Source organism: Helicoverpa zea, chromosome 14 (assembly GCF_022581195.2).
Source record: "Helicoverpa zea isolate HzStark_Cry1AcR chromosome 14, ilHelZeax1.1, whole genome shotgun sequence".
Lineage (NCBI taxonomy): Eukaryota > Metazoa > Arthropoda > Insecta > Lepidoptera > Noctuidae > Helicoverpa > Helicoverpa zea.
In genome coordinates, this window is record NC_061465.1 from 7,067,208 (window position 1) to 7,211,386 (window position 144,179).

At 35.3% G+C, this 144,179-nt stretch overlaps 2 protein-coding genes and 5 non-coding genes across 7 annotated transcripts; 3 read left to right on the top strand and 4 right to left on the bottom strand.

Moving 5' to 3' along the window:
• The first annotated feature begins 21,052 nt into the window (after window positions 1-21,052).
• LOC124636654 lies at window positions 21,053-22,081 on the top strand. The gene has a single exon (XM_047172816.1). The coding sequence runs from the start codon at window positions 21,053-21,055 to the stop codon at window positions 22,079-22,081; it is 1,029 nt and encodes a 342-aa protein (XP_047028772.1).
• Window positions 22,082-36,297: 14,216 nt separating this feature from the next.
• On the bottom strand, window positions 36,298-70,503 carry LOC124636490. The gene is made up of 4 exons (XM_047172598.1): window positions 69,986-70,503; window positions 40,345-40,404; window positions 38,722-38,796; window positions 36,298-38,646 (listed from the first exon to the last, which is right to left on the bottom strand). Exons 1-4 carry the CDS (start codon window positions 70,115-70,117, stop codon window positions 37,648-37,650), a joined length of 1,266 nt encoding a protein of 421 aa, XP_047028554.1. The 5' UTR covers window positions 70,118-70,503; the 3' UTR covers window positions 36,298-37,647.
• A 14,145-nt stretch (window positions 70,504-84,648) lies between these two features.
• Trnam-cau lies at window positions 84,649-84,720 on the bottom strand. The gene has a single exon. It is a non-coding gene; the product is annotated as a tRNA-Met (tRNA).
• Window positions 84,721-84,846: 126 nt separating this feature from the next.
• Window positions 84,847-84,918, bottom strand: Trnam-cau. Its single transcript has one exon. It is a non-coding gene; the product is annotated as a tRNA-Met (tRNA).
• A 277-nt stretch (window positions 84,919-85,195) lies between these two features.
• Trnam-cau lies at window positions 85,196-85,267 on the bottom strand. The gene has a single exon. It is a non-coding gene; the product is annotated as a tRNA-Met (tRNA).
• A 615-nt stretch (window positions 85,268-85,882) lies between these two features.
• Window positions 85,883-85,954, top strand: Trnam-cau. The gene has a single exon. It is a non-coding gene; the product is annotated as a tRNA-Met (tRNA).
• A 126-nt stretch (window positions 85,955-86,080) lies between these two features.
• On the top strand, window positions 86,081-86,152 carry Trnam-cau. Its single transcript has one exon. It is a non-coding gene; the product is annotated as a tRNA-Met (tRNA).
• Window positions 86,153-144,179: the final 58,027 nt, after the last annotated feature.

Below are 144,179 nucleotides of genomic sequence, written 5' to 3' on the forward strand. Positions count from 1 at the left end.
AATAATGTTATTAGAGTTAGCTGTTTATTGATAAACTGTAGTCCTGGTTGCAGTGTAGCTCAACGTGATTGATATAACATGACTTTTCAATTACGAAAAGAGAACTGAATTAAGCCTAAAATTGCCTTGAGGCGATTGCTGCCAGTTAATATTTAAACCATTTTTTTAATTTTAAAAATAATTAAATACAAGTACTTTTTAAAAATTTAATTGAAATAGAAAATAAACTAAACTTCAGAAATGACATTAGAGTCTCATCTAGACCGTATGCCAGTGACACTACTAACATTTTTAAACCTCAGCCACAGGTCACTGACCTCGAGTAATTTAAACATTAAATTAGGTACACAAAGTCGTGACATGATAAAGTGATTTTTTTGGTCAAATTGCAAAAGTAAGAAAAAACTTGTACATTTAAATTATTCAGCGTGTACTGATTTCTGTATCTTTTACTTGATAAATTACTTTGAGTTAGTGGACGTGCATCAGATTGACACACGGGACATTAGCTTATTAAAAGTGTAATTTTAACTTTGGGGTTAAATAGGTATATTAATTTACTTTATTTTCGACCTACAGAACAACCTTTCAAACAACATGGAATAGCAATACCAGTGTTAGAATAAGTAGTTCGCTCAGCAGTTTACCGGAAAATTTGGAATATGCCATTCCGCAAAAAATAAAAGGCACATAGCATGTTATTATTTTATTTAACTCTCTCTCCAATAATATTTCATTCGAACAAAAAAAGCCAAGCCTCAAAATCTTTATCCCTCTGACAATACAATAACCCGAACATGTACACCTATAATCGGATTTTGCCAAGTTATGGACGGTCAGACGTCAGAATTCAGAATTCCGTCTGCCCGCATCGGTTAACCGCAACTGTACTGCAAGCGACATGCCCCAGCTTTACAATTCGACCAGTAACAATGTTATTGCTTGTATATCGATACAATGTATAGACCCGTGGGTCATAGCAGACCAGATATAGTATTGCAACTCAGTAATCAATACTTCTCCCAGATATTATATCGGTGTGACTTTTGACTCTGCCAGTTGTCGGATAACTTAGTATTACAGTATTTCGCAAAATCTAACCGAGAAGACTAGGTGCATCAGGCTTGCCCTACCATGGTTTTCATTTACGAGTATTTCAATACAGTTCTTGATTTTTTCAAGTGTTCATTGGCGTGGTCTCAAAACAGATGGAAACATCTACATATTTTTTTATAATACATACCTGACTACACAACTAAATGGATCTCATTATTAATTATCTGATTTCTGCACTGCGCTACAGTACCCAGAAGCTTTTTATATCGATATGTTTACTTCACAAATTCCTAGTATTCACTGCATTAAATATTCCCCTCAATCAGTTCTCGAGTTTACTCTTCTAGGCAACAGAGACAGGAGGTTCTATCATTCATATCTGTTTATTTAGTCATTTCCACAGTAAATTATCGATATAACGACGGTCCTATCTCGAACGTCGGTGCTATATGGACTCCCAACTCTAATGCAGTGAAAACAATGATGTTGTGATGCTAGAACTACTGGAAGTGACTTAGTGTACTAACAAGTGACGATACGAGGAATATCTAGAAATGTTTGTATTTCGATTCTATGGACATTGTGGTTTCTGGAATCGTCTTTGTCTTGACAGCTGTGTAAATTGTTGCAGTTACGGAACTAATATGAATAGGTATTTCCATATAAATATGTTGTAACTGAAATGCAAATATATACATTTTAAACCTATAACATGATTTATTGTAGCTAATAGAAAACTAAATATTTTAAATAAGTTGAAACAGGTACAAACGGATACCACGACATTGCAGCGTTCTCAGTAATATTCCAACAGCGAGAAATATTATCATTTTTAATAAGTACTCCTTGACAAAAAATCTTCTAGGTACCGATATTAATAGTCAATGCAATGTCACTTACAATGAAGTCAGAATAACATTTATGTTGCTGTCAGCAAAAAATATCCGCTCTGAAAACAATTGAGCAATTAAAAACGCACATTTATTTTAATCCAATTATATAGGGAGTAGAGACAGGCAGCTATCAAGGTCATCAGCTACATGCCCGCTCGCCGATAAGGGCATGCCAACTTACCGGTTCTTAAAAGATTAATCTATACATTTTTTCATACTATGATATGTCAATCAACATCAATTTACCATTAATACATGTGTAAGAAATAAAGGTTTTTGTGGTCCTGTCAGTAGTTGTATTATGTGTAAATTTATTAAACTACACGATTATCTTTGTACACAAAAGGCAAACTTTATCGTTCATTCATCAATTCTCGTTGGAAATAATATGAACATAAAATTTTATATGGCACCGGCCGCAGCTTCTAGAGCTACGACCAAAAACTGGTATGAGGCCAGCTTTGCTTTGAAATTAATTCGTATAGGTTTTACTATGTCGTTTATTTGTTGGACGAGGCCATTTCCATGTGTTCTAATATCTATGATTCACAATAAAGCGCAACATGGTGTCCAGCCATTACCATTATCATTTGCTTTACAATGAAAAGGGCTGGTCCTGATCCGATTCAAAGGAAACCCATTTCGGCCTAATAACATTAAACATAAAGAAACAGCAGGGTGTATCAGTGTCACCCTTTTATATTCGTTTATGAGTTATTTTAGATAAATCGGTTGGCAATCGCGAGTAGAGTTTATTTGTAAAGTATTAGATGTTACTTGTTTGATCTGTTTATTTTATTGACCTAGAAATATTGGTATAATAATTATTCCCGTGTATTTTTTAATAAACTATTTAAAAACATATTTCAATTAAAATGTACTAATAGTTTTCACCAAAAACACTCTATGCGAATAACATACTGATTATTTTACGCGTTGAACCACCTACACACTTCCTGCTCATTACCATTCACAGTAAAACTTTGCTAAGGTAATAGAACTAACGAAGCCTCAAGGACTACATAACTACTGAACAACCCTTAAACGCGGTTCATAAATCCATGATCGACTTCTTGGAATAATAAAACTGAGATAAACAGTTAGTCTACCGGTAATAACAAACACTGCTTCGTTGGCTTGTTCCCAATTGCTCCACGAATTTCTTCCTAACAGGTCCAAAGCGAAAAAAATAATTCTTTGAAAATAATAAAATCCTTCCCCCGAGCTCCAAAAGATTTTAAGTGCAGAGACGTAATTTTGATATTTTGCTGACGATATACAAATTTTTTTTTGAGCCATGTTGAAGGAATTTGATGGTATAGATATTTTAATTTATTTATTTTGTTCTACAAAATTTGGGACCTATGTGGAAGAAATATATGAAAACTTTGCTAACAGAAAACAACGGGTTTGGAGTAAATGGGAACAAGCTAACACTGCTTCGTTTACGGAAAGTCTTGGGGCGGCGGACAATTGCTGTTATTATTGACCACGGGAGCGGACTATTCTGACGATAACGGATATTTTCTATAAACAAATAAGTTGAATGAATCTTTTTTTCTCATTGCAGTTTTTTGCGGCAAAAAATCTGCATTAAAGGAGGTTTTACCGTTAGGCAGCAAATTCGCACAGATTCTCTGGAAACAATACACAGGGGACGAAAACAAAAAGCTATGGTCAAAATATACCTACAGTAAGAATGAGCAAGTCATAATATAATGTAAAGCGTTTAAAATAAGATAAAAAATTACTAAGGTTGCAATTTAAAAAAACACCCTTAATAATCAGATATTTCGTAGAAATGTTGTCAGTTCTTCTTATATCATTGTGATGGCCACAAGCGCATTGAGCCGAATAATAGGAGACAAAAAGCTTGAATCGAGCTTCACACTGATCAGAGATCTGAAGAATTAAAAATTGAAATCATCTGACTTCAAATCAAATGAGAGATCATAGATACCTGAAGTACCGCATGACGCAGGTCCTCACCGGACACGGTTGTTTCGGGAGGTACCTGCACCGCATCGGTCGTGAGGAGGCGCCCGGGTGTCACCATTGTGCGGACAGCCCCGAGGACACGGTGGACCACACAGTCCAGGTGTGCCCCGCATGGGAGGGGCACCGCCGGGTCCTCGTCGAGGCTTTGGGCGGCGGCGACCTCTCGCGTCCGGCCCTGGTTCAGGCCATGGTCCGGGGCGAGAGGGAATGGGATGCCGTCGCCTCCTTCTGCGAAGCGGTCATGCTCGAGAAGGAGGAGGCGGAACGCCAGAGAGTCCGCACCTCTCATCCCGGCCGCCGCGCTGGACCAGGTAGACACCATGGGCGCCGGGTGTCGCGAGATGACTCCCGGCCACCGTAGGCGTGGGTCTGTGGGCGGTGAGTTCGGGTGGCTCATCGTCCCTCTGTCTTCCTAGACGACAGACCCGTGTCGACGGCGCGCGTTGTTCCACGCGCTCCTCAAAGAGACGTCAGCAACCCCAGCGGGGCCCAGCAGGGCCAAGGCCTGCCGGGGCTGCGGGTTGTTCGAAAGAGATACCGCGGCCCTGGTACATAAAAGGCCTATGACGGAACACGACGATTTTAGTCAGTAAGAGTCTGACACTCCCTCACCGCTGCTAACCCACAGCGGGAGGGGTCATTTGATGATTTTACGTCGATAAAAAAAAAAAAAAAAAAAGATACCTGAAATATAAGGTCTAAAAAGGTCAATTTCAAATATGTCAAATACTTACCTGTTGCCAATAATCCCACTAAAAAAACTTTAATATAGAAAGGAGACCAAGATAATTGCAGGAGCCATATTATGTTCGGGTGAAACCGCGAGCAAAACTAGTAATATTTTTAATTTAATTTTGGGAATAGTGTATTGTAGTAAGTTAAGCGACAAAAGCCCACTGACCCCAATGTGACGACGGCGACGCGGCGACGCGACGCGACCCGAGAACAATGCCATACAAGTAATTACTCATGCTGTAATGTAGCTTTAAGTAATAATAAAAACGATTGTTTCAGTTCTACCGCCCTACTGTTTTTTACCTGTTTAACTTCAGTTTTAAATATGCATGTTAACTAGTCATCATCTTCGTATAACTTTAAGCATAAGACTACCCATTCCGTCACTTGCTTTGTCATAAAAATTTTGTATGTACGTCATGTGTGTTCAAAATCATGAACCTACCTACATAAAATATTAGATCTTTAGAGAACTTCAATTTGCTTAACATTATGAAAATTCAAAGGAAAACTATTAGAGAAAGCTAGAATAGCTGCCATAATTAAAATTATTTAACTTATGCGTTACGATATGATAATGAGTGCAATAAGATATGCAAATTATTATGACTGCATGTATTTTTAAAACTTTGTATGGTATAGCTTTACTGTAAGCTTGAAACACACTGAAATGAAATGAAAATGAAATGAAATGAAATGAAATTGTTTATTTTGCAAGTTGGACATTACATCACTTTTACACGTCATTTTAAGAACGCTGAGGCCGGCATTTCCTAACTGACTGATCCCTGAGAAGAAACGCCGAAACAAACTCAAGGGTCATAGTCTCTTTTAAAGTCCAAACATGTTATAAATGAAATAATTATGTGTGAGTGTCACCATGTACGCGGTCTGGAATGGCCTTTTGAGGAAAGAGCCACATCAGGCTGGAGCTGACCAGTCCCAACAGACGGCACGCATGCATCAGTCGTCGTGTAGCTCAACCATATCTTAGGGAGCTCAACGACCTGTCACACGACGATACCAGATCTGCAGAACATTTGCGTAGGCCATTGAAAAATACTCAAACCCGCCAGACAGTATTTATGTTATAAGGATATATAATGTTGCTCGCATACACGATACTCACATTCACAATAATAATAATAAATTAAAAAAAAAAAAAAAAAAAAAAAAATAACACTTTAAACTAAACAGTATCTTCCTTATATTACACAGTCCCTATAAAACCTGTCTTATGATATTTTTAAGATAATTGTAAATGGTATTAAATTTTATTCGTAATGAAATTTAATACAAGTGTGTATTTATATTTAAGTATCGTAATCCTTATATCTTTATAGTAAAACTATGTTTTAGAATGCCCAGGTGTTGTGTTTAAGTACTTTCCATAACATTATCAAATTATGCAAAAAAAGTATTGATAAAAATGAATGCCCAGAAATTGAATGTGTTTTCTTTCATTTTTGAAAAAAATATGTATACTTCATCTCTAATGTTATTATTCAGAAAAGGAAATATTAACTTTATTTTATTTAAAGCAAAGTCGTAGAAAAATTAAGTATTCTTTACACATAACACAAAGTAATACATAAATAAAATTTACCAGGAAGCCAAACCAATTTATTTCATGCCTACCTTGCTCCTTTAACCCAAATAAATAAACCATAAAAGTAAAATCTTATTAAATGTAACATTAATTACCGCGGTAATGACACAGCCACTGTTTTTAACGAGAAGCTGCGAAACCCGTTCGTACTTGCAGTTATCAATCATAATGTAACAGTATAAAAACTCAAATACACTTACGAAGCCGGTCTTGTAGCATACAGAACGTTTTTGCGATCAATACTTAATAAAATCTTAAAGAAAACTACAACATATGTTACGCTTGAACTCATCTACTAAATCGGTCTTTTTAGATCAGGCCATAATGATAGTCAGCTTTTGTTCCTGATAATATAATACCCATATTTCATGCGATCTATTTACTTTTTTGTTTATATTCGCAACGATGAGGTTTATTCAGTTTTGCGATGTAATGAGCAAAAACTCGGTCATGCACGAGCGGCAGCTTTATTTATGGTTTACGAGAGCAGAAGGAACCGTGAGATTTGTAAACGTTCTAGGCCATAGCTAATTTTATTGGTTTAGCATTCAGAAGACTTATCCATCCATCAAGTTGATGACGGACACACATCATGTAATTTGAAGCCTGAGTGTCTTGTTTTTAGAGTACAGAGAAAGGAACATTTTTTATCATTTATTACCTTTCAGTTGCAATCAGAAAATGATCTAGAAGTAATATTGTTATAGGAAAAATCAGAATAAATTGTGTCCCATTATTTAAAGTTAGGTGTGTAACAGTTACATGACAGCATATTGTTAGTTTTTATTCAAATAACATCTATAGGTATCTCATATTATGTTTGTTTTTGTTCTGACCCAAGCCTAAATAATTTTCAAGTGCATACTTATACTTATCTAAAATTATTATAAACTCCTACAATTTTAAACAGAAGGACCCTTACTTGATATTCTGAAATTCAAATGATTACGGGACCAACTTTCCAACACAATCGCGTTTTAGTAGACAGAACTTTGTATACAAAAGACCTTTTTTAATTTATTCTGATTTCTTTGAGATAAAGTTAAATAACACAATTGTTTACTGTTAATATGCCAATAAAACCTTTTAGAGCATATCTAAATAATACAATTTAAGGAACATCAAAGGAAATACTTGAGATAACATAATGACAGAGACTTGTAATATAAGTTTTAACATAACAATTTTATTCCAAGAATCGAATCGTGATATTCTTCAAAGGCTCGATAATAGGGTAAATGGTTACCATCTCTGCGTATCTGAAACGATGCTGAGACGTTTAACAACTATGCAAAGCCCGAGGCTTCTTCGAAGGTACTTGATCAAGAACCACTTATTAAGATATCGCGGTCACATCGACCATTACGCAATGGAGGAGGTTGGCGAGGCAATTTCTTTACCCCGTAATACCAGCCCACGGAATTACCATGACAGTCATCAATAAAATTTTACCGTTCTCCCAAGTTTTGCGAACAACGAGATCATCGATTTCCTTAATCTGATTTGGAAAAAGATAATGTGTTCGTTGCCCTTTTCGGTATAAAAATTGCCGGTATTGTGGTTGGCATTTTCAAATTATTTTACAATCTGTGAGCATAATAGAACTTTGTATTACTAAGTTCATAAGCAAAGGTCCGAAACATCAATCACACCAAAATTAAACATTAGTCAGGTAACAATTTCATAGTTGACATGTTGCGTGGCCGCTCCTGTCGGCCGGGGCGGTCAATTTACATCAAATTACATCGAGTGTCATTAAGGAAAACCCAACAAACTTTTATTTGCCTCCCAGAAACCGCCAAACAGCCTTTGCTTCTTGGAGATAACGATTAAAATGCAATAAAAGTTGTTAGTGGCGCACCAAATGCGATTTGGAAGCGGTGTAAAACTAAAAACTGCAACAAAAAGATGGTCCCACGAAAACGGACGTCGCAGATGACACTGAGGTGACTTTAATGACAATTTAATAGCATCGCCTTCTGTTACCGGAGAGAACGTGTAATCAGCGCCAACGATAAGACCCATTACGACAGGATGTTTTTTGTCACAGCACAAATTGACCATTTCTAAGAACGCAATCCAGTTTAGGTCTAATGATGTATATTGATATTAGGGACGCAGTGCAACATGAAACTAATTGTGGTGCTATTATTATTACCTTTCGTTGAATAGATTATAATTATAACTTCCTTTGTAGAACCCTTTTAAGAATATGCGTTGAACTCATTTTGCATGGAATTACGTGTCCTGATTGCTAAGTAGGACGTTTGTGAGCCATGAATATAGCATCTGCAACTAATGAGATTGGTGTTGTGTTAATAAACAGGAAGGTAATGCATACATTTAAGTTATTACATAGATATTCAGCGACGGTTTCAACAGTTTGTTCCTCTTTGTTCCGGGATATAGCTTCAGCTTCAATTTGCAAGCCGGCTTTTCGCGGTGTCTAAGGTTATTTAAGAATTTCGACACGTTAGGTACATTTGAACGCTTTGATATAGGTGTCACGTCCTGGGTTATCTTAAACACTCTGACAGCGGAGCCCTCTAAAATGATAGGTAGGTAGATACTGGCATTTTATATTCCCTCCGAGTTCCTATTACCATGCACGGGATGTCTCTTTAGTATGCGGGCTTTGCTACGACACTTATTAGTCTCAAAAATTCCGAGGTTCTTACAAACTTTTCGATGTAAAACGCCCCTACTTCGACCGCATTTAAAACTTAGGTACCTTATGTTTAATACATAGACGATATTGCTTTTGATAAAGCGGTTTACGAATCTAAAATTTAAAGCACGATCGAATACTAATGCGACCATGTTTTGTTTGTGTCGCGGTCATAAATATTAACTTGGAACACGGAGAGGTGAAAATTTCCAAGATGCACTTTTTTAAAAACCTCAAATTTTGTTGCGGACCAAGTTTATGAGAGCGTCGTTGAATATGAACGAAGAAAATTTATATGAATGTTAGCTTGTGAGAACAAATGGAATGCTTTTCTCTGAGGCAGTGGGAAGAATAATGATAGCCTGTTATGATAAAAAATTATTGGTGACTCTTCTATTAAAAATTCTTTAACAAAAAGGTACGTATCTAATCAAAACAACATTTTTTTATTTCTGCCAGTCATTGTTCTACAATGATCTTACAAGATTTGGACGTGTCTACATCTCCGAGTGATGGCAAACAAGAAATATTAATTCATTCTTGTCACTTTGATGTTATAGTATGGAAATGGTTAAACCTACCCATTGTTTAGATTTCGAACACAATATTTCATGTTAGTATATGTTGTTCTGAATAATATCATATTGTTTATACATGTTGCTTTTCAACATGTTCTTATTGTTTGCGCACTGGAAAATAGAATTCATAAAAACTTTCGAATAAAACAACACAGTGCGTATTTTAATGTTAGAACAGAAAAAAAGTCTTTTTCATTGTACATAATATTTTTTTGCCGATTTCAAATATAAAATAGAAGGATACGCTAACTTTATAGCATTGGAACCTAAGCCGAGCATATTAAGACTGAAACACTTGCAGTAGCAACTTTTTAACATGAAGTGGCAACTCACAAACTTGTGGCTCATTTAGCTTCGTTTTAAAATGTCGAACGTGCTATTTCCGCGGCAATTGTTTCGCTGGCAACACAGTTTCCCTAGACTACCACACCACACGTCTGTTCCCTTTATAATAATTTAGCCGATAATGCGAAAAATACGTGCCTTTAGCCCTTTCGGCAATACGTGAGTGAGACCTTATTGCCACTTATTGCTCTCGAATGAAGCGAAATTATAATCTTAATGTGGCAACATTCCGCTTTGATTGGTCCAACTTTTACCTACACGCCTCTATTGTGTGAAATTAGTTCGACAATAAACAATTGCTACCCTAATTAGATAAGTTTCACGTCATTTCTGGGTTATTAGAGGATTGCGGTTGTTTCGTTCATTTGCCGTTCAGAAGTTTTATGTTTATCACTTGTTTTATTGCTGGCTTTGTAATTGCAAAAACAGTCGAAACGATTTACAGGTTTAATTTTAGCTTCTAAAGAGTACTGGCGGGAAATAAAATGAACACGTAAAACATCGACTGGAATATATTGTTGAAGTTTAAGCTTTATGTGATAAGAAACAACTCAGTGCTTTGCTAATCGAAGTTCACCATCGATCGCTTCAATCGACTGTTACAAATTGATTTGGGGCAGAGTATATTATGCTATTTATATTTATTATCAATTACTCGTCTCATTTCACCTGCCATTACAACTGCGGAAGTCAATAAAATAATACAATTTAGATACATAATCAAAATAAAGATTATACTAAAGTAATGTGGGCGTACAAAAAAGGTACAATTTTCCGCTTCTGTGCATCGATATTAGCTGGGCGTTCGTAAATTGTATGAAGTGACGTCATATTTCGTGGAGCAGGATTGACTCGTCTATCTTAGGGCCGTCGATCTTATGATAAATGTGTGATAAATGATGAACACGACGTGCAACCGTGGAGGTTTGTTAAGAATATCTCCTGTCAATCTGCTGGTATTATTAAGGTATGAATACGAAGCAACGGTTATGAACGAGTAGCTGCATTCGCGGCCCTTAATATTGTGTTCTAGAATAAATTCAAAATTTGAATTCTCACTTTACGTTTATGATCAGTTACTAACCAACCTAATAAGCTCTTGTCACAGCTTAATTGTGATAAAAAATAATGATAAAATGTATGAACTTTTTAAAATTCATATTTTAAATCTAATGTTCATGTGTCATTTCTAAGAAGTTTATTAAGTGTGATTAAGTCCTCTGATATTACTTTAAATTATATTATCTTTACACCGAGACCGATTCATCAATCATTTTTGAGGCGTTAAGACTGATTTATGAATTTGATAGCTTAAAAATGAACGGTCCGTTTTCAAAATCTGAGATTACTCATACTTATAACCTCTAAAAGTCCATTCTTACAAAATGTAATTATTTCTAATATGTACTACCGCGTGATTCCGTTGAACTTTGTTCTAACGATGAAATGATAAGTTCGCCTGTTTGAGATTTTAAACTTGATATCGAACTGAAATTGAATTTTGTTGCTCAAGTTTTACGAGTGCCTATGTTTCAAAATTAATATTTTATGAGCAATTTTTAACAAAAACATTTATTTAGCAGATTGCCCTTACTGATGAAATGGAAACAATCATAAAGAACTCAAAATATTTCCACGAAGTTTCGTTTTAAAGTCTTTCTTTTACGTAAATTGTTTTTGTTCGCTATGTTGTTTCAAATTATTGTAAAAAATGTACCTAAGTTAATATTGTATTCTGGTACTAAAAACTCTAATAGGTATAGCATACAGAATTGTTCCTGGGATAGGATTTCCCCGCTCAGTTGCAGTTCCTTCGTGTAAAAATCGTGACCATACGCGCGTATTATGAATGATGCATCACTATACAATTCTGAGGAGTTGTAATTGAATTTACTGATCCTAACGACATGTGCATGACAATGAAAGATAGTCCTGACCATTGTTATCCACTGCACATATATTATTTATATTTAAACTACACCGTCATGGCAGTGGCGAATCACATTTATCTATCTCCTATCTAACGAACCATCTGCTTATAAAATACAATGCGATATAGAAAACAAACGTCTAAGTTTTAGAAATAATACATCACGGTAAAACAACGATTTATAAAAGTCTCGAATCAAAACAGAGATCCGGTCGCCATCTTAAGCCCGTACGTGCCTACTCATGTTTTTGTTGGGAAGCTATTCTTGGATTTCATATTTTTTTGTGTCACTGTTTATTCGGGTTAAATCAAGATATTTGACTATTGCACATTCACGTCACATTTCTATTTTAATAACTAAAATTCAGCTCTCTACAATGTGTACCAGCGCTATGAACATAAATAGATTACGTAGTTCAAAGACAGCAAATCAAACATGCAGGAATTTACATTTGCCGTTACGAAAATCGGGCACACTAGATGTCAACATTGAAACTTCAAGAATACAACCGTGGCAGCACAAACGCATAGCCAACACGCCTAATGCATAAAATATGAATCGCCTCTTTGAATTTGTCATATCAAAACGATAGCAGTCGATACGGTCCGGATAAGCCACGCCCACCATACAAACTGCAAGAGATTTTACTCGTTATGACAAGTGAAATACCTATATGCGCATAATTTGTATCGAGTGAGTGTCTGATTGGTAACAAATTGAAATTAACCATTTAAGAGTCGCGTTCCGAATGTCGTAATGTTTTGTATGCGATGGAACGTTATGATTTTTGTGGAAGTCTTTGAAGCTGAATAAGAAATTATGTCCTGAAAGCAAAGTATTGTTTTGGTTAGTGCCAGTTTCACTATTTGGAAACAGAGGCGTTACTATTTTCTTAAAACTTAAAGAAAGAATTATCAGCCCACAAACAACACAAAACCGCATAGTGTTTATTTATACTTGAAATAAAAGCATTCTCAGATATTGGTAACAGTGATATTTCGGTAAACGTATAGTTCAATGTAAATAAACGCTTAGTCACTGCGCGTCGCATCAAATAAAGCGAATTCAAACAGACTGTAAAGTGGCTTTTGCATTAAATCTTTGTTTATTTACGACCCACATCGAAGCCTCGTTGTACTGTAAATTATTACCGGCTGAGTTTTAAAACGATAAAATGTACGTGAAATACAGTGCCCCGATCAAGCGTAGGGTGTAAAAACCGGAAAGCAATTAAAATTAGTCAAACGGCAAAACTGGAGATCTTTATAGGCAGCTAGAGTCATAAAATCATTCGATTTATGTTAAGAGACGAGTTGGCCGACGGAGCTCTGCTATGTTGATGTCATTTTGCTCAAAAACCTGACGCACAATCAGGTTTGTGAGGTGCTAACAAAACGTTCCGAAGAAAATTATGAAGTCACTAACATGAGAAAAATAGCGTTTTTATTACATTTCGCTCTGAGCTATGAATAATAAGTTCTGCATAAAATGTTACAGATTAATGTTGATCCGGAGATACACCCACGCCTCTGTATGAGGCAGAAAACGAAGATTCCAATAGCTAGTAGATTTAAAGATGCGATCGAATTACGCGTGTGTTTGTATTCAATTCGACTTTTGTTTCTATTTGTTAAAAGTATCAGATTTTTCTTATCAGGGAGATCTACCTTAATTTAAGACCAGAACATTTAAGTGGTAATTTGATTTAAAAAATTGTCTATGATTCCACTATACTGTGAGTTTATGATCCAATTTGGCTATACAAAATCTCACATTACGGACAATTTATTAGCCTTAAGTGGTTGTTCATTGTGGAACATAAAAGTTTTTAGGCAAGTTTACAATACCATCCCGCATCTATGTTCAAAGCTTTATTAGAATCGCAGTGGGTCCTTAGTTATGAGTGGAAACATAAAACAAGCAGCAGGTATTAAGCTATAAAATTCGATTCAAACGCCACAATTCGATTTAAAAGTAAATTATTGCTGAGTCAGCGCAATGGTAAATTGAATATCCGATCATAATGACCTTCGTTTGTGCATAAAGGCGAGTCCGAAGGCGGATGCCGTCCAACTTCTTATTACCCTCACTCGGGACACACGGCCGGCCCGCTTATAAAACCCTAATTACTTTGAATAAATTATCATTTTAATCGAAAGTTTCCATTTCGAGGACGAAACAAAAAAGTTCGCGAAACGAATTGGTTTGCAAACACCAGGCAAATGAGAGAGATGATGATGAAATTTTTAATTAACGTCTTAATGGTAGAAACTAGTTGGAATTTTTTATGTGTAATAATTATGTGTTATAAAATGGATATTTCGAATGTGTTAAAATATATTAATGTGTATAATCTTATAAGTAAAAAACACCAGGAGTCTTCTGAGTTCATTAAAATAATTATGAATAACGCCTGCAGGCTGCCGATTGACTATTATATAAATGAACTGAAATAATAAGACACGCTTTTCTCAAACAATATTTGAAACGTTCTTTTGTTTTCGAATGTCCAACATTCCAAATACGGTAATTTCGCCAAGGCATATGCCATAAACTGTTACATCGCTTTGAGCTTAAACATTCCAATTGCGCATAAGTAGTGATCGCTAGGCCATTGTTATTTACCAGTTTCTCAGTAAACTCTTGCAATAGCCTACAATTAGCTATTGTTTGTCGGAGTCAATATAATGAGCAAATGATTGAAAATTACCCTAACTAACTTTATGTTCGTGTAAAGGAATATGTTTTCTATATCATTGTAGTCGCTAGCATTGTGGGGTCGGCTTCCAGTTTCAGTGTGTAGCTAGCCTATTTTAGCTCAGTTTCAATTAATTTATGGGAGTAATTTGAATTTCTCGTTCTTAGACGCGTTGATTTTTATTGGCTTAGGTTTCTAATGCATGATTAGCAGGAGCGATGTAAATTTCATTTTGGCGTGCTTTATGATTTGCTCTGTGGATTATTGAGCTTTCGTTAGCTGCAAAATAAGCTGTTATAGAAGGTAATTCGAAATTCTTTCTCCAGTCACATGTTTTCAACGTTATGGAGCACTATGTCTCATGACATAAGTATAGTTTCACGCATCGATTACTATCCAATTTTGAGCGCGCCGAATACCTGTCGGACGATCTTTTGTCGCCTTGTCACGTGCCTGGGGCTACCTCCCGGCCTTTATTTTCCAACGAATCCAATGAAAAACGTGCTCTTTCTTATGTCAACAAAACTACATTGTTATGTTGGGCTTATTTAGCGAATCTGTTTGTGTTTTTGTGTCTTTGTTGAGCAATCATAACAAATAGTGAAGTTGGTTAGAGTCATTCAGCTTTTTGGTTATTGGTTAATTTCTGATCACAATTCAAATGAAATATCATTTAGTTGTAAGATGCATCTTTTAATAGATATAATAGATAGCAAATTTTAATAGATATCTAACAACATCCCAAATATCTGCCATTTTTATGAAATTCCAAAGACTACTTTATTGCATATTTCGTCAATAACAAACATTCCTGTAAAAACTGTGTATAACGATTCGAACGAACAGAAAACAAGTGTTATAACCAACATATCTAACAACAGTTTGTTAGTTGTGTGTGTCGGTTTAAATTCCGGATAAAATTACTATTCGCGCCTCGCAGCTTGCCCGCAAAAAAATGTTTTTCACAATGTAGCTACCAGTTTTTTTTCGAATACAATTTTTGATATTTGCAAACGGAAATATTTATGGGCACTGCTGTAATTGATTTCACGAACTGTTCAAGTGTAATATTTTAGACGATAGGTTGACACGACTAAAGTAATGACCGGAATGCTGACATTAGGAAAATACGATTGGTAGTTTCAAAAGTGTAATTGTTAATGGTAGATTCTGTTAAACAACTCTTGTGGTGCCCATCCACAGTGCGGTTAATGCATAAATAACCTAGATTTTATGAAACGTTTTTGTCCCCGTGGAAGTTGAAAGTTTATTTACATATTGGTACATCAATATTTAAACCTAGCAATTCCTGTAATTACCGTTTATAGCACGAAATTTTCGATAATATAAACTTGATTATGACAAAATTTTCGGGAATCGTGGTAGATAGATAATGTTAATTTGTTGTTATACGAACACGTCAGACTTACTTAACTGTTAGACTTAGTTGTTGTTAGACTTAGTTTAACTGCCTCGTTGGTCTAGCTGTCGCAAGTGCGGCTGCTAAGCACGAGGTCTCGGGTTCGATTCCCGAGTCGGGCCGAAATCGCCTTGTGGGTTTTAGAAGACTTTCACAAAGCAGCCCGGAGCCTGGAAGCTGGTGATTGATACACCCGTGCATCGGAGAGCACGTAAATGTCGGTCCTGCGCCTGATCTCTCTCCGGTCGTGTCGGATTACCGTCCCATCGGGCTATGAGAGTTAAGGAATAGTGAGTGCACCTGTGTCTGCGCAAATGCTCGTGCACTATAATATGTCCTGCGTAGTTGGCTAATCTCCTTACATGAGAACAGCCGCCGTAGCCGATAATCGGCAAGGAGGACATCATCATCATCATCATCATACGAACACGTTATACAGCTGATTGGAAATTAAAATAATGAATACAAATTCCCGAAACATTATCATTTTCCAAAAATTAATAGCTAACAGCCAAATTGGAAAGTTCAGTTCAAATATTTGAAAAGTACACCCTATATTTAACTAAAGGATAGATTTTCCCAATCTTTAAACGGTATGACAAAGTCATTAGAGTTCGGACGAGGAAGTCTTCTGAAGTTTAATAATAGACGTTTTACTCCTGTTGTAAATTCAGTCGAAAATCTTAATGCGTTTTTTATATCTATGCTAATTCAGGGATAAAAAATGTTTTGCTTTTTACGGCATCATAAAATTGTTTGACAGCGATGCTCATTAGAAGTGCTTAAAGTGTGTGCTTTTAACATTCAAGACATTACAATGAATGATACAATTTTAATCATCGACTTTAATATATGCGTTACAAATCCGGACGCGAGTGCCAGAGAGGCAGGATCACTTGAATAAATTAGAGTGTCATAAATAGACATAAAAGCGTCAATTCCACTCTTATCAAGATTAGATCCTAGTACTGATTATGACGCGATTAAAATATATAAATTTAAATTTTCTTAGTGCCGCCTCACGGGTAATTCGATTAAACTTATATTGTAAGGGATTAACGCACATGTCAATCACCTTAATAAGCAATTCAAATTTGGTTAATCCAGTGAAATTGGTGCACGAGTGTAATTACTACCCACCATATAGGTTAATTAAAGTGCCACTATTTACCGTTTATGGCAGCGAAATAATTGAGGTTTTTTTGTAACGTTACGTAAACTGACTACGATTATAGCTTTATTACACGTGTTGCCGATGTTTTTGGTGATTCAAGTGAAAGTTTTTCGAGTTTACTCGTTGTGATGTAGATATAATTAGCGGGGATACATGATACGATGCGTTTATACTCGTAATTTATTTATTTACTCATAAGAAAATATGCCTACTTATGTGTTGATTATACGAAGAAGTATTTCTTTTATTTTGTTCTCATAAAAAGTTTGCCTAATTAGCAGTAGAGACAAAAATATTTGTGATAACAAACGTGTAGGATATTAATCGTAGTACGAGTATTAGCCATCACAGATTTTATAGGCCTCCATTGTCAATGTGTCACCAGTTATTTACAACATAATTATTATGTTTACAGTTTTTCTGCACCACCTGATTTATAAAATATTGTTAAACTGATTAGCATTATATAAACCAATAATTAATTCGATTATACTAAAATCTCGTTTTAAATTGAGAATAAAATTAATCATATACAGTATTCTTAATTAACATAGTCGCAGATATTTTCTTTGAAATGTTCATTATAGTATGGCATTAAGTGATGTCGGCGTCTATAAATCGTTTAATGTCAATTATGCTGGGAATTGCCATACCAATTAAGATTAGGTTGTAGTGATTCAATACATTGAATAAAACATTCTCCTCTGATATATACAGGACGCACCTTTAAACTGAAGCAGGTTTGAGCGAGCCAGCTGTATATTGATTCAGAATCCTAAATTGTGAAAAGGTCTCTTTAATTGTGCCTTGATATAATAAAAATTCTGGTTGAGTGTCACTCAAGGTTTTTTAATTTTATTTTTCATACTTTTTCCACGTTTATTTTGTTTGGGTAATCCGAGGATGTTGACTGACTTAAATAAGTAAGTAATCATAAACTTTTGGTGTCAACCAATTTTCTTATCAAACAACAAATCGCACCACTTACATTAAATGATTCCTTGTTTGTAATTCTAAAACGTAAAAGCTATAACACCGTATAAGCTGGTTGGGTTCAATTAATTCATCCTGTATCTCAGGTTATTAACTAAAGTTTTCAATGCTATTTCTGTCTTTAATTCCTAGCTCATAAGGTTTATTATTGATTAAATTTTCATTATGCTAATTTTAGATCGTAGGCGTAATTAAGCCTATTTTCATATCATATTGTTTGGGTGTGTCTTTGTTTTTGATACCTTAGCGTGCCGTCTTAATTGTTTTTATCTTAATGGATTTCAATAATAAAATTGATACATATAATTAAACAAGGAGCGAAGAAACATTTATATTTTGTGCAAATTAGATGTACGGTAGCCATTTGGTAGATAAATAAGCTGATAGTGGTAATGAGGAGAACACTCAATTTATTTGAGATAATTTTAGAGTACCGTTCGGGACCTGTTTGGTTGAAATAATGGAATCAATAATGGACCTGCTGTTGTGTTAAGTCAATTTAATTTAGCACTTTAATCTATCATGAGACATATTTATAACAGTGCCGTAAGAAACGTGCAATTACAAAATGAATTTTGCAGATAAACACAATAAACAGAAGGTTGGTAAATCGTGATTTGTCATAGGAACGCGATTTATATATTTGTATCAGTTCATAAATGCCAATTGGTTGCAACATTTGACATTAATACGGTCTACCAATGCTGTCATTCAGTCTATTGCAGCACCTGTAGATTCGAAGGAGATAATTTATATTTCATAATGGATTAAAGGTACACACCTGCATTTAGTCGAGCTGTGACATGTCTTATTCAGTTTTCAAGATTATAAATGTCACATTAATTAGTATTTATTCTCTCTTAATTGTTTATATTAAAGAACTTAATGTAAGTCCGAAAACAGAAACGTTTATAATTAAAGATCGATTACATACTCGCAACATCAACAAAACACATGCAGATGTTGCAATAAAAACAGTATCCATATCAGTACAAACAACTAATCTAGAAACGAAAGAAATCAGTGTTTCAGATGGTTGTTAACCCGCACAAGTTGTAAGAGTCAATTGCAAAAACCAGTTCTGTGATGCTTGCAAGCGATGGATTACTAACCTGTCACTGGCGCAGTATCTAGATGCTAGTACTTATTGCTACATACGGGTTGAATGATGCTGCCGCACTTGCGATAGATACTACACGCAATTTAGTTCAAACAACCAAAGAAATTCAACACAAACATGTTAATAATACTGCAGAAATTTCTACAGATAAAGGTAAGGTAAGCATATAATTCAATAGCAACAATATCAACAAGTTCCAATCTAACAGAAGCTGTTACATAACCCAAACAGAATCAGGTTAATTTACGGGCTGGACTATCATAATACATTTTCGTAACGCTAATAGAAAGGTACCGGGTACGGACGTCCATAGTTTGTAACGAAATTACCTTTATTGCGGGTTGAGACAAAGCGGAATGCTGGAACGTCGGGCGGCTCCTATAAATCAGTGGTCGACACAACTGATTCAGATTACCGGTGCAGTAAACTGTGAGGTGAGATGCAGGGACTACAGACATGTGATATGTTGCTTCTCGTCTGTTAAACCTATTAGTTGTATGTTAGAAAGGATTGAGATAAATTCAGACTGGTTAATATTTATCGCTAATCCTAGTTGTGATTAAAAGAGCGAGATTTAAATTTAATGGCAATGAATGCTAATTCTGAAAATACTTCTTATCTAGAGGCCAACAAATACCTTGAGCTTTAGTACTTTAGTTGAAATAGTGAAGAAAAAATCCATATCTACCAGGTTCATATTCCATTAAAACAATAAAAAAGAACTCATTCGTGAGCAAATCAAAACAATTTATCTCACATTATCGCATGTACTACATCTAGGCCTAAACATCCGTAGAGTGAGATTGATTATACTGTATTACTAAAAAGTATAAAACGAGAAGCAAGCTAGACCGGCGCTCGGTGCCTCAGGCGCTCTCCGATAGAAAATTATTAAGAAAATTAAATGATCTACCGTGTGCCGGTTCACAGATATGCCAATTATTGATACCATCTAAAGGCAAACCCTGAAAAATGTGTAGGCCGTTTCTCTGCATGTAGCAATTAACTTACGTTTTATCTGTTAAGCGTCTTAGTTCTAAAACTAATAGTAATTGATTTTATGTTTGTAGCAAACGTCGTGAGAAATGAGTTTGTTTCGGGTTTTAATGAAGTGAAAAATATTGGCTTGTTCTACGTCTGCTCTCACGAAGGAATAGCATGCAAGTGATAACATTTCAATTTTGATGATTCCTCTGGCACTTATATCGTAATGGACAACCATTTATGTAGTTTCTATGGAAAGCCAATTGTTATACGGGAATGGGGTGATTGATTGACTAATAAATGGTTACATTTTGTTCCCCTATGACTTCGCATAACACATTGGCAGATTCTTTTGTTAGCCCATCGATCTTAATATTTACAATTATTTGTAGTTCCTCTAACGAAATATGACTGCCGTAAAGTGGCATAACATTTATCATCAGTTTGAATTTTGAGCTAGTTGTTGGTGGACGTGCTGTCGACTTTAGCAGTTACCCGGAGTTGCTTGCTTTTAATTTGCTTTTTAAATTATCGGTACCTCTCTTACTATCTTGCGTGAAGTGCCGTATATTGTCTGCGCCATCTTGAGAACCGTAGAGCGCTGTCCCTGTCACCTGGTTGTTCGTCGAAGTGTTTCGAAGAAATATTTTTGAGTTGAAAAAGTGTTGCACATCGCGGGGCGCGAACCGGCGGCCGAGCGTACGCGGCGAGTGAGGGAGCCCACTTGACCACTGAGCCAACTGTGCGTGAGTTTTGCGGTGCGAATTTCTGCACTGGTATCTGCTATATTGCGCTTGCTGCTACATTTTTAACATTTAAAATCTTTCATTTTGTTATTATTAACACCAACATGATGCGTTCACCGGATAGCAAAATGAGCAAATCGAACCCTGACTTGTGCACGGATAATGTACCTGGTACTAATGTCACCCTGAGAAGCGGAAAACGGAAGCAGCCTGACTGTGAGGCAGATGTTACTCAGGCGATTGCCTTGTTGTCTGATAAGTTGACGAAGAATATTGGCGATCTCCGAGTTGATATGAATAACCAGTTCACGACCATTACTGCGAATATTAACAACCTTCGGGAAGAATTCAATACATTGTCGCTCATTTCGGCCCAAATTCAAAACGACATTAAGGAACTTCGTGCAGAATATCTCGTTATTAAAAAAGATATGTCGCAATTTGACACAAAACATAAAGAATTGTCACAGATTGTCACGGAGTTGAAGTCTACAGTTAATTTTAACTCGGATAACTATGCGGATTGTGAAAAACGTCTGACGGTGCTGGAACGACATGTGAATAACTCGGCAGCCTCGACTGTTGAATTATTGGAAAGAAAGATCGATTCTCTAGAGCAACAGGCAAGACAGTGTAACGTAGAGATAGGAAATATGCCAGAAAAACGCGGTGAGAATTTAATTACTGTACTTCAATCAATTGGTTCAGCACTCAACATGTCCTTGACGTCGAAGGATATAATATCCATTCACCGGGTCCCACATGCACATCCACAAAATAATCGTCCGAAGAATGTCATAGTCAAATTTACGTCTAAACTTATGCGTGACAATGTCCTCAGTGCATACCGGTTATCTAAAGGTCTGACTTCGGATCGCATAGGCCTCACTGGTGCACCTTGTCGTATTTATATGAACGAGCACCTAACGCTGCGCAACAAGGAGTTATTTCGAAAATGTCGTGAAGCCGCTAAGTCAAACAAATTCAAATTCGTGTGGGTCAGGAATGCAACGGTCTTGGTTAAGGAATCTGAAGATTCCTCTACGTACGCCATACGTTCGGAAGAGGACATATCCAAGAAGATTAAGCCAAATCCCATACCTACAACTACGGCTGCTGAACAAACCCGTTAATCGTATTCAGTCACTTGTCGCATTTTCTAATTTTGCATTGAATGGTTCACTTTTTACTTTAATATTCCATGTAGCAAATTTTAAATGGTTTACAACAATAATTAAGTGCCGGTCAACTAGTAGCATTAAGTACTTATTTTTTGGTTGCCTTCATATGTTGTACACGTTTATCGCTCTATTTTCAAACTTAGTTGCTTTATTTACTCTTAATTTTTGTAAACAAGTACGGTGCGTCTTAAACGTATGCTTAAATTTCTGTTCAAAATATTCTAATTTAACACTTATAACTAATACTCCTATTTCTATTAAATTTAAAAATGTTGGATAATCTGTCAATTTACTACCAAAACTGTCGAGGGATCAGGACCAAGCTGAACACATTATACATTAATATATTATCACATGCATACGACATTATCATCTTGACTGAGACTTGGTTGACGCCGGATATCTCCGATAGTGAATTTATTGACTCTCGATACACAGTGTTCAGACATGATCGCGATCGAGCAGTTTCAAATAAAAAAGACGGCGGAGGCGTCCTAATAGCTATCTTTAAAGAACTTATTCCATCTAGCCTCACACTCTCACCCCCTTTAATTTTACCAGAGCATCAAATAGTTAAGGTCCCCCTTTATGGTTGTAAAAATCTACTTGTCTGTGTCACCTATATACCACCAAGCACTTCGGAAGAAATTTATATAAACTTCATTAATGCGTTATCGAAATTATTTGACGACCCTAGTATAGAACACATTATTTTTTCGGGTGACTTTAATCTACCTGAACTTAACTGGGTTAATGCAACGTCATACATGGTATGTGCCAATAATAATACCTATTCTAGGACTAGCAGGCATCTACTAAACTTTTGCTCACTATTTGACCTTAATCAATTTAATAATTTCAAAAACTGTAATGGACGTGTTCTCGACCTGATTTATTGTAATATGCATGCCGTCGCTCTTAATCCTAATACTCCGCTCTTACCTATAGACACCCACCATCCTCCCTTTTTTATACAAATACCATTTAAAAAACCCTCGCGAATGACAACGAAGTCAAATATAATACCACTAAATTATCGCAAATCTAATTACAATGCAATAAATTCAGACATCGGAAACACTGATTGGAATACCTTACTCGATAAATTTCCACCTGATGAAGCCGTATCGATCTTTTACGAGAAAATTTACGAAATCATTAAATTACATACTCCCACACACAAGCCCAAAAATCTGAAATTCCCATACTGGTTCACTAAATCTCTTTTGCATTTATTTAAAATGAAATCTCGAGCATGGATTAAGTGGAAGAAATATGGAAATATTTCTGACTACGAACTGTTTTCTATTTACAGAGCGAAATTTAAGAAACAGGCGGACATATGTTATAAAAAATACATGAATTTTGTAGAGGACAGCGTCGCCAATAACGTTAAAGCATTTTGGACGTACATTTCTAATCGTAATCCCACTAATAGTATTCCAGGTACAGTTTACTATCGCCAACAGTCTTCCAATGACCCTACAACTACTTGTAACTTGTTTTCAACTTTTTTCCAATCCGTTTATGAAGCGTCTACTTTCGATCATATGTCATGGGTACCGCCTCCCGATAATCCCCATAACGACAATAATATTTGTAATTTGCATTTCTCTTTATACAAAATTAAAAAAGCACTCAAGTCATTAGATGCTTCTAAGGGTCCAGGACCAGACGGTATTCCGTCAATCTTTTTAAAAAATACTTGTGACACATTGTGCTTTCCCTTGTTTATATTATACAATAAATGTCTTGCCAGTGGTGTATTCCCTGATGTCTGGAAACGAGCAAACATTGTTCCAATCCATAAAGGCGGCTCCAAGAGTGACGTATCTACATATCGTCCCATCTCGTTGTTGTCTGGGCTTTCTAAGCTTTTTGAAAGATTAGTTCATAATGAGATTTACCCTTTCATTCATCGTGTAATTTTAAAAGAACAACACGGGTTTATCAGGGGAAGGTCCTGTATAAGTAATCTCCTTATTTTCACAACACATCTGTTTGAAGGCTTAGACAACAGGGAGCAAATAGATGCTGTCTATACAGACTTCCAAAAGGCGTTCGATAAGGTGGATCATGAGCTCTTGCTCAACAAAATCGCATTCAACGGCATTAGAGGAGATTTATTGCGTTGGTTCGTGTCGTATGTTACTAATAGGACTCAGAAAGTTGTCATCAATGGGTTTGAATCTCGCACGGTAAGGGTCACTTCGGGAGTCCCCCAAGGCTCAATTTTGGGGCCCCTTTTGTTCATATTGTTCATAAACGACATAAAATATTGTTTTAAAAATTCCAAGTTCTTATTATACGCGGACGATTTGAAAATTTACAAAAATATTGCTGTTCAAGCCGACTGCTTAGATTTTCAAAAGGATCTTGATTGCTTCTCGGAATATTGCACTGTTAATAAGCTTCATCTTAATATCTCTAAATGTTATAGCATTACGTTTACTAAGAAAAAACTTGTAAAGAATTTCGATTATTTTCTCGGAAACACTGCTCTAAATAAAGTCTCATCCCTCCGTGACCTTGGCGTAAATCTGGACTCGAAACTCCATCTTGACACCCATGTAGATAATATAGTTAATAAGGCTTATAAAATGTTTGGTTTCGTAATGAGAGCATCAAGAGAATTCCATCGACCTTCTACGTACTTACACCTATACAAATCGATAATACGACCACAACTTGAATATGCAATACCCATTTGGAACCCTCACTACAAAAAGTACGTCGAGATAATAGAGTTGGTTCAACGTAAGTACCTTCGTTCCATGCATTACAAATGCTGTAAATCGAGAATGTCTTATCAACCGTTACTTGAAAAATACAACATCATGACCCTACAATCCCGTCGCACCCTACTTGACATGTTAACTCTGTTTAGTATATGCCGCAATAAATTTGATTGTACTGATCTTGTGAACAGGTTGTGCTTCCTGATCCCTCGTACTGTAATCGGTCGACAAGTTCGTTCGAGACGCCTATTTGCTACTCCAGTGTGTAAAACGAATGCAGGCGTCCGCTCGCCATTGCACCGCTTGGTTGACACCTACAATAAACAGTTTGGCTCTACTGATATCATGTTTCTCAGCAAAGATGTGTTTAAGAGCGAAATCATAACTATATTAAGGGATCACAACTCTGGTAATTAGCTAATAAGTCTTTTTAATGTATTCCACTATAGCTAGTTATTCTGTATTGTAATCTGTGGATAACGTGTTGAGTAGTATATTTGTTACTTTATTATAAGCTCTATATTGTATGCCTACTGTGTAATATACTGCTGTTTGTTATTCCTTTCAAATAAAATAAAATAAAATAAAACATGAAATCGTTTTACGACTATTGTGCACTTTTAAAAAACGAAATTTAATATTATAATATCTCAGCTTTGTTTCCAAAAGTGTTGTTTAAATATAGCTGTGTCTCTTTATTAAATTATAATTGTTCCAAATATGCGGCGTCAATCTTCATCATTCGCATCACACCGCATTTTTATTCAAGTATTCGATTAACCTGACCCAGGACAATGTTATTTACCTATATGCCGTGTATACAGGATGCATGCAGGCTATCAGATGCCTCGTCACGTACACAATAAAACTCACAACTTCACCATGAACGTTAGTTTGTCACAAAAACCCCGCCGCCGGGACTTGCAAGTGAATTAGACTATTAAAGTTGTAGTAAGCCGACATAAGATTGGTTCCAATGTTGGTTATAAAGTTGGGTGAGTTATAAAACTGGTACAGGTGAGTGAACCAGTTTTTGTTGAATAGTATTACTTCAGCAGGTTTCTGCAGACAAAGTAAGAGACGTCGGATAATATACATACCTTATGTCAAAAATATACCTATATGCCTATGAATAACTAGACAAAAAACTCATCATCAGACTTAGCATGCATAAGATTCCTCGAATTTACAAACTAATGTTCCCCAAACCTTGGCCCCAACATTGGTCTACACTGCATCCATTGAGTCACGCGCAGTACGCACGATCAACGCACGCGCAGCGCAAGCTAAGTAGAGTTTAGTAAATTGTGCGCTGATTGCTACGTGATATGAAGTTATTATTTTGTTTTTTACTGCAAAGTAATGTGGTTTAACATGATGCTACTGATGTATATGACAAAAAGAGGTTTTCGAAGAGGTTGCAAACGTGACAGTACGAAGTTGGAGACGGTATAGTGACGCTGGCTTGATGATGTAACCATTTTAAAAATAAATTAGAATGAATACATTGTCTGAATGTTTTGAACATCAACCTAATTCCACTAACCACCGACAAACGCCAACTCCATTTTCAGATTTGTTCGCTGTTCTTGTGTACGCCGAATATGGTGATTTGTCTCACAAAATCCCAGAGCCAACAAAATCGGATATCACCATAAAAGCGACGACATAGTCACGTGTTAAATTATACATGAGTTGAGTCGCCGAAAAGCGACCACGCCTTTACGGATAGCAGTTTGCCCCTCCCACTGCCGCCCCTACTAATTATTATAACCGGTTTTGTTTATCGTAATTAACCGGTAACGCCACCTGTTGTACTCATTCAACAACGTTTCGAACTATTTGTTGCAGCTACTTTGGAAGCAACAGTTCAGGCATCGGATATCGAAGTTGAATGCTAATTTCAGTTAAAGATTCGAGCAGAGGTATCATTTGGACTTGTTAATCGGTGTTTACTTGCTCTTTAATAGAATCCGATTGGTCGTTTTTCTGTCGACTCTGCGTAGGTATTTGGTTGTTTTAAATCTTATTAATGCTTGTATCATGTTTCTTGATTCAATAAAATTATATGAGTCTAAAAACCTTTTCCTAATTAATTAGTATCATTAATTTAGTCACCATTTCTACAAAATCAAAATTAAAAACCATATTAACATTTTAGTATGTCTTTATAATTCCGTGCAAGTTACCATGTCTTGTAAAGTCAACTAAAACAAGTTGGTATCGTGATCGCGAGCGATGGGCAAGCGATTTGTCTCGACCCAGCGCGATATTTAAACCTAACATGGCTTGCCCTGCATGGTTTCCAGCCAACACTATATGGTCAACACTTGGAAATGTGTTCATTTAACTGCACGGTTGTAACATAATATTCTTGTGTATACTTATTTTCATCACTTGCGACTTACAAATCTTGAGGTCTTGAAGTTGTGCCTTAAAAGGCTTTATCTGCGTTGTCTCGAATGACCTTTAAATGAAACTTAATAGTTATGGTACAGTTTATATGTAATTTATACGAGATGCATTTATTTAAATTGCTTTATCTGTTTATATTCATATTTGTTTTCTTAAAATGTATGCTATATGTACTTGAGCGTTAAACTTGCACACAATGTAAGTATCATTTTTGATTCTCCTTATGAAATACTAGCTGGTGCCCGCGACTTCGTCTGCGCAGGTTTAGTATTTCGAACAATATGTTTACAAATTGTAGCCTATGTGTTATTCTGATGTATAAGCTATATTATTGTAAAGTTTCATTAAAATCCAATCAGTAGTTTTTGCGTGAAAGAGTAACAAACATCCATACATCCATACATACAAACTTTCGCGTTTATAATATTAGTAGGATAAATACAAAGCATAGAAATCAGTGTAGTTTGTATAGCTACTTACTTCTATTGAGCTCTTACCACACAATTGGTTTACATTTGGCGGTGAGGAACGTATCTTTTTTCTAGTAACCCTTTCTAGAAAAAAAAAAATAAAGGTTTTGTATACTGTGTCAGAATGCATTCAGTAGATAATGTAGGTAATCCTTACTATGAATCACGTAATCCTTTTGCAGCTAGTTCACTAAAATCTTCTTGGCCATCACAGCTAAATATTTACCTATTTATGCGAAATGATTACACACGAATGTAAATAGCTTATGTAGGTATATGTCATGTAATCGATATATCGTTTTTACTATGGGTTGCTCGTTTCTGAGATTTTGATGAATAAAAATTAACTAATTCATGCATATTTTTCTCTGAGACAAAGTAATTTGAATTCCAAGTTAGAAACAAGGCTAGAAGTATGGTTTGATACAACCTAGGTCTAACAAAAACAAATAAAAGCTGTATCCTTCATCCACAATAATTAACTTGGAGCTTCCTCCGTGTTTGATCTAGTAACAGTGTGTAATTTCTAAATGGTTATAAACAGTTATTTCGAGATAATTCCCTCCTTCCGCGAATTATTGATTGATTGCTGGCAAGCTGTAGCAGTATTTTACTTAGGGTTACCACATCTTAAAATGTTACCCAGAAAAATTGACTGAGCTCTTACTTACAAATATTTAATAATGAATCAGTTCGATGTGGCAAAATGAGGCCTACAAAAACGTTTCATTAAAAAGAAAAAATAAGAAAACCGACGCTCATTAACACTATCAACACACCATCGATATCTACCAAAGATACATAAGATACCAATATAATAAAGTTCTCCATCGATAGGTTACCAGTTACATTGAGTGTTGGGTAAATCGAACATGGCAGGTTGCAACCCCAATGATAGGCGTAAACGTTCTGCATTCAATATCGGTAAGTGTTTATTCATAAGTACCGCAGATATCGTACCTATCTAGAAGAGTAATAGCTATGTTGGGGACTACGGGTTCTTCAGATATAATCGCGGGTTCCCTACTCGTACTGACGGGTAATAGTAGTTCCTATGTATTTTATAGAGCTGTAGTTTTATCAGCGGATTTCGAGTGACTGTTTTGCGGATTAGAGCTGTTCAGGGTGCGATGTAAATGAGCTATTGTGTGGAGTTTCTAATGTATTGTGTTATCTTTTCTTTTGTTTCAGGTCTTCATAGATACAAAATCCAGGATGATGCCCGAATTGATGAAGAGTTTCACCAAGGATATTTATTCATAGCGAATAAAATGTTGTATTTCTTTTATTTCTTAACCTTTACAGTTTTCTTACCAAATCATTAAACCTATGAGTTTACAAAGGGAACGTCAAAAACCATGAAAAACCAAAATAAAAGATTTATTCGAAATTAAGTTCTTATTCTTTATTGCACACTAAACAGTAAATACATACGGGATACAGACAGTTATGTACAACGGCGAGCTTAACCCAGAACTGGGTTCTCTTACAGCCAACCTTAAAGCGATAGAGATATTCGATAGAGGTAGGGTCAATTAAATGTGTACAACAAATATGAATATTTAGTATTCAAATACTAAATAACAATAAACTAAACATATGTATGTAGTAGAGCTACACAATATATAAACATAATACATATAGAATATTATATATATATAAGAATAGTAATATCATCTTGATAAATAGTATTCCTTTACTCGTCTCTTAAATGCATCCAACGATTGGCTTTCGCGTATCGAGTTTATTATTATTTTTTCAGCCATCTTTAACTTACCTGTTAAAATAATACCTAACTATTACCACCTCAAATAAACTAATTTACACTCTAATTAATTTAATGAAGTTCACGTCAGCTCTTACACAATTACAGTAATTATATCGAAGACAAATATTTACCGTGTATTTACAAGTGATGTTTAGTCGATCGCCCACGAGTTGACAGCCGCCCATTACTGCGCGCGCGCACCGGAGGGCTTAAGCCCCTTCACATTAGCTAGCTTGTTGGAATCAAACTGTCAGATATTCTGGACGGCATGCTGAAATGGGCTTAATAAAAAAATGCAAGTACCTTTAATGAATTGTATAAGAACTTAAAATATTTGCACGACTAAATTACAAGTCGAATATGGTAAGACCATATTTATTTTATTGTATCGGCCATTTAATTATGTTCCTATATTCTAGCAAATCAATAAATATCAATTAATACATTTAAGATGTTTAATAATAATATGACTCTCGAAGCTAAATTGTTGACCTCCTAGAAGCGAGTTTTAAAGGTAAATATAAAAATTATCTTCGTAACAACCCTAAGCCTATAATAATGAACATTTTAGACGTAACGATGATTTGTTACGCTTTCAGCAACATATAAAAATAAATCTGACTGCTATATAAATAAAGCTAAACATAAATTGTGTTTAGCTTAGCTGCTAGCAAATAGCAAAAGTTTTCACTAAACATGACAAATGTTGTTTGTCCAATTTATCTTGGGTTAAAAACGGACTTGAAAAACGTTACTTCAATAATAGTTTGTACATACAGCTATAAAAATTGAACAATGTTATATTTAATTAAATTTTGTTCATTTATTTTGACAGAATCTTCAACGTGTACCAATCGTGCGGGTATTTCCCAAGGGTTAGGAGGTTGAGATATAATAAAACAGACCATTGTTGTAATAAAAATGTAAACAACCCTTTTTTCCATAAAAATACTCAACTGTATTGTTTATATACGCGACCTGCGAGTTTAAGATTCATGGAATCCATAAAATAAGTGTCGTTTCAAATGCTTGAATATATATGGCCTTACTACAAAAACTTTAACCCCTGTTTTACACTTGTCTAATAAAATTTTGGCTGCAAAATGAACCGTATGTCAACGTCATAATTTGACATTTTTTTAGACAAGGCATAAACTGACGTTTAAAAGTTTTTGTGGTAAGACGGATATTGTTTATCTTCACTGTTTTATTCGTATCTAAACGAAGCTCCTTCAAAAAAAAAAGCCATAAAAATAACATGTAATACCGTAAATTACTATAAACGTGCCTGTCTTCAAAATTGATTGCGTTTTTCATTCCAAAATGGACTGTTTTAGGAATGCTTTAGATCCTATGTAAGACAAGACGTTTATTAATACTTCTTTGTTTTGCAAACAAATCTTGGTTACAAAGACCTGACTCACATAATAATAGACGGTTTTCTAAATAAAATACACCTGTACAATCGACATAATATCTTACTAGAATTAAATGAAACCGTTCTACATATTAAAATGTCCATACAAACCTTTTTCGAGAACCCGTGGTGTGTGAAACGGCCCCTATTTGATAAATGCACTCCTGCGAACTGAGATAACCAGACGTCCAGCTCTTGATATGTCCGTCTGACAGTCGCTAAGACTAGTGGTAATTGCTCCCCGAGAGCTTGCCATCAATTAACATTCAATACCAAAGAATTTATTCGACCTTTCGTTAATATTGCCAATCCTTAATTGCCGTTTTTGATTGAGTGGATGGCTGACATCTGAAGTGAATAATAATTTTACTTTTAGAAAGTTGCTGTAATTAAGCGATAAATTAATTGAAATAGAAGCTAAAGTTTTGGAAATAAATTTTAAATTGGTAAGTTCGATGCAATAAGTAACTCTTTAAATATTATTTAGGTACCATCATCATCATCAGCCTATCGCAGTCCACTGCTGGACATAGGCCTCTCCAAGTGCACGCCACTGAGATCGATTTTCAGCTTCTCGCATCCAGCTCCTGCCAGCCGTCTTGCGCAAGTCATCACTCCACCGTGCCTGAGGACGTCCTACACTACGTTTGCCGAGGCGTGGTCTCCACTCTAGAACTCGTTTACCCCAACGGTTATCGGTTCTTCGGCTAATATGGCCAGCCCACTGCCACTTCAGCTTGCTGATTCGGTGGGCTATGTCGATGACCTTGGTTCTCTGACGGATTACCTCATTTCTGATGCGATCCCTCAGAGAAATGCCGAGCATAGCCCTTTCCATAGCCCGCTGAGCGACTTTAAACTTGTGAACCAGCCGTACCGACAGTGTCCACGTTTCGGCTCCGTAAGTCATGACAGGTAGGACGCACTGATTGAAGACTTTTGTCTTTAGGCACTGTGGGATCGACGATGTTAGGACTCGACGAAACTTCCTCTGTCTTTATTAGAACAGCCGTTTAATAAATTCAAAGAACAAATTAAGGCTATTCTTATTCAAAAGGCATATTATACAATTAACGATTATTTGAATGACAAAAATAGTTGGTCGCCATGTTGAACGCAAGACAGCTATATTATAATTGTCTTTTTTTTGTGAATGACATCCTAATTTTACAATTTTATATTTTTATTATTGACATTACTTGGTTTTACATTATTGACAGGATACATTTACTGTATTTATTATATTTTATTTTAATCATCTATTTATATTATTTTTTTTTCCTTTGGATTATAGTAAATAAGGACCACTACTTAGCGATAATTGATCCTGATATTGAGTTGTGTAGCAGTGAGTACGTCATGCTCCCTTAGACGGCACTGCTTGCGGTAGCGTCGGCGGTCGGGTTGCCTCCCTCCCTCAAAGATGTGCGAGGGGGGCGATGGCTGATCCTCGCGTTATGCTCGTGAACGGGTGCTGCTTGTGGTGCCAGGTCGTCTTACTGACTATACTATAAGTAGTATTATATAATTTTGTAAACTCTTTTCTTATACTTCTTTTTTTCTTGCTGAGCGGTCCAATTTACTAGATTCATTACTTACCTATGTATGTTGTACATGACATAAGGTTGCAATAGAATATCACATGAAGGTGGGCACTCCCTCATAAACTATTATAAATATTGGAGGCTATACAATTTTTTTTTTTTTTACATCATATTTATTCAATGCTTGAGTTAGACAAGTTACGTAGGGTGAGTGCTAGCTAGCATGTGGTGGATTTTATAAATCATTTTTAAATGTAATTTTATTTTATGACAATATTGCGTATTGCATACTGCAATATACTCAATGTACTTTGTTGAAAGGTTCTTTTAACCTACAGACAGACATGTGTTGCTGGGGAGTTTGTTGCGCCACTTCTTCTTCCCAGCAAAAACACATAGGAAGTGGTGAAGGGTGGGCGTTTTGGGGACTGTCTTATGTAATTTTTTTCTGACGTTCGAAAAGTGCTGTTTTGCAGCCAAGTTTGAATAAATAAGTTTTGATTTTGATTTTGACGTAGCTTCCCAAATGCAGCCCAACCCAACTGAATTCTCCTATTCACCTCGTCCTCAAAGTCGTTTCTACCTAACTGCAATGTCTGCCCGAGGTATACATATTACCGGCATAGTACCGGTGACAACATAATATACCTAAACCAGAAAAATACATGTGAGACAAATATATTGTAAAGAGCTAAACCAAATTGCCGGTAACGGAAAAATTCTCAGGACGAACCTAAGGATTTTCAGTACGATAGAAAATAACAGTTTAACAGTACTTAGTGTTACAAACAAAATTTTGTAAGCAACCAATCAGGTCACATTACTGTACTTTCAAGTAACTTACCACTTTACTACTTGAAACGACTATTTCTCTTACACATAAAACGCTGCAGATGCTAGATTCAAACTGCAAGTTTAGATAAGGGGCTACGCTTCGGACTCTTGAAATGTCCATCTGACAGTCATTAAGACTAATAGTAATCGCGTAACGTGAGTTCCCGTATTATCTGCACCCCACTTTGCTAAGTGGACGTATTAAAATTTAATGTTTCTTCCACGATCATATATTACATTGATATTTTGCAATTAAACTTTTCCAAGCTAATGCGTCCTGTCAAGTCTGCGTAGGATATCCTGAAATCGTTAATGAAAATAATATGTTTTGCTTTGCACTTAGGAAAAGGTACATCCCTTTCTTAATGGGTCTACGTAATCACACTGTCATGTTCTCTTTCCTATTCTAAGCGTTTTTAACAATAATATCTACCATCATGACTGCTAACATTAATGTTCTTTCTTACCATAGGCACTTTTTGTCAGTACTAATATAAAAACACAATATTACTTCTGTATAAATCGAATTATGAATTTACTAAAATCGATTAACTTCTGAAGGACGACTTTTTACGTTAAATCGGTTATCGAAACTATTGTTGCTCACATACTCGTTATCTATCAATAGGCTTCTTTTTGTGGCGATCCAAAAATAGGAATTCTATTCTATTATTCCACTGACCAATTGGAATGCCTGTTGTTGTAACGATTGAATTCAGTAAAGAATAATTGAATTGCTTTCACTAACTCTATTTATTCGTTAATCTAGTAGTCCGAGAGCTAGAAACACTATGCAATATTCACCAACTCTATTCTGAAGTGTTACAGATACAATTTAAAATAGTTCTAGCTTTTAAATAACAGCCTTCGCTATCAGACAACATTTCAGTTACATAAAAGATAGTTGTACTGCGGGTCGTTAACAAGAAAGTCTGTCCCACACATTCGCTTTGCATCGGCAGTTTAGATAGAATCAACTTAAAATATCCCGATTGCAATATCTTCAGCTATAAGTTAGGTTATCTATCGACGTGAAATAAGGATTTGTAATCGCGGGATAATCCAGATCATGGAGCATAACATGTTGTGTTATTGGGGATCGCGACTGAGCTGATATCTCGCAATTTTCCTTGTAACTTATGAGATTTTTGTACTTATATCTTCCAGATGAAATTATTTATGTGATCCCTTTTTGATAGCTGAATGAAGGATAAAATGTAGGATTATAGTTCTAAATGTAGCAAAAAATATGAAATAATATAGATATTTACATTTCGATACTCCATGATAGTAACGGATAGTATGTGGGTTCTTATTCAAATTGTAACTAATGGCTATTTAAATCACAAAATTAATTACAATCAGCGTGTATTAAATCGAAATGCTCCAAAAAATGTCTACATTTAAGGGACTATCGTATCTAAAGGCACATAAGGAATAAGTAATGTGCTCAAGTTCTGTAATAAATCTTAAAAGAATGCTTTGCCCGCTCCCAAAAGGATACTCGTGGAAGCGTTCACCTTCTATTTTCCGTGTTATTTATGAGCCTATGCTTTATACTAGAACCGAGGGCCAAGAATAAAATGGGTAACTAAAATATATGGCCCTTCGTTACCATAATCATAGATTTCTAAAGCAAACTCACAAACTTTGTTCCTAATGAAAACGAATAGGAAAAACTGGAAGCCGATACTAAAGGCCGACTATCTTAACTGTCGTTTTATAAAAAAAACCAGTCACCGTGATTCGAATTTAACGATGTGAAAACAAAAAGCCTATATCTAATCTTACGACGTGAATTATGGGGATCCGTGAATGCAGTCGTCTATTATAGCTCAGAATGTCGGCTCTGTCTTCCACTTACACGTAATTTACATTAAGATGCCTTCACATTTGCATGTCGGAATAACCTTTTCATAATCGTCACGTCGGTGGCTCCCAACTTAGCGATTAGCTTAATGGACTTCTCAATTTAATGAAACTCAAACTTTGTAATTGCCTTTTTAAAAGATAGGGCGGAATTTACTATTACTTATTTTATTTCAAGTTTTTTTTTTCTGCGTCGCCGTCCGACGGTCGACTTTTTTGGTACGACGCGTTTTTAAACAGAATTCATTGTTGTGTGCCGTTGCTCGAAAAAATATTGGTTAAGTATTTAAGCTGGAACAGACAGGACGACAATAGTCGGAATAGGGACTTCGGTTGTGTGGCACAAGCACAAATCTTTTTGTTTGATCAGGCGTTTGTTGACAACAAATTCGTTGACGTTAATCCCTAGACAATAGTACCGTTTTATCCGGGGAAGGCTAGACGGCCCCAACGGTATCCTTTAACTGAAGTTAAATCTCAATGTTTGTTTAAAGGATTCTTTGAAATGATTGATGTTTATTCAACCGGCAGATCCCCGCTAAGCCCACAAAGTATTAAAAATTAATATCGATATTGAATAGTTATATTGTATTTATGACATTTATTGCTGATGCTCAAGCACACACAATAAACATCACACACAAAAGAAACAGTATTTTGATTTTTTCAATGAATGTTTTACGAGCCCACTGTGTCAGTAATATTTAAGAATAGTTAATACAGTATGCTTGCAGCAAAACTTACCAATGATAGACAGACATTCATCGAAAAGTTGCGTACTAATGTTGAATTCGTTGATGCCTTTAAAGTATCATCATATAAAAACGGTAATTGCTCAACACTCATTTATAAATCGTCAAGAAAGTTCGAGAATGTAATGAAAAAGTTCGGTAATCTCGCTTAAGGTGTCAGAACCGTTCGTTAGCCGTCATTCTTTCCGTCCACTCTGAATTATATAAATTACCAAAGTATTTAGTTTTTATACAGACGTCGTTCTCGCAGCACTCTGGAGAGATTCTTTGAGCAGTGTTGTGAAACAAAAGACGATGAGAACAATAGCACATCTATTTTTTCCCCATCAATGGAAACATTATCGATAAATTAAAACACGGCTTTAATTTGGCAGACATATTTATTTATACACGTTAAGATCAGCATCGTCATTTATAGCAATTCGTTTATTTACAAAATCGAGTGAAGGTACTAATTAATCACAAAAAATAAATAAATTTAATTAAGCTCCTAACTTACGTCCTACTCGGATTTTGGTTGTCACAGAACCAAAATTTGTTTCAAATTATATATAATTTTGGTCTCTTTTACACTTTTGCACTACGAAACGAAACTTAAGTTATTAAGTACAAGTGTTTAAAGCCTAACATCAACTTTAAACAAATAATTATGACACTACACTGTGAATTACGTAACATTACGTTATGGCTAAGAGAATCTGAGAGACACGTATCAAGGGAATGGGCATATCGCATTACAACCAAAACTTATATTTTGTGGAAAAAACCTTAATCGATACATCCACCCGTAACTTCTACAAATATCTGTCATAGGCCAAGAAAAATATAATTTCTCTGTTATGTTTTTACAATAAATGTTTCCATTATTTACAAATACATACATATTATGTTTATTGCTGAAGAAGACGTCGTAAAGTTCACTAGAATGAGTAAGAACCTCATCAAAACTATTATCGTAAAATATATCTAATAACTATGTTTTAACTAAATGATAATAAGGACTAGTTGTAAAAATAGTTCTAGATATTTATACCGATTACTCTTATAAAGATTCCGTCGTAAAACAGGCGACTACAGTAATACGAAACCGTTTTTTAGTTTTACATTCCATTTTGAAAGATAACATTTTTTGGGATATTGGTCCAAAAACTGAATGGAGTCTAAAACAAAACTACTTAATTCGTACTTATGTAGGAGATCTCGATATTTTTCTTAGAAGTACAAAACGGTTTGAAATGGAACATCGAAATCCGGTACACGCATTACAGTTATTTATTTACAAGCAGTATATAAATCAAGTCATATTTTAGAAAATTATCATTTAGGTACTATTTTTTTCTTCCTAACATATGTACATAACTAATTTTTCTGGTGTTAACCTTACTGTGTTTCATAAATACATTTATAAGTAGTAACTTTTTAATTTACAATCACCTAACTCTACGTACAAACAAAATTACATGGGTAATTTTTATTACAGCAGCATTTACATAGAGTGTTCCAAAGTCCATTACAATTTACAACGTAACAAGTTACACGACATTCCTCAATAAATGCAATTTAACTTTCACTTATATCTCTCTTACAGAGTTTTAGAGTATCACAAACAGCACTTCTTTCCACTTGAACTACTTGTCTTTTAGTGAGTTCGTCCAAATGCTTAGGAACTGAAGACGCGGTCTTCCACCGACAGCATATCGAAACTGTGACGTCACACGACCACGTCACGCGGCATCGAGTCGTTGGTCGGTGTTTCTGGCACTAGCACCGGCTGAAAACAGTGCGCAGCTGGAGCAAAGTCTTCAACTAGCTTACGCTTTAAAACAGAAGAAGAACCAATGTACACGTTGGTTCCTGGGAAGGTTCCTCGTCGTCTCCGCCTCCACAGAACTGCGGCTAGGACGGCCAAGCCAAACGCTATCATAGCTGACAAACATCCTAGTACTAGCTCAGAGTCAGGTGAACGCTCTGGCACACGTTCCCCTCTCATGGAGCTTACCAGAACAGACATCAGGCGGTCGCCTTCACTGACTTGAACATCCTGAACGCTTTCGGTTGAAACACGTTGAGCTCTGCTGGTGTCAATAGTCATGGTCTCTGACCTTTCATTGTCAACGCCCGGCGTGCGAGACACAAGTTCCACTTGAATGTGGTAGACCGTGTCGGGCCATAATGATAATGTCACTCTAGTGGAGTCCGTAAATAAATTGCCTTTCAGACCTCCACCGTCCACTTCCCAAGTAACTAAATATACTCCTCGTGCTATTCTGGGTTCCCAAGCTATTTCACCAATGACCAGGACTTTTTGGTGAATTAGGGATATCTCTTTAAGTGTCCATTTATGTTCATCGTGATTGGAAGTGTTTGTATCATGAGCCACCCAAGTTTCATCAGGACTGTAGATGGTAACAAGTCCCAGTGGATCAACAACAAGAACGCGAAGAAGGGCTCCTTCATTGTTTGAAGGAACTCGCGTTGCTAGTGCTTGAGTTTGTATGATTTGTCGCCAAGGGCCTTCTGCAGCTCGGCGCATAACGACGTACACAAGTGGTACAGGGCGAGATGCAGCGCGGGGCGCCGGGGGTGGCCAGCGAGCGAGCGCTCCACTCACGCGCATAACTCCTTCGCCCTTAGTGTGGATGACAGGCTGAGTTTGAGACGCGCGCGCCGCTTCCGAATGGAATTCACAGGCGATCTTGCAGCCAGGGAACTGTAAAGAACGGTACAGTCAGTCCAACTGATCGTAAAAGATAAAATAAGAAAGTGTATAAAGTCGTCAACTTACACAAATATCTTTCTCGTCGCAGATGGCCCCCCATACCTGGTAGTTGGACTGCAGTAGTTCACAATTTTCCCAACACTGCAACAACAAACGCATGTTGTAGAAAACCATCACATCACAAATTCGTCACAATTAAACAAGTCTTTTGAACTCCTTTGATTTATTACTATGTCGGTCATTACGACAAATGAGTAGTGTGTACTGACACAGACAAATTTAAAAGTTAATGCTCATCCCAGGGACGAGCTGAGTGTTCAAACGGAATCTTTTTTGTCAAATTAGTATGTCTTATCGGGTGGTCGACGACTTGAGTGTGGATACAGTCGTTTGTCATTACTTTTGGAATTGGGTCGACCTCGTTACTGACATACTAATGTGGACCCTTGACTGTAAATAGGTCAAAGTTAAATATTATTCAATTTTTTACAGCTTAAACTTGAAATTAATCTAATAAAATAGGGATATAATTGCAAAGTAGTCATACTTATATGATATAAATGTTATACGATATAAATATTATTGTTATATAAATCTTATACAAATATTATTGATGCTAAAAGAAATTGTTTCATTATGTGAGTTAAAACATGTTACGTCGTTATGACACCTGTGAAAACAATAGTTTGTCATTACGTCCATATTTCAAAGTCATATAAATATCTACAGATTCCAAAGCACGACGTAGACATCCAAAATTTATTTTTTGTTTTGTAAGCAATTTGTCCCCGGGACAACGCCGTATCCAGCCAAATTTGAGTACTCCGTCGCTTCGAATGCAGCATTTGTCATTGGAAACGCTCATTAGTTCGAGTTGACGTTAACTTGACGCGGCTCTCGCCTCGGTAAGCTTTAATAATTATAAGAACGGGCGAACCACGATTATTAATTACTGGTATTGACAAAAGGTACCCTCGGAATCCACGTTCCAAGTGAGAATTTATCGGTTTTAGTACTAAAACTAGAAATGCTTTGTGCAAAAAGCAGTTTGCTTTATTTTCAGAGATTGCAGTTAGTTATAAGGTGTTACGAACACTTATGGAAAATTAAAGGACCTGCTACGAAAATTTGAATTGTTTTCGAAAATGACTGTCCTTAACTTCCTAGTTTTATGTGTTTCGAAGAAGCACCGTAATCAAAATGTCGTCAATGTTTATGAGATTAGAAATGTTTTATATAGACTTTGCAGCACATGTCTGGTTCCGAGGACAATATCTAGAATCATGAAATGTTCCTGAAATGTCCAGTAGGCAATGAAGTGTTAGGTAGAAATAGTACCGTAATTACTTATATCGTTAAACCAACTACGGAAACTTCATCAGTTTTCAGCAAGCCGACTCTTAATGACAACTATAGAAAACGCTAGATGCCTGTTTTATTAAAACTTTTATCTATTTTACTAACTTCTCTCAGTCAGTAAAACTTAAATAATTGAGTATTAGTCACAATTGTTCACGATTATGGTATGCAATCATTTCTCATTACCGGTGTTGTTCGAAATAACACCTGTACTAGACAATAACAGGTTTTTGCGGGAGTTTCTAAGTAAATTTCTTCTAAAGATAGTTAGATTTAATGTGTCTGCATGTAGCTACAAGCCAGCTAAGCACATTTCGCTTGAACACTCACCATAAAACAGTCAGGGCCCTGCAAACACGATGACTCTCCGCCTGGCCTCGGCGCCGCGAACTGTGAACAAACAACAAAATGTCACTCAAACCAACTTTTATTACAATATTATAAAAACTAAAATTAATAAAATTAAGGAGATTCTTATGATAACACACGTTTTATAGCTCAGTAATATATTTTTATTTTAATATATTGAGCTATTAAAATTCATCACATGGCGTTCTTAGTTTTAATATTCCGGTAATTTAATAGCTCCAATGACACTAGAGAACTACGATAAAGTATCTCCTTATAGCGATCCTACACTTTGTAGGTATTCTGATCGGGGAGCGATAATTGTCGTTCGGATCGAATCAAATTCTAGTTTACAACAGTAACTGCACACGCCCTGAACACTAAAATTATGGTTTCTATTAGGAAATTTCCTTAAGTATCCTAACTCATAACTTAGATGTAGAAAAGTGACACATTAAATTAATAAGAATTCGAAACGCTATTTAAAAGACGTATACAATTATTAGAACAGAAGTTTTCAAAAAATAAATAGACAAACATGCGTACAATGAAGTTGATTTATTTTTATAAGGCTGACCTCTACCACAATGAATTGTCAAAGTACAAAACAAAGCTAAAAGTACTTAATTAGCGCTTCAATAGCACTTTAATTTCGGCCAACCTCAATATAAAAGGGACATTTAATTATTCGACGGAGGACCAATACGTTACTCGTTATCTGAACAGTGTTCCGAGAGGTTTTATGTGCGGGCCAAAAAAAAAAAAGAAAATAAATGTTCGATTCGAGCAACCAGTTTAATGTATTTGATACAAGTGACGGGCATCTGCTTACCGTCGGCGGGACGGTCACTTTAATTGCCTGATATGCCAATGGGGACGGTTGAAACACAGTGCAGTGGCCTAAATGTCAAACGTTTTAATGTCGTGATTTGGTTCTCCCCTGTTTACGCTGACTGTGACGATCTCTGTGCTTTTAATAATTCTGTTCTACGATTTGTTGATGACATGCCGCAAATATATTTCATAGCGTCCGCAGTGCCAGAATCTCTGTAATTCACGGTCGTAACGAAATTTTATTGAGTTGAAGATTTAGTAATTTATTTGTGATCATCAAGAAAGTCTAAACAAACTCAGCTTTTGTAATTTACTTGGCACGGATATTTATGAATCTCACATAATTTAAATTTTTGAGTAAAGTGGGCTATCGTATTAATATCAGCTAATAACAACATTTTTCTTAATTGTGTGTTATTTAAACGATAGGCCAATATAACTCATTTCTATAGCGGATGTTATAACTGCCATTAAGATAACTTTACACAAGAATGATTATTCGAGAACATACAAACATTTGTTTACGACTGTAATGATTAGAACTAACGTGAAACTAACCCATAAAACAAATGGTTTAGAAAGCAAGTAGCGAACAAAGAGTAGCAAAGGAAAACAAAATTACTCTGTTAGGTCACTATCATTGCGGCTAATGATGCCAATCTGTGGCAGAGGCCATCAAACGTCTCCGTCCATCCACCCGTTATTAGATGTAATCATCGTAATTTTTCACACAATTTATTTTTTTTCTACCACGATACTACAGCTCAGGAGTGTTATTCCACGTCAACTAATGACAACAAAAAATACACTCGAGATTGAGTGCGCAATGCGCCGACAATAAAAACACCCGCTATATTTACTACATTCTTATACGAGCCGGTATTAAAAATAGACCTCATAAATCAAGCGAATTAAAAAGATACCTTGTTGAAGGCACCTCCGATCTAGACTAAGAGTTTTACTTCATTTTCAGTGCGCAAACGAGTTTTTTATTAAATAATAGATAATCAACTTTCGCCTTTCCAAATACGCAAACAACGAACTTCTAACCGATTCAATTATTACAAGTATTGTATCGCACGACTTCGCCTTTGAGAGTTTGAAATATGAAAGTTAAACAAAACAAAACGACGTGAATATACTTCGGCAACTGCAAAGGGAAGTGAGTGAATAACGAATGACGGTGATTGAAAACACAGCCCGTCGAGTGGCCTCGTATTTGTGTTAGATGCCGCCGCAGATTACCCTTTTGTTAATCAAACAACGTTTATTGAATAATATTTAATTAATCTTTCGTATTTGACTTCGAATAACATCCCCAAAAAAACGGATCACTTAGAGATCGAATGCTAGATACCTACAGAAAGAATTTAATTATCAAACAAGCCAATAAATTCAATTGATGAACAAAAAAATCGATAAACGTTCGAACACGCGCCTTAATAGTTATTTCGAGTCAACCGTTAATCTGAATAGAAAATTAGGGTTCAAGGATGTATTACATTTAAAAGGCGAGCCAGGATGTTGCATACCAACACTTAAGAGTTTACGAAATCCATCAAAGATAATCGTCAATAAGTCAGGCCCGAGGCTGCGGCCGAGCAGGAACTAATCGATCGATGGGCACACACGGTCGTTTACAATCAATCCATCAGCGTTTATGTAACGCGCAACTACCGATGATCTTCATTTATCATTTTGTTTTGTGGGTAGCGAGCGCGCGCTCTTGGGGGTCAAACCAGAGGTCTGTACAAAATAAATGCCAGTGACTTACGAAATATGATATGTAAACAACTTTTTCTCCTTTAATCAAACGACACATCTTCGAGATTAATCACTTGTGCAATCGGTAGTTTGGAGTTGATTAACTTTTGATTTATCGCTTTGTACTGTGGAATAAAAATTGAAATTATAAATAGAAATGTAGCTAGCTGGTAGCTGGTATCAATTAAAAAGTAGCACAAATTGCGATGTTATCGACAACAATAAACAATGGAGAGTGCGACATTTGCGTGTAAGTTAGCTACGAGGAAAACATTAAACACCTAACAGCCTCCGTCGGAGAAAGAGGCAAAAACAGCATGAATTATGATTTCGCATAAAGATAAAATACAATCTAAGCTAGCGCGCCAAATGGCGAAGAAAAAATGAAATTTCTCCGCAGAACAGATTGTAAGAGTTGAAGAGCGTAACAAGAAATAAGGGTAGAACCTAGTGCCTGATGCGGATTACGATTAAACTGATGGAGCAAAAGAATTTATTGAATACGCTTGGCTAGAGCCTCGCTATATTTTATTATTTAGATGATAACATGACTTGCCATGAGAGGATTCTGAACTTATCATCTACATCAAAAATTTATTTATCCATGGAAATCTTAACACAGCAGATAAAACATTTGAATGTCGTTACACCAGAAACGCTCAATTTCATCTAGATACGTACAAAGTCGGAGATAATCACACAGTTTCTAATGCAGCTTTCAATTCGATTTAACGTTTTCTAATAAAAGTCGGTCAAAACTATCAGAATTTAATCCAGTGTGTGGGTAAGTATACCGAGGCATCTGTGTACCCTGTCTTCCCTTACGCTAGTTGCTATTTTATTTGATCTACTGTAGGTAAACTCTATTACCGGACCGTTTTTACAAGTAGAAATTGAATTTCAGTCCCGGTTTCAGGTTCTTAGTGGAAAGTAGGTTAGTCGACATAGAGGGGATAAAAATAAACGAAATATTTGATGAGACATACGATTTCTATAAATTGTTATTGAGTTTCCTGCTTCAAATTGTTTTAGGAAACTGAACGATTGGAAATATGAGATGGATTTATTTTTAAATCGAATTTATGTAGTAAGTATTTATATATTTATGTAATAAGTAAGTACCTACTCTTCTTCAGGTATGTTATGAAGTCTATGGCTATTATAAAGCAGCATTACAACAAAAAATAATAACTTACAATTGAATAAAGCTGACATGACCATACGTCAAAGAACCTGTCTTCTAATTAGCGATACATCTAGTTTCTTTTATAAGGCATCAAGTACTGAACGTATCGCGGGCATGTAGTATCATAATATACGATTAATGAAAAATATGTCCCCCGCGACAATAAAAGATGGCATCGACATCATTAGGTACCAACGAAGATATGAATTTTTCATGAAATATGGACTGGCACAGCTCTCGCACACCGCTCCGAGTGGAAAGGACCGAGGTATCAACATTATTATTTCCATCAGTTCCATTCGTTGTACGACTTTTTGCGATTGTCTGACAGACCACAACAATTTTATCTTGCCTTTAGAACAAGACCATAAAATGTTTCAAAGTCGTCGGAAAACGTGAGACGGAATGCATTATTCACTTTTGGAACAAAGCACGTATAAAATCCTTGTTTAACAAAACTCTACTTAAAATAAAAATATTACATATGCCGAGCAAAGTGTTGACCCATTTACTTATTACGAACACATCCTGCCAATTTACTTTATTGATGTTATATTATAGCATCATTAAGTTTTTATACCCATTGCCTCTCTGACGGACCGCCTATAATTATGATGATACGCGGCCGCGGTCCTTAAACTATTTTTAAATTATACCAAGACGATCTAAAATCTGCCCCAGTATTATGAGGATCATGTATATTATGAGGTCGATATCTTGATTGGCGCCCGCCACAAAGTTTAAAGCTTTTAAAACAATTGGTTATAAAAATATGAAAAACGACATGCTATTATGATACCCTTGGAATAATTACGTATGGAAATAAAATTGTATGTAAAGCAAACGTCTTTCTGAATGCAGTGTCGAGCATATCTTTATTTGCATGTAGCCTGTAATTTCGCGATGATTGCAGAGAGCGAACACTTTAGCAGTTCATCCAGACGTACATTTATATAGGGACAATGTAGCTGCGACCCGCGTGTCTCCCTAGAAAGCAGAATTAAATCAAGCTGCCACTGTCGACCTAACAATGATATAAATGGTCACAAACACGTACCAAATTTGATCATGCGGCGAATAAATTAAATGGGAACACAATCAAGGATTAAATTACTGCTTCATTCTGCGTCCCACACGAGCGGGCGTTGCGACACATGTGCGACACAACGCTTGCAGCGACCGATGCGTGTTATGTATATAGGTGCCTTAACATATAATATTGTGGCACATTGTGCGGCTCCGCGACCGCATATAAATGCGCTGAGAGCAAATAAAACGGTGCTATAATTTCAAATCATATGGACAGAGAATGGGTGTGGACGGCGCTCTCATTGTGTGGAAATGATGTAACCGCTATTAAAAGTGTGGGCCGTATCCCTTGAATATTTCTTGCAACGAAGACGTTCGTAGGGTCATATCGGTATTTTATATCTCACCGGAGACAATAGCATACATTTCCAACAAGAAAACTGGCTTCGTACGTTAAGTGGTCGTGGGCCCGCATTTCAATATTCGCCCCGATCTACCGGTATTGCTCTCTTGAACGATTATGTTATTAAATATTCCAAATCAGATAGCGATCAATGATTTATGTGTCGATCGGGCGTCTAATGATAGAGGTTATTATCTAAAAACGTTTTGTTATTTGATTTGTTATCATAGAATAATGATTTTAATGAGGATGTCGCTCCGTGTGACAGACGAAACAACGGTGATAAATAAAATACTTTATTTTAAATTAAACGACTACTTTTATGGCATAGTAAAACGTTTTAAAATTAATAGCATTCGCAAACAATATTTTGTGCGTACTATAAAATCCGCAATTTATGATTTCTGTCATCCACCATTGGCTATTAATAGCCTGAATTGATGGAAATATTACTAAGCGACTCAACCCCCTTATATGCAGTCGCTGTTTTGAAACTGAACGTTAATCTGAAAAGGAAACTGTTCAAGGTTCAACGCTCCTTGTCTTATATCAACAATTACAAACTAATACCAAATCTATTCTGTATCAAATCCCGGTCACAAATCACTCCCCCAGATAAAGACGTGTAAAGGATTACTCCAAACTATAATGTTCTGTTTAGTTTCGGAGAACCCTTTGGTTAGAATGTCCGGATTCTAACTAATTTTGGAACATTTGGAAGCTCATAAAATAATACGCGCACACAATAAACAACGTGCGGCTGTAATAAAAATAACTTATTTTTATAGACTTGAACACGAAGTCAACAAATGCGTCGACAATATCGCTTATGACAGCTTATGAATTCTGATTAATGCAATTTCTGTTAAACCAAATAAGATTTTTCTTCGAAATTCATCGATTCCGAAGGACATTCTTGTATCCGTGGGGATAATACGATTCAGTGTCGTCCCTTTCTAGCCAGTGGAAGTATCATATGTAGCTATCCTTTTCGGGCCGAGGCTGTCGGTTTTTGTGAGTCTCAGAAGTTCCGTGGAGCATGCGACAGATGTGCGCATGGTTGCGGTTGCTAACGAAGCATGATTCAATCGGAATAATCTATAATATAAAATATCTTTGATTGTTTGACCGCTGTGCGGTTCTTTGACATTCGATTGACAAAATAATTTCCATGTCTTTTTTCATTTTTCATCTGATAAATTGACATTCCAGCCAACTAATTTATATGACCAGTGCTCGCGTCTTTATCTTGAACCATAAACAAATCGTAATATTTCACAGCAATCGGACGGAAACGTTGTAGATCAAAATATCTAGTCTTATTTGTTGTTTTACAGGCATAATGCATTCTTAGAACTCATTTCAGATAAAGCAAAGTATAATCAAGATTCAAGTTAGAAGGAAATCGTGTAGAATGCAGTCTCAATGCAAGGACCGTTACGAAGCGATATCGGCACCGAATCCGATTGCCGCAATGCGAAAATTATCCGCAACCGTAGAGTACAGTGGAGGCGTAAAGAGGTCTCAGAAATGGTTATGTTTTGCTATGTATCTGATTTAAGTTGTGACGTGTCGTTTATACTGCTTACATTGAGTTAGATGCGATCAGTTTATTCCTATTTTATGGTTATTTCACGTCAAATATAACTAAAATAATGCCAGGAAACTTCAGTAACTTAGCGCTTATAGCGTTATTTTATTTACATACCCCGCATTAGTCGCGACGTAATGTTAAACAGAAGTAAGTAGCATTTTAATCATGAAACGTGTTTGTTATTTCTTACTGCATTACATTACGTAGAAATTTAAGTTATGTGAGATTGTAATTAAAGACATGCCATTCCGTAAATAACATTTTGTTAACGCGTTTGTAAATTCCAATCACGAATGAGGAACATTATTTACTCTGAATCGTAACTCGGAGGATTATTTTTATAGACGGAAGCCTACTTAAGCTTAGGCACAAAAATTTACAGCTATATTATATTTATGTAGTTAGTATTTTGCTCACGAGCGTACTTATCGATCAGAAACGTGAACCATAGAGATATCATTAGTCCGAATGTACAGTTGCTCGAAACACTTAGGCCGATCTCACAATCTAAAGGGCACTTCCTTTAATCTAAGCCACCGATGAGAACAGTAACCCATATCAAATCGAATATGATCTTTAATAAAATTAGCGCTACACTCTTTTCAACTGGAGCACACATTTTTTACGAGTACATTTACGATCGTCGGCATAACTTAAAATTATCAAAGGCCATATTTCAAAAGCATAAAATAAGAAGAGCAATTAAAGGGCTCATAACCAGGCTAGTAAATGGCCGCATAGTATTACAAATATTTATGTAGGCGGCCGAACAAACAGTAGCGTTAAAAGCAAAGACATGCGTTAATCCAAAACAAACAGGCTGAAAGAATTACACGAGAGGGACACAAACACCATAAAGTCCTCTCTTTCCCGTAGGGTAAACAGGAGTGCGTGAAGTGAGGTAATCCCTCCTAGGTGTAGCTGAACCTATGTAGACCTATTAAGGCCGAGTACCTCCATTCAAAATGTAAATGGCTTACTTAGAAATTCTCTAAGGGATTAAGCCGCAATCTGCATGCATATGGTAATTTTATACACATTGTCATTGGGTTACAATAAAAACGTTTATTTATAATGTAGTGGTTAACACTTTATGTGCTTGCATCTTTCTTTAAAAGCGCATTTTCTAAGGCATTCTATTGACAATGTTACAGAAAACTTATTATTTTTTTCAGATCTGCTAGGAGACCTTAAAATAGTCTATACAAACCTGAACTAAATACAAAATAATTGAATAAAAAACAAACATCGAAAACGCCTTTCAAACTAGACACGAAAAAACTAGTGCTCTGTATAACGTCACTCCCCTTAACAAACTGGCATCCCGTGCAACGCAAAGGTGGGCGTACATCAGACACTTAGGTACTCTAGTTTTGCCGCTAATTGTGACTCCACCTGTTTTAAGCTCCAACGACTAGGAACAATCTTTCGTTACCAAGTGGCTAGGGGAGGCATCAGCATGCACGTGTGTACATATCCTTATGAATCATTTATACTATGTACTCCTACATTGGCCACTGTGCGTGTGAATGTGAAGCTCCATTGAGCTCTGGCGTGATTTGCAAAATGCTATCTGATCGATTGGATATGAATTTGGAATGTCAATTACAGTGTTCAACAATGGACGTGATTAAATGATATGGTGAACTGGCATGGGATAATCGTATAGAGTTTAATCTTTAGTGTCAGTAGCATTTTAGATTAAACTGAGTGTCGAATTCAAAAGAAAAGGAAAACAAATACATAAAAGTAAAGTAAGTTCGAGGACCAAAATTCATTTTACACTGCTCTCAACGCGGACATTAATTTTTATGTAGGCTCAAGTTGCACGAAATTACGTACCCATAACAGTCACATAAATGCCTCGAAACTTGAAACGGACTTAAATTTCATACAACCCGATGTAACCGGTGGCATACTAAACAATACGTATTTATTACTGCTATCCGTGGGGACTTACAATACATACATAAATTTTCCACATTTACCCAGTTACCAAAGGCTGATCTAACAAGACGAGAAAGCGTACCGTATACTCGGCAACTGGCTAACTTGCAGCCGCTTAATTTATAGCCAATTAAGTTAGTGTTAAGCTAAATAAACTGACATGAAGATAGCACAAGTAACCGTAATACAAAATACTCGCCCCCAGCCGCTTAGCACAACCAACAAGTTTGTGTAGGCCCACGTTTAATGCTAAATCGCTGTCGACAAACCAACATTTTAAATAGCCCGGTTTATCTACAACGAGCTTTGATATTGCGGCACTGATGACAAGAACACGACTATTTGATTTATAATATTAACCACTGAGCTAGAAAGTGCCCCTTGGTATTACAGCTATAGGTCTTGTCTTTCATTATTGCTTATTGAATCGGCTTCCAAATGAGGATTAATAAGGATTTATGGTCGCAGAAACCGAATGAAACTTTCCATTGCTAAGTCGATTAAATATAGTTCATTTACTATTCATCTGTCGCGGTCTGCATTTGTTCTTCAATCTATTGAACATTGTGATTTATTTCGCACAGCACGGCTCGCCATCAGGTACGCAAGCCGAACTTCTCGAGCACCCTTTAAAATCATTTTACTTACCAAGTTTAAAATGACAAAGTTCTTAAAATGCCAAGTAAAAACTGAACTAAAGAAGCCAGATGCTGCAGACAGTTGGAAACAACTGGCCGGAGTTGCGTTATAAAAAGTTAGCTTTTAAAACCCTCGCTATAAATCAATAGAAAGGAGTTCAGAGGAAGTGGAAGCGTAAGGCGGATATTTACGGTGATGGTATACTCGCTCTACTTGCAGTGCGATAAATCTTTAGCCAAGACGCTTTGTAGCTTGACTTTATGGAAGTGCTAATCATTATTGTAATAGAACACGGTGAACTACAAACCATTCCCGAAGATATGGCGAGTATACGAGTTACAACAGCTGAGTGTTTTTCAAACCTCTTCAATTTCACTGCATTCTTTATTGAACAAGTACTTTCCTTAAAACTGTTTTAGAAATTGGAGCGGTTGTGTTTCTTTTTCTTTTATCGCGAATCTGGAGCTACGTAACGGTCTGATGCCAGAAAGCGAATAAAAGCAGCAGACGTTCGGCGGTATCGTAACATTTATTCACAATATCATAATATTATTCTTTACGAGAAGAAAGAACCGCCGAGACCTGTCCATTGTGTGTTCAGAATTACGTAAAGATACCAAAGAAAGGGTAAGAATTTTTTTATAAGATAAAATCGTCACGCTTCGATTGGTATCCAATTTACTTAGGAGAGGCCGCGGTCCGATGCTACCTGACGCTTTGTCGCGTGGTCACGGCAGGCGAGACCCGGCCCGTTTGTAAACGTAATAGCTTCTTATTTATGTTGGTACTTTCAAATTAAAATATCCGAGAGAAGATATCGTGCTGAAAAAAAACTATGATTTGACTTTGATGAGAATAAATTGGATTGCGTCCCGAGACTGGACGGTTGAACTTAATAGAAAATCAAAATTGTGTCAAATTAATTGCGTCACGGACATGTTACCTCGTTATATAAGGCGGGTACATTAGACTTGTACTCGTGCAGGTATAAGCTTGGTAAGTCTAGTCATTAAACAGGAGATCTTAACCATAACTCACGTAATTCCCGGCTTCAGGCCATTTCACTAATTACGTTACGTAATCATTTCTTTAGCTATTTTGTTGAGGATAATTTAATACAGCAGTTATGTAATCTTGGATGAACAATTTGGTGAAGGTTTGTTTACTGAATTAAGGTAATTGGATGATATTACTGTACGCAAGAAATTAACAACATTTGCGGTGATACTCCCGACTAATTTTGCAATGTGAACTCAAAATTCTTTACGTACTTAATCCTATTTGCAAATTTTATGAATGCCTTAAAAAGTTTTTAAAAGAACAGTGGATGAAAACGGCAAGAAATTAAATGTTCAACATTTTGTTTCTAAAAAGCAATAAAAACCACTTAGGGTCCGAACAAAATCACAATAATAACTGCGCATATAATTAGCGAAACAATACAATTTCTTTCCGAAGAATTTTCATAAATATCGGACAAAGGCTTTTGAGAGAATTTCCTGGGAACATTAGGGGAAACAAAAGAGAAAAAAAGATTATCTACTTACCGAGTCTGACTAGCCACTTAGAGCATAAACGGTACTTAAATCAGCAAAAACAAAAGCCGACTAAGTAAATGCTTTTGCCTAGTGCCAGCACTTTGTACTTGTATATCCTATGCTTATCTATGTCAGGACTAACTTTATCTTAGTAATAAGAACTGGATTTAGGTGTAGGAGGACTTTCTCTAACTTTACTTGTGTAAGTAATTTATGTCATTTGTCAAAACAGATATTAGATTAGATAAATGTTAATGCAATCACGACATCAGATCCTTGATAACGGAACGTATTTTTGCTGAGTTTAGGAACCTTATTTCTGAACAGGACTAAACTTTCCTTTGAGAAATGTCTCTCAGGAAACGTTTAGTATGGTTTTGTAATAGAGCCCAATTACATGGGATAATTGGCGAAATAGAGGTGTGCTATAAGTGACTGCCTAACTCGTCGAGTAAAAGGGCGCGATGTTATGCAAATGACTATATGTAGTGAACGACCAAGCTGAACGCAGGCCTAAGTTGCGTCACAACACCCGGTTTCCACATTTAGGCTTCCCTCGCTACATCGGGTCAGCGGGTTATCTATCTGTTACTCAATTGCGCATGTATAGAATTAATTTCACATATCTTTAAGCATTTTGTAAGTTAATTTATTGACCACACAAAATAACTCCACCACTTGAAACTAATCGTTAAAATACAGAATGAACGTTTGAAAAACGATGAAGTGTTTGAAGACAATAACGTTACTGTCCTGACCACATTACAGTTACCGTTAACTGCCAGACATAAAAATAAGTGGAGTTTCTAATGTAAACATGAAAAAGCTTTATTGTTAAACATGTGCCCTAATAGTGCACTTAAGTTTAAAGTCAAAATGAACAACTGTTATTCCGTTACACGTTATGTTTTTTTTATCTAAAAACAGCGTCCTGTATCTATTGGCCCATTGTACCTAATACTGTTCAGTGTTAAAACTAACAAGGGATAATCGAAAAAGTTGTATGTCACATTTCAGTAATTTTTTTCAAAAGTAGGTATGGCCCTCTCAAAGTTATTGCCTTCCAAAGCAGTTTTTGAATATACATATATTTTTTTGGTTAAAATTGATAAGTTAAATATTTTTCTGTAACCTAGCTTATTAATACGTTCAAAATCATTTGCATTATACCTACTATATCCATATCAATTTTATATAAGACTTTATTCCTACAAATAATCAAAATACAGGTTGTAAAACCAGCAACGAGCAAGGGAGTGCTTAATGGTTGGTAACTTGGCATTCCGCCATAACCCAGTTATATAAATTTTCATCGTATTTGTCTTAATATGCTTGCTAGGATATTTTTACATTGCCATCGTTTAAACTGTAGGCAATTTGTAATATCTCTCAACATGTTTGTAGACTTTTAATTTTAGATCACCCACGACGAAAGTTATATGTACTCATATTCGTGATGAGAATTTTAAAGCTGTTGCTTTGTCTTTCTAAAACCCCTATTATTACAAGCTAGTTAAAGTTAAGTAGAAATTGAAATAACATATAATTTCAGAAGTGAACGTAAAGACAATCCATTTAAGGCAGAGATACAAAATCGTTTAATTTTATCTGCCTACTTAAAGCCGAGATAAAGATAAGTGAACACATCGGTGGCCGTAATTTATTATCCTTTACTAAAACCAACATGATCTTAAAGTACTGCAATTTTGTCTTGCATTATATTTGCAGTTAATAAACGTTCAATATTATCTACTTATAAAAGTCAAACGGCCATAAAGTAGGTCTCATAAATTATAGACTAATAAATCTGTATAGCGCCTCGATGCCGTATCGAGTCAGGATATTCAGTGTGATATGGAAGTAAAGCCAGCTTTCTTAGATAAGTCGAGCTCTGTGCAATGCCGGCTCAGCTTGACAAATGGTGCTGTGACGTCAATAGTACGTCTCGAGCCACGGGAGACAGCGATATTGAACGCTTTCATACGAATTTCGGATTTTAAAATACCAGATTTCTTTTCGAACAAGCTTGATTTCAAGCAAATGGAATACGGCCGCTTTTTTTATCAATATAATCAATTCAACAACTCCAAATGTTACTTGTTTGATTGAGTACCCATAAAAGGGTGGTCAACGAAAGGAGGCCAAGCTAATTAATGTAGGAATGCTGCTCAAATAAGAAAAACTTGTGATGGACTAATTTGACTACACAATTCAATGATAATCATCTTAAAAATGTTCATACATACTATAAACGCGAGGTTATTCGGAATGAAGCCATTAGAGGTATTTAGCAACGTTCTAAGATCGTAAACTTACATCATGTATCGTGCTTAGAATTTTAATAGAGCATTTTAATATAGTTCACAAACGGCAATAAAAATCACATAAACAGTTAACGATTGACCCACTAGGAGGTCCCGCGTCCGCCACTTCGATAGTAAAAACTGCCCAGCGTAACAAGATCTTTCGGAACCATATTGTCTGGAATACAATGTTGTTTGCTTATGGCAGATCTTGGTAAATTGGTCGCAATAAGGCACTCGATGTATCAGATGCAGATGGGACTGAAGATAACGTCTATCATACCGTATGAAATATCGGAGAATTAATTATTAACAGACGTAATGCGATTAGCTATCGCGCATTCTCGCGGTAGACATTGTAATCTGACTACTGAGAGGAGATTATAAGAAATTTCCATGAGGGGAAATGTTTTGACATTATTTTGCGCATCAGGGATAATACTTATGATGCAGAACGTTTAGTTAAAGGGGACACATAGTATATAAGTGTACGCATAAGGCAAGGTACCTTATAAATCAAGTAAAATAAATGGTTATTCTTCAAACCATTTGCGGTTTGATTTTACTGCAAAGTCTTGTAATGATGCGACCACCAATATTTCGTTGGTATCCAGCCGGATATTCGGTCTACCGCGCATAATACTGCGAACTCTTTTATCCATCAACAATGCTGTTCCCCAAAATGTAGGAAGAAAAAAAACCGCATCAATATAACCGCTATTCACGCACATTTTTCCATCAATTACGTTATTTATCTGGATATTTGTGCGTAGTGTGAAAGCCAATTAGAAAGGAAGTGCATCGGTCGGTCGTCCGCGAACAATAGCTTCGGCGGCCGCTGGACACGTTCCATTACATGCCCACAATGGACAAATTATAAACAGTCCACTTGCCTCAACACAGGACACATCACTTCCTCTACCTATTGTCGGTTTTCAATACAATAACTTTTATTGAAATGACGCTAGAACGTGTCTTTTGCCAAGTTTGAATGGCCACGATTTATTTTGTGAGCTCGATTGTGTTGCGTCCAATACGTACGATTTCCGTTCCTCTATAAAAGGTTCGGATGTACAAGGAATACGCCGAATATCTTCACAACAATGTGATTTTATTTCTGACTTATGTCAGTTAGGCATAATTGATGTCCATTGATGAATGTGGTCACTTACAATACTATCAATAGCTGCTAAGGAAGTCGTTTGTAAATTACCTGTAACAAGAAAAAATATTTGTTAGATGTTTACAGCAAATTAGGCAGATGCATTATAACAAATAGACGTATCAAATTGATATGTGTGTAATATGCTGTGGTTCCTATTTTTCGTATAATATGTAGGTATCATCCTTTTCAATATATTTCACGGTAAAAACTTTGATACCCTTCGCGGCATCTTTTATATATTTAGAACATTCAACCTCTACATTTTATACAAGTAGTCGTCTTAAATTTCCAAAACCAAGTCCCTGTACTCTGTAGGGAATTTCCAAGGTAAAGGGTAAGCATCAAAGGATGCCGAAGGGTCGAGATTCGAGATGCTTTTTAAACCCTTTGTTCCTTGAACTACACTTAGAGTAAAGTTTGTTCGGAAATCTTTCATCAAAACTATCGCTTTTTAGTTTCGGATAAATTTGCAAAAAAAATTCAGAAGTTGAGTGTTTATTTTTGAAATGCGAAAAATCTGGGTAGGTACTAAAAGAACCTATGACGTCATTTCTTCATGTAAGTCATACAAAAAGTGAAGCTGTCATACATACTGCTATCCATTTAGTAGATTGAACTCTGACAGATATATCAGATCCGATAGATAATACATTTATATTGGAACTGATTTCTTCGTGATTGATGCATTCCGGTCCATCAGAATTCGAAGAAAAAGAATCAAATGAGATAGATCTTAATGCGAAGATCTTGTCTTATACCGTTACTAATAGGACTTAGATTCTGTTACGCGATAGGGTTCAATGTATGCCGATTTATATCAATTATGTGCGACTGATTTGGTTTCTCGATTAAATTAAGTTGTATATCTTATACCGCTGCCGTATTAAAGTTTACCCCGCCTTGAGCAAAAGGCATAGTAATAAATACTCTATTCTAATATATTGTACTGAATGTTTGTGTTTCAATTACATTTAATGAAGCAGGATTGTGTTAGAACTACATAATATCGTGAGGTAACCTTTAGCTGTACTGTAGATAGGTTTGAAGAAGGATCATGTTTTACCAGTCTATTTTGATTATGAGCATTGAAATCATCTACTTCTAAGCTCACAATTATAACTTTACTTGCATTCAAAGATAATTTCGTTCAAAAACGAAGAAAGACATAGCAAAGATTTAGCTGGCATAAGAGACATTTTGGAATTTGATGGGACCGAAAATTCAACAGACCTAGATCAGGGAAATTAATATTTTTACTACAGTAACGTATGTAGTAATATGGAAGTTCACGTAACAAAGTTCAAACATCACTTGCTTGGTATTATCGAAGCCACATGTAAAGGAACACATCTTGTTCAAATAGAGCCCGCGGTAAGTGGTGAACACATCCGTTGTGGCCATTAGCTAACGCGTTTCCTTTAATTAGAACTTATTCACATGGTGCACCAGTAATTTTTATTGGAAGAACCTCCTTTTAATCTTCTAGGATGGAAAACACATCTTTGGTCTTTGATTTTTCTCCGAAAGTTTACTTTGGATTCAATTTAATCTGGTCTTGTTCAATTTAATTTGAAAATCATCAAAATTGTGGAATACACTTACTTCTTCCCATTCACTGACCTAATACCAAAACACCGGTTACTAAAAGTAAATGAACTATAAAAAAAAATCTAAAAAAAGAAAGAAAAAAAGCAAATTCAAAAAAGGAACGAAAGAAAACTAAACTCATTTCTATTCAGCCACTTATCAAACCGCATTTTATAATGATAAGCATAGCATTAAAGCAGTTTGGTAGCATGTAGGTCACATAATCAGCATGTACTCTACTTCGCTACTTACGAAGTGATCTAGTAGGTATACATTGGTCTAAGACCCTGTTCCTATAATCAAAATTTTGTACAGTAACTTTTGACGTTAACTTCTACGAGGCTTGAGCTAGGAAACTATGATTCGTAAGTAAAACGGGTCGTTTTTAAAGGAACGGAGCATAAGACATAGGAAAATATACGTAGAACAACTATTAGTGCTCATTTACAGCGTGAACTGGGCCTGTTCAGGTCAATGCACTGATTCTACCGTTATCTTAGGACCCCATTCTAACACTGGTTATGGGATTAGGCTTATTGAATTAGATTTGAAGTATTGTCAGGAAGTTTCGCCTTTGTTATAACAATTTGCTTTGTTCCCTCTTTGGAGGCCTTAAAGATTTAGGTAACTCTACAATATACAATAGTAGAGGAACGAACTTGGAACCGTATTTTGTCGTCAATTACAACATTTTATAATTATAGAAAAAGAGAAGTTATTTCATTGGCGTTGACACCATGAGAATGTGATTCTTCAAACAAATATTTTCGAAATTTGAGCACCAAAAATGTACGGTAAGAAAATATAATACCTTCTAATTACAATTATCTTAACTATAAAGCAAATCGCTTTGTTAAAATGATTGATGGTTCTATATAATAATACTTATCTAATGGCCACGATACACCGACTGAACAAATATTTAGCTGCAAGGAAATTTGACAGCAATGATGTATGGACCTGCTACTTATTACTGTAGCTTTGGCTTTTGTTTCTTTCATTTGTTTTATTCGTTAAAGACAATAAAATGTTATGAATAATGTATCTGATTCTTTTATTTAAAACCATCCATTTATACTTCTATTTTTTTTCTTTCATGCTATCCTAAAAAAAGGTTTGCTTAGCAAAGCTTTTATACTTTTTGTAGTCAATTATCCAACCAACCGCAAACGCTCTAATGAGAAGATTAATCACTAAATAAACTATCTCGGACACACAGAACGTCTGTTTTTTGTCCACAAAGTGTAACAATGGGCAGTGATCAGCTTGGATGCCATATCTTTTGTATGTGATCATTTATCATTACTTGGATTATGGCATTTGGGAGTCTATGAGGCTATTGATTAACGTTCACTTATGTTCATGCTATAAACAATAGAGCCTCGAGAAACAAGTGTTTTAGGTTCTTTTATTTTATGTAATGTACACACTATATATACAAACTTAAACTACTTATCTTTATACAAATCTAAAAATAAAATACTATATACAAAATTAGAAACAAGAAACAAGTTCATTGATTAACTATTTAATACCTTCAAGTAAACAAAGTTAGTTGTATCAGTTTCTCCATTATTGTGAGTAGTTCGAAAACACCAGCGTACCTTCGAAAGGTCCCCAAAGTTCAACTAAGTAAAGGATGTAATTTTCATGAGACATCGAACCGTGATGTGACCGCTAAGGAGATTAGACACTTGTTACTTCACCCACCCTTGGACTCGTTTAGTAATGTGTCGGGTGAAGGGTCTTTGAATGCGGAATTAGTGGTCTTTGGACCTTTCAGGTTGAGTAATATTCGAATACCTTTAGCACTCCTGAACACTCGGGTAATATTGCTACATACCTACTTTAACTTGTAGGGATGTGAAAGCACCGAAAAATGACCAACCGAGAATGTGGCACGTAATATATCTTACGTATAGTAAAATATCTTACGAGTCTCATTAAGCTTAGGTTTATGCAACCGTAGATCTGTGAAATAAAATGTCAACTTGCATAACGACACTATAACATTACATGCAAGTCGTTCGGCTATCACGGCGCGTGTCCGAGCGCGCGCCACCTGCGCATGATCATGAATATGAGCGGATTGTATGACAATTATACAAACCAGCTATTGAACCACCACCATATTAATATCGAGTCAATGACTTTAGGATTATCCAAGCTACAACGTTGCAGCCATACATGCCGTATTATGCAAATTGTATACCCAAACAAGAAATACTCAGATCGAATACCCCCTTTACCCGTTTAATTAAAATAAAACCTTTTAAATAATTTATGCAATCCGACGTTGCGTAAAGACTCCACGGCACAACAATAAGAATACTTCATTCCAAACTTGACGTCACATAAAGTCGTGGGCGAGGAAGACAGCGCGAATAAAAACAAAATCTTTTTTTAATTTAAAGCGAAGAGACAATGAGCAAACACAGCTGGCGGAATGCAAAACGAAACTGAATAAAGGGAGAAATCCACGAGTTGTGACATTAGCCAAAGCAATCCTCGGTAGCACTGAACAGTCGAGTAATTTATGTGGAAACAAAGTGTCGGGGATAAAAGAATTGTCACGTCACGTGCGATAAACGAGAGCCAGGACAGTGGGAAGAAAGACTTGGGTGTCCGCGGTGAGAGGCCGCGACGAGCGGCAGAAAAGCTTTTTATTTAGTGAGCAGATAAGTACGAACAGGACAACGGACGTCTGACGCAGCCCGATAGGCCCCCCGATACTCCTTATGACATCAGATAAGCCAACAAGCCAACTGAGAAAGGAAATGCGACTGTTCAAGATGTATTATTGTTGTGACTATTGCCTACCATAAAGCTTGGCCGCAAATCCTTAATTAACAAGCAAGCAACGGAACTGTATCGAGTGGTGGCGCGTCCGCAGCTATAAAACTGTGTACGAATGGCTCACTTAGGAGTGCGCTTCCATGCTTTCAAATAAATATGTCCGATTAACACGATTCATGGCCAAAAACAGCAATATTTAGGAGTCAATTAAGAATAAACACGTTGGAACGCCCGGCGCGTCTCGCGTAAAACGTAACTAATAGCCGTTTAGATGGCAACACTGAACAGCAGGAAGCCATGTTGAGAAAACCTGTGGCACTTGCGCCGCGGGCGCCGCCAGCCACGACCGTGTTTACGACACTTCTCCTGTTCTTATTGATTGAATTCTCCACAAATTAAAAAGTTTATTGTCCCATTCTGCAAACTTTGCTCGAAGTTTTTTTACCTCCGTAAATAAACTTCACAATACTGTCGCCTTCGGAGTTTCCAAAACACATAAATTTTAAATTAAGGGCACTCCAACACTACGTCGAGCGAAATGTTTTACAAACATTATCGTTTACTGTATTCTTTATTAGTAGACCGAGTTCATGCAAAAAAGAAACTGAGTTGACGCTACAAAGATAGTTACGAACATAGTTTAAAGTAAAGAATAAAACGTAAAAATCAGAGAAAGTTAGAGTATTATTATCGAAAACTAACCAAGCGAAACAAAGATCAAATTAATCTTGGAATGAAAATACAGTATTCCTAATAAAAAGACAATAGCATCTATTGTGTAAGGTGATACCATTTTACGACTTAAGAAGCCATACGAAGCAGACTGAAGGAGCATTGAGGTGTCATTTCTTAAAGCGCAAACGATACGTTAAATCGGTTTTGAAGACGGACGAATTCACAATAATTTCACGAAATGATGGATTAATCGCAAGTGCAGCGGTGAATAAAACACGAAACGTGAAAGTTAACAGAATGTATAGCAGTCATCTCGTAAATATTCAAAAAGACTCAAAAGACGCGTCAAGTCGTCAAGTCGGGGTCCCCTTCAGAGTACGTCCCGAACACGTCAATTTGTTTACGAATTACGCATAAATTCGTCCCCGGAGACAAGACATCTCGTGCGGCGATCGCTGTTGCGACATTTCAATAAAATTTACGATTGTGACTTAAATGGCGTGTCCGATGAACAAAAAATGTACCGACATGTTCCTCTTTTATTTTAGACGTACATTCGGTTCGTTAAAATATCTTGGTCGTGATAATAAAACTGTCTGTGTACTGTACCACTAATAAATACGCTATTGAAATCGATATTATTCGTATAATTTACCTAGCTAATTCGGTTTCAAAATGACGAGTTTATGCACCTTTTGAAATTTTATAGACTCGTTATGTTTCTTTTCCAAGAATATAGTTTTCACGCTAGTAATTCATATTCATAAGGTAATAAAAACTTTGATTCAGTCATATTTGCATTCTAATAATACTCAGGTTTAAGTGTGTGCTTCTTAAAACTGCCATGTGTTCTAAAAGAAATAATTAACGTCTCCAGGAAAGTATTAAATACAATTTTATTTATGAAAAGAACGAAGTTGATGTCCTATATTAGAATCATTTTGGAAAGCTTGTTTTCAAATAAAGCTTCATTGCGTTATAGTTCGGCCATTCAGAGAATGCGTTCCTGACACGTCGCGATTGAACTGACGACGTAACTTTGCAATGGCGTTGCAGTTACGATAAAAATATTTTTGCTGGTTGTTTACCGTTTTAACAATTGAGGAGCATTAAAACAACATTATTATATCAATAATCAATGAATGTTATTACGTCGTCAGTTCAATCGCGACGTGTCAGGAACGCATTCTCTGAATGGCCGAACTATAGTAAGATTTCACTTAACAAAGAGGTATGTCATTTGATTAAAAACAAAAGAAACGCACCTAAGTGGTATATCAGCAATGCAACCGACAAAAAAAAATAGAACGTCAAAAGTCAGTTTGGACGTTACAATTCGTCAGTGTCGCAACGCGTCAACTTCCAGATGCTAATACGTCACAATGGTTCAAGAGGCAGAAAGAGAACAATATTATTTTAAGATTCTAAAATAAGTGTGTTACGTGCTTCAGCCAAATACACGGAACATTGATGGGTGCTATTGGCCATGACAGGCAAGTCTAAGACGAATGGCTTTGAACAGTTTGAACCCCCGGTATTTTAGTCTACTCGACGTTCCAAGCTACGTATGGTACATGTTTACTCAGATGAGTCGGAAATTTAAAATTAGGAGGTGATTTAGTGTCTACTAGGAATTTGTGAATGTTCTTTTTGAATGTTGATGGTGTGTTTTGAACCTTTTGATTTGTTTGCAGGTCGGAAAAAAAACATTATAATAGTCTGGGAAATGGCTGAATTACTATCCCATCATTATACCACATTAGTAACCCACTTTTAAGAGACTTGTTTTTGAAATCAATTAAAATAAAACACAACTTCATAATCAAGAATAGATGATAGAACGATGTGTACCAAGCGGACTCAATTCTATGGTCCTTTCCTGTTCATTCACATGAATAGATTTAATTTCCACTGTGTAGTGTGTACCATCTGTCCAAATTGAAGCAGCCCGTTTTGTATGACAAACTTTAATCTCTTATAATTATTCATGTTTATTTAATTTAAAACGCTACCTCACGCGCTTTATGCATCGAAGAACATATTTAAATGTGTTATTTCTCTATCAAATATGTATGAAAATATATTAAATTAAATACAAATAAAACTCAGTTTTTAACTCTATTATTGAATGTAAATATTCTAAAACAAACATTCAATTTCAAAAAAATCTCAGTTTGGATTCGATACCAAATACAAATGCGTTCGCCGCGGGTTGTACTTTTTAAAAGCTAAGGCGTTTAAAACTCTCAACGTTTTACATAAAAAAGTCTATAAAGAGGCATATTTCATTATTTTTTTAGCTCTAAAACAACGGGGTGCCTCGTGTTTTTTGTATGAAGCATACCAACTGCGACGCGGCCCACGCGAGCCCCCAATGATCGTTTCACACTTTAAGTGGCAGTACAGTAGTGATATATACATGCTCCAACTATTTTTAAAACAACTAGAGGACACACGGACTTTGTATACGAAATTGGATGGAAACTATCCTACTATTTTGTCAACCATTTTAATTACTGTAAAAACCTTTTTTTACGACTTGCTGAACTGACAAGAACATAATTTACCTTTACGCAAATATTTTCGGTTTTTTAATACAGCAGTAAAATTAATAAGGGTCTCACGAAAATAAATGCCGTCCAGAGTAATAAAAGGCCAGCTAAAATTAATAACTGGACTTAGGACCGATTTTTTATATAAATATTGAATATGGCCCTTAAGAGTTAAGAAACAAGCCATAATAAACGACAATCTCTTACATCTGTGACATAGTCTTGGGTTGTATCGACACCTCTAGGAATTTTGATCGTCGTATTATAGATTTGAGCTCTAGATAAAAGATGGTCCCCCATCAATTTCGTACAAAATATTTGGTAAGATCCAAAGATACGTTTTATGGGTTTTAAAAGATTAATGCGGAGATAAAGAGATTTGGGGCGGTTCTGACGGCCCGGAATTTTCGGAACACGATAAATTCTGACACCTTTACTTTTGAGGGAAACAAATGGATCACAATTATCCCTACTTCCTTTTTTATGTTACCGATTTGAGTCTTTAAACGTTTTAATTAAGGAAGAAATTATGGTTCCCCCACTTACATTTTTCCCCACCCCACGAAAAACGTTTCGATTGCGCGTACGCAGACTCCGCCCATCGCAGACATCCTACTGTGCTTTGTTTAATTACGAAGTTTTTGAACCTTTAAGCTTTTATGATTGTATTAATATCCAGAAATTATATACTTATATCTAAATTAGAGCTACATTCCATGTTTAAATTTTTTATTTCAATTGAAACAATAGGAATGATAATAATAACGTATCATGTTAATTAAAACATTATAACGGCAGTAACAATATAAATTGTAATTGTATTCAATGCATTATATGTTCTTTGTGGTGTTTAAGTTATCCACTGAACGAGGACGTTACGAACTATTTTCCAAACTAACGGCAAAATATTTTGAGTGCAAATTTTAGTTTTGAAACTTGCGCAAATACCCCTACGAAAGTGATTTAGTTGATCGGATGGCGAAGGCTCGGAATGAAATTTACGAGCATTAAAACTATCTCCATTTCATCGCAGCCTGTAGGGCTTAGTCTACGCCTTGAGTGAGGGCAGCTGCTTTTAATCGAATCCCAATCAACTACGGAACGTTGTAAAATAGTTTACTAAAACATTAAATATGTAATCAAAACTGCCGCTCGCCTCACTACACCATTAAAACTGATTAACTGTTTCATAATTTTTAATCTTCACATCGCTGTTGTAATGTTTATCTTATTTCTTTGTTTATGAGCGATCGTAATTTGTAACCGAAGGGGATTAAAAAAGGTAAATGAAGCTTTAATTATGAAATATATGTTCGAAGAAAGCGCTTCGTTTGACAGCTGAAGTCCTTTTGTATTTCAAAAGCACCGCATTAAACGATAAGCAAATAGGAGCCATTAGATAGCACGCATAGGTTGATTGATTGTTTACAGAGATAAATGGGAAAGGATCATTAATTTCTTATTTACCGAGCTAAACAACGTGTGTGTCGTTTGTGGAAGAAAACGGTTAACGTCAAAAATTGGACGGGGACACAATGGTGGAGCGAGGATTAAAAGCGAAGCGGTGTAGCAGTAGCGGTCGCATCATTTATCAGAACAACTCGAGGCGACCGCGCCGAGCTTTCACAGCTATGGAAACCGACCCAACAAATATTATAGAACCAAATTACTCAACCATGTCTGGTTCAAATTAAAACTGTCCAATATGCCCAATAAATTACTCTTGTTTTTGGTAATCAAGAGGTCACAGACCATTTGTCATTGACTATCTGGAATTTCCAATTTGATATACATTTACAATATTCACACGCGTCGGCAAAATATCCTCAAAGTTAATTTAACGATTGAAAGTAACAATCGCAGTACGATTTATAGCAAATTTATTATCTCGGATCCAATAATCGTCGGACAAATTGATTTCAGCGTTTTGTTGTTTTATGAAAATTCCAGCGTTGTCACAAGGTTTATTAAGAGTCTCAATTAATTATGAAGAAGATTATTATCGAGTAAGCTATCGAGAAAGTCCACAAAGCCAGTATCAATCAGTGTTTGCGTTGGAATCCAGTCGGAGTCTACGTTCTACTAAGTTTAGCCCGAAGCGTGCTTTATCGTCGTATCGCGTGACAACAGTCTCTTCGTCAACTTTGGTCTAACGGAACGTCATGTAATTTCTAGTAACGACGTGTTTCTCTAACTGTCACGTGGCACCTGAATATTAATATATTGACTTATGTGCGACCAATAGGCAATTATGGTATCAGAGTTAAGTTATAGCCAAGATCTCTGGTTTGTTAAACTGAGATTTCAAAGTTTTCTTGGTGAGTATAAAAGAAAAATTGATTGATAGTCCACACAAGACACAAAATTGTGTTAAGGAAAGATTTGTGATTCGCGATGTTGTAGTATTAAATGAGTGTTTCTGTGGAATCGCTTGTCTTGCTCGGAGCGCGAGAGCACGCCGACCAGTCCACACGATACGTATCAAAGTCACACGAAACCTATAACTTTACACTAAAGCCGATTGTAACATCAGCTTATTGCCACCAAACGAATAAATTCCTTCACCTTCCTTATCTTGAATCTTTAAGAGAAACCCGAAACCGTAAACATGCACGTTGAGCATACAGTGTTAACTATTCATTCGGTGTCTCTAGGGAATATATTGAACAAAAGACGGGCTCAGCATCCGACTACACTATTTCTCACTACATCGGTGCGATGTAATCAGAGAAGACGACGTGTCGCGCTTATTTATGTATGAACGGGGCGCGGGCGAGGGTGGGCCAAACGCGCTGGATACAAACAGAATAATATTGATGACACTGCGCTACGAGGGGTCATGAATCATTAATCGTCTGCTCTGGTATACGGCTCTATTACGACTGCCTTGCCGGATAAGCCACCCTTCACGAGGTGAGGCCGTATGAGCGCCAGCCGCGCCGCGAGCAACGCTTGCCTTTTTCACATTGTTATGAGCTCAACGAAATTTCCATCAAGACACCAAAAAGGCCTTTCAATTTTCTTTTAGCACCTATAAACGCAAAATATTCAGAAGGGCTCTATAGGCCATCCCAAATAATTTGAAAAACTTTTACTGCTCTTCGATTCCAAATCGAGGATTTCGTGTTTATGTACACAGCTACCTAATAATCGAAAATGAGACCACAACCTGTTCAATTGTGTCAACCGCTTCCAAAATTGTAACCACAAAAGGAACTTGAAGTAATTTTCTCTTATACAAAAAAGCCAAGGCAATTTAAGTTAATTCAGTAGGCAACAGACATGGCTACTTCCAAATGAACTCAGACATTACAAAAACGAAAACAAATCGTGGACAAAAACGCAGGTCATTTCGGCGTGGACTTTCTCGTTTATTTTTTTCTAAACGCTGCGTGGCCCGAGGACGTGCATCCGAAACCTTGAGAGACCTTTTTTTATTTTTACTCGAACAAAATTTTTATTCTACCTCTTGTGCATGGCTGAACAACGATAAAATAATAATGCTCGCAGTCAGAGTGACTACTTCAAAAAGGGACCGTAAGGGAAGGCCGGAACGTTCCTAAATTTCTAATCGAGATTTTATTTCGCGATCACCCGGCCCGTTCTTTATGGTCTCTTTTTGCAATGTTTTAGGTCTCAAGGTGAAGCCGGCATTATTCTTTTTTAAGTACAGTACGATAGTGGAATTATTTGGGTAACTTAAAATCTGTGCAATAAAATTTACAAAACGGAGTCATAAAAGTTGTTGATTCAAAAACGTTGAAACTGTGCCAACAATCAGCTAATGGTTTCGACAAAATTGTTACCGAAAATGGTATAACCTCATTTTAAAATGTATGTAAGTTATTATTTGTTCTGATATGAAAACGGTCCTATAAGATAATTGGGCAAAAACATTTTTGTATTTTTTGCTTCATCTTATTGATTGTCTTAATGCAAAACTATTTCACCAGACTAATATTATAAGAATCAAAATTAGAAAATAAATTCAAATATGAATGTAAAATAAAAAAAACGACCTCATTCTGATTCTAAGCATACAAATCCCATAACAATTTTCCAAACATGAAAGTATTCAAAACGGTTTTTTATAAAAGAACGACACATACAATTTACATGACAGTACTTACATGCCATAATGTAGTCATAACCATATCTATATCTTGGCACTTAAAGTACTTTTTAAAATTCATCACGTGTCCCCAAAGTCCGACTTACCATCGAGGGAGGCAGGCTTCTAACAAAAAGGTTGCCCAAAAAGAAGAATCGAAAAAACACAAGCCAATATATTTTAAAAGGTCCATGTTTCAATGAGACACAATAGGAGAAAATAGTTTCTGGCGACAGCGTGGCCCGTCAATGTCTCCACTTTTTACACATCCCAAGTTACTGTTTTCTTACAAAGATTTAAAAATCAGCGGCCAATTGTTTTGCTCAGCCTTTTGTTTTGCAGCTATCTCAATATGGAATCGATTAGTTTTTGTCGACAGTTAATAACGCAAACCGTTTCCACATCAACCCGTATGGTAAAAAATATCTAATTTTATAAGAGCAATTTAGTACAAAGGCAGGTAGGCAGCCAATTTCTAAGCCTATAGTTAAGTAATTTGCGTATTTCTTCACGTACCCCAATAATGTTAAAAAGAAACTACCTATCCTTCCGCCTCCGGCAACATCACGCACATCCCTTTACAAACAATATGAAAAAAGTGGAGAGATCATTGTGCCCTTGTCGCAGGTAGAATTTGATTTAAAAAACTCCCACTAAAAGCAAAGCATTAAAGTCTGCAAAAAATGGAAGCGTGATCGCATTAAATACGTCGTGGATTAGTGCAACAGATGTCGATTTTTGAAATGTAGATGATGTGCATGATATGGGTATGTTTTACAATCTATTCTTACCTGAAATCAGAAATATAAAATTTCTACAAATACGGCAATATTGAACACAATACATATTCGTGTGCGTGTCATGACGAATTTGGGATAAAGGATTATGCTGGTCCGCTAAACAGAAATGTGATTCCAGACAAAACGTTTACTGAGGAATGTTTTTGACTGGGATTTGGCCTTACTGAGCATTTTTGAATTTATAATGCTTTTATTAAAAATTTATTATATGAATTTTAGGTTCCTTTAACAATGTTTATAACTGACAAACATATAGAACAGCATTCACCACATAGCTATTTAAAAATAACAATATAAGTAAGTACTACATGGCTTCTATCGTGCCACTGTATAGGATCCATTTTCTCCAACAAAAGGTTCGATTAAGAAGGCATTTTCGATCTAAGTAATTTGATTCACGTATTCGTTGGTACTTAAATAGTTAACGTTGCTGACACTACTAATTTATGATTCCATTGAAATCTGATTTAAATCGTGGTCGTCGTTTGATAAAGTTAATGGACTCTGAAGCTATTTATTGGCAGCTACTAAGTTATTCTTTAGATACATTCTTTGTAGCTCCACTATCTAAGCATTCCTTGATATGGCTTGGCATACAATTCTATCTACATTTCTTTTAAAAAAGGCTCTTTTAAAATATTTGATAGATTAAATTCATCGGCTTTTTGACAGCATATTGATGATCAGTCATGAATATTTAATCCAATATTTAGTAGCAATAAATAATATTTTGTACAAAAATGATGCAAGCACATATGCCAGAACAACTTAATTAAAGTTTACTGAACCAAGAAATTGATTAACCAACAAAATAATTTATGGCGTAATCTCTTAGTGGAGAGCTGAAACAAATAAGTTTATTCCAATTTAAAGGGGATAGCCGATACAAATTACGTTTATGGAGGCATGGTCCGCACCGATAACCAGCAGGCAACCTGTTTCGAATGATTCGAATAAATAATGCGACCAGTTTAGATAAATCCTATCTGTAAATACTGATCGATATATTATTATGGGTATGGTTTTCGAATACGGATAAGTATCAAATGGAATCAATTTATTTTTTTTAATGATCGATTACAAATTGAATCTGTTATTTCTGGGTTGTGATACTTAGGCATACTCGTACGATTATGTATCACAAAATTATATAGCATTAATGAATTTATTTTAAGTTAATGACCATAATTACCTAATTATATGATAAAAAGTAGGTATCTAGAAGAAAACACATTATGATTTGCTAGCCATCAGCCAATGAGTAGGTTTATGCTCATTCCAATCTGTTTATCCTTTCAATAATTTATACTTGTTTTGCAAAACAACCACTATCCTATGCCATGCAAAATTATGGGAGAGCATTCCATTTTTTCATTCATACTAATGTCAGTTTCTGCAAATAGGCCTACTGCGAGCGAGGATTTAACGAATAATATTCATGCTAAAGTCTACTACAGAATGAAGGGCGGTAAATAGCATAAGAGAATGCAAATATATCAATAAGTAGAGTAATTCTAGGTAAATAAGTAGGTACCTATTAAATAAAAAAAGGATAGGATTAAAACATCTACGAGAAGAAAAATAAAATATTGAACTAAAGTACTTAGGAATATCAGTTTTGTTTGGTGATAAAGCATTTCACTTGCGAAAATACTTTTAGTGTAGACGACATTCTATACGCAGTTAGATTTGTAGGAATTTGTAATATATTGCTGTATGCTGACAATTTTGCAAATCAGTGTTAGAGAACGTGAATTCAACAGAACCTTTCCCAAACACTTATTTAAAAAAAGTAAGACTTAATTTGTCGTTGACAGTAACAGAATTTGGAGTATTTTGGAGTGACATTATTTTAATCAACGACTCTTGATGTCACCAAAGCTTTAACTTCAGCATTGTCTGCGAACACATCTGTGTCGGGTTTCTTAAGGACCTTGTGTATACTAGTAATGAGATCCAAGTGTGTTTATAAACGCGCCATCAAATGTCTAACAGGTAGAACGAAACAGCCTGACGCTTGGAGTAACAACAAACGAATAAAAAGGCACTTCCATTCTATTATGGTATTCTAATTCCGTACAAGATTCGATTTTGATTACAAGTTCATTCAAGATCTGGTTCAACGATAAGTAATTTGGAAAAGTCAATACAATCAAATTGGATCACGGCCTTGTTCTCTTGTTTTCTTTCAAATGCCTTCAATTATTACAGTTGTTGAACAATGAGGGAGCTCTTTAATTGCGTCTCTTGCTTTTCATTCATCATTATTTGTAGATGGTTTGACAATCGTATCGAAAACATGTGTATTAGATCATACCTCTGCGAGGAGGGGTTTTCATTAAGTACCTAGTTGATTATAGACTTGTACTGCGTATCACTGAAGTGAAACTGACAATCTACTACCCGGTAGCTTAAAATTGCAATTTAACTCTTAATGTTCCACCGTGGTAGCTAGATACGACGCAAAACAGCGTTCGGTGTTTGGTCAAATGATCAAAGCATAGCCTGAAGGGCCAATGTCAGTATTAAAGCAAGATTCGAGAGAGCTTACATTTTCTGACTACGAAGCGAATTGTGGTTGACATTGCTGTAATTTATGAAGAGAAACGTTATATTTCAGCTATATCTAAGCGAACTACATTTAACACCACACAAAACTGATGTAGGGACGTTACAATCCAAAATTTATCGTTTCCTTACCTTTTGTAAACATGTTGCTCTACATTGTGCTACCCGCAACGGAGATGACACTTCCTCTTCAGCCGACACTCCAATCCAAGACATAATGAGGGTAAACAGGGAGAAACAATAAAATAACATTTTGGCACACATTTTCTTTGGTATTCCTCTTTTGACAAATCCAAGTTTGGTCAAAGCTCCGAGCGTATCATAACCGGCACATTAATCTAAGCGACGAAATATCGCTCATAACTTTTTTCTTGATTTTCCTTGAGTGTTTACAATTCCAATCTTACAAGTTTTTCGTCACAATAACATCGTACTTTATAGTTATACGAAAGTCTGTTGCTCCAATGTTTAATACCGTAATCCAAAATTCTGCGGCGGCCGTATCATAACAATAAAAAACTTAAAATAAACACAAAACGTTAACAGTATGAAATCGCACTTGGAAAATATTTTTCACAGTTCGAATCGTTTCCGGCGGAATATTTGTCGAGAGGCGACGTTGCCGCCGACGCGGTCGAATGCGGACTAACCACCCCGCTTGAAGAAGCTCGGTTCCTCTCCCCTCTGTTGGTTAATTTTTAGGTGCGTCTCGCTCGCACGCTAGCTTTCCCTAGTCTCCGTCCCTCCCGGCACAAAGCACCCATCCATGGCTACGTTCGTACTACTACGTGTGCCGCTCTCTCTGTTCTCTGTACTAGTGCATATACATTATTCTATCTCGTTTCATCTCGGGCGGTTTCACGTTGTTTTTCCTTGATGCAGTTTAACGGATGGGAATGTAGTGGTTATTGTTAGACAAAGACGGTGGTAGTAAAAATTTTAGGGTTGCTCAAAAGGGGTGACAAAGAATCGAGCTAATTCAGGGCTTGCGTTTTTATGGGAACCCACGCGGTAAAAAGTATCCCGCCTCTCTCGTTTGTTCAACTTTATGGTCCTCGCATCGTGAAGCCATATTAATAATATTAATGGCTGCCGCTTCAGCTATTAATACAACTTTTTATAAAGTTGTGTTTATGAATTCTTAATTTTATAACAGTTTATTTGGTCATATAAGGTTTTATGAAGGACAGCTGAAACAATTTTCATCAAAAACTTATTAAGTTATAAAACCTTAAATGCATCTCAAACAATTTATGCTCGCTCAAGCTGACCATAAAGAAATATCTTTGAAAATACTTAGTAATATTTCACAGTCAAATCCTGATGGCAGAAGAAACAATACACTGGCAGAGGGAAGCGGGACAAAACCCCCTCAGCAAAAAGATTAAATAAGAATACAGTGTTCGTGACAGCGCACAAGCCTTTACGTAAAGGCATTTTTCGTTTTCTTTCTCCAGAATCTAGGCTCGTTCTATTCATCTCGCTGTCTTTAATCTTCCAGCCTCTTGGTAGACTTTGTCTAGACGAGTCCGTCCTGAGGTAACTGCGCACAATTTCGATACGGCCGGGCCAGGACGAATGTTTCTGTCGGACCTAAGTTATTAGTTTGGTACTTACTGAAGAGCTACAGTTATGTACGGGCTTTACTGTTATTTCGCTGTAACTAGAGGTTTATAAGCTTAGGCGGAATTATGTCGGCGGTATCCAAGACTGAAATTGTTATAGTTTCATAACGGTGTCAAGTTCAGGAGTAAGCAAAGCAGTTTGTGAAATAAATTAACTCTAACCCAGTGAAGATAACTTCGGTACTTTAATGGTCGTCAAAGATTTTTTTTATATGTACAAACATCATGTGCTATTTATACTAAACTATGAGTTAGCAATTATAGTAGCCACGTTATAAGTTAGACTAGTTTCCTTCTTCTTGGATTTCTTTCATAATTTGCATGTAGGATTTATATGATGAGTTGCATGCTATATATAAATCTAAATAACTCGCTTGCCTTCTGAATCCTTTAAAAGGCTTATTGGCCTACTGTTTCAACTATCATATATGGATTGTTTTTATTTGTTTTATGAAGCTTCCTTTTGATTTGTAAGCAAGCATTCAATCCAAATTGTTCTAATTATTTTGGAGCTGATTTTATTTTGTATTTTTTTGGTAGATTCTTTTAGACTTAGACTAAGACTAAGCCAAAAAAATATACGAATATAAGCAACAAGATTATTCTTTAAAGCGTAACAACAAAACCTACTTACAACATAGCACCTAATACTAGAACAGATGAATGACGCTTTTTCTACGTTGCTGTATTATTTCACCAGCATGGGCTCAAGTTTATATTGTTGACAAACGTACTCGTCCACCACGTCGGCAGTTTATTGCTTGCCATGACAGCCGACGCATTGTCGACCTCGCTGAAAGGTTTACTACGACCTCGTAAAACAACGTGTTCCCTTTTGGAGGTCAAAGCTTCCTTGATTGTTTGCAAAAGACAGCTATCGGCGCATCGATTTTATTGAACAAATTGGGGTCAATTTTGCAGGTTAGCTAGTTGTTAATGCTAATAATCTAGCTTAGTTATTCGGGTTATAGCAATACAATATAACGTACTGCCAATAGAGCTAAATTAACATTCATAATGAAGATTGACGATAGTGGTAATGAGATAACATAATAACATTTTATTTTATTTTTATTTTTATTTTATTTATTTGGGACAAAAAACAGTTACATGCTTAGCTTAATACAAACAGATCCTTATGTTTACATATTATTCTACAAAAATACACATAATTGCATGCAAAACAGTGTTATTATACATGTAACCCACACTATTGTCCACGAATTAATAAAGAAATTCAGTAGAAAAAAACAAACATACAGTGTGCATCGCAAAATAAAAAATTGAAGACTGTTATGAACATTGTCTGTTATTATGTTATCTCATTACCACTGATTGTAATAAATTGTATCCGTTTCTTCTTCCAAAACGGCATAAACACGGAGCCTTACGCCAGAGCTTTTTATAGGACAAAAATCCAGTTCTATTTTATATCTGGTAATAAATATAGTACGGATGAGTGTTGCTATCGCTACCATATATGCCCATATTATCCTCCTTACGAGAGGAAAGCGTCAGTGAAAGGAGACGATAAATTACGACGTAAACAGATCTGCGAGAGATATGAGCTGAAACTATATCGTCGGACTTGATATTGCAAAAGCAATAATGTATGATTTAGATTATCATAATCTATGATTATCGTAATTAATCACCAAATAAGGATTAATGGAGTGAGTAATTAGAGGAGGAACAATTAGGATTAAATTAAAAAGACAGGTGATGAATATCTCTCATTTATCGTCTGCTATTAAAATCCGCACACTGTACCAAATATCTACCTAAACTAATGTAATGTGTAACTGTCTAAATATGTACCAAATAAAAAAAAATCCTTCATAGCGAATAGCGAAAGTCAAAGTAACAGTTTTTATCTTTCTATCGGTATATCTAGTATAAAGTAGTTGTTGACTCTTCAATTCTATGAAACCAGCCACGGTACTCGTACAGAAACAATGACTAGTATCATAAAGTACACTTTTGACGTGTTTACTTCTTCGGAATGTTGTCTTTACTATAAATAGAACGGCTTTCATTACTACGTAGGTGTCGTGGAAAGCTTCAGTAATAAGCTTGACGCCTATTACATAACTGATATCTACCTTCAGTTAGGCGTTAACTTACGGCGGATCACACACTACCATGTGACTTACTCGAAGCTGTACACACACCTTTTTGATTTTCAAAACTTTCTGATGTGAGCTATTTGACAACATCGTATGGAAGTCCTATTCCCATTTGCTTTACAACAAATTGTATCGAAAACAGTCCGGCTGCGAGCTTCCATTTTAGAACTCCCCCAAAAGTTAGGATGTGCGTAGTGCAATCCACAGAGAATATGTTGAGGAATAACGATTTCCTCATGTGGTAGTGTGTAATCCACTAACGTAAACAAAAATACTACACAATTTTCTTCAGCTCTAAATAACATTAAGCCACTATAACCTGGTCGCCTAAAGGTAAGATGGAAGTCGTGGAGACCGGGAGTTTTTCGTTCATTCGTTCATTTCATGGAATGAATGAAAGAGCTGGTTGTGCTAATGAGTACACGACTAATTGCTCCAAGCAAAGCCAGAGAACAATAGCCGTACGTTAAAATACAAAGCTTTATTCTAGAATAGGAGACACAAAACTTTTCTTGAAAAACAACAATATTTTAAAATTATTTTTTACTGAATAAACTAAGCGTTATCTACTTCATGAAATACGTATACTTGAAAACTAATCTTGGATAATATTTTTGACTATGCATCACTTATCTGCATACCAAATTTCAACCAAATCGGTCCAGCTGTTTTCGCGTGAAAGGACAACAAACATACATCACACGAACAACAATATACAAGATGGCGTCAGAAACAATAATTTTTCTGTTGAAATTAATACAATTACCAACAACAGTAGGTACTCAAGATGGCAAAATACTAGTCTAGAAGTAAGGAGCCTTTACAAATATTACCTAATTCCATACAGCACTACCAAGCCAGGCAAATGTAATAGAAATAACCGAACACCGTTGTAGGTAGCTGTTTCGAGGAACAAGGGGGCTAATTAGAACTTGTAAGATGGTCGGAGTAACTAACAGTGAGGGCTTAGAACCAACTTGTGGCATTAGCGCGACAGTGCGGTGCTATACATAACAATCTATGTGTTAGTATACAACATAGGTATGCCTGAGAAAACCCGCCTTCACATTGTAGCCACGATTTGTGCCCGAAAAAGCCGCTCAGATTAAAATACCCCTTGTAAATTCCACGGTTTACTCGTCTTACGTAACTCTGTTGCAAATTAGAATTCTGTAGTTCTATTAGACTGTGAACACTTCTGAGTAAGAAGAAAATCCCATTTGACTATTAAATAAAATGTTATTGTCTACCTGTTTCTTATTCTAAAAGGAAATTTAACACGTTTGTATTTTCTACAGCAGTTGAGTATATTTCTTGCAATTTTAAACCAGTGTTTCTGACTGTTTCTTTTCTTTTTATTTCAACAGGTGACCACAAATGTCATGTTGTGTTTGTGGTTATCGCTTGGGGTTATACGATACAGGTTCATCTGATACTTTCTACGTTTCAATATCAATGGTTAATCGTGCTCTTATTTGCCATTAAATTATAGATTGAACTTACCACCTTGTCTAATCCATTGCAAATATCATCAGTGTGATCTACCACGTTTTTTGTGACACGTTTTTCTTCCAACCAAAATATTCAGCCACCAACAATCCCTGGAGAACTTTTATCCAAATTAAAAATTACTCCTCACGTTTTTCGTGTTACCAAAACAGAAGAACAAAAAAAGCTATCGTCAATAATTTATTTTCATTCGTATATTTGCCAATACGAATCTAAAGCCGTGCGTAAATTTTCACGCTTACGGTAACAAATATAAAAAATAACTACTTTTGTGTATGTTTTTCCGTCGTATCATCTAGAATGCATAAAACCTGCAACGAGGGAGGCTGGGGACCGCAATCCTCTACTCCTTCATTGATTTTACAGGTACTAAGAAAGCAATAGACTCGAACATTCAAGTAATTTTTCTTACCTCAATCAGGTTCTTAACTTTTTTATTCTCAAAATCTTTTATCGAAACGATGTTGGTATTATATGCCTTTAATTTGGGGTCATGAAATTTACAGCATTTTTATAAAAAATAATATGAAATATACAGACAATATTTTTGATGTTATTTGTTATGATCAATATGTTTGTTATTCGAATAATAACAAACATGATTAATGACAATTTCTTAACAATATACAAACATAACTATGTATATGACTGAATAATTCCTCGGTCCATTTAACTGACCAATGTCAGTTATTTATAAAATTCCAATTAAGATTCCCCAGCTTAAATTAAGAGATAACGAGAATATTAGGCGGTACATTTTAGCCCGAAATAATTTCACATCCAAGGAATCTCCATGCATTCTTGTTCAGAATCGTCATCATAATAATGCATACTTTCGTTTATTTCTTCAGTCTCAGTATTTTTATTTCACTCGTTCTGTCTGCTGTGCAACTACAGCTCTTAAAACATCAGAGATTACTGTGACAATTATCTGTCCCGTTCGTTACCTTATTGGGAGGATTTTCTTGTGCCATTGTTAAGGTAAAAAGCTTTGGCGTTTGATAATAAGTTAATGCGCCGTGTCTTGTGCATTCACAATTCTGATTCAACCACTGTTAGAGAATTGTTTTGTTCTGTGGGGTTAAAAGTAAGTTGGGGACATCTACAAGGGGACAATTCCTTCACAGAGTAAATTGAAAAAAATCGAAATTGTCTTTTTTTTTTAAATTACAACAACTGATTTCAATTTGATTGAAAATAATGAGAAATCGGTAAATATAGTTTTATAAAAGTTATAATATTACTTATATGACCGATGACTCAATAAATCAGAACGTCACTTCATTTAAGAATAATGAAGAACACTACAATTAGAAAAAAAAAAACACTCTCACGCTCTCTGAATTGATACTCTACTCTACGCCCAGAAATGTACAGTTGTGAAGATGGAACGGTTACACCAAAGGAAGAACAGAGCCATCTCTTCTTATTTAACTATTTTTATGACATTATTTTTAAAATGAAATGAGTTTTGTAGTTTTCATATTTATGGCGATGTCAAAAGGTCGTTTCAATTTTCCAAGATTTAATCTAGAAAGTACATTTTCTGAGTTTGGTTTATTTTAGTGCTACTTTTTTGTGGCCATTGACAAACTGGTATTGAAATAATATCTTTGTTTTGCCTCTGTAATGATTTTTTTCCTTTTAAAGGACACTTTTGCATCTGTGAAACCCCTATGGTTTTAGATTCAAGTTCTAATGTGTATTATAATTAATCATGTTGTCTATACTATTATTGCAGTCTTGTGCATATGAGAGAGTTCTTTCTCCAGCCTAGGAATGGCTTAAATTTTGCCTACAACTATTGATTAAGATGGAATACACCGATTATGAAAAATTATTCATTATGAATTACATGCAACAGTGTACTTTCGGTAAGTACTTTAAAAACGACAAAATATTAAAAAAAAAAAAAAAAAAAAACTTAAAACAGTTGTTTCAGAAGTTAGCGAGTTACTCCATCGTCCTATTCTTTGAAGATATAAAGAGTTTTTGGTCTCAAAGGATAAGCTCACGTCTCGTTACTTTAATTACAGCTTTGCTGGCTGCCTATTGTGAGCTGAGAAGGTCTAAGTAAGCTGCATGGTAACTATAATAAGTACCTGATATCTAAGCACAGATTAGATTCAAAATATTCTACGTACAGTATATATGTAGGTTAAAAATTTACAAAATAAGCCCTATAAAAAAAGATCTTTTATTTCATTGCTACAATAAAATATATTTATTTCATCTTATTTATTTTTTAAATGTATTATTAAAACTATTAAAACCATTGTATGGAAAAGTACATTATTATGCTCTCGATACATACATACATAAGTTTGTTCTTTATTTATTATCCCAAAAAAACATTCTTTGAAAATTTTACGAACCTAGTTTTTTATGTAAGAAATGAAAGTTCATATTCAAATTATGATAAGAATAATATTACGAACGTTAATAAAATTTTAAGACTTTCAAACACTAAAATATTCCTTTGTTCTTTTATAAGTTATGTAATTTTACTATAATGGCGTAATGGCGTCCACGGCCGATTTCGGCCACGGCGGCTGTTCTCATTTAAGGAGATCAGCCAGCATTTGCGCAGACACAGGTGCACTCCCTATTCCTTCACTCTCATAACCCAATGGGAAGGCAATCCGGCACGACCGGAAAGAGATCAGGCGCAGGACCGACATTTACGTGCTCTGCGATGCACGGGTGAATCAATCACCAACTTCCAGACTACGGGCTGCTTTTTGAAAGTTTAAGAAAACCCTCAAAGCGATTTCGGCCCGACCCGGGAATCGAACCTGAGACCTCGAGCACAGCAGCCGCGCTTGCGACCACTAGACCAACGAGGCAGTCTATTAATAATTTTACTATACGAATAATATAAAGAAATTCATAGCATATTGATCAGACCTATCATAAACTTATTCGTATACATAATAATAGCTGCCTCAGAAATGTATATAAAGATAATACTTTGGCGTTGTCCGTCGGTAGCTTGTATCAAGTCCAGAATTACTTGGCCGGTATCTTTGGCCAACTTTAATGAAGTTTCCCTTTTATTACGCGAGTCTTAACCCCAAGGATCTCTGTGTTTATGATCCTGTTATAACTTTAAAGAGATTGCACCAGCGAAGTAAGGGTTAATTTTTTATTTACGTCCTTAATGAGATTCGGTTATTTTGTTTTTATATGTAATGCACGTCTCAGAATAATCACTTTACTCGTAACATGAGCGGAATTACATTAAATGTTAATGATCTTGCTTGAAAAGATTGAAATAGTGAAAAAATATATTATTGCTCTTTCAATCAAACAGCCTGGGAAAACATTTATGACTGTTCTATATTGCTGTTCAGTAGTTTTACCCTAAAGAAAATCCTACCGTGAACTTGCATTTCACCCTCATATCGGACATAATTCGGAAATGCAATTTCCATAAATTTTACACCCTGTGAGCAGAGTCCCCATCCGAAAAGATTGGACGTGACCACATGATAGGTATTATGGAGACCTCTATTACTGCGCTCCGCAGCTTTTCAAGTAAATATTTAATAATTTCAAGTAAATATTTTGAAAATGCAATCAAAAAGCTATTCAGCTCCGAGGAAAATATCCTTCAAAACGAGCATTCTGTACTTAATAATTTAAAGAGATTTTTCATGAATGACAAATTTTCAATGTGCATCCACCGGGACATACATTTTCATGAGAGTAACTGGGGAAGTGCGGTCGTAACAAACCAAATAAATTATAAAAAGAGATCTCGGGAAGGAGACAAGGCTTTCCTTGGGACAAGTCGTAAATTTAACGGTCGAAGGAATCCTTATTTCCCCCGGCTATTCACGTGGTTGAGCTAGCAAAACTATCTCCTTTATGAGTAATAGAAAAAGCCTGTTACCACTAAAATATTAACCGCCGCTGCTGGCGCATAATTCCATTTCGCATAACGTTCAGCGTATATTCAAATAGTCTTTACGCCTTTCGTGTTTTCTGTACTATCGTGCATTTTATTAACAACGAGCGTTTTTTACCCCGCCAACATCAAAGGTAATCCCAAATGTTCTATTAAAACGTAGCTCTGTATGTAACTCCCTTAATTAACGCAGTCGATCTTCCATTTGCTTCAGAAAGCTGCTCCATTGTACAAAATTTGTAACGTAGTAAAATTCTTCGACCGCAACAGAATTACCACGAAATTATGAGAATAATTTAATTAAGACATAACAGCACCTTTAATACCGATTAGTCACACGATCCGTGGTTTGGGCGTACTGGGTAATTTGAGATCTTAATGGGTTTACTGCGGCTTTGGTCATACCTCCTCCTCCGCACTGACCAATCACGAGCGCAAGCCTTGGAGCTTCGACGGCTTCACTGATTCATCATGTGATTAACACTTAGTTGTATTCTCAGTTAATTTACCCACGTTTGCTATTCGGTGTTTAATCAATGTTTCATTAGGAGACTCTAATAATCGCCCATCATAACCTATAAAACAGGAGCTGATGTCAGTAATTTAATATAGAATTTCCCCTTCATTAGGTGCTTGCTTTGATCAAAGAGATTGCTTACAGAGAAATTGTTTTGTTTTCATAGCAAATAGCATTAGTCTTGTCAGTTACAAATGTTGGCTATTACTGGAATATTTTATTATTTTTTAGCATGGAAACAAGTAATTTATATAATGTAGCGGAGTCTAAGACAAAGCGGAGCCTACTAGCCGTCACAGCGGGCGTGCTAATAAGCCCCTTACGTCAGTTGACTCAAAGCTAGTATTATTTTTCTTAAAGATAGCATTGCGGGAGTTTTCAATGTAATTGCCCCGGTTTCTTCAAGAGGCTGACAGCTCAAAGGCCAGTCAGTGACGTGCTCATTGTCGGAACGCCCACGGTTTACCTTATTCAAAGTTTGCGGGTTTTTTTTCTTTAAATATTCACCGGGAGTCAGTCGGTAATACTCGGTAATAAGTATTTTATTTGCCGTATTTTGTGTAAATTCAGTTTTAGCACTAAATACTGCAGCTTTGAAAGTTAGGAATATTTTATTTCTATACGACTCCAAAATATAAACTCTCTGAATATTTTCACTGCTGTATCGTTGAAATGGAAATAGCTTTGTAATTTATTACTTAATTCCTCTTGCTTTTCCTTTAAAAATGACCAAAATTTTGCTAACAACCTTTTATTATGTAAAATTGTAGGATACTGTGATAATTTCTTAATGGTTCATCGGTACCGTGTACTACGGATAGAAAATGTTCCAATAGTCATAAAACTAAATTGTGGTTGTAAAATCGTGTAATTAGTGAAACTAATGGTGGTAATCGACTTCCATATGAAAATTACAATCGTAAACTTTTTCCGTCATAAATGTTTTAAAAGCTTTCATAAAATTAAATTGTTTTGATGATTTTACAGGAACATAATATTATTTGAATAATGAATCAATGAATCAACATTATTTGGCTTATGTTAGTAATGTTATCGATTCACTTTGTTCGTATTTCCTTAGGTAAATCGTATGACAAAATATACAAAAGGACAAAAAGTGAGACCATTCTTTCCTCTTGGGTAACCTGATATTGCTCATTCAGTTGTTTTCTGGCTGTTTGGGTATAAGATTACAAGCAATTTATTTCAATATGGCAATCGAATTTACGAACGCAGTCGGATTGTTTAAGGAGGCCATTTTATAGTCGACAAACTTTTATTTTATTTTAAAGTCCTCTCTTTTTATGTGCATATGCTTGAGCAAACATTATGCATATTTGTGAGACGTCTGTGCTTATGTCAGAAACTTGTCAATTTCGACACTTATTAGTCGTATCGAATTATAACATGCTGTTAGTAATTGAATACTCTTTATGGGTAATTATGTCAATGAGCATACATGTTCACGATTATGGCTTGATGTTGCAAGAAATTGAACATTGAAACTAGCCCGAGGCAAAAATATTTAAAGCTTGATTTTATTTCTACCCTGTAAACGAGATGCCAGCAGTACTTACCTTTCAAGTAAAGGTCAAAAGTTGTCGCATATCAGGCTTCCAACTTTTTCCGAGGAACATTATAAAACTCTAACAATAGAGTCTATCTAAACTCCTAGACCTTTTGAGACGTTTTTCGAGAATATCGGTTATCGGTGCAATTATCGATGGCGGGCAATGGCGGCCGCAAGATTGCTATCTCCGGATAGGTTGGTTTAATCTACAGATTTATGGGTCCAGCTACCACACTTTAATCCGTTTACTGTGAAAAACCAACTCGGATTTATTTAACAAAAATTCTTGCTTTGTGATTTTTCTTTCAGTGTTTGGTTGTTGTGAAACTGGTTTTTGAGTTTTCGTTTTATATACTGCAGTTCACTGTTCATTTTGTGTACGTGATTTTCCACTAAGTCCTATATTTTAATTTATCTTTGATATATTTGGATAAGTGATTTGGAAAAGCCTTGTATACGCAATGCAAAATCATCAGCCTTTGTAACATTAATTACATCTAAACATCTTTATTTTCAGATGCGATTTAAACCAGCTAAAACTATCTAAATTATAGCCCAAAACGTTAGTCTGCCAATTCATGGTTATCTATTATAAACGTAATAAAAAAAAATATTAATGATTGCTTAACATTCCTTCCAATCAAGCTCGTTTTATATGGTGAAGAGCTTATGACACCCCCATATTTGGACGTCTTAACGAATTACAATTAAAACCAATTAAATTGTACCCATTAGTTGTTAACTAACAAATCCATTAGTAAGTTTAAACTATAAATAACTCCAAAAGGAGATAGAAACACACCTTTTATATTTTTTGTTTAATCGTGATCAGTTTTTGCGCCTCAAAGTGGCAATAAAGATTAGATACACTTCTGCTTTTTAAAAAGCTGTCTTTTTGGACTGTTTAGTTGGCTGCCTACTTTTTCCTACCATTGTAATACATAAAACAATCATAAACTAAGCGATAATTGTCGAATTTGAAGTCCAAAAGTCAGATTGGATTATGTATACCTAAGAAATAAATGCGATAGGATTCAAATTTTCTTTATAGGTACAACTATTACAAAACTTTATTTCGTAACTTTCGAAATTCAATATCATATTTGTTTTAAATGCATGTTTTATGCACAAGACGTTGAAAAGGTTTTCCATCAAGACTGAAGCTATGCACCTTATAGTTAGAATGATTAGCATGCATTACCTCTATGATTTAAGCCTGTTACTATCGTACTAACCACCTATTTGTAAATTACAAAATCTTGTGTTATGGAATGATTTAAGGACGCTTAGTAATGAGAAATTCTATTGGCAATTTTAAATACGCATGGGTAATGAGAAGCCGTAAGAGAATGATTGCCTTTTGCTTAAAATTCTTAACTAGAATTTTATCTTCTTTGCATTCAAGGAATCATAATTCTTGGGTTTTGTAGCCAATAATTGAAAAAAAGGTCAGTCATTCATGGAATCCATGAACTGTGTAACTATTGTAGCTGTAGTTAGATAATTTCCCATTTATAGCACAGTGTGCTCAATGTTGACACTACCTACACATATGAGACTGTATTTTACACTATATTTGAAAACATCCATTCCAGTTTTATTTACAGGGTTGCAGCTGCATCGGCAATTGCAAGGCCGCAATAAAAGCGCATGTGGGTGTATAAAAACAAAGGCAATAGACGAATAGCAGATCAATAGTGAACGAAAATTACGCTTTAGATGAATGCGGGTAAAATTGAAAATGTTTGCGGGAGCTTGCGTCGGATTAGAACTTGAGTGCGTTTTATTGGAATATGGTGATATTTGAGAGCTATTTTTGTTCAAGTACGGTGGATATTGACAAACATTTTTTGTCGACGGGTTGTGGGTATGTAGACGTACGATTTTCATGACGATACAAAAATATTAACCTTTTTCATTACCCTTTCAATATCGTTATCATCATTCCGATTTATAAACCAGTTAAATTTATAAACCTCTATGAAAAGGCCATGTAGAACATAGTTGGTCAATGATGGTTGTGGTTCAGTGAACTTTTCATTTCGACTAAGAACAATGAAATTAGCAAAACTATATATTATTCACTCAGTGGGCACCACATCATACAATACGATAAATGATGACTGTCAAAACACAAAACAAACTGTTAGTTAAAGCCTTAACTTAAAAACAACATTATTGGAGTCTTCAATAAACATACGCTCACGAAACCTCCGATGGCATAACAATTTAATTTTCAAAAATACGCCTTTAGCTTTTTGCTCAAAAACAAAACACGCTCTTGAAGTACCGGTGTGGTATAATTCTGATGACTTAATAAGACTCGATGTCCAGAGGTTAACAAGAAAATTACACGAGTACAGCCTACCTTACTGAGATGTACTGAACAAACAGAATGTCGTAATTATTTTATGTAGAGCAATTTAGTTGTGTTGTACAAAAATGCCGCTTATGATCCTAAATTGCCAGTGAAAAAGTTGGACAATGCAAGTCGTGTACCTACCTGAGTTAGTTTGAATTTTATGCTCTTTTATTATGGTCGGCATTTTGCTATTCTTATCCATGTCAACATTAGTATAAAAAAATGTCAGTTTGCTTATTAATATGTAGCATTCTCATAAGCAGGCAATCTCTTCTTGCAATTCTTTTTGCTTCCATGAGGATGCGAGTGAAACAGAAGGTAGTAAATAAATCGAATACATATTGGAGAAAGACTGTTATGCCAGGTAATTACAGATTTTTTAATATTTCAATATGATTTTCAAATAAAATGACCAATTTTATGACTTACTCTTACAAAAAATAATAACAGTAATCTCTCTCCAACCTTACTGCTGCCCGGTAATGGAATTAAGGATTTACAATACATGCACGCTGTTGCAAATAATTAAGTTTTAACGTACCTACCTAAATGTTTCTCAAATATTTTAAACAAAAATATAAAAATGAACCGTCGATATTTAAAAGAACAGTAATTTGTAGCTTACCAAAGAGGTGAAAATATGAAGGTAATCATTATCCAAAACAGCTAGTTATTTATCTTGTACACCTTACAACAGATTGAAATAAATTGAAGAAACGATAATTATTTTACATTCAATCCAGCGGCTGTCGTCTTCGATTCGTCGATATAATTATTTTCTTCCGCTTAACTAGCGTCGAACAAAGACAATCTGACAAGGTGGGTTCTGTTTCTTCGACCCGAAGCGTTGTCCCGTGAAATTGACAGATGTTCAAAATAATAACAGAAAGTTACAGTCCAACGGGTACGCCTGAACATAATTGGGTTGCCAATGGCCTCAAATCAATTTCGAAATAACAAAAATCAACGAACAAAAGTTAAAATACGAGCATTGATATTCAGTGATTGGAAAATAATACAATTAGGTTTAACACACACCTACAATATTGTTTCATCTATCAAGATCTACCTTTGAACACGATTATAAATAGCAAAAGGATATAATGATAATGCTTTAGTCACTACCCAAACTACAATACATGATCGCAAACAGTTTAAAATGTTAAAAATATAAATTAGCAGAGCGTGGTTTCGATCCACGGACCTCTGGGTTATGGGCCCAGCACGCTTCCACTGCGCCACTCTGCTTACATGAGAATCCTGTGAATAGTTTCTACCGTACACGTGAGTGATGCAATGAATCCAAAATATTGTACAAGTATCAAACATTTCTTTAGATTACAAATACATTGGTGAATATACAAAAAGTAATGTTAGCAGAGCATGGTTTCGATCCACGGACCTCTGGGTTATGGGCCCAGCACGCTTCCACTGCGCCACTCTGCTTATACGATATCCCTGTGAATAGTTTCTTCCATACACATGACTGATGCAATACACACAAAATATTGGACGAGTCAAATATATCTTTACATTACGAATACATTGGCGAATGTACAAAAATTAATATTAGCAGAGCGTGGTATCGATCCACGGACCTCTGGGTTATGGGACCAGCACGCTTCCACTGCGCTACTCTGCTTACATGATAGTCCTGTGAAACAGTTTCTTCCATATGTATGGCTAATGACACATATAGTAGCAAATATATAAAAAGTAATGTTAGCAGAGCGTGGTTTCGATCCACGGACCTCTGGGTTATGGGCCCAGCACGCTTCCACTGCGCCACTCTGCTCATATAGTATTCTTGGAAATAAATTCTTCCATAGACAAAGCTTCTGCAATATACACAAATGTATAATGTTATTCTTATCTAAATACTATACCACTTCTAATGTAACCTTTATTCCATGAACTCGGTTAAATAAAACGTAACTTGCAGATCGGGGTAAAGGAAACAATTAAAATATCTTCGTAGCTTCGTGTAGCGTTTAATACAATAAATAAGATAAGCTATCTGGGCTAGGCTTGTAATATGGCAAAGTTCCAAAGTAACCAAGTTGTACCAAGATTCAGAAACTTGGAAGTTTTTAGTAATGAATGCTGGAACATGTTGAGCACATAACCTAAAGATACGTGTATCGAAATCACGTTTATGTAATTTAATATTGTATAAGTAAATTATGAGTAGAAGCAGTAATTATTTAAGTTTACTCGACGATGATACAGATTTTGGAACCTTAAGAATTTTGTATGTTCTTTAGATTTTTTTAATGTACTAAATTCTGGTCATTAAGTTGGGTGGACTCATAAGACAGAGCTCTGCTAATAATATGGCATGGCTAACAAAATGACTAGATATTACGTCAGCCATGGGTATGGAAGTAATATTCGTCAGGGATATCGTGTAAGCAGAGTGGCGCAGTGGAAGCGTGCTGGGCCCATAACCCAGAGGTCCGTGGATCGAAACCACGCTCTGCTATCATTGCTTTTTGTATATTCACCAATGTATTTGTAATCTAAGGAGGTGTTTCATACATTTTTAACATTTTGGATACATTGCATCAGCCATGTGTATGGAAGAAATTATTCACCGGTATATCATGTAAGCAGAGTGGCGCAGTGGAAGCGTGCTGGGCCCATAACCCAGAGGTCCGTGGATCGAAACCACGCTCTGCTAATGATTATTTTGCAAATTAATATTTTGAAATCTTTTAGAATGTTCATAAAATAAATTGAGTAATTTGATGTGCTTAGGTTTTTTTTATGTGAAGAGAAAACAACTAGTTGTTATTTCTTGACAAAATAATTTTTTGACAGTTAATTTCGAAGAAAAGAAACATTCCTACAGCATTTTAAGTTTTTTCCTGTGTTAACCACCTAAAATCTTATTTATTTGCTTACTTACAATGTTTAATTACCCAATAGCTTAAAACTATTAGCATAAAGACAACCGACTATTACGTAAAGGTAGACGGGCGAACCAAAACATTGGCCCTTTTTTCCCGTCGGCAAAAATCACTGGGCAAGTTTTTTTGACCGTCCATTTATGGAACCAATTTTATTAGGGCAACAGAAGGCACCGGCAATTTTATAAGACTACTACAACAATAGTTTATGATGCTTAGCGTTGTTTGAATAGGATGACGTCATAAAGTTCAAGGAAGTAAAAGACACCGCGGCCAAGCGTACCTACGAAGGTTTTTTGACTTTGTGCCTGTATTGTATTGCCCATGATTCTGGCAAGTCCGTTTTTGCGTGGCTAAAGCCGCCACATTACATCAGGGGGCATCATTATTGAATCGTCTACGTAGCGACCACCCGCGTGGGACACACGGACACGCACTTGGAAGCACTTGTGTGTCAGCTCCCCCATAAGTTGTTGCGAGAATTTTGCAAAAAAAACAAACAAGATTGGCAGAAATAGGTTAAGGGCGCCCGTGGTGAGTGATATTATCACACGCCATAATTTACTGTCAGTTCTCTCTCAAGTGTGTTTTTTAAATACACACAAGTTACTGTATAATGGTTTCGTAGTAATGATATAACGTAGAAAAACAAAAGAAGGCTACAACACAACAGTAATTTGTTTTTAAATATCCCGAATGAAGTTTATTGTGTCCCAATATAGAACTGTCGGATCTTACGTGATCCCAATTTAAAAGCTGCAGAATAAGAAACTTCTTTTGTCAGAATTCTCACAATTACTTCATTGTGGGGTCCGCGTTGTGTGTCCACAATCGGTCTAGTCGGTGGTCGTCGGATTCTGGTAACAATTAGTTAAAAACCAATTCGAAGTATCTAATGCTCGCGGGCCGCACATCCAGTAATTCACTGGCATATTCGTTGGTGGCCGCCGCCGGGACTATTCCAAATATTTCACAAATTGCAAGATTGTTCGAAGCGCCACGACATCACGACGCGATACGGCGACGAACCACGGAAATGTCAAAGATCGATCGTTTAGCGATGCGATGAGTTTTTGCATTCTGATAGAACAACGGAGCCTTCCATAATTGTAAATAACTGAGACATAAAAACGCAAATTAACCCTTAAGTTTAACACAGAAAATGAATCCTTAAAATATGTGTTTTTATCACAATGCCTACAAATATTTTCAAGAAACACATGACCTCATTTCGTAATAACAACCAGTTTTTGTCATAAATTAAATAAGTAATTTCATCTTACATGTAACATGTACAGTAACCGTTAAGATTTGAACTTCACCAACTTTGCTGGTATACTATGCTAACACTAGAAGTCTTACAAAAAAAAAATAACATGACTAGACAGACAATTTAAGCTAGTTTTATTGTAATATGCTCTTTTATTTTATTTGGAATTTTCTTTAACAAAAACAGAAAATAAAAATAAACTCACTTATGTATATTATTAGTGAGAAGTGGCAAGTAACACTTTGCCACAGAAATCTCAACATTCTATAACAAAGTATGAATGAAGCTTAAACCTTGTAAGGATTAATTTAGTACTTTATTTATTGGCAAACATCTTTAAATAGAGCTAGTGTATAATCTCAACAATGAATGCCTCTCATAAATATAACACATTCATATTGCGCAACCAAGATAGTTTTCACCGAACAAGATCTTAGCTTAATCTCCCACATGTGGTACACAAATACTGCAACAATAAATAACAAAAGATCCACAAACTAATGTTAGCTGCTGTCCAGTGCTCAAGATTCCACCACGGCTTCATTACATTCTAAATAATGACTTCTGATGGAAGTTTTCAATACTCCCCGCTTGGAATAAATCAAATAACTCCGTTGGATTCGCTGTCGTTGGCAAATGTGTCTCCATTCATGAAACGACGACGGATTAGAATGGTATGGAGATGAAAACCGTGACGAGATTTTAGTCATTCAGTTTTCGTGATGAATAAAACTTAATTTTGCATGTTTTTTCAGAGTTGCAGCAACTGCGCGTTTTGCAGTTTTATGTTGGTGACTGAGTTCAGTATGTTCAGCGAAAATGTTACTAAGAATTCTGTGGAATTTCTATTACTTTAATAAAGACTACCTACTAAATTAAGTCTTGGCCTCTCAAGTTAAGCTAAAAAACTAGTTCCAACTTTTTGTCCGCGTATCTATAACATCAATCTTATACGAGTCATGAAAAATACATGGCGTGGCCCTTTTCTAAAGTTTCCAGTCATTGTAACAACTCCACGACATTTTTTTCCATGACAGACACAGACAGGTTCGGGCAAAAATAGTCTGGACTGCGATCGGGTACGTACCGGGACAATACATTCATTATTGAGATGCGAGAGAGCACAGCTGCACTAGTCACTACCGCGGACACGCACAGAAAGCTAGATATTAAACGACGTTGAGCAAACCTTGTAAGTGTCAGTACTTATTGAATTAGGTTTAGCGGGATTTATGTTCGGATTTTATGATGCTTAAAGACAATTGTTGGCAGGAAGAATACAATTTTCGTAGGGATCACACTGGCCTTTTTGAGTGTCAGTTTTTATGCACGTGGACACCCAAGCTTAGCTAATAGATTCACGTCTAAAAAGTTTAAGAAATGCGGTCGAAAAAGAAATGATGTGCCTATAATAGCCAATTTTTAAAAGCATTCTTAAATCAAAAGTAAATAACAGCTTACACGAAACATTTAGCTGAATTCAAACATTAATAACCTCACACGCCCATTTCTTACCTATAGAAAATATCCGTCTAAATATAACCGCCATAATATCAGAAACATTTCTTTATATCTCGCAATAGTAGAACCGTGGAACGTCATTCTATCGGCAAGGCGATCTCCAAGCAAAACGAAATAAAAGCTTAAAGATCACCGTTCGCCGACCAAAATAGTGTTGGACTCTATTCAAAACTCTTTGGAATTACTCCACTATTTGTTACCATCGCCCATTCAGTAAGTCAACGCGTCACTGTAATTTGTTGCTACAAGAATTCGACAGTTATTAGGCGAATAAAAATTTTTAACGTAACGTTAGGCTGTGGTGTATGTTTACATTAAATCCGCTGGAACGCCAATGGCCTAAGTTATTTATTACACATATTAATTTTGATGATTTGAAGCAAGCATTTTAATATGGTGGCTATTTGTAGACAGTTAAACACGAAATGGTTGGATATATTGAATGCGATTGAAAATATATTGAAAGCGAGAACACATTTAGAACTTTATTGTTTTTCTCAACTTAAACACTCACTCATTTGAGTTATTCGTTTTGTTTTATCAAGACTTAGGTCTAAGCAGAAATGGGAGAGGAAAACATGAATTAACTGAAAACAAAAACGATTACATTTCTATAAAAATAAAGTCATAATTTATCTTTCCCATATTACATTCCATCGGTCACTTTTATATTTCTTCCAGAGATATTATATTGAATAAAGAATAATAAGAAAGATAAGACCATTTAATATTCTATAAAAATGAAATATCCTATCTTTGTCTCTTTGACTGACTGGAAACAATAGCTCAAGATAACTTATCTGCTTAAAAGAAAACATTTTTCATTTAAATATCAAAGGCAAAGATACTGAACTTTTACGACATTAGTTCAGGCTTGCTCTTTTTCTTAAGCAATACGTTATTTTAAGAAAACAACAAAAAAGACTGCGGTAAGTGAAAAAAGAAGCGCAGTCGAAGTCGTGCCTGGGATGTTATGTCCCGGCAGAGCTGCACTGACATTCTACACATTAATTACGAACCAAAGCCAGACCACAAACGTTAAACAAAAGGTAATACACTCGGCACTTAATCTGATTCGTATTATTGCAGTCGTAACGCAACATTCCCCTGGATTTATTACAAAAGAGCTGTTAAGAGCATTTTCCACTGAAGACGGCATCGGCCGTTTGGATCAGCAAAATGAAGCATTAGAATGTTTTAAACGAAACATGATTTATCGAAGCGGCCCTTGGTTTAAGAGTAAGCATTCGCTTTGATGCTTACGCGAAATGTAGCTTCGTGCAAAATGGTATTCTAGTTTCACACGCAACAAATGTGCTCATTATCTGATGAACTTTGCGAAGCAGCGCGCCCAACAAGTAGATTAGGCAGAGTAGCAGATGCGGCATTTGAATACATTTTAATATTTTCAAGTCACATACCTACACATACGTAGGTACGCTCATCATCTTCCATTGCTAAAGATAAGTTAATAAGGAGTTGAAATGCCTGAAATGACCTATTCAAAAATTACATACCTATCTTAGTATTTTGTAAGCTAAATCATTGACACAATTGAGTCTAACATATTAAATAGTAAACATTAGTTATGTCACGAACTATCATCCTCCGAGCCTTTTTCCCAATCTTGTTGGGGTCGGCTTCCAGTCTAACCGGATTCAGCTGAGTACCAGTGCTTTACAAGAAGCGACTGCCTATCTGACCTCCTCAACCCAGTTACCCGGGCAACCCGATACCCCTTGGTTAGACTGGCGTCAGACTTACTGGCTTCTGACTACCCGTAACGACTGCCAAGGATGTTCAATGACAGCCGGGACCTACAGTTTAACGTGCCATCCGAAACACAGTCAATGGTGTCTAAGATATACTTAGAAAGTACATACAAACTTAGAAAAGTTGCATTGGTACTTGCCTGACCTGGGATCGAACCCGCGCCCTCATACTTGAGAGGTTGGTCCTTTACCCACTAGGCCACCACGACACTCCACTAGGCCACCACGACACTCGAACACGAACTATACAAAACTGTCACGAACTATACAGTATACAAATGTGATAAATAATACAACAAAAGCAAAACACAATCACTCCTCCATAAAACCTAAAAAAGTCAATAAACGATGCAACAAAAAGTCGATACACAAAGCTCGTAAATCGTTGTTCACCTCTGGGCATTGTTGGTCTGTGTCCCCTGCGTGTCGTCGCGGTTCGATCCCGATCGACATCGTATATGGGAGCTTCGATGCTCTGCATTGCCTCTCCCACTGATATCATTAATGCACAACGGGAGATTGTGTTGCGCAATCAAACTTAATTACCCCCGCAATAACTACGGTACTTTTTGCGAACTTACAAAATGAAGTCGTGTGAAGATTTACACAAAGAAAAAAAAACTAATCGACAAAAATATCAATTATTCTTTCTTATCAGAAATATTGTAAAGAAAATTACAACTGAACCGAATAACTCAGGCTTTGTTAAAGCAAGCCAATGAAATGGAATAATTTCAAGCAATTTTAATAACAACGATTTCAACCTCTTTTCTATGTATTTTTAAAGCTTGCGTTCAAATAATAGCGGTCTTGCAAATTCTAATTTGTGTAAACTGCTCGGGGGCAGTTAGAATTAGATCGCGATCGATTTTAAAACTCACTTCCACATAATGATGTTCAGCTGAGCACAACATGCTCTTCGAATGGAAATTGTGCCGAATTACGTAAATTATCTCAAATTATCGTCTGACTTGGTTACTGTGGATGCTACCCATCATCAGAGGAAAGCATTAAGGCTTGCCTTGAGGCAACCCGTCGCGTGACAGCAGCGAAATATTAATAATTATGATAAGTAATTACGGTCGATCAGATTCTTACGGACGCACGATTCTTATTTTATGCAAATAAGGTTTAATTTGGCAAAAATTAAAATTGCTTTTTTACGTTACGGAGAATTCATAAGCGATTTTAAATTGCGCTATGAATTTTGTACCGAAATTGTTATTTTGTTGTGTTTACAAACAAGTCCGTGATCAAAAAGGAAATTTAAAATTTTACGTCGATGTTTACAATGTTGTAGGGAGGCACCTACGCGATAAAATAAAATGTTTTTTATTCCTCGCTATCTATCAACTCACAAAACAAGTGCAAAACAATAATTCTCGGCATAATTTTCACACAGACTTACGCATAAATTGTGTCAGCGCAATATGATATTAGATACCTGTTTTGAAATCACGCAATTTATTTATTACATTCGTCGAACTTTAACAATAGTGGTGTTCTCATACGAACTGCCTGTTCCCATGATAAATAATACGGAAACCAAACAGTTTTGAAACAAGAACCTTCCAAAGAAATGAAAATAAAGTGTAATCAATATTGTCACTGGTAAAATGCTCACGATAGATGCTTAGCTCTTTAATACGATATCTAATATTTTTATTTGTGTGGTCTAAACGTCATTATGTGACGAAGATATACTTACAACGTGGCGGCCGCACGAGGATTATGGTCCCATCTCAAATTTTAAAAGAGAAAAAGTTTAATGTAAAGATCACTGACAAATTTGTAACAGAACAATGAATCGGATATTAAAGTATCCTCTTTCATGACACGGGCGAGCGGATGGGCAGGTAAGGTTGCGGTCAGAGTGACGTGAGAAGCGCACTCAAGGATCCTAATGAAGCTCATTGCGTGATCACTAACAATTACTTCCTTTTTTAAATCATTAATTTAACAAACCTTACAAGCACAAAGTACTGTTCCTTTTTATTTGTTCCGATAGACTTAGAGATAGTGTTTTACTGCCTGTATACCTCTATCTAAGTACTAAGAATTTACCTTGTCGTGGTACCTTTAAAGCTTTTCCAAAGTAGTACAAAGCACGTACCAAACGTGCGTGACATCTAGTAGTCTCCAGCAAGATTACAGTCGTTGTGGAATAACTTAGCAGTGCTGAACTATCGACGGCGTCCTTCGACCTACGCTCGCCGCATCGCTCATCGCTCCGCTTAATGCTTTGCGCTCACGCGACGCGACCGCTTGCGAACCTCTCGGTGGTGTTAAATGTATCCGCCTGCTTGTATCAGGTTACCGTACCGAAGGCGTGGGCATTGACATGTCCAACTTGTTTTGTTTTGTTCACTCGACCATCGTAAAGGTTGACTTTCTACGCGCATCGACGTGACGTCCTCCCCGGTTGAATTACTTTAAACTTTATAGGAGACGCCTGTCAAATGTCACGTCGAAGCACTGTTGTCCCGTTACGACGCTGTGAACAGTAAACTCCGTGTTCTATCAGGAAACTATTCATATTATGATCGCGTTATTCGAATTCGAACACGCATTAAACCAATTCGAGCGACAAAAATTGATGTTAAATTGGATCGGTTCATTTTGTGTCGAAATAATTAAATTTCGTGTTGCCACTAAATTATTTATTCGCACATTCGAATTAATGTAGTCGTAATTTCTGGGCGCATCGGAATTATTTATTTCTGCGTAAAATGTCACTCCGTTGAAAAATAATTACGGTTGTGTTGGGCTCGCGTCATGCTGGGCCGACACGGTCCTTCAACGGATTATTAAGATGTTCAAGTGCAGTGCGCATTTAGCGGGTTGTCTCTCATTGTTGGCGGACCAAGATATGCCAACGATAATCGGAATGACCCAACCCGGAGCGACGATTCATTTAATGCTTGTCGATTTGAATGCGAAGGAATATCACATGGTCATAATTAATATTTGTACTTCTTCTTTATAACTTTTTTATCCAAGAGAAATCATATTTTTGCGATATAATAAATAATGTGCTTCTGCGTTGAAAATGCCTTCTATATAATGTAAACTGAAATATTTTTTTAATTCGCTCCGCAGCAATTATAATGGATAATATTCAGCAAAAGCACGTATTTTATCCTACGCCTAGATCACGTTAATCAGTTTTATGGCTTAAATTATAATTTTTGAGCGCCTTTTATATACTGCAGTTATGATTATATTTTAATGGCGTCATAAATATCTAATGTTTTCATACCACCATGCATCATTTATGAGCTATAGTATCTAATAAGGGCAAGGAACTTTTAGTTGCAACAAAACGCCACCACGCGGCGCCACAAGTGCGTGAGACCAATCTATTACTTAGACTGTAATATTTTTATTGTATTTATAAACTTTATTAGAATGACATAAGGTTGAAAATATGTTGGCGTATGTAGTAAACGTTGTAAGGCAAAGTAACACTAAGTACCGCTCTTGAATACATATTCGGTTATTATGTTGATAAAAACTGTCACAACATGGTTGGAACTAAGTCGGGACACGGAGGGAATACATTTGAAAACCCGTTATGTGACAGGCAACATTGTGATGATGTCATTTGCCAACGTAATGTCCTAATTATGTCAATATATTCTATGTAAGTAAGTACATGTTTTACATTTGAATTTCAATTTGAGAAATTACGACGAGATGTAAATGATATTGAATTCAAACGCATTTTTATAAGAGCTCTATTACTATTCAATTTTAGACTGCCCATAGACTAACTTTACAATACCTTCCAGCTCTAAAATATGGGTATACTATCTACATATCCACATCATTATTTATCTACCTATTTAATTGAATTGTAAACCAACACTTTCAATTTCAGAAACAATAAATTCAATTTAAGAAACAATATTGCTTCAAATTCATTCTTCAAACAAAATAGCTCGGCGACAAACATGAAAACTTTAGCCTTCAATTTCAACTTTAAATAAAAACAATCTGGACTTCATAAGGCTCGTACATCACCGTGAACAAAGAAACTCACAAATTGTTATCGCAAGGAATAAAAATGCAGCATCAAGTCTAAACCATACCTCCCTTTATGAAATCCACTGCTTACTTATTCAATAAACGTTTACAGTGTGGGAACGAAATATAACCCACTTTGTTCTGAAGAAACTACAGCTATTTGTCAATGTGCATCCGTATTCTGGGAGTTTGGATTTGAATTTAGCTGTAGCAAGCTTTTATTTACGTGTTTAGCTTGTAATAGTCAGTTTCTGAGTAATTTTGACAATTTTTCATACAAGCGTAGCTAATATGGCAACGGGCCACATAATACAAGTTTTAAGTAATGGTCAAGTAATTGTTACTAATTAATATAGACTTGTGATAGTAACTCCCACATAAGTGTCAAAATACATTAATTAGGCAGTATAATTAGGCATTGTGACACCGACTTAAAAATCTTTAGGTTAGTTTTTTGTTGTTGTTTTTAATTGGTGTACATAATAAAGAGTATATCTATCTATAATTAGGATGTAATGAGTATTTGTTAACTAAGCGTGTTAACTTCTACTGTAATATTTTTCTCCTGCAAAAACAGATTGCAGAAAAACACTTAACCAAGATTAGATCCATAGCGAGTAACCATTTTCTCCCACAACGAATTTAATTTGAGTCTTCCCGAACATTAACTCCCACAAGTTATCCACACACGCCACTTCAAAAATTCCAAGAGATGAATATAGTCTGGGACCTACAGTCGTACATATGTCAGGTACACCGCCGTGTGACAAATGCGGCACCATCACTACCACACGGAACACATCAGGAGCATTACATCTAAATTTCACAGCCGTACAGCTCCCATAAACAAATACCACCTATTCGGGGAACAATTTCACGCCCTATTTTACCCCTACGAATTTTCTAGTCCGGCAGTTGAAAATTTCACGTCGCGACTCCAACAGCCTTTGTGAGGATTTTTTATTACACACCATTTTAGTTTCCGTGAATAAATGACCTCCATACTTTATTCAATTTAATTTTCCACAGTTGAAATAAGTTGCTTAATTTATTTCTGGAATGCTATATTATACGCAATTATTCGCTGTGGCTACTGTAAATAATGAAGATACGAAAGCAATTAGTCCGCGCGGTTTCATAATGCACTTTATAACAATAACAACATTAAAGATTCATGACTCGAAATGGGAAGACGTGGTCTATTTTAAAATAAACAGCACTTGTTATACAAGGTGTTGATTTGCATTTGTGCCATAGTTCAGGAGGAGGACATACAATACGTAAATAATCGATTGGAATTACAGTAGATGGGAAATACCTAATATGCACTGCTTTTTTTGTCATTGTAATATCATGGTATTTCCGAAGTAATCCAATTTTATGAATGAAATTTATGAGTGATTGTTGCGTATGCTTTGTGTTTGCGTTTGTGTGAGGGTGCAGCACGGTTTTAACGCCAGTAACATACGCGCCAAGTTTAAATAAGGCTAGATGACATTTACGGAATTCCGAAAAAAAATTAAAGAAAAAAAATTACGTACCAATTTTTTTATTGATTTGGGTCGAGAATCATTAGCATAATTACCTCCTTGAATATGGCACTGATGCAAATCAACAGCTTGTATTGAACTATAAAGTTTACATTGTTATGATTAATGAAAATTGAACGTTCTGTTTAATTGGTAACAATAAAGCTTTAATATTGAGTGGCTTATAAATAAAATCGGTAGTTTATTGTTTGAATACAGAAGCTGGCTGTTACAGGTCCGATATCTATAAATAGACAATATTGAAAATGATCTTTAAATAAATTGTGTGGGCATATCATAGTCTTTTCAATCAATAAATAGATTTCCCCAAAGTAAAACAACAGCACTCGTCTATCCCAGCACGAACTTGAAGAAAGTAGTGGGGGCTAGACTGGATGCGGAAGGCGAAAATTGCATTTTCAATCAAACTACAGCGTGAAGACTGAGTTGAAATGTTCGATTCTCACATATGTATACATACACACGTAAATACTACGGTAAAGAAAAACCAATGAGGAAAATGAAAATGCGATCAAAATTAAACGGAACTATATTGCTTAGTTGAATTATGTCGATTGATAATTTGAAAATATTTGCAATTGTTTGTAGTGGTAGTAAAAATCAGAAAATAAAACGGGGTATCGAAGTGGTAGGTCACTGGGTTGAGGTGGTGAATTAGGCAGTCGCTCTCTGTAAACGCTGGCATAGTTGGGAAAAGGGGAAAAATGATAGTACATTCAACAATTTCAGTTTTAAAAGCCTACCTCACGTCAATACCCATTTACTTCGAGTCTGACGTTTTAATCGGACAGATGTGGCGAAATCCAACTGTGAGTATTGAAGTTCCTTTAGAGACTTCATTTCTTTCGTAATAGCATCAGATCTTATTTTATTTATTGTTGAAATACAAGAAGTAAAAGATACTCTACAATTTTGGAAACGGTAGATGATATATCCCAGAAGCACAATAAAAATAAATCTACACTAAAACAAATTTTACATCTTCAGAAGCATGTTTTAATTTTACATTTATTAAGAAAAATATTTTTCCAAAAAGTGCAAATGAATATTAGATATACCTACGATAGGATTTCCAAAAATCTGGATAAGATTTTACTTACAAATGATTACTTTATTTCCAGTCACTTCCCTGAGTTTTCCATTATGTATTAACATAAATTATTGTTCATTCATTATTTTAATAAAAATATAACCATTGTTAATACCTTTGTTTTCTTTCTCCGATACTTCAAACTGCACTGGTGAATTGGCTAACATTTCTAGCTGCATTTTGTTTCCGTGTCCACCGCAGTGAGCGGTAGATGCTCTCCGCAGGACGCCACTCTTCGACTAAGTGATTTTATTTGTGTCCACATTCCGATGTGTATCAAATTACGCGGCCCTGCAACCAGCTGCTTGATCGATTGTCTGCTGCCTCGCTAAAACCACTATATTGACTCAAATAATTATCTCTGGGAAAACGTGCGGTATGAATTTATTTGTAGACCGTATAAGGGTAGTAGAAGATATTGTTTAAGTTTAGAAAGTTGGTAATTAAGGTGATGTCATTATTTAATTTCTTGTTGGTTGATTGTGGAGAATCTACGGTCACTGTATAATAGAGATCTCAGGGCTTAGATATACTAACTAAAAAAAGTTTCACATAATGAATTTCACAGCTTTTCAATAGCATTTTGTAACTTTTTTGTATGGAATTTTGCAATACATTTAAAATTATACTTAATATACTTAGGTTCCTAATCATAATTTACACCAAGGAGCATAAGGCGATCCAAACCACATCGGTGCAGCATAGCGTGAAGGAAATTATACGTACGATATTGGACAACTTCACTGAGCTGGTTGCGTCATGTCTAACACAGACCTATTCATTTGTGCACAGTTATCAGGCTTGGCTGCGCTCAACAACATTAGTTGTGTCGGCACCGCCCCAGGACATAACATGTAGGGTTTAAGGGTTATTACTTAAAGTAAAGTTTCAAGAGAAAATCAGCTTTGATCTAGCCAGAGAGAAGTAGCCGGGAGGAATTTTTGCTAAGACGCCAGTGTTGCTAAAGGTGGTTTGAGAAAGAATTAAAGCGAAAAAATGCTACAAGATAATGAAAATATACAACGTTACGTTATTCTTGTTAAAATGTACAAAAAAATACACACAGAATTAAGTCTTAGTTCAAATAGTTTTATTCTTTATTAATACTTTGATCCAGCTGCACTTGATATTTGAAAGACATAAAATCAGGACTCACATAAAATTGACGAGCAAATAGATCAACGGCGAAACATCGCTTTACTCTCACTTAACGAATATGATGCTTCAAATCTCTTCAATAAAATAATGTTCAGACCCCCAATAGGTTGATGTGTTAAATGACTCGAGCCGGGTGCAATAAAACTGTTGCGGGCGGCTTAATGTTAACATTTGACATTTTTATGTACATTTCACGCAAATAAAAGTTTGTTGCTTCCTCCTATTCGATTATTATGACTTATTTATATGTATTTTGTATATCATAATCGATATAAGTAATGCATTTCATCAAACCTTATCGATGTCCACTGGTAAGGAATTCCGATCTAAAATTCAGCTCAGTTGTGGTATATTTTTAGATATACGAGAACAATCTGTAGAATTGATGACATGCATTGTTATGACTATGAATAAGAATACTTTAAAAAGAGAACGGCAAATTGCAAACCCCTGTCGCAGATACTCCCATATCCAATATTCGTCTTTCTATTCTTTATGCAAATGTAGAAACGCCGAGACGCGGGCCAACCTTATCCAAGGGTGTCACTCTCAGCTGTGGAATCGATTTGGAAGTTTATTCAGGCTGACAACGCGTGAAGCAGGGCTCAGCTCGAAATCTATTCCACTCTGTACACCTATATAAGCCGACGTCTCAACTCCGAGCACGCGTATTACCAGAGCGTTCAAACGCCGATTCGAATTTGGTACAAGAGTGCTATCCAAATCCAATCTATCGAAAAACATTAGACTCGTTGCCTTACTCAACAAGCTCGTATTAGAGTCGTCGGCCTATAGGTATTTCGGTAGAAATCTAAATTAAACAGCGTAGGGTTGTCATTGTCATTGTTCGCATCGGACATTTTACGTTAATAATCTTTTGTGATGTTGTACATTTAAATAACTCTGTAGCGTTGTGGAGATAGCATCGAAATTTATGTGTTGGGGTTGCGAAACGGTGGCAGCGTACAATTGGATGTGACAGACCACGCGCCCTGTTTCCCAGAACAGTTCAGTCGAATACAGACTCGTCGCGTAAAATGGGAATATTGTAAAAATAAATGAGAACGTAGACGAGTAAACGGCTTTTATCGGCTGTAAAATGTGGTAAAGGTGATAGTTACGTAGAATTTATTTCAAAGAATACTGTGTTGAATTCTTTCAGGAAGGTGTAGGACACTTTTGGGACGTTTGTTGAGCAGTGGTAAAGGACGAAGGTATTTTTAAAGTGAAATGTTTTATTTGAGAATAATAAATAGAGATAAGAAATATAACACATTTGTAAGAAAAAAATGTTTTAAGAAAATTGAGGAAAAATTGTTAACGACTTCTGCCTCTAAATAAGGAATAGATTCCAGACAGTGCTGATTAGAAATGGAAAAACTTACTATGCAATATGACATAAAATTCAAAACTATGCATAAACTTTCAAGATTTTATGTATTCTTCATATCCATAACGAATTATAAGGAATTCCAATCTTGATCGTAAGTTCCATTAATTTACAGTTCACGTTAATCCTATGTTATAGGAACGTGTTAGTATCGAAAAGTTAATTTCACACATAATTACGCAGCACAGTAATCTTAATAAAGGTTAAAACCATACATTATCCAATTAAAATTAACATAGTAAGTGTAGTACTGAAACAGAACATCCAGTATTAAAATTACACCTTCATACAATAAAACATATGTTTTAAGACTACAAGTTCGCAACAAAGTGTGCTCAATATGGGGCGAAAAGCACAATTATCATTACTTACTTGTTTCTTTTATTTAGTTTAATACACAAGACCGTATCCAAACACGTGTTTATTGGTTGTCGAACAGGGCCTTAATATTTGAAACGCTCAATTTTATTTGTGTCTTACTTCTGCATACATTATCGGTATGTAGCAAACTCGATAGCGATTTAAATTTTATTTCGCCTTCGTATTTTAACAATGATACGGCGTTACTCTTTTATTTTCTTTGAATAACAAAATGCGAGTGTAAATCAACGTATCGGTTCCTAATTTATTGTTATACTTATCTGTTTTTTTTGTATCAATTGATTTGGATTTTGTGGAACGATACGGTACTATTTATCGCGTATCGTTTTACGGTAGTTTATTTAATTGTTTTGGCAGATGAGATCACCAACTATTTTGAAAACTCGTTGTAGATACTGTAATTTACATTTCAGTTAGAATTCATAGAATTTTGAATAGACGAACTAAAATTGTTAGTTCAATTTCGTTACAGAATTCAACCGTATGTAGATCTAAGCGCCGCCAGGAATCTCGTGTTAGGATCGTTGCACACGAAAATGCATGTCAGTTCTATTGATAAAATTCAAGTAGAAAAGCCTTTGACTGGTCGCGACAGTCTGTTCCTAGCCTATCTGTGCACCGATACATGAAAACATAGAATTCTTTGTTCCATTTATCTTTGCTATCGTATGAGAGGAGCTGCCCGTACCTTTGCTGAATAAAGAAATAGGTTTCTAAAGTGAAACTGTAGAGAGGTTAAAATGTCAAGCTTCATTAGAAAAAGATATGTGATAATCATTCTTATAGCAAATAATAAAAAATATTTGTTTAGCAGAAAAGTACATAAAAATTACGAAAAATATCTCTATTAATCAAAATGTACGCAACAACGAATAAAACCAAATATTCCATAATTAATTTTTGTATCCAATTAATCACAACGAAAACATTTTTCACAAACGTGTTTTATTAAAATTGATAACACAAAAAATCTCAGCATGAGATGTTCAATTAAATCTTATTGAATACAAAAAACAAGATTCTAAGAGCAGCACAAATTGCGTAAAAGCCTCGATGATGATGAGATTCATAGTTAATCTAAAGTTAATAGTATTTTATATAGATTTAATTTTAAACCATCTTCGTTTTATCAGTTTAGATTTGATTAGATTAAGTACAATGGGCAAAGCTTAGCTAATATTTTAAATATATAAAAGTGTGTGCTTAATAATAAAGATTTCACGGACAAACTACTGAACCAATTGAGAAGTAAATAGCAATAAAATAGCCTGTAAATATACAGGCTATTTTATACGGGTGAACGAATTGATTTTCTCAACGTGGGCAAACCCGCAGTAAAGGTCTAGTTTAAAAGTATTATAGTGTCAGGAGTTAGCAAAGACGCTACTGGTTGTAAAGACTTTAAGAGGCCATAAAATATTTACAATGGCTGTTGTATTTTAATAGCTACTGTAAGCAATAGCCAATTTAATTCATACTTTGACATTCTAGACAGGAATAAAACTTAAGTTACGCGAATGGCCAGTAGCTTACTGCGGATAAACAGATTTGTATTAGGTAACTTGTTCTAGTGTCATTTTCCTTAAATATTATAAATCAAAATGTTTATGACTGATTTTTTACTACTTATAATAGTCCTCATTTTGATTAAGGCGATTCTAAATGTAAAAGTTCGGACAAATAGCTAATATTACAGCATTGAACCAATAATGATTTATCCTGTATGCTGAAACTATTCATATTGAAACCACTAAGTACCTAGGTAGGTACTAGTATTAACAACAAGCATCATCAGTTTTAACATTTTGGATACAAACAAAGGAATGATCTGTACAAGGTTAACCGATCCCGAGAAACAAAACCTTAATATATTTAGTAACTTCATCAAAAAGCTTAAACTTTGCAAATGGAAAAAGCTTTAAACCAGCCACGTACATAGTAAAGAGAGCTACAAAATTTTACGGCGAATTGATATACCGAATTAAGACCAAACTTCTTGATGCTGCAATAACTCCAAGTTTCTATGACATGGTACTGAGAAAGACTCCTAAATTTTCTAATTACACTCGTAAAGCAACGTTAACTTTACAATCTAACTTTACAGGGTTTACTCTTATTTAATTTAGTGTACTTGAGTCAAAGAAAAGTTGTATCGAGAGATTGAATCTCTGTATCTGATGTTCATACAAAGATGGTTAATAAGTAGTTGAAATTGGTCCGAATTCATATAAAAGATTATTTGGACAACTTCAGAAATGTAAGTAGATATTTGAAAATGTTATTGCTCTGAAAATATTTTTATCACCTACATACTTAAGAGAATCTTACGAGTATCTTTGCACGTGTAATTACACATTTTATGAGAAGTATGGTATGTTTAATTAACTTCATCCAATAAATTGTTTGATTTCATAAAAATATTCTCATAACACTAACCGTTAGTTTACAGCAATCCTAAAACTTAATTTCAACTTAAAACCGCAGTAATGAAATAAAATAAAATTTTGCACAGTGGTGCCTAGTCCATTCTATTCTGAACGCTACATTGTGTGGCCTTATTACACGCGATGAGGCCTGGGTGGGCCGTTCTGGGTCCAATGACGACAGAATTATCGACAATTACGCCTCGACGTCGTCAGGCCGCGACTGTCATCTACGAATGACGTTTAAACGGCTTTAATTGCTCCCGCGCCGGGTCGGTTGTGTTTGAAACAATGTGTATGAGTAATTTCGAGTTCGGGGAATATGTTTAATGAAGTGTGAGGGTCCTGTTGTCTTATTTGGGGACGATTGATTAAAGTGATTCAGACGACGATATTTATTTAAATTAGATGATGTTTATTTTTAGGGTTTAGGTAGGTTAGTTATTGATAACTATATATTTTTTTATTTTATATTTTGTCTTCTTTCGATTTTAGGAATTGCAACTGCTAATTAATTTTGAGAAGGAGGCATGTCCATAAGGAGTTCCTAATGCCTAAAATGAATCATAACAAATGACACCGCGACACTCAGCATTTTAAACTTTAAAACTGATCCAAACTCAATTCCTATATCTCAAAACTCCAACAAGCAACATTGCAGAAGAACTTTCCACTAAAACCATGGAGTCCAATAAATATGTGATATGTAACCGAACACAGCGATCGCAAAGCCTCGCCCCGCCGCGGTAAGCTGGGCGCTCGCAAGCGATTGGTCGACGAACCATGGCTTACCTACTGTATAGGGTTTCAGCACCACATGGATCACACTGGTAATGCCACGTCACTCTGATAAAAGTTTTAAGCTGTTTTTAAAAGGGATTTTTGTGGTGGCTTCTAAGGTGACGGTTAGGTGTGAATTTTATTCTTAATCCGGAATCTGTTACGCTTTGTTGGGTGCTGGGTTTTAAGCTGATTTAACCTACTAGGTACATAAAACTAACTAAAGTAGGTGTGTATAATTTAATTTAATATTATTGGCTTTGGAAAAAATATCTAGGTATTAGATCATGTATAAAGAGTAACAACGTTTGCCCTTTCCAAACATACCGGCAACTTCTGAGAGAGAACGCGTAAATACATCGTAACATTTACACGAACAACACCAAAACATATTTTCTCGAACAACACATTCATAAGCGCCTGCCAAAAACCGAAATCGGGAACAGACGACCTCGCGGTATCTTCGACAAAGTTCGCAACCTTATTGGCAATTGACATCCAGACACGAAAACCTCTTTTGGTCGTGATCGAATGAAAGAAAGATACTCGTTATTTGCGAGCCGGCGTTCGTCCATAAACGTTATCACTAACTAGCGATCAGGGCGGATCGATCCCCTTGATTCGCTCACGAAATTAAGGAAATCGCTCATGGGGATATTATTCTCGGTGTGAGATACCATCTGCTCTGGATGGAGAAGATTTGCGCTGTACTTTGGTGAGATTTTTCGGAGGTTCGCCCAACTTTTTGTCGTAGATGTGCCGTTATCTGTTGATGAATCTCCGCCAGTAGGAATAGCTACGACCAAGAATATAGGAAGATCGAAGCATCAAAATAAATTGGACAAAAAATAAGAAATAAACTTCGGATTTATATGAAGAAAAGTATTCAGTAAATAAAATGAATTTATAATTAGTTTAACTTCTAGAAGCATCAAATTGACGACCCTATAAAATGTTATAGCGTTTCAAAGATAGCAATTAATATGAATCTATAAAGATCTTGATTACTTTGTTTAATCGTCGAGATTAAATGAAGGTTTATCTAGATTTAAAATTTCTCATACATAATCAATTATTTCGTTTCAATTTGCAATAATAGTCGGCTACTGTAGCGACCTTAACTTAAATGCTTAACTGTTGATTGAAAGAATCATAATTGATTCAATATTCATCGGTTTTTTATCGAAGGTTAAATTCAAACGTTGTCATCGCGCTGTCATTTAAAAAGGTTTTTATCTTAATAACCAACTAAAAAGAAAGGGGCACAGATCAATCATTATGACTTCGACACACAATACATGGGACGACACTATTATTTGAGGGCAAACAAAAGCAAAACGCCCACAGTCTACAATTATCAGCTTACGTTCGTTTTTGTATGGTAACAAATTGTTTTAGCCCGCCGTAGCTGACGGGCGTCACCGGCCATTCTGACGAATACTGGGTGGTCTCACTAATTGCCCTCAGACTGCGATGCTGCTGACAAATCTCACAAAGTCAACAGAAGATAACACGTAGTTTGATCAATAACCTTTCGAATCGACTTGTTATTGTTTTGTTTTCATTCGATCATAGATTGAATGTATGTATTACGCTGATAGGTAAGGTTTATTTTTTGATGTCAACTAACTATTAAGGTTATGTTTTATTTTATTACGAAAAATATGATAGCATACTTTACACAAAAGAACGTAATAAATCTACAAAAAAATATAAAACTTTAAAAAATGTACCTAAAATTGAAAACTTGTTAGAATTTTCGTCTGAACATTGTAATTATGAATAATAATTAACAGAGTTACAAGTATACAAAAGCTTGTAGCACAAAGTCTTTTAAACATTTTTCAGTGAAGTTTCCTTGCCCGAGGATGAGAGACCCTAGTTTTTATTTTATTACCACGCTTTGACATCAACTTGCAAAATTATAAGTTAAAAATTTACCACAAAAAGTTACAAACTGCTTTCGGGCAAAATATACATGCCAAGCGCGTGTACATGAATAGAGCTTTCTGTTGTTGTTAACTAAAATGTATGTAGCTCATCGTTGCTCTTTAAGTGTTTGCTTAGAAATTCTAATTCTAACAGCAACAATCAACCTTTGACAATTTCACACCTCATGTCACCTATCTGCATACTCGGCATTGTACACAACTGACGCTATTTAAAACTTTCATGTACCTAAAACATATTTTAAAAGTCGTCAACACTGAATATTTACAGTTACCAGGAATAATATCTCGAAAATACTGCAGATGTGGATCCAGTATTTTTGAGAAATAGGTTTATACAAAATTCATCAGAATTATTTTCCAAACTTTTTTTGAAGGAGCTAGTGACATCAGTACATCGTCCTCATTACCTACAAAAACTGAAGCTGTATCGTAACAGATTCAAATAACAAAACAAAAGACTGCTACATTATTCTTATTTCCCATTTTAGATCAACGCTAAAAGATGGGAGCGATGAAAACGTTTCACCCTTATAATCATTAAAACAGTACATCTCAAAGGAATTCATACATTTTCATTTACATATAAATAATGCATTGGTAATTTGAGTGAAATTACTCCGGGGATCCCGTGAACACAGAAGGATATTAAATGCATATTAATCAGTTTAGTGCCAGCTTGATGCTTTACCGTTCTGAATAATTTCCTGTTGGTCTATCTATAAGCAGAAAAATACTGCCTTTTGTTAAAGGATGGGAATTATTTTTATGTTGTTTTGAATTTTTTACTCGATAAAATTTTTACTAAATATATTGCCATATATTTTTACTAGAGTAATGAGTGACTGTTTAGTTTATATTTTATGGTACAGTTTTTAGAACTAAGACGTATGATTTTTGAGTACACTTCGGCGGCACAATCTTGTTGCTGAGATAGAACATAAGCACGTGTGTGACGTCCCTTATCTAAGAGTTCGACGATAAAAAGTTCAATATATTACAGTTACCATTAAAACGTAATGAAAATCTCAAGAAAATAGTTCGCAGAAAATAATGCTCACCAATCCCCGTAAATCTACCATTATTAGGCATCCAAACAACTATTAACCATTCGCAATTGGAATGCCAATCGGATAGCGAACTCAAGAATCCCAATATAAATTTTCCGCATTTTAAGACGGAGTCATAAATCGCGATAGAACTGATAACCCCGTCTTGCAGTTTTAAAATAACCCGCCCAAAGGCGACTTGGAATCGTAAAACGTTACTTGCGGCAAGTCAAACGCACATATGAAAACACTTCGCGCTAAGTTGCATAATTCGCGTCATTTATTTTATCAAAGATCGTTGCTACCGCACGGCCAGTTATGGTACCAAAGCATAAAATATTTCGCCATAAAAGTTTAAGCATACTTAAAATGTTATCTTGAAAGTCGGTGTTTGTCACTGTAAAGAGTTTTCAAGTAGATCAACTCTGTGCCGTATCTCAAGAAATCTAATATTTACTTGTTTAGAATTTTTATTTCACATTTATAAACGAAGACGAGACACATGAATTTCAAGAACTATTCGTTATTATTCGAGTCTAAATGAGAAATTTTCTAGTCAGTAATTTATCAACATGTAACTACGGTGAGACTCAGCACAGCCTCTAGGGAAATTCAGCGATAATTCAATGGTAAATAAGTCAAATGTTGGGTTAAGCAGAGGTTAAAAGTCCGAGCCCTTTTAATTACGCTCCTAAGTATATTGTAAACTAACTGTTTTCCCGTGGTTTCACCCCTTCCTGACATAGTTTCTGCCCGTACCCGGATAAAATATAACCTAGGTTACTCCGGAATAGTGTAGCTTTCCAACAGTGACAGAACTTTAAAAATCGGTTCAGTAGTTTCAGAGCCTTTAGGATACAAATAAACAAACAAAAAAATGATTCCTCTCTAGTATATTAAGTATAGATTAGTATTCATATAGAAGACCTTCTGCATGCTACTAGAATAAAATACCCACCACATTGTCGGCAGCCGTTACTGGTGGTGCGCACATGTCCTGCGTCGCGTCTGCCTTAATACAGTTTAGTCTACAATTATTTTCGTCGAGAGACATTACCAAAGTTAAGGGTGAACTCTTCGCCGAACAGATACTGATCATGACTTTAATTGTACGTGGCGCTAACGTTACGTTTCAGCTACAAGTGATGCCGGGCGAGGTTTACATGCTGAGATTTCAGTTGAGAAAATTCCGTATATTTCTGTGGGTTCTCTTGATAATGTTTGTTGATCAGGTTACATTGTTAAAATAATCGAATTAAAAAAGTGTAGTGTCCCACTAAAATATCAAATTTATGTTTTCTTAAAATGCAGATTAAAGGCGACATTAAACCAAAAATTACAATTTAATTTGCCATATTAAAATAATGCCATATTTTATGTCCATGGGGCATTACAAAGTTACTTCAAGTATCTATAAAACTGTAATAAAATTAAGGTCACACATTCCCCGTATTGCATTTCCCATTCAAATTCATGTATCTTTTATACATTGTCGTCGCACAATGAAGTAATAGATACCTCTATTAACGGGAGGTTAAACTGGCTCATCGTGTAATTTACTGCCATTTATTAATGAACGGAAATCACCCTAAATTCGAACTAAGTGTGCATAACAACAGTTTTACTGCTACAAGTCACGGATGATTTAACTGACGAAGAAATTTGGAAACGGCTCGCCCTTTCACATCGTTATCGCGTCAAACTATCGATGAACATATATCAATTGTGTTAACTACACTGAATAAGCAACACTTAAGTAGGAAGCAAACGTTATAATGATTTGTATAAACATAAAAATAAATCTTAAACCTGTTTGTGTTTTTGATTAACCAATATTTTACAATTTAAAACTGTTAACTTCACGCCCAGCGTGATACTTCACAAATAAATTAAGCCATTTATAAAAACAATTTGTCAGAAAAAATTGTTATGTAGTAGGTACAAGCTAAAAATTATTTATTTAATTAAATATAATATATCTAACTTGCAAAGTGTATAATTTCTATGACACGTCTTTAATTATTTTTTTACACCTGTGATGAATAAATTTCAAAATGGAAATCAGAAGCGAGTGTGATGGACTACACTATTCGTTTACACACGGTCTTGTTTGAAGGCCTAGATGAGACGCGTCATTAATCAGAAAGTTTCAAAATTCGAACTGCGAATGTTTTTTTTTTTTAATCCTGCAGCAACATTTGCGTCGGTAAACGAATGAGGTTGTAATCACGTCAAATAATTATTGTAATATGTATATTCCTTCAATAATTTTATTCCGAGCCCCATGTAAACCGCGTGAGCATGCGTCTAATTTGAACCGAGTTGATTTCGTCGTTTTCTCATTATAGCGAATGCCCGGGTGGCCATCGCTTGACAAGAGGAAATTGTCCCCAAGGATAAATAAAATTTGACTCGCTTGAAAGTGGCAGCATTTATATGTTTATGACTATAGTTTAACATCGCGGTATTTACAAGACACATTTTGATGTTTGCGACCGCAGAATTTTAGGGTTGGGCTACATACACACTTAAGGAGTGCGTTTCTTCAGTTGGTAATAGAAATAAATGCACAAAATGAATAGGTATTATATATGTAATGTAACTTAGCCCTTATTGAATAACGAGTTTTATGATATACATTTTGTAACCGCTCATTAAGCCACAAAAAGACCCAGGGATTAAATATCAAGCATTTTATCCGCATCCTGTCATTATCGGAATCGATTACAATAATATTTATCACAAGGGTAAATAATTAAGCAATAATTTCGAGTCAAATTATGTTTAAATTGGAGTAGTTCCAGCGTCCAGATCCGAGTAAAAAAAGAGTAATATTGATGTCGATGCCCGGAGAGTGGACATGGGCGCAATTACGCTCTCCCTCGACAAATTGGTCCACTTATTTATAGTTAATGAAATTCAGATTTTATAATAACACCCCGGGTTTTACGCTCTCGTTTACGCGTTTGTACTACAAGCCCATTATTTTAAAGAGCCTGCGCGTCCCGTGAAACTTTTAATATCGCTGTTGTCGTTGTTTTGTTCTAGCCTTTTTAGATTTATTACTCATTATCCCGGTAATGTGTTATAAGACCGCGAGGCGTAGCCAACGCGATGTAACTTGCGGCGCGCGCAAATGTTGTATTGTCCATAAATGGGAATTTTGCCTAATTCTATTAAGAACAAAATTACTATTTAAAGGGAATATAGGGCTCAACGTTAAGAAAAGTCAATTGATCAAATCATTTCAGTATCTTATGAGAGCAGCCTTGAAGTTCATATTGGAAGCAAATAATGTTGGAAATCTAAAATAACTCTGCCACATCTTATGATGCAATAAATAAGACAAAACATTAAACTATTAGGACAGCTTCTGAAGTTTATTTCACCTCAGAACACTTAATTCATCAACACCCAATGACGTAGTACGACGCTGCTGGTAACACAATGTCCCCTCGACGCTTTTATACTTTACCGGAATATTAACTAAGTCCATCCCTTTGAATCCGTGATGGAGGATTTCAACCTTCGAAAAGTCCATCAAAAAAGGTAATTAAGATGAATTAACGATCACAAAGCCGCGTTTCGTGCTGGCCCTACGCTGTAACCTTTATTCCTTCTAATTGGCTCCCACGCCACATAATTTTTACAGCAAATTGCTGGACTAACGATTAAGTTCACCCGATGTCTAATTTTCTGGGACAATAGTCGACTTGAAAATTAAAGAAATATGTTAATTTCTATCTTTGTCCCGGCCCGTCAGAGCGGAAGATTATAATTATTAGGAAATTGTTAAAAATCACCTTGCTTTGTTATTGAAGTCATCCAGCTGGATGGGCGCTTAATGGATCTTTTTACTAAATCTTTTTCAAGTCGAGAGTACGCTATCGTTTTCCTTGTTCGTGAACGCTCAAAATAAAAGCAGAGTAAACACAAAACAATAACGTCACTCAATGTTTTATTTTATATTGGTTTTTCTTTTTTTACGTCCGTTTTATTTCTTACTCGGATTGGACTAAGCAAGTCAACTTATAAAAATGGGTTTGTTGGTGCTCTTGGTAACAAGACTAGAACTTAAATCGAACTACGATTTCTGAGAAACTCAATTTAATAATATTTTGTTCTCTCATTATTTATTTAAGTTTAGAATTAATTTTCGTAGTAAAAAATCTTGTTTAAGCAAAAAACATGTTCTTTGAATTACATGTTCTTTTCCCTTTGTCGCTTTCGAGACATGTTTTTTTATTGTGATCCCTACTTCCTTTATTACAGTTAAAAAAGTGATGTCCTTTTAATTAAAGTGAAAGCAGTGAACCGTGCACATGTGGATATTGCGAAGGGTCAGGTGCGAGTCTGCCTTTTGACTTTTACGAACGACCAAAATATATTGATCTGTGACGTGTTGTGCATAAACTGACGTGGACATCGAATAGTAGAACTATTATTTGGATAAACGGAAAAAACTAAAGCGCTTCTGTATGCGCCCTTTTTAATAAGCTACTGACAACAAGGGCATTTACCTGTCTAAAAAATACCCATTTGTCCGATTAATTTGTATCTATTCAAAAAATCTCAATAGGGCCCAATATAATATTATATCGGGTGTGTCGTTCATAATCACATTAAATGAAATGCGTTAATATACTGGTTAATATATGTCGATTAACAGAAATAAAAAAGAAATATACGTAAAAATAAAAAAATGATTTTTTTCAAACAAAGTAAATAGAATAAAAATGTGCGAAAATTAGAACACCATATAAAAGTCAGTCATTACAAACAACTGAAATTCTCCCTTGAAAACTGACAGCTGTCAACTGAGCAAAACATTCGATACTTCTAACTTTATCTCTGCTTTACACATGATGTTGTAAATTATAAAAACGAAAAATGACTCCTGTGGTTAAACCACTGAATGGATTAGGTTATTTTTTTTACAATGCGCCATAGAATATCATAAAGTATATGTGATAGGATTTAATGTGATTATGAACGACACACTCCGTATAATAAAATAATTAATACCACGAAACATTGATAAAACGCTAAAAGCAGACGCATATACAAATAAGATAATTTTTAGAAAACCAATTCTTATTTAAGTATAATCTAAGAACAATAAATCTATTACAATTTCAAAAATAAATGATTGTTATTAACTCCATGACAAAAGACGTACAAAACTTATCCAATGCACATAGTGCAAGCATGTTACACATTCTAGAAAAACGTACAAAAGAAAACCTAATACCCAAAAATTCAGCCCAAACAGAGAGCAAAGTACACTGGAGGTCACAATATTCTGATTCGCTTATCTACCTCGACACGGCGTCAGCGGTCGTTATTCAATAAAACGTCGCAGGACTCGGCCCTTTTGAGTATTAGTCGCAATATCTTTCACTACCAACGGGACAAAAAACCATGGAGTTATTATTGCCATCAACACTGCAATCTGCTCTTATGGTCGTCGTAAATATGAGGATTTCTATTCCCGATTTTTGCTGGAGGCAAATAGTGTGAGCGTTGGTTGAGTACACAAAATTGGTGCCTATTTCGTTCTGTTGTTGACTGTACCTATTGTTCTGTGTATTTCTTGATATTTACGATTTAATTGGAAGGGGTTATATTTAGTTTTTTGTTTTATTTGACCGGAATTTTGAAAATGGCAAAAAAATTATTTCGCTACTGAATTGTGTTGAGACTTGAAATGCGCCAAATATTCACCCCATAGTTGTTTTCTGATTGAATTCAACTCAATATCAGTCAGAAGGGGATGTAATAAATATTTAAGGTAGTTATATTAATTTCCTACTCCATTCCTATTCCAATAGCGGGAAACTTCATCGCCTCAAGTTGGGCGCTAAGTCTCGCCGAAACTGTCTGCTTCCACAGAACAAGATAAATTAAATTAATATATCAAAAATGAGTAGTGTGAATGGTTGCACTACTGGATGTCTAGAGTTTTTCTCATGTTTTTTGTTTTGTTATGGGAATGTTTACAAAGACCAAAAAAATGACCAAAAATAGTGGAAGTAGTGGCTTGAGGTATAATTAATGTACTTACAAAATAAGGCATTTTATACTATTTTTTAACTATTTATTTCTGTAGCTCTGTTTTCTTTAGTTCATGGATCAAAAATATGTAATTCGAAAAATAATAATTTAAGAAAATTATCCTAAGAAACATTCCAATTATCACCATCTCAGCTCACAATTCCTCATTCCGGATTTAATTTATTCGCGGATACATTTCATCATAAAGAAATAAACGCGAATGGATCGCAAGGACTTCAATGAGAATTTCCTAGAGTGATCCGAGTAATATCTAATGATGAGACACATAATCCGTCCTCGATCGCCTTTCCACTTATTGAGTTGGAATTTTCGATTAGTCTGTGATTGATTGAACGAACTTAGAGCGTCGTGCATTTTATGATCCGTTCTACTACTTCGATCAGTTTCCTTTATACTATAGTAAAAGGTAAAATGAGATGCTACCTTCGCTTTACTAGATAAAAGTAAATTTTGCAGCAAATCCTCTGTAAGTTTCTTCGCTCCTCAAAGCAAACTTCCGTATACAGTTTTATCCGATACTCTTGAGATTTTTTTCTTGAACTGTAAATATAAGTTTTTGCCTTATTTTATCTCGTATTATAAAATATCTAGTACCCAATATAAGAAGTCTTTTGTTCTCCACATCTTCACCTTTACTTGTACAAAAGTTTCACATGTAGGTCTTTCACCTCGTATTTCACTCCAAGATTTTCCATCTGTGGGTAGTATGAATAAATCTAATAGAGTATCTACCAACGTGTACCCAAGAGAAAAATAACGTCTTACACTAGAAACTGAACAACTGCACAAGTAACAACCATTTTCTCGCATGATTCTCGTAGACTGCAATTCGAAATTAGGTACTTCAAGAAATACGGTAAGCTATTCCCTCATCCCGGGATTGCAACGAAATCCTTTGTATTTGAATACACTTACTCGAAATTCTTTCCTAGAAAACTTACTACAATGAAACTTTGTTCACATTTTCTATATACTATGAAATATCCACACAAGCCTTAATGCAATTTGCGGTAATGTTACATCGGAGCCGCGTACGAACCGTCGCCGACCGCGGTACGATTCCGAACTTACGAGTACCGAGTACTCTGTACGTCACTGCTCCACTAAAATACCAACGATCCTGGATTACAGTCACGCTTATCTAATCATGTAGACAGATTGAAGATCACATTGATACTTTGTAATCTGAACGTAATTTAAAGGGCCGATCGAAGTCCTTCGAGTAAGGAATATCCCTACTTAGTCTAGAAATAGGATAGATAAAGAATGTAAAGATTGGATCAAGATTAGCTTTAAGTTCATTACCCAATTCAGCCTATTTTATTTGTTTCCAAGAAAAATGTTCCATTTGAAGAGGCAACTTTATTTTGGTACTCACTTAAATAAAGTAACCACCACTCGTCCCCAACTACGTTATTGCCAACGCAATGTAATATTAATGTCCAAATATGAGATGACATCTTCACAAGCCACTTCTCGAATTCACCCCAAATATCCATTCGCTTAATAAGTTAAAATACATTAAGTTAATAATGCAATATTCCTTTCCGCTGAAAACAAACCACTATTTCATTTTGTAAGCGCGAAAGCTGTAAGCTGAAATTTTTATGACTCCCAACGTCTGGCTACGTGGGAAATTTTTAAAAAGGTTTTTCAAATTTTCGTGATTCATCTTTCCATTCCCCGGTGACTGGGTACCATCATACGCGTATCTTTGTTTAACCTCGCCACATTAAACATTTAACATTTGTTCTTCGCAAACATTGTCCGAGATTGTTCGCAGTGGATTTGAATTCGCAAATTACATTTATGACAAAAAATAAAATATCACATTCTGAGAATGAATTACGTAAGTTTTCCCCACGTGTAAGGCCAACTATATTTTTAGAGGCAGAGGAAAACATTTCCCCTCATTATGTTCGGTCAGTTCCACAGAATATTTTCCGAGGGTAATTTATCGTTCGTAATTATTCGCCGAAACAACAAATCCGTGTGTTTCACTTTGATTCGATGTCGTCTGAATTTTATTTATGTGGTGGGCATTTTTCCACAAAAGCACGCGAGGTCAGCTTAAGAGGGAGGAAACGACTTTGGCCTAATCCGCTGACTTTTATTTATTCAGTGAATTAATCTCGCCGTGGCCGGGGGTGGGGACATTGGCCCTTATTTCCTGTCGCCTCGGAGCGATACCACGGTTTCTCGACTGCATACAGTGATAAAACCCAAGCCTGTGTCCCTTGACAAGTAGGATTTATAGGAGTGCCAAGAGCCTCAGCTGTCCGTTACGTAAGTAAGCTCTACGTTATACTTAACAATATATTTCATAAATATCTTTGAGAAAAACTCGCAAGAATGAAAAATCTTTATCTGCCTCCGTTTGTACTATAGTAAAACTTTTATATTAAATTCAAAATAAAGCTATAGGTAGTTATAGTTTAGCAGCATTTATGATGATCACTAAATTCTATAAATAATTATCTGTCATGAAAACTCAAAGATGAACTCCTATCCAAACCAGCCCAGAAGCTGCTCAGAGGTATCTACATAATAAGTTACTTTCATATCAACAAGTCAAGTCAAAGAGCTCCCGCCAACGGCTAGGATCGCTCACTTTACAGCTAACAACTTACACAGTACTACAGACTCAAACACACAGATTTAACAAACTTGCGATTCCTTAGCGGGACTGTCTTCTTTATCTTGTCATCTGTGATTCTGTCTTTTTCAAATACTCGTATTTATCTTGGTCTTTAGAGTTACAAGGAAAACATTATCAGCTGTCCAGAAATAGAGGAAAATGGAAGGGAAAATAAATACACAAAAGAAAGGCCTTTTCATTTGACGACGTGAGACAAATTTACTGAATACGACATTTTTAGATAAGGCTCCATCTGGAGATGGTCAGTTACATCATTCGACATGCTATCATCTGTAAAATCATCAATTTGAAAACATTGATACTTAATGGCTAACAGGTTAAAACACCAGCCTGTCACTTTTACAAGTGTGTGTGATGTTCATGATGGGTTTCCGCGCGGACAGGCAAAGTCGAATAGAAAACCACCTAACCGCGCGGTTCGGCGTTGCCATGTAGGAATACCCATTTTTCGAAATCTCTACGATTGCAAAAAGAAACACCACATTCTATTTGTGCCAATTACAATGAGCACAAAGTTCATAGTAAGCTCGTACGTTTGTTCGCAAAGATCGCATTTAGCTTCAGAACTTTAAAAAGTAAAGTAGAAGCACACGATTGCGTGGGCTTAGCGGATTGGAATTCCATTCTTTATTCACGCCACACTCCATTTTTAATTTAGTACAAAAGTGAGAAAGAAATTGGCAATGATTACATTAGGGGCGCGTTCACAAGTTGAATGGAACGATGTCTTTATCAATAGTGTATTTTGTTGCTAGCTTAACTATCAGGAATTCACAAATATCCAACAGTATTGGAAAAATGTATTCTGAAGAAAAAAACGACTCGTGACCAAATTAAAATTTTCCTGTGAAACGTTAAACCCTTTGAATAGTTGACTGCCGATATGTTTATTATCACTACTGCTTGAAACAGGGAAATCGAACGAACTATTCCCAAAAAAAGATCTTTTATAGCTTCGCCTCGCTTTGATCGCGTGTGGTCCAGGTTTGTATCGAATGTGATATTAAAGTAATATTTATTGCTTGTTATTTTAAGTTTATTTGTTTTACTGTATTGATGGCTTCCATGCCGTTTGCTGTGAGAGTTGCCTTTTATTGCATATTGAAGCAATGGCAGGGAGAAATTTGCTTTCAGATTTCTTAGCACGACAACGGCATACTTTAAAACAGTAGGTATAGGAAACAAAGAATGTTTACCTAAAGAAATACCTATGGCTATTGTCTGACAATCAAGAATATCGACCTTATAACATTTTACATCCGTACAACTTTTATGTTTTTCTCCAATTGCCTACATTACTCATGGATTTGATATTATTTTCTTCCATATTAACAAGTCACGCAGTACAAAGTTGCCGCCTAACTGATTAAAATTGTGACCGAAAGGTGACTAAGTCCCTAAGTAGAAATATTTGTACTCGTTACTCAAACACAGGAAACATTTACCTTTGTTCTAATGCCACGCACTTTATAAGTGCCTAATAAAAGTATAACAGTCGTAAAATTGTTAATTAGTCTGCAACAATGGTCTTTATCACTTCAGACAGAAGGACTAAAGTTGATTAATTAATTTTGACTTTGTTTTACCGACGTATAAGCTCGACAATGATATCAAAGGTCACCAAAGGTTTTTATTCACTTTTTAATAAAGGAAATTGACCATCAATATTGTTATTATGGGTATGTCACGATATTTACATTAATCACAACTTAAATCATATAACAACTTTCGGTCATTTTGAAATAGACCCACCCGCCTGAAAAAAACATTTTTAAATTCATTCAATTGCTTTCGTAAAAGAAATTTTCAATTATAGTTTTGGTACAGCGACATCCATTGTAAGCCTAGGGAACTACAGTTGAACTTTCTAAGACGGAAGGAAGACTGCTTCCACAGACTCACAAATTCAGTGGAGTGTCTAATTTATGATGAATTCTGCAAAGTTTTATTCGAGGGACAATACAGGGGTAAACCGAAATCTATTGTTTTACTTAAGAGCTCAATTTACATACCAAAGCCTGTGAAGGAATGCCTAATAGAAGTTTTTGCATTTGTAACGAACCACGAAAATCAATAAGAATTAAATGAACCGTGACTAGACTGGCTAGGGTTACCATTCAACGCTAGTCGATCATAAAAGTCCTGATTTTGATGAGTAATCCTGACTCACTGGAAATTCTCCTGGCTTTAAGTTGATTTTTATTACGAGCAAGAACTAAAAGTAGATCGTAAACTTTGAGTTATTTTAAAATGTTAAGATGATTTTATATTAAAGTAATGAAAAGTGCCAACAAAGTTGGGTAGCGAATTGCCTAATGACTTAGCTTTAGGTTATATAGCCAACAAGATTTATTATTTTAAGATCACGTAGGTAAAACCTCTGTCACAAAATGAAGAGCCTTAATTTCGGCTAGAGGAACTCCCTTGAGATATCGAATGCAAGTCAAATTTTTCTTTTTCAAAACGTCGTGAATGTGAGACTGCACGAATTTCAGTCGTAATAAAACCTGAGTAATTAAAATAGCCTGCTGGGCTGCCATCCACGATCTATTTAGGAAGCAAAATCTTTACTGAAAAATATTTAGAATTCCGCACCTAAATCCAATTGGTACTTCCATAATAAACGTGGTTGTGCATTAACCCAAATATACAGACAGCTTAGGAACGTTGGTTTGCCTTAATTTGACAGGCGACTGCATTTGTAATGGTAACATTAGCTTGAAAACCTGACCTATTTCTCGCCAGCCCGCAAGCTTCACTAACCTTTAAACTAATTAAATCCTTTAGATTTGGTCACCCTACTGTATTTTTACTGTTTTACAGATAAATTGCTAAATTAAATCAGCGCATTCAATAATTGAAAAATGTTTTGCTTCTGTATCCATTACACTGCATTGATTTAATAAGATTTCTTTATTGCTTGTTACAGATTCAATGATGTAGGTGCTTTTACATAATAATACTTCAATACAATAAAAATGTATCACTACACTAATAAACGAGTTTGAGTACAAACTACATCATTTGGCGCATATGAATTTAATTTGCTCTTGTAACAGTTTTAAAATATGCTCGCAGAGCCAACTAAAATTTAATAAACACTGAATAATTTAATTTTGTGTTACCACTCGTGCATGGAGGATGGCCAATAAAGGCAATTTTATGGCATTTTTATTATGATGCATAAACGTGAATCACCTATAATGGGGGTCATATAAGTAAGAGAAAAATTACGTCTGGCACTCGACAAATATTAAATTATACATTTTTAAATACGGGTGGCGAGAATAAACAAATAATTTACTACTTCATCTCCTCGGCGGCATTGGGCGATGCGCTCGCTTGAAACGAGGACACTTAAAAATTCATGATAATATGCACGTCGTAAATAGCTTACTATGATTTTGATGCGGTTGTGGTTTGATAACCTGTTGTCTACTGCATTATTGTGAAACTTTGCGAATCACAAGAATGAATTATATGATTATAATCAGCGTTTTCTTTAACAATACACGATTTAAATAGAACGGAATGCACCTTTAATAAAACACAACCATTCCACAAAATAGAAGCCAGCACCCATCGCATTCTATTAACAAACACATTGCAAGCCAATGTTATTGAAACGTATTGCACCCTTAAGAACACAGCTCCGGGCGAACAATAAATTATCTGAAATCAATTTCTAATACGAGACATAGCTTATCGGTAGGAAGTGCATTGCATTGAATGGCGGTGAACAAGGACGGGAGTTGAGAGGTATTCCACCTGCATTATTTATCGCGTAACATTATTAACTGCATATCAGCCGTAGATGAGTATCGTGTGCACTACACGCCCGGCCGAGGCGCACGCGCTTTCCACTGAGACCGAGATATGGATCGCGGGGTTTGGTTCCACTGTTTTGAGCGGCACGATTTTGGTTGTCGGTCTTTTGTTTTATTGAGGTAGGTTTCTTGTTTTTTAAAATAATTATTGTGCTCTGATAGGATGATACTATCAATCTATGAATTAAAAATTCAACTGTAGGTACCTAGTTGGATATAAATTTGATGTTGGTATTTTTTTTGTCATTTACATAATATTAAATCTTTTATGTAAGTTTAAATTTTTTATAGACCTTATTATTTATAAATCAGTGCCGCCTCTGCAATGTAGTGAAAGAAATGAAATATCAGCTTCCTTTAAAAAACATGCACATTTCAGACGCAGTTGTTTAGTCTGTGGTTCAGACATCTTAGACTAAACAATAACATAGCGGACTAAAAAATATCAATTTCTGAATCATCACTGTCATATCCATTACAAATGTACACAGTAACGACAAAAATACTTTCCAATGCAGAAATGCGAACGCGAACAAGACGTCAATAACAGGACAATGGAAACAGAAGTGTTTTGAACTGTGCGCGCACATAATTCTTTTGTCTTAGCAATTACACTTGAAAAATATTGATTTCATCTTTTTCCATTATTTTAATACGTACAAAACTTTTATTAGATCCTTTCAGCGATATTTATGTTTTACAGATTTATGTTTCCACAACTGTGTGAAATATCTCACCTTTTAAAGCTAAGGGTCCCAAGTTCTCCACGTTTTTATTACCTTGTGGAACACAGAATCGCAGTAGGTCAGTTAATAAATCGTTATTAACGTTTGGCACGGAGTATTAACACATTACCGTTCTCTAGTTATTTATCACGTGAAAGGCCTAACCATTAGCGCATAATTTATGCATCTGTAAACTAGGCAAAACCAAAATGGACCTAATCTGAAATATTTTGAGAGGAAACTTGATAAAGATTTAGTTCCGAGCCCCAAACAGGAAAATCCTAAAAGTATTTCAACGATATCGAGTCACGTAATCCTTCTCTCGTCATCTCTTATTGCCATTGAATTTTCAATCGGACTTTGATTGATACGACTACTCTGGGACCGAATTGATTTTTAAGTAGACTGAAGCAAGAAAAAGCTTTAATAAATCGTCCAATATTCGATACAAAGACACAAGGGGATGAAATTCCATTTACAGAGATTTGACATAAATACGATTACGGATTTTCTTTGCTTACGTATTTTTATTTGGATTAATTCTGTTAAAATCTTTCGGAGTACTTTCTAAATTTAATCATAACAGTTCCAAAGTGTTTATTTACTTTGCTCAGTGTATTCTTAATGAACACTCAGCAGAAATTAGAATTTTATATCTCAATAAAGTTAGGATTAGACCTACATTGCGCGCTGTGCTCCCAAGTGTAATAGTTTGTCGGACACTTTTATTTTGTAATATTCTACGTGCGTTACGACACATCAATTTGCAGAATGTACGTAATACTTTCTAACAAATGGACTGAGCTTCTGTTGGAACTCGCCATGAAATATACATGAAACTAGATAATATTATAATGTAGCGCCAAAAAAGTGCAAATATATATTTATTAAATGAATATGGAAGCTTCTAGTCCAAATTGTAGGCTTCCGAGTACAATATTTTGTATCTTATATTCCCTTTAGTGGCACATCGACATTCAGGTGAGACCCAGAATTACCATGAACACGGGCCCAGTTCATTTAGAGAAGACAGGGGTAAACAGCGAAGTATGGATTACTGGAAGTGACAAAAAAAGAACATTCAGAACAAAATTGATACAAATGTGGCTGGATTTATGTTATTTGCTCTGTGAACATGCGTAAGTAATTTTATTTATTAGCACACCTAATGAAGGGTTTTCAGATTTTCAAAGGTATTTTTTATGAATAATAAAATAATATAAAAAACGCATTTTATTAACAGTTAAAAAAAAACCATAAACCTTCCCAAATATTTAAGACAAAACAATTTTAAACTCAAAACTCTCTTCTAGCAAAATAATAGAAACCTAAATCTGTGTCTGCGGCCGCCTCGCCTCGGGACTTGTCCCAATGCCGTAATTACGAGTACACACCCTACTAGCGCAAATAGAAACAAAACCGCACACATTCGCATATGTAAATAGGGGAGGATCAGGCCGAAATTCGGTGTACACAGGCCTACCACCGACTTGGGAAAAATAATAGACACGTTAAAGGATGCCTTGTTCAATTTCGTAGAACTATTTAGTAGTAAAAGGCTGAAACGTGTAAGCTGCCAGTATTAATAATTCCTAAGGTCTTAGTGGCTATGTTCTATGTATAAGATGTATGTATGAAAGCCTCTTTGATGAGTTTTGATGTAAATGTATGTTTTCTCATTTGATGTATGTAAGGTGTGTTTCTTACTAATGGGCTTGTAGATACGTTTTAATTAATATTGTATGGAATGGCTGTGGAAGTTTATTTCGTGTAAGATGTTGATGCCTGTAAGTACTGAAACGAGTAAGGCAACTCCCTGCCTATTTGTTACCTGGGTTTATGAATAAATTTAAATAAACGGTATTTGTAAACACTCATATTTTTTTCTTAAAAAAAACAATGACTATTCGTATTTTTATTTTAAAACTTTTCATAAAAAAAGATATCATTTACCTAGACAAAGAAAATTAATTTTAAATACCTTATGGATTCAAAATGCTAATCAGTTTTAAGTTTTCAACGCTTCTTGCAATATTCAGAAGTCTAGGGAATCTGTAGCAGAGTTCAAATGTACCACTTTATTAGAACTTCAATCAGTTACATCGCAGACGAGACACTGCAAGTGAATTTTCATAATTATCTCAAGAGAATTTTATCCCTGTATTTTCTTAAAATCCACATCGTAATTTTATAATCAGACTAGATAGGTTTTTAATTAAAAGCCTTTGAATAAAATATGATTTACTTAAAGTAATAGAGCGTTCGTGTTTGAATTAAGAATTAATTTATTTTAGAAAAAAAAAATTAGAATATCAAATAATACGCCTTAATTGAGTTCAGTAAATTTTCTAGGTACACGAAATAATCTTCATAAAGATTGACATAGATTTTTGCGCATAACTTTTCGAGAAGTTTGCCTAGTCATCTGATAAATTAACATGCAATTAAACACAAATTATCATCCCCTACATCTACCCTCAACATTGATAGCTAATCGCCCGTGTACAACGTCTATCCCCATTTTAATATTTAACAAGGGACCAACAATTATTTATTCAACGCGGCACTGCAAACAGGCTTGTTTAGAACTACCCGCAAACTAAATAAACAAAATATTCGATAAACCCCCAGTAATTTTACTAACATTACGATATTATAAGCGGTTATAGGTAGTTATAAGCGGTTAGGTAATCTGGTTCTAGCGTGATTTGGCCAACGATTTCGAGTTAGCAGAATTGGTCGGTATATGTAATCTATGGCTTGGCACAATGGCAATACATAAAAGGTATTTTAGGATCGTATTTTCTAACTGTTGAAAAGTAGGGTTGGGAAAAAGATACTTCTGGTTACCATGTAAATTAAAACGTGGTTTTTGTGTATATTTTGTGGTCAATCGTTTCAATTTTATTGTAAGTGCCTATATTGATTACAAAATACATAACATTTTAAAACGAAACCCTATCCACTACGTTAAAAGTGCAGATTCAAATCCAGGTTCAAACCGACAAACTATTTGAGTAACACGATAATTTAATTCCAAAAGTATCGATCATCGAGTTCCACTCAAACTCATAGATAAGATTATAATCGTCAATAAAAAGCTCCCCACACCCTGTTTACATGGAAATCAATAAATTAAATAACACCAAACATTTGGCAACCCTACCGAAGTCACGTGCAAGTTAAATGATCTGAAACGGGAAGCTATTAACCTATTGTTTATAACACTCGCTTGTCGTTTATCAATATTTATAATATTCAATAAACTGATAACGTTGGCAAAGATTTATCGTGTGCACTGTTTACAAATATGCGGTTCACACGTTGTTACTGATTGTCTGGATGAAAGAATTAAAAAGTTCAGTGGGAATTTTATCAATCGTTGTTTTGCCTATAAATACGCATTAAAGACATACAACATGAGATATATATGTTACTGTAAAAAACCCTAATTATGGTAAATCCTAAGATTTTCCAATAAAACCTAAGATTTACCGACATGAGTTGGTATATGTAAGAATTTATTATAAAGTTACGATTTTTTCGGACTTCTACCATTTCAATTCAATACAAGCTAGGTTTTACCTCCACATCTACATCCCCAATACTTTTATTAATACAACTTCGAAATAAAAATTATTTAAATAGTTAGAATTTTGCGTAACTTTTTGACTAATAGATACTTAAAACAAATGACGATAAATTGATTTCTTATTGTTTTATTCCTAAAACCAATATTTACCAGTCCACATTGGTAAAACCTAGCATGTACTGAATTCGAATAGTAACAGTCCGAAAAAATCCTACCTATCTAAAACAAACCTACCTACCTAAAACAAACAAACTCTTCAGCTTTATAATATTAGTATAGATACTTACATATACCAACTCATGTCGGTAAATCTTAGGTTTTACTGGAAAAACTTAGGATTTACCATAGTTCGGGTTTTTACAGCAACATATACATAAGATATACCGGAAGTATTTGGCAGGTGTAGGGTAAACTTAAATCCCTCCCAAAACAAAAATGTGAAAGGCTGCCAAGTTCGATAATATGGGAATGCTTCGCCTATAAAAGAAGTGAGATCTGAATAAGTACCAAGTTCCATACACATACCTCAGTTAAAAATAGTTACTTTTTAATGATGTTACTTGGCAAATTTTCACACACCTTGTTATAAACCTACTAAACGCAACAAACAAACTAAACAACAAACTAAAATGAATCAAGTATTTAATTTTCTATCAAAACTTGCCAAGTAACATCATTAAAAAGTAACTATTTTGAAAGAAAAAGCAAACATTTAGATACTAAAAACACAAATACTAAAAACACTGAATTTTTACGATTAAACGTGACTGTAAGATAAACTTGAAAGTTCGATTTTATTCCAATAATACTACTATACTGCTGAAAAAACTTTACAGCATCTTTCAAATATCGAACTCAGTTTTCTTGTTCATAAAATATGAAATCATTTTTGTGTTGCGAGTTATAAAAAATCCTTTCTCGAGCCTGAAGATTAACTTTATGAATAGTAGTCAAAACCGAAAGTCATTTCTAAACTTAATTGGAAACTTTCAACAATAATATTCAAAGATAAAATTGCATTATTATAGTAGACAGCTAATTTCTTCGCTTTCTAACAATTAAGGTATAATAAAGACATCTGAGAACTGAAATATTAATTTTGAAGCGCTGAAATAATTTGATAAAACTTGGAATGAAATTCTGAGCATAGTTTTATTTTTAAGTACATCTGTTATTTGGTTGAAGTTTATACTGGGCGGCCATTTTGGTTAATTGATACTCAGGCTCCATAACCGCAATTTGATACTGCAGCGGAGGGGTTGAAAGCCGCTATTCTTGGGTTTTTAGCCAATCAGAATGCTTCACTTTGTTCAACACCATAATATGTGGTGTTCTTTGTTCTTTTTTAAGTAAACACATCTGCTTATTTAGTACACAGTACCTACAAAACATAAGTCTATGTAAAATTTTAGCACATGCCGTAGGTACTTAAACAGAATGGAATAAGCACACATGCAAGAGCTAAAATATTAATAATAAGATCCTAATCGGTTGTTTGTAAAACATATTTATAAACGGGAATATTACAACAAAGAGACTATTGCTAATATCATGCAAAAGTAACATGGTTATTTCAAAAATATTATTGTTTTCTATAAATAGTAAATTATGCCATGAAAATGCTTTTTTATTAAATCTATTCCATTTTAGACTTGTTTCTATATTATTATTAAACATTTCGTCAAAAGAATCCAAGTCAGATATTTCTACAAACAACTGTCATTTTATTAAAAAAAGAAAAACACATTTCTAAAAACACAATCCATTCGTTGTCAAGCCCTTTCAAAGCAAAATAAAATGTGCGTAGTTTTATTAATACGAGCGTAGTTTTAACATAAAAGGGGAAACAGACATAGAGTGGGGAGAACTAGACTTGTAGAACAATGAGCAATGTCTGTAAAGGGACGTTGGACAACCAATCAGAGGCTGTCACGGTCGAGATTGTACTTTGTTTTAATAGCACTAGGCTGGATTAGTTTTTAAGTACGCTCTAAACAATGCTTCCTGCATGTCTGTAGGGGAACCATCGCGACGCCATGATGGATTTGAGGTAACTTTATACGCGTATGAGGTGTTCTATGTAGGGTTAGTTAGGTACCACTGCTACTTATTTTGCTATTTGTATGTAGTTTTGTAAGTTTATTTAAATGAAACAAGAATTTTATACGAATTTAATATTTTTTTCTTTCACTTACTAAATTTATTTACATAATAAGCTTGTATCAAAATGTCTGTTATAAAATATGTATTCATTTTTATTTTTTTATCTTTTAATTGCAAATCTATGCTGTAATGAAAACTCATTGCTTTCCGAAAAAAATCCATGGTGAAATAACAGAACTTCAGCACAAACAAACCAAACTAAACTGTACATACCACAGAACGCTTTAAAATACGAATGGTACAAAGCGAATAAAAGATTAATACACAACATTCTTTTTACATTTTTTTAATTCGCGTAATCTAAGGATTATGTTAGCCTGTGTGAACAAAACTGGCGAGGTACAAGGCTTTACTGGCAACCGCATGAGGATTTTACGGGATTTAGCCCTTTATAGAACGCTGTCTACCATCAACCCGTAATTTTAAATTTTCTCGTTAATACGTCAGTTTTGGGAGGAATTAAAGCGGTGTTATTATGAATTATGTCAAGGAAAAACCGATAAGTCCTCGATTTTAATTGGAAACTAATTGGTTTTCCTCCGAGTGTCGCACTGAAAAACGAAGTCTTAACTGGCAGGTGAGTAATTAATTTTCTATATTAGAAGGCCACGCTTTGTTAGTATTTAGAACACTAACCCCCTTACTTATAAAAATCTCTAATCACCTTCTGAGCAACATTTTAACTAATCACTACTTAAAGCCTTAAGTATTGATTAAATATTAGTTAAGACATGCTTAAGCAACGTTTATAAGTAAGAATTTTCTTAAACAGCCCTTAAGTGCTACTTATTATTTAATTCACGTTTATAAGTAAGGCTGTTAATATTTATTTGAAAATTGTGTTCCTAGCTTCATTTTTCAAAACCCTGGTATTTTTAAGATGCTTTAGCAATCCGCAGTACATTTATCATAGGACCATCTGGCAAGTTTCTGTGTATTTTCTTATCGGTTCTAGATAAGCAAACTTGCTTATCTACCTACCGCAGTTGAATTTCGAAGCGATATTATTCCACAACATAGTTCTTTGCAAGACGATATCATTGAAGTCTGAACACACAAGACCATGGTTTATAACGAGAGTTAGATACAAAACGGTTTTGTGCAGATCACGTAACTGAAACCTAGATTTCAGTTTAAAAAGTGACGTAAAAGTCGCGTAAAGCTAACAGTCAGTGCTCCATGAAGTAACATGTCAAATGTATTCCTAAAATAGTACGTTACAAAAGTCTACCCATATCAAGAAAAAAGCTTATTTTACGTCCAAAACAAACCAGCAAAAGGCAGTTAGGGTGCTAAATATAAAGGTTAATTGCTGGTTTTAACGCAGCTAATAAAATACCGTTTATATTTCACCCCAATATTTATCATTACTTATGTCGCCAAACACTCTCAAATTAGTCATTACATCGCCACAAAAAAGCATCCATCTCGTTCGATTCTTGGAACTGACAAAAGACGACAGCTAATGACAAGCAGATGATACCTGTCTGTCCAAACGTGAAAATCAATAAATACTTCCCTTCAACCGGTGCGTCGCATCTGGCGTCAAACGTCTGACATCAAATGTCAGATGTCAGACGTCATTAGTTAAAATTGCCAACGTCAGTGCAACACCAGAGACAGAACAGTTGTTTCGTTTCATTTAACGCGTGCTGGCCCCTTTACGAATTCGCCACAAAATGTGGACCGCATAAATTATATGCGGCATGACACATTTTATTTACGTTGCAAGTGTTGCAACGTTTGTTCTTTATTTTTTTGTTTGTTTTAAATAGCACCTGTTAAATATTGTGCTGGATATGAATCAAATGATAGCCTAGAATTAGATACTATTAATTTTGTTTTCTAGGAGCATTTAATTCAATAATTAATATTACTATTTATAAATAAGAATTGTCGTTCCAATTTACATAAATTTTATATATTTTCATATTTTTTTTGTCGATCCAATTAAGTCATAACGGAAAAACGCTATTCAAATGAAAAAGTAGAAATATTATACAGGGAAACGAGTAAATTATATTGAAAACATCCTTTAGAAAATAGAAAAGCAGCACGAGCGGAAAACGTTCGTGTTCAAACTAGAAACGCTGAAAATCAAACAATATGAAATTAAAATCACGATAACACAATTCTCAATAATTTTCTTGCAACAACGGAAGCACTGCGAACAAATTAATGTTTCTCAACATAAAATTTATGAAATGCAATTACGAACAACTGTTAGTTTTCTTTAGAATCCACAACAACAGCCAATCAGTGGAGAAGATAACATTGAAGAAAATATGCAAAAAGTTGAAGATGCAAAATAATGTAAATAAATATTTTTAGTTCTGCAACTGTTGCCAGAACTGGTAAGCTCTGCAGTTATTATTGGCCATACCGGCGCTAATTTGACCGAATTTGCTTAATGCCCGACAATTTGCACGCTGACCCTACCGCTTATTATAATAATTTAGCAACCACTTGCAGCTTGAGATTCTATGGGTTAATTTCGGCAAAGTCGATATTGTCTGCTGTAAATAACACGTAATTTGGAAGGATACTGTGGAACGCAAAAGTTCCGTTTTATTTTTACACAACGCATGACGATGAATAAAATATATTTGCGTTGGGATTTTAACAAAACACGCCTTCAAACTTTCAAGAAAAGAGATTACTTTTTAAAAGGTAACGCACTTGCGTCTTATTTGGTGTTTGGCGGCTTACGGGCGGTGAAACCCGCTTTCCATCAAGCGATGCGATTGCAAATGGCAACTGTCAATTTTCGCTTAAAACATATGTAAAGAAGGTGCAAGCTACACCGTGTATACGTGGTTTTGTTCACAATGAAATTTCAGTGTTCCTTTAATAAGCATATGTTGTGGTTTTAAAGATTTTTTAAACAACAATGCCCTGGATATTTGCCAAAACAAAAATACACGACACACCTGACAGACGGTGTAACAAAGATTTCCAAACAAATCATAATTTGGCAGCCTTTGTTGTTTTTTTGACACTCTTTGTAAGTGATAACACATTGGGGGCCGATTAATGACAGAGTGATATAATGACAGTGAAACATATTTTGTTTCTTCGCCACTACACGTAACATGAAAAAGAAATTCATAAAGCAATAAGGAATTGTGGCTACCAAATACACGGAAACTTAAAGATTTTCTTACTGATTTAGTAGCTTTTAGTTTCGAGTCAATCTAGATGTACATTATTCTGCGCTCCAATTTTATAAGTTCCATTTTCCTTTTAAAAATTAAACAACGTCGTTGCTAATAAACAATAAATTTTAATGACCACAAACAAGCTACATTTCCACAGGTCGACTTCAAACATTTTCTATTAAATTTTTTCTTGTAGTTTAGCAAAATATATCTTGAGTTTAAAAAGAGCTGAAGCTCAAAAGCAAACATGGCGATTAAGATCTTTGTGTACAAGAATAAATTTGTCGTCGGCCGTCCGCTTGTTTGATCAACAGATTAAAAAGTCGACGAGAGCTCCGAGCAAATGGTGCATTTTAAAGTTGAGAACTTCTATAATGTATAGTTGCTTGTTGCTCAGCGACGTGTCGCATAAGGCGGAAGGTATTGGATATCACATCGTACTTGTGAATATAATCGAATGAGTTTATTTTGGTATACCAATAATTAAAGATTATTTAGTACAAAAGTTATGGCCCAAATGGTAAGGTTAGGTTAAGTTTATTAAAGTTCTTATTTGAATTCATTATCACATAACGCCGAATTCAAATAAGAATAGATGACAATGAATCAAGGAGGATATTATATTTTTTTAATGTAATCTCGTGATAAAAGCTTACAAAAGCGTCCAATAATGAAGAGCCTGGCCGATTACCGCCTTCTTGAATGATTATCCCATCTTCACAGGGTAAATAAACGAATTATTTGTCACCCCTTTGTTGTTACTCTGAAGCTTATTAACAAAAGCTTAATCGCCTAAATGGAGCATTCTCGCTGTAGTTAATCTTTGTAAGAGGAATATTTTAACGTTGAGTATAAATCTATTCTTTTGTTTAGAGTGATTCTTGGTAACAGTTATTGAAGATTTATGAAGACTAATTTTGAAGTTTTGAGACGTCTGTTGAGTTCAACCGTTTTCTAGTCATGTCATACTTGTTTGAAGTTCGTGAGGGACATCTAAAATATAATGAAAAGTACCTATTATTTAATTAAATTCCACATTATATAAAAATTATATTTCCTGCGAATTTAACTTTCACAACAAATACAGAACGAGTAAACAACTAACTTCGACTTATTTTATATTCAATGATAATTTATTCTAATTGTATTGTGGTTACAAAACCAACTTTCTATGTAACTTTTCTTTGAAGCCTGAATAAAGTCGAAATAAAAATAATTTTGAAGTTAATTTTAATATAATTATTTTACAGGAGCATCGGACACTTGAACGCTAAAGGCTAAAATCATTTGCATATTGCGGTCCTTTGCAGGCCTCGCGCCAGACTCATAATCATTACTTGCCAAGCGAAATTAGCCCCTAAGGTGCTCTAGCTGACTACCACTACCGCTTTATTATCCCTCAAACGTGCCCGTTCATGCTAATTCGGACCTTTGATGTGGTTTACAGTATCGGAACTTATTAGTGTAGAATTAAACACAATGAAATGATGAAGGCACGTACGTATTAGATATGGTAATCGCTTCCAGATGAGTGCTTGGATGCCAATCTAATGCCATGCTTCCCCTTAAGATGCATAACATTATGAAGATTTGAACTTAGTTAAAGGAAGAAAGGTATGTGGTCGTAATATAAGTTTCAGCATGCTAAAATTACTTGGCCACGATAATCATGTCTTCGTTGTTACTCCATAAGTATGAGCTTCTTATTAAAAGCAGAACATAAAAGTAGTCCATAGTTAATGTATGCTCTTCTATAATTTATCAGATTTTCCAACTGATTGTCAACGCAAAACCATAAATTCTGTGATATATTTAAAGATATCTTATTCATGCAAACTGTGACATTTAGGGAAACTACGATATCGATACCAAGCATACCGAATGCAGAATCGATACTGCTGCAGTTATCGATAGGAAACTGTGGCATTGTTCTTAACTACACGATTACGGAATCTCAAGTGAAATGGGGCCAAGTTTTAGAGCTCTGCTCTTGAATCCCTAGACTTCAAAAGCACTTTGACGAAAATCTATTTATAATGTTTATTTTCTTAAATCCCGCGTTTATCGCGTTACAAAAGACTCAATTTGTGTAGATAATGAAATTCATTCTGCATGTCACCGACTAAATTGAATACTAAATCTCTTTACAGCGGATCACTTGAGAAAGAAAGCGTTCAAAGAAAATAAGTCATCAGCGAACTCTTATCGTAATTGCTTATGTTGCGGTATGAATAACTTAACATTAACGCAATTTTACATGAAAACACAGTTTTGGTCAGCATAGGCGTGGCAATTGCTGTGATTTAAGTGACCATTTCACATTTACAGCTTTTGTCACGCTTTCGTTAAATAAATTGAGACATTTCGCCACGTTATGTGCGATATTTTAAATTAAACTTTATTATTTATTGTGACACTTTTACGATCATTACTGTTTTTAATGTAATGTTTGTTCTGTGGTGTTGCTGCTATCATTAGCTGTTGATGTTCTGTGTGATAAGAATTTATTTTACGTTTATAGTTACAATTTCGTTTTGTCGTTACGCTGAAATGACATAAGTTTGTTAATCTTGTTTTTCATTGTATTTGTACGGTTTCATTTAATTTAATTACGGTGCTCACGTTATAATGCTTTCATTACGTGGTTTTAAATATACGGCTTCAAATCCAATTCCTCAACTTAATAGCAACACCATTTGACGGCGTTTTAGCTTTTTTAGGAAAAACATGGCGGTTTAACAAAAATAAACATTTAAATGTTTTGCCTTTGAAAATAAAATTCCTGTTTCATTCGCTACACACTTTTTGGGACAATTGCGTGGAACTACGTTATCGGCGTTGATCCGTCGATTCAGATGTATGTTGAAACAAAACAGAATCCATCGGGGATAGCCGTGAACCGTGAAATTGCCAAAAAACTTCCGAAATCCATCACGAATCAAATGACACTTTGAAATTGTAAAGCTAACTGAAGAGCGAATTGGATCGACTGGGAAAACAATTAACGGGAACGGCCGATGCGAAAAATTGGAATAATCAACGGATGCCGTGTTGAATAACGTTTGCAAATTTAATAAATGTAATTTTTCAAAAGCGTTGATCTCACGCGGCACCTGCGTAGGACGCTCGAGCCTACAAAGTGCTGCTGACCGACTAACATGCTTAAAATAACGAAACCACGGCCTGAAATCCGACAGGGCTTTTGTTTGATGTTCGAAACCAGGTTGGGACTTATAATTTATTATGTCCTAAATGTATAACTTTGGATTGATGAAAGCTCGAGTTATGAAACACTAAAATATGTCGGTCACCCACTAAAATAACTCGCAATTAAATCACCCATGAATCGCTCTTTGTTTAAAATATCAAAGATCTCATAATATTTTCAGAGCTTTCATGATTTGTTATAAATCATAATTCTGTGTGTAAATTTTAATTAAGGTTCTAAATCTTCACGTTCAATGGCTCATAAAGCGTAGTTTTACGGTCGCATAAAAACACTAATTAATATCTTAAACGATAAACTTAAACAATTACGCGCCTTATTTAAACTGCTAATTATCTATCAACTAATTCTACCAAGTATTTCTATTAACATTTTAGAGGACAAAGTTACCGATAGCTACTCGTTGAAAGCCAGGAAATTGAGCATAACGTACCCATTAATATTTCAACAATTTCCTGGCGATCAACAGTGTTAAGTATCTTGTTGTAATTTCGACTTTGTTGCTTTGGGATAGAGTGTTTATTTGAGGGAGAGGTAGGCCTATAGAGAAAATCCGATGTAAGGATGTATACCTAAGTTGGTGGGTTTGTGTACGTGAATACCAAAACGCATCGCCCCGCGCACCCCAAAGTTTAACTCTGGAAATTTTAATACATCCTGTCTGAGGGGGTTTAATTTGTGCGTAGTTTACATGGCGACTTTTTTTGCGTTGCGTTTCTGTTTTGGCCCGTCTTTGCCAAGTCTCTTTTTTGTATGAAATTGTGTTCCATGTTTTTTTCTGTTAATCGAATTATGTTTATAAATTACTTAATATTATATTCAGTTGGCGGTCAAATATCGGCAACAAATAATTTCGTTTACGGATTGTCGTAAAATACCAAATATATCTTAAAATAATAACATCAAAATACATACCCACATTATGTAGACATGAGTATAGTACTTACATGATATTTTATTCAGAGTTTTCTCTCGAACAGTACGTACAACCGGATGGCTTCGGTAGTACAAGCCCAACGGTTCGTCGGTTGTACCCCCTTGGGGGAAGCGCGAGCCCACTTTATAGTTCGACGGGCTCCCTAGGTTATCGGCCTGTTGTCTGACATGCTACTAACTCCAGTATAACTGTTCTATATGTTGGTAGTAGATAACTTGTTTTATTGCTTTTGTTGTATTAGAATACTTGTATGAAGATGTTTAGAGCTATAGTACTTTGCCGTTTCTACGACCTAAAATACGTCCTAAAAAGTTTTTATACGCGCTTATTCGGTGACTTTAATCTCCATTCTTTATCATACAATATACCTAGGTGTCCAAAAAAATAATTGAAAGACTGAGCTTACGGTCTCAAAGTGAATTAATAAAACCATTTTATTTCTCCGCTTCAATTTCAAACGACATATGAACTGAATCTAAAATTAAAATCTATCTCACTACCCTGTTTCCGAGGCTCTGACTCACCAATGTTAGAATTTCTCTTGTATTTTTTTTTACAAAAGGGAGGCTGTTTTGATTCCTCTCATGAAACATACATATTCCAGTACAAAAATAGTAGATCATACATATTTTTTTAATAAACGGTCCCCACAGATTTCTTTGCCGTTCATCCGTAAAATTATTGGTACTTTAATGTTTGATAAAGAGAAAAAGAGAATATATTTTGTCCATTAATTGAATTTATCAAATACGAAATATCATATATAAGGTTATAGTAGGTACGAAAGTTGTGTTAACTTGAAGCTAGAATTCTACTAAAGAAGCTGATCGACAAATCGTATAGAATTGAGTTGCTTGAATGAAAAGTTTGTACTTTTTTTGGTTTTGTAGATTTTTATCAATAATCTCCAGTGTTATCAGGCAATTTTGCGATTTCTAGTAAAAACAATGGAGTATAGAACTTTCCCAGTCACAAAGAGCTCAATTAAAACCAGCCCACGCAATACCTAAGGGCAGACAAACCTCTAATTGTCAACCGCCAATACACTGCTATCTACTAATTGAATATTTATCAATCAAGGAGGCACTTAAAGGATAATCAAAGCAAGAGTTGTAAACAAACGAAGAAAGTTCCCAAGAGCCTGGAACTACAGCGAAGTCAACTAGGACTTGACCCGAGTTTAATTATAAACTGAATGAACAAGTTGTGAGAACAATCAAGAACTTAGATCATGCTACCGGTATCGAAATAAGTGCTTTTTCCGATACATTCTCTTAAGATCGAAGTCATTTCGATGACGGAGTTCGAACTCAGTGGCCTAGATAGTGTTTTGTTTGAAGTTATACTGGTTTTTCTAGGAAAAGAGTATAAAGCAATCAGTGGTCGTGTCGTCTAATATATCACAAGGTTTCTTATAACAATACTTTAGAAGGAAAAGGATAAGTAAATTGATTCAGATAAAAGACAGAAACTAGATACCTATATTTTCCAGGTTAAAAACAAAACAGGTCCAAGCAACGAATAAAATGTTCTATATTTTCAGTAAGTGTGATATTTACATATTTTTTTTGTTATTTCATTTTTTTGTTATATTTGAGTAAGCTTTTTGGAAGATGTGTTTGTATCCGAGTTTTCTTTAGTTGTTATCAGTGACAAGAATTGACTAATAATAATTAAATTTCGTAATGTAATGACAAATCGTTTATATTATTTACACAGACATCTGAAGCATACCAAATTAAACTTCGCAGTAAACAAGGATAGCAATCAATTAAAATAATTTGATTGACATAGTTCGATAATTGTTGGCATTGAAATTATTATAATTTCGCTTGTCCATTTCCATTTTATTTGCTAATTATAATGATAACTTTATCGTATTTGCAGAGTAATTTACGTATTATGGAAAATGTGTCAAACAAAGGAGATTTCATTATTATTAATAACATTCATTATTAATAATTATTATTGTTAAATACATAGTCAGTAACCGTCCTCATTTGAAAGGCAGATTAACAAGCCTAGCGGATCATTAATAAGTTTTAAGCTTTATAATTTACAATTACAATTGTTGTATTAGTTTATTCGTCATTGGGAATATTTATGCATGAAACACTGATCTGAAAAATACGACAAAATAAATATTAAAATATTATACTCAAACTTTTTAAATCCTTATTTTTTCAACATCAATTCCAAGGTGAGTTTCCCCAAGGTTAAAACAATATTTGAATAGGCAACACTGGGGAAAAAAATCTTTGGCATCTGGGAATAAATTTCCCCGTTGACATTTAATACCAGGGTTCCGTATATAAATAACGTGGCAGACATAAGATGATTATGTTTGGAGCCTTCTTGACAGATAGAGAAATATTTTTTAACCGCCCCGGGCTTTACAAAGCAATTTACTTGAGTAAACAAACTTTGGGCCCCTGAGCATCTTGATATGTGAAGATGGCGTTGTCATGATATATGTTACTGACATATACATAACTATTACTATTAAACTGGGTTTGGGAAAGGTGAAACGCTTTTGTTAAAAAAAATACTCGTAAATAGATAAGCTATTTAAGTATTGTACAAGCCACGAAAAGGATGGTATGATGAACTCGTTGTATACGAAGTATTGATTATTATTTTCTACCTTCTATTATATCTACATCTGCAGAAAATACCTTAGGTATTACTGTGATAACAACGCTAAATTCTAAAGTACCTTAATCAATTCCACTCCATGCGGTGTCTTTGACAAGTAATTAAATCACCAAAATAAGGTATTTGCGTTCTAAATTCACCAAGCACGCAAATTACATGCCCAATTACATATCTGTGACAAAATCCACCGAAAGATGGCGCCAGGCGCGGCCCGACAATCAGTTAACCACCAAACGAGGATACGGGCGTCGGAAACACTCGCAAGATAATCCAATTATCTGAGAGCAAGCTGAACAGGAGGCCAATTAGACACCAAAACTACAACGCACTCCCTTTTTTAGCTAAAGTCTAGTCTTACCCCATTGTCGTGTATACGATTTTTGGCTTCGCTTGGCTTTTGTTTTTGGTAACGCTAACAGCAGCAATCTAATTTTCTTTAGTGTCTTAATTTCAGAAATGGAATAATCGAAATGATAAGCTTTTTTATTAATTGAAAAACATTTTCACTAATAACATGCTTACAAAACACGAATATAATATATTATCTAATATTTCAATGTAAATAATTGTTTAATCATGAAACTATCAACAGATTTTGCACAAAATTATTCTCCCAACCACCAGTGCACTGAGGTCAGCGAATTACGTTCGCAGCCTCATAACAAAACCCTTTGTTTAGTTCTAAAAAGCCACAACTAATCCTGCCTTTGAGAGCACAACATGGTAATATAACTCCTGTGTCCCGAGAAGCTAATTACTAGATTAAAAACATAGATCTAGACGATAGTACCCGCCCTCGGGATAAGTCTGTTCACACAAAACGACTAATGACTCCGTATTTTAGCTGGAAGAACGTGTAGGTAGAAAACTCTTAGTTTATAATACTGAAGGTTTAAACCATTTAAATTAACGTAAGCTTCTCGTATTTTATTGTGAGCGAGTTTACTTTATTGCAATGTGCTGGTATTTTTGTTTACATACATGTTGGTATTTTATGTAGTTTAAAATTAATGTTATTGCACTAGCTTCTGCTAATGGCATCACGTTTATTGGGCAATTTAAATGTGATATTCATTCGTTTATTCTTTTTTTTTAGATTATAAAGATTCTAAGCAATCAGTTTTTGTACAAATTATCTCTCATTGTGTGCAATTTACAAACAATATTTTCTTCTAATATTTTAAAGCAGAACGACTGAAGCTTGTAGAACTTCCTCGTAAGTAAAATACAGATACATTTTCTTTGTAATTTGTAAGGCTTAGAAGTAGATATTGAAGTCAATGTGCAAAGGAAAGTACCCAAAACATAAATAAATATAAAACATAATAAATAACAGGTGAAATTAAATCACAAAACTTCTAAAAATAACCAAAAGTTAAATAAGATTGATGAATACGTCAAAGTAACTAAAGGTTTTATTCTTCGCTTATCATATTTGTACAAATATAAATATAACTGTGCCCTTTGAGATTCTATTTTAATATTCAACTAATATTACAGATTGCGTGGGATGATACGCTCAACATTCACGCACAAATTGTGAACTTTGATTTAATAGTAAGGAATTGCGTCACAGAAGTTTGACGAAACGGTTCATGTTAACTGATGAAAACTAAAGGGAAAATCAGTTGTTACGTTAACAGGTTTATAATATTTAGATGGTATATAGAAGACTGATTATGAAGTTATTATCTTAGAGTTCTGAATTCGATATCCGGGTAATAAAGAGTATTTTATTTATTGTTGGCTCAGGAATGTGTAACATTAGTTAAGATGTGTTTGTATGATAAGTAGGTATTCTTTATCTAATATTATACGCTTCTTGGGGAAGACCTACATTCATCAGAGGACGTCAATAAGTTGATATGATTATGAAAATACAACTATTTATACATACACATAGGTACTGATTATTCATCTGCTGAAAACTTGCTTGCATCCTCCATCTTTAATTATAACACCTCCATCCGAAACTATCACACCACCAGTGAACACAAAATCCACGAAATTCAGCTGAAATCCTTATCGAAAGCTTGAACAGCAAGGAGACTGGATGCGAACGTCTAAATGCAGAACATGACGATGCAATGCACTTAAGATTGGTCGACTGTACAAGATGCACTGTTCTTATTGTTCTAGTTCCCACTGAGAATTTCTGATGCGAACTGTACTTTCTTTACGAACTTACATATTGTGTAATTCGTCAGTTGTAAGTATGATTTAAGTTTTGTGTTAAAAAATTTGGGTTGGTACTTGACAATCTTAATGGGATTTTTAATCAATAATTTTGTAGTCATCTTATTACATTCATCAACTTTCAACACAAACTCCCATAGGACTTTGACAGTTTAACTTTAAAGTGAAATTCAAACAAAGGGTACATCCATCTGGTATAAATTTAACCCAAGAACTGTACTCCCAAAACGCTCGAAGCTATAAAGCAAAATTATATCTCTATTTTCAAACAAGGATTTTAAACAAAAATGGCGTTGTGAGCAAAAATCGGGAGCACCTGTACAAACTGCAGTGAACGATGGGATCGCATTGTGTGCCCGAAAACATAGGCCATTGTGTTGGATATAGGTCGACTGCATTTTAGCTTTAAAACACGCTATTCTCCGCTCAACGTTCGCGCGTTTCTTATACCACATGAAATATTATACGCGATCATTTCCAGTTTTTAGTCCCAAAACTGGCATTTAAAATTCCCTCCGTGACTCCGTTAGTAAATATTTGGTAAAAGTTTACAATTTTAGAACAGAATTTAAAACAGTTGGTCTTAAGTTTTATCAAAAACAGCCGTTAAAATGGAGGAGTGATGAGAATGAATCTAATTCACACACTGAGTGACATAAAGATGCCATTCACATAAAACGTCGGTCCACAGAAACAAGCTCGGCAACCTAAAAAAGAAACATCAAGGAACTCATAAACAACAAACCAACAAATATCAATCAATGTACTTAAGCAGTCAGAGAAGAGTTATACATTCTAATAGAGTCACGTAATAATTCACTAGTTAACGTCATTATATGTCGCTAAGCATAAATTCCCGGTTGAATAGTGTGCGTTAATGAAGTTCCCTATAACAAGCACAACGTGCCGAGAACTGATAAACTTCCTCCTGTATTAGTAGATAGGGAGAATTGTTGGAGGTATTGAGAGTTTCTCTGATTATGCAAGACAAATATATGTTTAATGATGAAGACAGTTATGAAGGATGGGCACCTAAGATGAATAGATGGGGTTGGTAATTGTTCGGATGACGTGTAGAAGAGCCTAATAGAAGAGGCGACATTAATGTGCCAATCTCAAATAAACAAAAGCTGGGCTCACATGATAGTTAATTATTTTAATCAAAACACAATATTCTTTTAAAATATGGCAAAGAACTATGACAACAAACGAACAACAGTTTAATGAAATGCATTCGCTTTTCATGTTCAAACCTGAGGTAAATAATACTGACCATTGAAGCTTATTATACACAATGCTGAAATGAATTGACTTTGCCAAAAGCATAAATAATGATTTAAATATAAAAATCGTCCGTAAAATGCAAAAATCGGCATTAGCTTCCATCCGTGTAGAATCACGCGTAATATTGATCACAGGGGTCGTTCGAAGTGCTCTCCAGCCGAGGGCCGGTCATTTGGTCATCAAAAGCACTGTTGACCGTTGTGAACCTCTAGTGGTTCCTTTTAATGTACTAATTCATGAAAAAAAAATCGGCTTCCATTTGTAGGCTTTTGAAAGCACCCATTCTTTTGATCAACATGAATGTATAATTAGTACTAAGTGGCACTAAGCCTGCGTCCAACCCCCCTCATTGTTGAGCACTTAGGACTTAAAATAGTGACCGCGCGTGTACCTACTTATGTGCCAACATGCAAGTTTTATATTCAAGCCAGACTGAGGTCAGAAGCCTCTACCCTTATAACGTTTTGTTCTACGCCAGTAAATGAGTCCTGAATTTACTTTTGTATTAAAGTTAGAACTACTTTACAATAACAATACGCCATTATGGTATTAACTATAAAATTAATTGCATACTTAAAAGTGCAGTCGTAATTGTTGCAATATAATTCCTATGGTATTATAAAATCCTTCAAGTATTTATTTCATTATAAAAGCACGTTGGCATTCAAGTATTATTAAAGGTCTTTTACCCGATCAAAATAATCTGCAATTAATAACTCTGCGATGACAAATATGACAGATATGTAACGCAAAGTATCGCGTTAATACCTCTGATGAACGCCGCGAGACCTTTTCAATAAAATAAAGTTATATTAAAATAACATAAATACCAAACGTATTAATACTTATCCTGCTTTTATTTTTCATTTTAAGATTGATAATACCGTTTTTTATTATATCGTTGAAGAGTTTAAAGTACGCAATATATTTTTGTGCTTTTCAGCCAAAATGTCTCCAAGTATTCGTCAATGGGTCATAAACCTTAAAAGTAACGTTTATCATAATAACGCCGTCGCGGAAAATTTCTCCTCCCCAAATTATCTCGCTAGAGAATTTTTCACAGCACAATCTCCGTAATTGAATATCTCGATACCTGAGGAGCTCCCTTATAAAATTAGTCTATAAATCTTCCCCCCATTGGCTGCGCTCACGACTCTGTAAACTAATCAGTAAATTAAGTAATTACTGCGCTCGGTGAAAATCAATGTGTAGGAAATTTAATTTGTCGGCCAGACAGAGGTGATTTTCAATGTAGCTCCTAGGGGGATCCGCACTCGTTTTTCTTTATTAGTTAACAGAGGGCATAAATTAATAGGGGCCTGTTTTGTGTCACTCATGATAAGGGTAGGCCACAAAATGAAGATAGCCCATTTGTGAATATTAAAACTCGGAAGTAGCCGGTGAGTCAGCAACAGATGTTACGCTAATTGTCACTTTGGATAGCGGCCGGATTTGCTGAAAATCTGATAATGTCAGACGAGATAAGTCAACAACGTGATCCGTAATATTACCTTAATACTGTTATAGGTTCCAGTATTTTACGTCGTTTATTTGTTCCTTCAACAATTGAGTTAGCAGCGCAATTTTTTGATACAAAAACACTCGTAACTTTGAAATACCTTAGGCACAAATCCAATAAAAATTCTCACAATAATCCGTGTTAAGCAGGCTTTCATGTCCGCCCCGCTTAGAGTGAGTTCAGTTGCAAAAAAGCGCACCAGAAAAATTTCATTAGGCCGCGACAACACAGAAACAACGATCCTTTGTCCCATATATTGACTGAGATTGATTGTCAGTCGGCATGTGCTAAACGAGTTGCAGGACGAAATAAAAGCAAATGTTCGCAACCCCTGTCGACATCCGTCACGAACACGGATCGTTTTATTGAACTCCACTACGACCATATTAACTTTTGGTTACGTTGTGTTTATTTGCCTCAAACGATTCCTCTGTTCCACACCTACGAAACGGAATGAGAAAGTTTTAATGTCGCTAAATAAACATTTCGAAGCGAATTTCTGACTTTATAAATCGCGGTTTCATTTGTAAAGTCGTTTTCTTCCAACCTGTATTTTATTATTTTATTTTATAAAAGTATTTGTTTACTTTTTCAGTGTTTAATATTACTTATAGAATCTATTCTTCTTATCAAATTCGCCCAAGTGAACTTTTGCAATGACAAAGACGAAATCTTTTCCCAAGAGTTGAATACCATCACCGGAACCTTGTATTTATTTTAAAATTGGTATCATTAGGTGCGTTCTTGGCTTACTTCTAAGATAACAAGCATTGTTGAAAGTCTCTCGAGCTTCCGACCCTTTTCTCACTTTGACAAGTCACCCGTAAAGATTGCTTAGATCCCTAGTGACTGGCCCTTAACTTGAAACAGCCTTATCGCCGAGATAGGATTAATTGCGGAAACACCGAGACGATAACGAGCGAGTTATAACTAGCCAAGCTTTGTGAGCGTCCGAACGTTTCAGCTGCGCAGTGATTGTCTCGAAGCGGTTTTACGCCATTGTAATCCATCTGGCCGTTATGGGAATAAATAATTTGGTTGTCATCAGATAAAGTGTTGATAGGTCCGGCCTTCACTACTAAGCTTAGGTTGAATGACGGAAGTTAATTCAACAAAATATCTGATTTCGATGGTAGTCTTTGTGAACAAAATAACGTTTATCCGGCGCAAAAATAACGTAAATGTAACAATGAATTCCCATTTAAAAAAGCTTAATTGGAATCGCGAATTCATTAAAACTTGCACCGAAATACTAAAACTAGTATCAAAAATAAGGTACGACCATAACTTAAACTAAAACAAGCCGAGACAACACAGAACGTAAGTTCGTAAACAAAATAACCGAGGTCGCTTTAATTACCAAAACTTTTAATTCAAACAAGGCAAATAAACTGTAACATTAAACCTAACTTTGTCAGTTAAATGTCTTTGATAAAATGCAGATAAGCGAATTTATAGTACTGTATTATGTTCCTTTATGAACAAATTGTGCGGAGTCACTTCACTTTTCAATTAATGAGGCTCCCTCGTAGAGTGATATTGCTGAGTGAATTAAGTTCTGCCCCACGTGTCAACTTGAACGTCGTGGGTAACGGTGCAACAATTAATTATATTAGATACTTAGCTATTTAAACTAATGCACTTTTATTCGTTGCAGTCGTTGTTCTAAAGAAGTTCCAATGTTAATGTTCGCGGGAAAGTGGAGTTTTTATTTTGAACTTTTTATTTACCTATGTTTTCTTGTAAGTTCTCTTTAACGCAGTAGATAAGTACTAAATACATAGATGTTTGACATGATGACGAAATTGCCAACCCTAAGACATATATCTAAATGGAAGTTTTAGAAAACAGAAGCATAAATTGAGTAAGTCATTAGTTAGTTTTATTAATTTTGTGTAGGCGACTAGCCGTACTCAATTTAATCTGATACAAAGCTATTCCCAAACTATGTGGGTGGACCCACTACTTTATACTACGAACAAATTAATATAACTTGATTACACTACTGTTATAAATAAATCAACTCAATTTGAATTTAGTTGATTAAAATAATTATTTTGGGCTACTTTTAATATTGATTAATGAACACACTAAATCTGTTTTGCTGACGGTCCGTGCCATTAAAGTCTATGCTATTAAAATAGATGTGTTTATTATCAATGTATTTGATATATGTATGCATTTAATAATAAGTGTAACAATGTGCAATGTATCATTTTCATATGCCTAAATTAATATCTAGAGACTTACATATTTGAATAAAAATAACAGTAGTTATCTATTTTGAATAAATATCCGGTTCTTTTAATTATATTCGGTTCACCGTACCTATCAAATTAACCAAATAAAGCCTTTTCCCACCAATTTCATTTAACATTACAATATTGAATTATTATTTTGATAAATGATATCCCGACTCCATTCGCATAACCAAGAGAACTTAGATACAACGTCTAGAACCATAAACATGGCTGCACTGTGGTTAAGCATTATTGTATGCAACAAAACCAACAAAAACATGCTGCCTTCACGTATGCCAAAACAGTCTAAACGAGGCTTCATTACAAAACAAGGTCGCTTATTCCAAGCCAGCGACATGTCTCTTAAATTATAATACATACTGGTACATGCATTTACTAGCGCCCACTCTCTTACTCGACTCGCCGCAATCGTCGACCGCATGTAAACAACCCCTCTATATGGGGGTGGGTTTTGTTCAGCAACATTAACAAGAGCTCGTTGTTGGTTTAATAAGGATTTCCAACTAATATAATTTTAAATTCTTGTTTGGATTATCTTCTTACCTTTATTAAGTGGGCGGTGCGATCAATATGTTCGTTATATTCTACACAAAAGACTAGGGATACTATGTGCAACTTTGTGAAGCAAACAATTGACATCTACTGGTTCAAAACATATTAAACCTCGCGACAGATTTTTTCACGTCACGGGTAAAGAACTGGGCGAAAAATCCGCTGATTTGAAAGCTCTATAAATTATGATAATAAAAGCTAATCTCATTCAAATGTCAATGACTTTATTTACTCGTCGAATCAGTGCACGTAAACCGATTGGCTTTCATATAATTTAGTTGCAAATATTGATGATGTTACTGCGACCCGGAAGCATTATGTATGATGAAAACATCAGCGTTATTATAATTAAAATGTGCACACATGTCAATATACAGTTCACATACATACGCATACATGCAAACGAGGTAATGTCCTTTATTATCGACATCTCGTGTTTGTATGTTAATGTGTATATAATATAGTATGTACACACATGGTAAAAACTAAAGGTAAAGGAGATTAAGAAAAACAGTTTTTAGACCAACTGTTGAGTCATGCTTCCGCACAATTTTTTTGACTTTGTAAAAAAACTTGCTTTTAAGCATTCTTCTAGGAATCATCTGCGTTT

Bases quoted from the DNA above. Each gene is read 5' to 3' on its own strand.
- LOC124636654 (XM_047172816.1), top strand. From the start codon at position 21,053: ATGATGCGTTCACCGGATAGCAAAATGAGCAAATCGAACCCTGACTTG.
- LOC124636490 (XM_047172598.1), bottom strand. From the start codon at position 70,117: ATGTGTGCCAAAATGTTATTTTATTGTTTCTCCCTGTTTACCCTCATT. The intron at 40,405-69,985 runs GTAAGGAAACGA...GTTTGTTCACAG, and splicing joins GAGCAACATGTTTACAAAAG to TTCGCGGCGCCGAGGCCAGG. The intron at 38,647-38,721 runs GTAAGTTGACGA...CGTTCTTTACAG, and splicing joins GCGACGAGAAAGATATTTGT to TTCCCTGGCTGCAAGATCGC.